This window comes from Malaclemys terrapin, chromosome 10, assembly GCF_027887155.1.
Source record: "Malaclemys terrapin pileata isolate rMalTer1 chromosome 10, rMalTer1.hap1, whole genome shotgun sequence".
In the NCBI taxonomy this organism is placed as follows: Eukaryota; Metazoa; Chordata; order Testudines; family Emydidae; genus Malaclemys; species Malaclemys terrapin.
The window spans coordinates 5,141,266-5,285,444 of NC_071514.1; the positions used below are offsets into that span (position 1 = coordinate 5,141,266).

The 144,179-nt window shown below is 44.5% G+C and overlaps 1 protein-coding gene across 2 annotated transcripts; it reads right to left on the reverse strand.

Moving 5' to 3' along the window:
- Positions 1–7,373: 7,373 nt before the first annotated feature.
- Positions 7,374–83,896, reverse strand: SMAD6 (SMAD family member 6). 2 transcript variants are annotated; one of them, XM_054043057.1, is made up of 4 exons: positions 79,149–83,896; positions 71,345–71,401; positions 68,684–68,761; positions 7,374–8,287 (listed from the first exon to the last, which is right to left on the reverse strand). In XM_054043057.1, the coding sequence occupies exons 1-4, from the start codon at positions 79,951–79,953 to the stop codon at positions 7,746–7,748; spliced, it is 1,482 nt and encodes a 493-aa protein (XP_053899032.1). In that variant the 5' UTR covers positions 79,954–83,896; the 3' UTR covers positions 7,374–7,745. The 2 variants fall into 2 exon arrangements, with proteins under 2 accessions (XP_053899032.1, XP_053899033.1); XM_054043058.1 differs by lacking the exon at positions 68,684–68,761.
- Between the last annotated feature and the right edge of the window lie 60,283 nt (positions 83,897–144,179).

Sequence of the window (144,179 nt, forward strand, 5' to 3'; positions counted from 1 at the left end):
AGTATTTCTTCATGCAATGTACAGTCAACCTGTGGAACTCATTGCCAGGGGATGTTGTGAAATGCCAAAAATATAACAGAGTTAAAAAAAGAATTGGGTAGGTTTACGGAGGTTAGGTCCATCAATAGCTATTAGCCAAGATGATCAGGGATGTAACCCCATGATCCAGGTGTCCCTAAACCTCTGACTGCCACAATCTGAGACTGGACAACAGGGGATGGATCACTCAATTACCATTTTTGTTCATTCCCTCCGAGGCATCTGGCACTGGTCACTGTCAAATGGACCATTGGTCTGACCCAGTTCGGCTGTTCTGTTCTTACTGATTTTGCAACACACAGGGGAGCTTCCTGAGTGCGGCACTGGTGTTAGTGAGAGGCACGTAGCCCTATTGTTGTAGTTAAGCATTCCTAGTATTCGGTATTTGTCCCATCCTAAATACAAGTAATTCCTCATCAGGGGTGGGGGACGATAAACTTTCCTCGTTTCCTGCCATGGTGCCATCTATACTGGTTGTCAAGGGAAGCCAGTTCTGGAGAGGATTTTCCTGTCCTGTGCTCTTCAGCAAATAGTCAATTCGTGCATTGAGGGCAGGAGAAGAGAGAATAGCGCTAGGGTGGTGCCATGCACACGAGAGGAGTTCTCTTCCCTGTGCCTCGTGTCATGGGACGGCCCTGCCTGGGGCGCCTAGTGGCAGGCTGCAGCACCACAGGCATTTGCCTCAGTTTACCCTTTTCATCCATGAAAGGAACAGTCTTTCAGGGCCTGATACGAGCCCATCTACAGTCACACACTATTCATAGCCGCAAGTGCAGTAGCTCATCACTACCCCTGTAGTAAAACCATCTCCCAGTTCCCGCAGTAAACCTCTAAAGATACAGCAGATTTTCCCAGTCCCCTCTCCAGAGACATCCCTACCAAGTCACCTCTGTTCCTTTGGACCCCACCCTCCAGGGCTCCCTGCCTGAGAGCAGCCAGTCTGCCCACAGCCCTTCACTCAGCTCCCTGCGGGTTCCAAGCCCTACGCCTCCCTACCCAAGTCCTACTATGCTCAGGGGGATCCACCCTCCCGCAGCAACCCCCCCTTTCTTCCAGGCTTGGCTTCCCCTGACCAGGTTGGATCTTCCCCTTTCCCTTAGGGGCTACTGTCCCAGCCTCCTGCTTGTCCGGGGCTCCCAGCTTTGGGCAGTCCTCACCTGTGCCTCCTTCAGCTCAGACTCACCCAGGCTTCCTCCCTCCCTCCAGGGCTCCATTGCCTTAGGGGTCAACTGACCCAATCATGGGAGCACCGGCCTCTTCCTTCTTAAAGGGACAACATCAGCCTGTGATGCCCTCAAACAATTCAGGCAGGAGAGCGCCCATTTCCCTTAGGAAGAACATGGCTGACCCTACATTAAATGACAGGCATACAATGTCCAGTCAGGAAATGGGTCAAAATTTCCCAGAGGGACCGAAACCAAGCCCCCGCCAAGCCTTTAACCATGGTTTCTAGAGTCTCTATGCAGCAACTGGAGTCCCCAGCGCAGCCCACAATCAAAGTTACAAATGTGTCTTTGCCCTGATCTTTTGCGGTCAGGAATCTGAGTGCTTTGCTAGGTGAACAACTACCAGACCCGTAGCATCACTGGTGACTGGCGGACCAGCCTGCCCCCCTCCATGTTGACTGCTTGGAAACCAGAGGGGGAGGGGCAGGAGCACCAGAGTAAACAAGGTGCTAGAGGACATTAACGCTTTACATGCTGCATTACCTAGACCCGCTTTGAACAGGGCTAGCGAACTCAGTCCTTACAACACCAACTTCCTCTCTCAACTGTGCTAGGGGGAGGGGGAGATTTACACAACACTGGCCTGGAGCAAACACAGCTGTTATTTGAAGCTTTAATTTGCATCACTGTATCATTTCTAGTGATGGGCCTGGATCCAGCCAGCCACCAAACTTTGGGGATCCTTAGAGCAGACCTTTGCTCCTGTAGTTCATTTCTACTTATGTCTGGTTTCTTTATTGGCACCCATTTTCAAGGCAAGATTTGAATATATGCATTATACCCATTTAACTTTCACCAGAAGAGAACAACATGATTACTGCTTAGACAGATCTCAGGTTTTATAAGACCATCCCTCCCTCCCCAGGGTACCAGCACTTTCTACACAAACACAAAAGTAATCATTTTCTTCCAGCAGGAACAAACTTAACTATGCGTTTGGTCTCTGATTCAGGAACAAACAAGAACAGAAGACCCCTTACTTACCTTAAGTAAGGCAAAAACAATGTTGTTCCAACGGGGTCTGAGAGAAACTAGGCTTGTATTGAGAAGAGCCTAGCACAACTGAAAACCTACATAACCCTACTATTAGGAACAGGTGGCGGTTGTCTTCCCATTTATATAGGGGAGTGTATGAGGCGGAGCTAAAGGCAGTTCTCCACTTAAACTCCTGCAGCTGCCTGCTTCAGGTTTGTGTGTGTCATGCATTTAGGGAGTGAACTCAATGTGTGATTGATTGATTGATAGATGGACAGCCTCTTCACACCATGGGGAAGACAGATAGATTTACTGCCTAGCCGTGATTCAAATGCGTGTTTTGGGCTTGATAGTCAGTGTCTGACTCTTGGAAAATAACTGAGCGGGTTTAGAAGGCTTTGGTGCTGAGCAGTTGAGTAACTAAATAGCTCTGCGACAGAGCATAAAGTCAGTGTGAAAACAGGGGAGACTGGAAGATGTGGGGGGTTGGAACTGGAGTCCAGAGGTACTTGCTAGTTCAAATCCAGCCTGTTAGTAGTAAGCTTGTTTATCACTAGATGGCTGCTTGGTCACCTATGTGAAATGTGTCTGTGGCCTCCCTCCCATTCCCAGAAAACAGGTGTCCAACTCCCCAAAAAAACACCACCACAGGTGACCCTTGTGCGTAGTTCTAGCTGAGGAAATCCAAATGTGAATAGACATGAAGACTGATTTACCCTCCCGCCCTGAAAGCTGGTGTCTCTGAGCTAGGATTGAAGCACACTGGCACTACGTGTATTGGCTCACTCACTACCAAACGACATGAATCTAGAAAAGGAATATTGGGGAAATAAAAGCAGCGGAGGGTAGTCTCAGAAAAGGCAAAATGAGAAGCTTATTCACCTTCGTCAGAGGCCAGAGGGAACATTCTTTTCTTTTTCATTTTTATCTGGGTTTCTTGAACTTACAAAGCATGACTCATGAAGTGACTAGAAGTGAGTTCTGGGTGGTCTGATTACAAGGTCTTTTTAACACGACACTGCTTGAAACCACAATGAAGGCTGTTGGAAGTGCTGATTTATAGTTACCAAACAACCATCAGGTTCAAAAGTAGTGCAGGGGCTTGAGTTCACAGAAGATTTAACTTAAGCACAGTGAGAGTCTAGAACAGGGTAAGGACTAAAAGGTCCTAGTTAAATATATTAAAGGACCCAACTTGGCAGTGAAAAACAAAAGTGGATGTCTTAGTTCATAGCCTCTTCCTAAAACCTAAATCACATTTCAAGAGTTGCTGTCAACTGAAATTGGATTCCAGATTTATTCATGGAAAAGTGTGCATGAAATTAAAAAACAAAAACAAACCCCCCTAAATGTAACCGTTCCATTGCACCCTGGGAACCTGATCGCTACCATTGTGCTATTTCATGAGGAGCTGTGATACGGGCCAGGAATTGGGTTCAAGGAAAAGCCACTAACATGGTCCAAGCTGAGTGAAGTGCAAAAATGAAACAGCAGGAACAGCGCACAGTAAATAGGATGTCAGAAATTCATTCTATTTTATAAAGCCAAGATGTTATTAGTATCCCAGGTAATGACGTTATAAATAGATGGAACCTGACTCTGCTGGGCTGTGGCTAGGAATTGAATTACACCTGTCGGAGGTGAAGCTATCAAATCAGAATGGTAGCATAGGCCTCAAAGGATGACAGCAGGGGCAGTGCAGTGGAGAATCAGGCCCGTGGTTTTCATCTGGCCAGGGAGGGTAGGAGTATGTCCTATGGCATTCTACACTATGGCAAGTTCATCTTTATTATTGGGCAGTGGCCTGCACAGAGTTTGGGTCCTGGGTACTTCAGTGATACAGAAGTGCATGCTGGGACTTGTAGTCTCCACAGGCACAACCTGATCTACATCAAAGGTTAGAGGTAGTACAAACTGATCCTTTGGGCTTCTGGTAAACTGCCATTTTGGACCCCCATGTGAAAAAATGTGGGTGCCCTGCTTAAAAGGAGACCATCAGCTACTAAAGCCCTAAATACAAGCATGATAAAAAAAAGAACAAGTTTTATACAATGTAGCACTGCAATTGTTCTCATGACATGAAAGAGTAAATGAATAATGGAAACAGGAAGGGTTTTGGCTTGGGTTTTTTGTTGTTCGGATTTAAAATATCCCCCATACTGTTTTATCCAAACCCGGAGGAATTTGCCAGTACATGTGAATTAGAAAATGAAACAAACCACTCTTTTTTTCATTGCTCAGACAGACTAAAATGCATGAAGGCTGGAGTTTTTCAAATGGGCAGAGGCATTCAGTGTCCAACTCTCATTGAATTTCAGTGGGATTTGGACTGTAACTATGAAGAAGGCAAAAAGAACTTTGAAAAAGGTAAATATCATAAATGGTGAACAGTAAATTAGACTTTTTTTTAAGTTAAATAATCAAAGTTCCTATCAGAAATTGAATGAGGGAGAACTGTTCTTTTTTTAAGAAGTGACGCAATATGAAAGTGGCCTTTTAAAATACTGCATGTGCCAGATGTAGCCTGTAATGTAGCTGGTATGGCCTTATGCAACAAAACTAGGCAAAAAGAAAAAGATCAGTACAATATCTCAAGAGCTGGCTTTAACTGATGGTTACATGTTTTGACACCATCCCGACAACAACAGTTGTAAAATAAACAGAAAAATAATGATGTAAAATATTAATATTTATGCTGCATGACATCAACCAATCTGGTCCCAATTAAAAATCGTTTAAAGCATGATTATAGTTTGAAAAGTGACTCTGAAAATGGCACTGTGGCATTCCACGCTTATGGCTCACTGACTTCCCAATCAAGTTTGCTTATTTTACAAGTGAGAAGATTTTTTTTTCTAACTGCCCAAGTATCATAACGCCAGGCTATAAATATGTGGTACACCCAGACCTTGATGCAGTTCTGGCCGACTCATAGCAAAAAAGATACATTAGAATTGGAAAAAGTACAGCGAAAGGCAACAAAAATGATTAGGGGTACAGAACAGTTTGCATATGAAGAGAGATTAAAAAGACTTCGACTGTTCATCTTAGAAAAGAGATGATTTAAGGAGGGAGACAAAGGAGGTCGATAATATGATGAGTGGTGTGTAGAAAATGAATACGGAAATGTTATATACTCTTTCCCATAAAACAAGAACCAGAGGTCACCCAATGAAATTAGTAGGCTGCAGGTTTAAAACAAACATAAGGGAGTCCTTCTTCGCACAACGCTGTCAACCTGTGGAACTCGTTGCCAGGGGATGTTGTAAAGGCCAAAAGTATAACTGGATTCAAAAAAGAATTGGCTAAGTTCACTGAGGATAGGTCCATCCATACCTATTAGCTGAGGTGGTCAGGGATGCAACTTCATGCTCTGGGTTGTCCCTAAATCTCTGACTGCCAGAAGCTGGGACTGGACAATAGGGGATGGAACACTCGATAAATGGGCCTGTTCTGTTCGGTCCCTCTGAAGCATCTGTCACCGGCCACAGTCGGGAGACAGGATACTGGGCTAAATGGACCATTGGTCTGGCCCAGTATGGTCGCCCTTATGTTATTACGGCAGCCTTGTAAACTCACCCTGGGATTTGAGAACTGAGCGGTACTCTGCCTGGCTTGTGCATCCTCACTCATTATTGCTACAAAAAAGAATGAATCGGGTCCCCTAAAATCATGTCATTGATTTAAGCTCTAAGATTTTTAAAAAAATAATAAATTTGGTGTTTTTTTGATGTGCCTTCTAGTTTATTAATTTTTCGGGGTCACATTTTCAAGCTTTTCTCTGCAACTATGAGGGCTAGAAACGGACTTTTTAAAATGAAAGCTGAAATTCTCACCTCATCACCCAGGACTTCAGAAACTGGGGATTTATGAAAACAAATACAGGGAGACTCAAAATAAAATGGCAAGAGGTAGCCACATTAGAAATGAACAATGCAATTATCAACTGTACTGATAACAATGCAGGAGCCAGAAAACTCTCAACATTCCCCCACAGCTGGGTGGGCTTGGGTGTGCTAACAGGAATAAAAGGTAGGAAAATCATATCTTTCATCCAAAAAGTAAGCAGATTTTACCCTGAATTCACAAAGGGTGCAGATCTGCTAAGGCAGAAAGGGCCTTTTCTTCAGTCACTTTTCTGATCACAACTGCACCTCACAATCCAAATGTGATTACAACAATGCTCTGCAGTCTTAGCTTAGTGGCTGAGATATAGACTAGAAGAGTGGCAGTGCAAGCGTCCCAACACCATGGGGCCAAAATGCCTCAACAGTGTTTCAAAAGTGACTAGAGATCTTGGGTGCCTCCATTTTTGGGTGCCTGATCTGAGACACTTAAAAGGCATAAGATGTTCTCAAAAGGGTGCTCAAGCACTTTAAGAACATAAGAACGGCCATACTGGGTCAGACCAATGGTCCAGCTAGCCCAGTATCCTGCTTCCAACAGTGGCCAATGCCAGGTGCCCCAGAGGGAATGAACACAACAGGTAAACATCAAGTGATCCATCCCCCATCACCAGCTTTCTGAAATTCAGGCTGCTTCAAGGTATATCAGGTTGTGCATTCCAAAATGGAGGCACCCAAAACTGCCAGTCACTTTTTAAAATCTTGGGCTTCTCCACTAAGAACTGGAGAGAGACTGAATAGCTACAAGGCCTTGATACCGCAAACTGATCCCAGTGGACTTAGTCTTTTAGAATCAGGCCCCCGATTGTATTCTGTCCTTTCCATCAATCCTGTCACCCATTAATTTGCTAAATGTGTGTGTACGCACATACACACTTCACTACATCCCAACCAGCATACTTGTTTTTACCAACTGGAATACAGACCAGCACACACAACTACATTTCTAAACAGATTTTCTTTAATCCTTTTTTCCACCCCCTTGATCTTGGCCTCCCTTCATGTATGAAGCACTGGAGACAACTGGAGCCCTCTAGTCAGAAAGGAGTTGATTTTTTAAAAATGAATTGGCATGGATTCGAGCCTGCAATCTTCACTCTGGAAAATCTAAATTGACTCCAGAATGCCTGAGGAGAGACTGCTCAGAACTTTATTTAAAGACAGAAAAATAACTGTTCTTCCCTCTTTGGGGAAAAAAAAAAAAAAAAAAAAAGACAATAAAACCCCCTATAATGCGAATACTTTATTATCAATGAGTGACTGGTATTAGCTTTTTGTCTGGTATTAATAATATTTCAAAAAACCATACATCAAAATTAGGGCTTTCTCCTATTTTTGCTGTATAATTTTTTTAAATCCGTATTGTAAGAATTATATAAGCCAAAGTGCATTTTCCTTTTTTTGTCCATATACACATTGCACCATACATAAATAATTACATTGTAAAAATGACTCCATAATTACAAGTATAATATATATTTTCATATAATATATAAAACTTTATATTAAATCTAGGTAGATGATATTTGGAATAGTCTGTGTTTCTCGCTCTCTCTCGCTCTTTTTTTTTTTTCTCCTTTCTTTCGGCAGAGGCTGATTGTTATCTATTGTTGCTGAGTAATATCTCCAACCAACAAGGACATGACGTGATGAACTGTCTCGAATAACATGGCCCCCATCCTTTAGCAAAGCTTATCCGAACGCTGTTTGGGTCGTAGGGCCCATCTGCATAATCCAGATCCGTGGCGTGTTGTAAGAGGCAAGACTTCTCGTAATCAAATACCTTTATCGAATAGCCAGGCATCACTTTGCGTACTATTAAAGTCCTACAATTGGGAATGTCCAGTGTTGGGGAGTTGACAAAGATAGGATGCTCACTGCGATTGTAGGCCCACACACCATCCGGTTCTTTGCTAAGTAAAATCCCATAGCCGATTTTACTTCGAGTCCTTCTAACAGTCTCACTCCTATTTTCCAGGTTTAGCTGTCCGAGGCAGAAGCCATTTCCTTGAGGTAGGTCATAAAATATACTGACAGACTGTTCATACACTGTGTAGAGGCGTCCCACACGAGTCCGATGTTCCCAGTAGGCAACATTACACCAGTGGCTCTGCTTAATGGCATCAGGCGACATACTGGCATCTGTGGGGGAAAAAAGCAAAGACACATTCAAGGTTGCTGATATAGCATTGACCTATTTCAAGCCACACACGAATAAACAACCCATTTAATAATTACTATCGCGTGAAAATGACACAAGGAAAGAAACCCCTATCTAAGTCAATCCCACAGCAGACCCTCTGTGCCTAGATCAGGGCCATCCAAACGGTCTAAGCTGTGGGCCATTCCAACAACTTGTCAGGATCCCGCAGATCCCACATATTATACTTTAACGTTTGTATTGTGATAGCACCTAAAGGCCACAAGCAAACTTATTGTGATAGGTGCTATACAGACATGTAAACAACAGGCCCTGCCCCCAAAGAATTTACAGTCCAAAAGACAAGACCTAGCAGGAGAATGCTACAAACCAAGAAGGCCAGACTGGGTGGTGGGTCGGGAGAAACAAAATAAAAATGTATCAGGACGGTGCAAACTCTTAGCTGATTAGTAGCACTGATTACAACTTAGCGGGCTGATCCTGCAACACGGAATCAGGTGAGTCATATTAACTCACATGATTAGTGACATTAACAGCCCCTTAAATTTTTTGGAGGAAGGGGAAACCTAGCCGACAGTAGAGATCTTCCTCTTTAACAAATGGGTAGGGGTCAAGGAAACCAAAAGTCTCGGCATGCAGTGCTCTGTCTTGGGACACCGGAGCCTGGGATCTATAGTCTCCATGGTTTGCTTTTCAATGTTAAAGGTGAAGATGTGACTCAAGTGCACGGTTTCAGACTTTAGTATCACACATATCTGCTGGCCAACTGCACTTTTCCTCAAGTACCAACAGAACCACAGCAAGTTCCTTCATGTTACCCCTGATGTCAGAGGAGGGGGGAAGCATTTTATCAGAATACCAGGGAATAAACTCCCATATTAACTTAAACATTAATATTCCCCTTTGACAATCTCGGAGACTAAAGGACACAAAATATCTGTGAAATTTCTTCCAACTCACTTTTGAAAACAGAAGTTACTTCAGCCAGGCCTTCACTTTCATAGTCCACTGAACATATAAACCAATGTACCTTGGTTTTCAAAGGCAAACTCATATTGACATGTAATGCATGGATATACCCATGAAATGTTATCACCTGTCAAGGTAAAAGATTTGAATGCAAGTATATTCTGGAAGATTTCTCCTAGCTAACAATCTTTGACAAAGGCTCTGGTATCACTAGTGAGAACAAGAAATGTGAGGCACCCTTTCATGCCAAGGGTATAATATTTTCCATAAAACTATACAAATATTTGTATATAACATTGAATTACTCATCTTCCTGACCAACAGGAAGGCCTCTTCCTTCTCTGAGCCATGTTGAATGAAGAATGGAGGTATTGGGACAGCTGGAGGCGCCTTTAAAGTTCATGCTTATCACTATTTACAGTGCCTCTAGAAACTGAACAGGAATTCACATCTCTAAAAGGGGCCCTAAAAGGTGAAACAGGCTCCTTCCAAACACGTAATCCTGATGCTTACAGGCTATTTTCCAAAAATCCACTCTGTGATTTCAAGGATGACCGTATAATAAACAGAGATTCTTCATCCATATTCTCCATTCTATTTGAGTCAGCTGCATTTCAATTAACTTTAGCTTAGATCTTCCAGCTACTACCGATATACAGCGTAGGTGCTCCCCGTCAGAGTTCTCTCGGCATTCAAAATACTAATGAAGTGCACAGATTAAACCCCTCAGAGGAGTGAGCGATGCATACTTTCCTTCACCTATACAAAGCTCTTTTTTTATGGAGGTTAACTCTGGAGTAAGATTTTTTCTGCTTCAGATTTGTTTAGTCCTAAATGGTTTACTTTGTTGGCAAAACTATGTTTAGCTACAAGTGCCATGCTTAAATAAATAAGCAAACAAAAAATTAAAGAAAACAATTACTTCATTTGTTAGGGGTCTTTTCATAACCAATCTAAGTTGGCCACTTATGTATAAAATACGCCTAACATTCTTGTTCTGGGCAAGGGTCCCAGAGCTATAAACCCGGCAAGCAGCTCTGCTTTGAGCCGGCCTTGTTCTATACCCTGCATTAAGCTCCCTGACAATATATCACAAGACCGTGGCCTGTTGACCTCTCTGCCTTCATGCCATCAAGTCTGATTAACTCACACACAGGGTGATGCCATTATTTTGCTTCAGAGACTCTATTAAGGCACTGGATTTAAAGCACAGGCCTACAGCCCCATTTCTTTTCATTCTCAAATTACACTGGAGAGGAATGGGCTTTCCTTCCCATTAACAGTCTTTGAATTAAGCTGCTTTGTTAGAGTTTAACTTGAGTTGTAACTATACAACTTTAATGGGGGGGAAGCGGGAAGGAGGAGAAAAATGGTGGGTAATTGGGCTTTTCCACCTCTAAACATAGAGCAGCCTGGCAAAAATCTGGCTGCAAGCACTGACTGCTGCAAGACAAGGATGGGGAATGCCCCTTTATGTGGACACTCGTGAGCTGTCACACACCCCAACCTCAACAGAAGTATGAGAACGGCTCTCTCCATCCCCCATACATCTGCATATACAATCTCCCAGACCCAACACACTCACGCATCCATGTAAATGCCTGCCAGGCAGAAGCTCCAGCCCTGTTTCTACAGAGTCCCCACCTGGAGGTTTGAAGGCATTTTCATTGTGGGGAACGAGACCTGCTAGATGATTCCCTGTTGCTTAAGGTGGCTTACACAAAGGAGCGAGCCAGTGCTCAGCAACTACCAAAAATTCAGGGCAACATCCTGTCCCCATTGAAGTAAAGGGCAAAACTCCTGTTGACTTCAATGTGGCATGGAGTTCACCCTCAGAGTCCTCCAGCTTTTGAAACCTGTTTTCCAGCTTCCTCCATAAAAGGCTAGGCAGGGCTAAAAGCATCTTTTGGCTCCATGACTGCTCTGGTTGTAAACAGGATTTCTCAGAAGCTGCACCCTCAGTAGCTCTAACATGTACACAAAAAAATTAGTCCGAGTGCCTTTGATAAGCAAGCTACTAAAATTTTGGATGAAAGACAAGGTAGGATCCTGGGGCTGAATTTACTCCTATATTACACAGGCGATGTACTTCAGACAAGATTCTTCTTCCCAGGATCTTAGAAACAGAAGATGCATAAGGCCTATTAGTTAATCCAGCTCCCATGACTGCTCTCAACAGTACGTTTTCTACTCCAGTTTGTACAGCCCCTAGCAATGGGCTTCCCTCCCACCCCCACCCCAGGGAGATCACTACACAGTCTAATAGATCTGTCAGGAAGTTTTCCCTAATATTCAGCCTTAATTTCTCCCTTCTTACTCCAAGTGATATTCCTTGTACCACCCTAAATACTTTCTCTTTATCTCGTTACCACCAGCACTACCCTGTGAATCATTTCTGTGACCTGGTCTGTATCCCTACCAATTTCAGTTAGGGGTGTGATTCTCTACTCAAGTAGTTAAATTGGCACATCCCGCAATGTGGACATAGTTATACTGGTATGAAGGTGCCTTCTACCAATACAGTATATTTCCCTTCCCTTGCATCCTCACTAGGTGGGTTGGGCTACTTTAACTATACTGTTAAAGCCTTACAGTTTGTGTGTGCAGACAAGCCCTTTGCCAATTTATACAGATGTAGCTCTTTTAGTCTTTTCCTAACGGCCTTTGTTTTGAAGATTTATTTGATTCTATCAGCGAGACTTGGTGAATCTGCAAGGAAACAGAAGTCCCCAGCTCCACTGTGTACTACGGCCTGGCCAACGAAGGGAAAATAGAAAGGTTAACTCAAAAACCACTGTTGGTTATGTCTTACTCACAAGTTCATAGGTGAATTTTGCATAAAATATACACGGACGTTCAGACAGGTATCACTTTCACACGCTGCAAGAACAAAAGAAAGTGGAAGCACATATCTTGATCTCCTAATCCCAGCTCTGTGACTAAAAATCCAAAACGAGACAAAGGAAGTTGCTGTAGAAAGCTCAAAGTTGTTGTGCATTAGCGTAAGCACTGTGTTCCTATACATACTGCAGGAGAACTCTGGCTTCCCTGGGAGTGAGGGTGGGGATGGAGTTACATTTAGGCCAAGTGGGATGGTTGAGCAGTAAACACACACTGGATTCACTGCAGCTTCCCCTTTTCTCCATCCCAACGCCCATCCAGTAACACTCAGAATCTTTAAACCAGCGATGGGGGAAAAGGGGAGGGACAGGAGGGAAATACCGCCAATGGAAAGTTAATTTTGTTGGTATAGGGTATTATATATACAGAAAATAAGATATTTGTGAGTTTAGCAATAAATACACCCATTTCGCACTAACACGTCTCCATTCCTGAGCTACCTTTGATATTTAGCTTCTGCACTCAGGAGCCCAAATTCCACCAAAATCTTTTTTTGTAACAAATGGCATACCAAATCCAGCTCTGTTACACCAATGTACACAAGTCACAGTAGCTTTCCTGAAGTCAACGGAGCTGTTCTGCTGTTACTGATTGGGCAAGTCACTTCTGGGCCGATTCATAAGGGTATTTCTATAGATAGGTGCCGAAATACCTTTAAAAATCTGACCCTTTGTGCCTCTAGCCCCTTGTGAAATGGGGATGTTAATATTTCCATGGGGTTCTGAGCAGGAGTTCACGAATATTTGCATGGCACTGGGTTACTATGGCGATGGACCCCTTAGAAATGGCAATAAGTAAAATGAATGAGAGCATGTGCTAGTACTGATTCAGTTTTCATTTTTTTAGATCCATAATTAGCACCAGGGGAGGTCAGGCTAGAAGTTAATGGAAGCCGCCGTTCCTTGCAGGCTGGCCCATTCCTTGTTGAAGCAATTAAAAGGGAAACGAGTATTAAAAGCGCTCTCCTGTTTGTGCTGGAAATACCTTTTGTGCTTCCTGTTTGGAACGTCCACTGTCCAGCCTGAGAAAATGAGTGCCCAGGCTGAAGAAGGGCCTTTCTGAACGGTGCTTGATCTTCGGCACAATATACAATGCTTCTGAATACGTACTATGGATTACGATGCCTTGAATTGTGTTCAAGGTAGGTGTGAATTAGGTCCCTAATAACTAATGTAAGAAGCACAGAATAGCACCGCTCTGAAAACAGCACCCAAGCACATTGAGTCTTCCTTTGTGTACTGCTTGACACAAGAGACTTACAACCAACACTGAATTTCTATCTTACATATTTTTATGGACCCTATTACTAAGATATCTGAGCACCTCCCAATCTTTAATGTATTTAGCCTCACAATACAAGCTGGGGAAATACTATTACCTTCCTTTCTTATAGCTGGGTGCTAGGCTGCAGAGAGGCTAAGCTCCCTGCCCAAACTCAACCAGAAAATCTGTGGTAGAAGCTTAAACTCAGATCTCCCCATTTGTAAGCTACTCCTTAACCTCCCTTGTCAGTCTTTCAAAAGCCACTTAATTCAGACAGGAATTTAGCAGCAATCTGATGGAAAATTTAGTCCAACTTTATGGCACCTCTACTTTAAAAACAAGTACCTCACCTATCATTATGAAAAGGTTTCGATCCAGCAGTGGAATGAGCAGAACTACAGTCACAATGAAAATGACAATATAAGTTTAAGCGACTGCTTATCGATCTTTTTTCTTTTCACAATAAGAATCACTGTCGAAAGACAAACAGCTGCATGATGGAATAACTAGAGAGGGTAATGTTGGGGCTGCGGTTTTCAAAATGGCATCAGGGTGTTCGGTGCCCAAATCCCACAGAAACTGACTGGGAGCTTAAGTAGGTGCCTTTGAAAATCTCAGCCTGAATCCAGAAAATCAGCAAGTTACATAGGCTGGACTGAGAAAATGGGAGTCTTTTGTTCTCACATTGAAGTCATACCCACGTTTTTCTTCTAGACATCACAGATGACGTCTTTAAAACTGTATCCCCCGCCTTTCTTCACATGCACACACCCAGCAATAAGAGAGAGGTTTATTCAGCTCTTGACTAGCTCACAGCCAGTCACAAGGTTAGCCTTCCACCATCTCATAAACCCCAAACGGCATATCCCATCTTACACTACAATTTTAAGTCCAACGTCAGATATTAATAGGCCCAGCTATAGAAGATCTGCCACTTGCCTTCTGATACACGGAGCGTTAGCATGGAGAGGCTGTGTCAAACTGAATACAATTAATTGTCAAACCTTTGGGCGGAAGTTAAAGTTCCTGTTCAACTAAGAAAATTATTCTAGGGAAGTAACATCCAGCACAATCACATAACTTAGCCCTTTGGCTCGACACATTGCACTGACCTACATAAACAAAAGCACCCTTACAACCTGTTTGCTTTGGGCTCCAAAGCAAAAAATGAATCCCAACTCCAGCAAATTTCCCTTCCATCTTCCTACAGGGCTGCAAACAGCTCAGTGAGTCACTATATCATAAAGAGCCATTCCAAGTTCTCCAGACGGTTCACAGCACAATGAATTTGTAAACACTGAAGATTTTTTTTTTCTTTAACCCTTTGACCAAAAGCCTTTATCTCCTTTACCATCTCGAAAGAACCTACAGCCCATGGCTTATGGGGGAGTTAAATGATCAGCATGCTTACTCTGGAAGAGTAATGACTTCATCCACAGTTCCATGATGAACATATATCCAAGCACATCAATAAACACTGTCAACTGGACTCTGCTCTTCCCAAAACATGTCATGATCACTTGCCAGGCACTAGTCATGGGAACATGCAGTTTTAGGAGAGTGAGTAAGGGAAGAATAGTCAAAGTTAATTTTGACTCATAAAAAGACCAGTTTAGATCCAAATACGACATAGCAAGTTCTTCAACTTCACAAATCTCTAATCAGAATGAAGAACAGTAAATTTTAAGACTTCAGGAACTGGTTAAAAAGAAGTTTCTGAACCTCTTCGCAGTATTTCTGCAGTATTTGCAAAAATGCATTAATACAGTCAGTGATATTAACATAAATCTGTACGGACTGAAGTCTCATCCAATCAAGGATTTCCAAAACACTATCAGCCCAATCAAATTCTGTCCTCAGTTTTGTCTGTACAACCCACTGAATTCAAGGAGTTTGGAATGAGTATAACCAACCTGACCTTATATTGCATTTTCCCCCTGTCTATTACCATCCAGTGAGAATAAGATTTTGTTCCAGGTCTGCATGCCCATTTTCTTCTTTATAAAATACTAAAACAAAGAGTTATATATTTCTATTGAAATGCTTAAACTTTATGAGGAGAGCAGAGGATGACTAACAGACAGAACTATAGTAGAAAGAACAGAAAGCAGGTATTGAGCAGATGAATTTCATTTGTAATTAAATCTTCCATGGTGTACCGTGTAAACAAACATCATTTGCTGTGCAGAAAAATTGTATCTTTTTGCTAGCTTTCTAGATCATCTTTCCCCTAGAATATCATGTATCTGAGATGCCCAACGTACCTGATCCCCCCCCCACACCAACTGTTAAGTTTTGTTGTCCCACATTGTCTTAGTCATACCAATAGTCTGAGCTACAGTAAAGTTTGTGGCTTTTCATCTGTAAGGTCTGGAGCCTGGTAGCAATTACAGAGTTCTGCATCTGTTTAACCTCAGAACCTTTGCAAAGCCCTGTTTGCCCATTAGGTAAGTAGTTTTTGTTATTATATTTTTCAGAAATTACCACTTAACCCTAAATTTCCCTACAAACTAAAGAGAGGATAACTTCAAATTTTGATTTTGCACTGAGTTAAAAGTAAACTTCTTTAGAACAGCCAGCATTAGACATTTTTAATAGGTGTTTTCCATTCTTTACTGCAAATCGCTCTGCCTTCTGTCCAATAAAACCAACAATGAAGGAATGCAGCATACGCTCTACATCCATTTCCAGCTCTAATAGCAGGCTGTTAGTGTCCCCGATAGTATGCATACTTTCCAAGAATATGCAATAATTTGATAGGAATTCCTCTTCCCTGTGTGGAGTAGAGTAAACAAAGGACTTTTTTTCAACTAGGATGTTCCTAATCAATCATTACATCACCGTTGATGAAGGCAGATTAGATGCCTTTATTAAAAGAACTTCCAGACAAGACTTGAGAATCAATTACCCCCATACGGGTGTGTACACACACATCCATCCACACACCCACTCAACATCTCTAATCCAAAACAACCAGCCAACACACTTCATCTCTTTTTCCCTCATTTCAGTTCCTTTCAAGGATATCCAAAAAAGGAGGGAGGTAAGCAATGAAAAAGTATGTGAAACATCTCCTATGTTTAGAGCAGAGACGGATGTTAGTTTTAGTTAACCGTGTTTGGACGGCCAAGGCAGCTAAAAGTCTCCCCTGCAATCCCACTTTTCTTTGGGGGTGAGTGGCCTAATAATGGCTTTTAAAAGCCATGCAATAGCTGAAAAGGGAACTCATCTAGGGCCCAAAAGGCAAATAAAACACACTGAAAAGAGACAGTTAAAAGGTTCAAATGAAAAGGCTGTGCCTCCGGAAAGCTTTCTAAAGGGTCTCTTTATGTGCCCCGTACGCAGCCTCACTTTCTGCCGTCTCCCCAGCTAAACAAAGTGGCTGCCTGTGCAGAGGTGGATTGGTTTTCATTCTTTTATCTCTCAGCGTATTCAAACAAATCCTGAAAAGATGAACTCATCTGGCAACCCTGACATAAAGCAAGCACTTTAGCCAGCCTCTATTACAAGAGAGCCTGCTCTGTGTCTTATCCACTGCCAAGTATTAGTTTCGCCTCCAGCCATTAGGCTCTACCACTCACCAGACAGCAGGGGCAATGGACAGAAAGTCATATCCCTGCAATTTAAATAAATAGCCGATTTCCCCCCCTCTTTTGCATGCTGCCCTTTCTGTGCTGACAACAAGATCAGGAGGGATTTTTGGACAGAGCCATGCTTGTTCAAAAAGAGAAGTATGTTAGCCCTATACTGCCTTCCTCAATGGTGGTACAGGCCACATTTTTAACAACTATCACTGTAGGCAGCTACAACTTCTGACAGCCACATTTCGGCTGGCGTCAGAGCTCTCTCTGCCATCAAAGCCGGCTTTATCGATCAGATGTATACACTGGAATTCTGGCTCTTGTTTACTTGTGGTCTTGTTCCTTCGCGTCACCATTTCCCCTGGTGAAGCTGTACCTCCCAGCAGACACATCCAAAAGGAAATTCTCTCTCTCTCTCTGGGGTCTCAAGCTAAAGAAAACATAACTTGAGGTTCTGACGGTTTGTGAGCTGACAGCACTTTAAATGTAAGTAAAGTTCAAAGCACTTCACTAATAAAATGCTTCTTGTAAACAAAATGCTAACCAAAAATGTCCTTGCTGGCTGTTCCATGCTACCTTTTAAAAGCACGACGGAATTGTCCATCAAATTTTACAAAATTTTTCCAGAAAACACACAAAAATCACTAAATATTATACAACACGCACAATTAAAATATCTCTGCCTCACACTTTAATGTTTGAATTTAGGCCCCAATTTAGCAGTGTTTAACTATAGGCATATACTTTAAGCCAGGGATCGGCAACCTTTGGCAAGCGGTCCACCAGGAAAAGCCGCTGGCGGGCCGGGGTGGTTTGTTTACTTGCAGCATCTGCTGGTTCGGCTGATCGCAGCTCCCACTGGCCGCGGTTCGCTGCTCCAGGCCAATGGGGGCTGCGGGAAGCAGTGCGGGCCGAGGGACGTGCTGGTCTCCCTTCCCACAGCCAGTGGGAGCTGCGATTGGCCGAACCTGCAGACGCTGCAGGTAAACAAACCGGCCTTCCAGCGGCTTTCCCTGGCGGGTAGTGAAGAGGTTAAAACTTTCCACAGCAGAAATGGAATTTTTATGGCCCTACAAAATACAATTAATTGTCAGATTGTCAATCTGCCCCAGCAATGCTCACAATCGTTTTTGTTAAGCCAATATACTTAACATACTTCAGCCTTACAAGTTTCAGCTGGAATGGATCACTAAAAAAGAAACAAAAAACAAAACAAAACAAAACCCCAACCACTACACTACATTAAGCTCCAACATAAAGAAACTTGTGTAGATTTTCTGCCTGTGGAGAAATTACTTATGTGATCATGTATACGGAATAGAACATGATAATCCCAAATGCTCTCATTTTCCACTGTTTTCTTACAAGCATTTATATCTGCTTTTCTGAGGTGCAGAGATATTGATTTATGACAGATGGCAGCATTTTTCAGTTAAAAATGTCACTACTAAAATTGCTTATTTCAGGAGGCCAATTCTTTGAGATATCTTCAGGGCCACTGGTTCCTGTTCTATCCCTTCTCAAGCACCGTAACTGACATTTTTCGTTCAGTTCTAAGATTTAGGAAAATAAGCCACCAATCCTAGGGAAGGCAGATGCTCTGCAAAATGTGAGTTATCCCCTCACAGGAGAGCTCTTGAGCTCTTTCAGAGTCCAACATTTCGTCATTTTGTGGAGGAACTGAAAAACAAAAAGTTCCCTTCAATAAGCGCAATTTCTTTCATTGATTCTCTTCAATGTGGCACCGAAGTAAGTGTCTTTAGGGCCAGAAGACAGCATAAAACAGCCCAGTGTCAGGATTCAGTTCTTAGTGTTTATCCCTTCTGCAGAAAAATCCAATGTAGGACAGAAAAAATGTGAGATGTGAGAGTCCCCCTTGTTTGTTCGACAACAAGGGAGCTCATTGGCCGTCCACCGTGTCCAGGCATTCCGTGGTTCTTCTCAGGAAATTGATAGCCACAGCAACAAATAGCGGCAGCCACGCTGTTGGTTTGAGCAAGGTGGAGACAAAGAGCGAGGACTGTGATTTTTCTAAGGGGCCATAGGAAATACGCTCCCAGCTCCTGCTGATTTTCCATGGGAACTGGGCCTCCCAGGTATTTGGGCACCTCACTCCCCTGGTGCCTAAATACTTTGGATAATCTGGGCCTGGGGTGTGTAACTCCCCCAGGACCCTGGAAAGTCCCAGCCTGGACCAAGACCAATAACTCACCATCTCATGAAAGCCTCTGAGAAACTGTCACAGAGTCCAGGCTTTCCATCATGAATTGACCTGTTTATTTGAATGAGTGTTTTTGCAGCCAAAGATTCCAATACAATTACCAACCCCGCAAGCCATGCAGTCATCTTATTTCTTTAAATAACTTCCCAATCAATAAAGGTCAGGTTCTATCACACTTAGCTGTGCTGAGTCATATTTTACTCGATCGCAGGACTTTTGGCCTCCTTGAAGATAATTTAAAATACAACTTAGCTAAGACCCTGATTCTACAGTAAGCAACATGCAGGACCAAGGGACCAACGACAATACCCACCATTAGCATACCAACAACTTTTCTGCATAAAAGAAACCAGTCCACAAAACCATCAGCTCCTGAAAAACCTTCACACCCCTCAAATACATATGTTCCTATTGAGTTCTGGTCTGAAAACTCCAATTTAAATGACACACTCAAGTTGGATTTATTTTATTTTATTTTATTTTTGAAACTGACTAATTTCAAGAAACTGGTTTCTGATACATCATTCCTTTGCCTTTTAAATAGTGTGTCCTGAATATTATACTTAAATATCGTAAGTTTTTTTCTGCTTCCCTGTTGATATTTATGAGGGTCTCTTTGGCAAGAGAGAAACTAGCTATACAGGAGAAACAATGAAAAAGCAAACAAATTGAAAACAACATATTTATTTTTAGACTCGTAGACTTTAAGGCCAGAAGGGACCATCATGATCATCTAGTCCAGTGGTTTTCAATCTTTTTTCAATTGTGGACCCCTAAAAGTTTTGAATGGAGATGCTGACCCCTTTGGAAATCTTAAACATAGTCTGCGGACCCTCAAAGGTCCGTGGACCACAGGTTGAAAACCACTGATCTAGTCTGACCTGCTGCACAGCGCAGGCCACAGAATCTCGCCCACCCACTCCTGTAATAGACCCCTAACCTCTGGCTGCGTTACTAATGTCCTCACATCATTATTTAAAGACTTTGAGTTACAGAGACTCCATCGTTAATACTAGTTTAAACCAGCAAGTGACCCATTCCCCATGCTACAGAGGAAGGCAAAAAAAACCCCCAAAACCTGCCAATCTGACCCAGGAAAAAATTCCTTCCCAACCCCAAATATGGCAGTCACTTGCACCCTGAGCATGCCACTGACCTTTTTATGTATTACTTGCAAACTCCACAGAGTACAGTATTTTCCCGTACAAAGGTGATTTTTTTCAAGGTAACTTAGGCCCTTTAATCTCCATTTCTCATGGTTCAAAGTTTCATAGGCACATCCATGACATTGGAGCACATCTGTGTGTTATGCTGTACATGTAACTGCTCTGTACATGGCATGTAAAGTTAACACAGTCATATAAACATGTCATAAAAAGGAACCCAAAATATAACCACCTACATTTGCTGCCAATTATGAAAGCAGCAGAGCTGTCATCAGCCCCGATTTGGCGGCGACTGTTTCAGGTTTTGGAAATCAGCCCTGGGCAGTTCCAATCCCAGCAAATGTCCCAGATTCAGACCAGCATTAGGTGGCTGTACAGTAGTGAAACAGCAGCACCTCTTTGGCAGCTTTGACCCCTGTGAACAACGGCCTTACTCCACTCCCTGCCAGGCGCTTCTCAAATGGAGAGCCAACCCCTCACTACCAGTTATTTTCAGTTGTTCTCAGAGTGCTCACTCCCATACAAGTCAATGGGAGTTTTGCCACTGACTTCAACGACAGCAGGATCTCAGCACATACTCCAGTCGAGGCCATTTCTTCTGATAAAGCAAGAGGGCATGAGGCCAAGGCCTAAAGAGAACTGGGTGATACGTACTCCATGTCAGAGAATAAGCAGTCGGTCCTGGCGATTAGTGGCAGAGGACTCTTGCTAGGGTAATCAGCCCTGACCCAAACAGATAAGAATCTTCTACAGTCCAGGAGGAGGGGAGAGAAATCAGATGGAAAATGGGAAGTGGGGGATGGAGAGGAGGAGAAAAAGGTTACAGAAATCAACTTGCCAAGAAATCTGGGGGGCTACAGCTACCAGAGACTTCTGGGCTCATTCTGGCAAGATTTAGCTTATTTCTCTGCTTTTTTTCTCGTGCCCTTCAGCTTTGTTCTCAGGACACAACAGGCTACATGGAGAAATCACCCAATGCACACAGCACCCTCTGGAGGTAGGGAGCAGGGGAGTGTGAAGCGGCACCAAAATCTCTTAAAAAACCCCTCTGCCAAAGTTTCAAATCTTGGGAACTGTGACTCTCAGATCTTAAAAGTGTGCCTGCAGTCCTTTACCAGAAACATAAGACAGAAAACACTTGCGGATCTGGGAGAACTCATATAATAAATCATTCATCTGTATGTTTCCCTTTTAGCCACAGCAAAGTCAAACTCTTCCTTCCCCCCACTGTTAACCATCCTTTGTTTGCTTTATCTCTCCGCTGCTTGGGGTGGCACAGAGCCAACTCTTGTTGTTAATTAATCTAGGGGACGCATGCTGAATTCCTGGCCACCCTAACCACTTCCTACTTTGGCTGGGATGGTGGGCTGAAATTCAGCCTGCCAAATCCTTTTAGTTACATTAGGCTCCTTGCAATATCTCAACCGTATCTTGTGACCACAAGTTGCGAGAAAGAACATTTAGACTCAAACATTAATAGAAAAAGAAAAAACCCAACCACCCTTCTGACACACAACAATGTACTAACCATCTAATGCAGTTCCCACAGTTGAGGTGAGATTTCCATTGGGTTAACTCTGCTCCCACTGAAACCAATAGGAGTTTTGCCACTGACTTCAATGGAAGCACAGTTAGATCAATGCAGAGTTTATTGAAAAATCCCAACTTTAATGCTGAGAGGAAAAAAAACTAATCCTTGACAGATGGGGAGATAAAACTGATCAACGAGCAGAGAGGGGATGTTTCCCCAAACCAGTGGACCCTGAAAACAATGTAATAATAATTTGTGCCTGTAAAGCACCTTCATCTGAGAGCTTCAAAGCATTTTACAACCACTGACTAATTATTAGGTCCACTTTTAATAGTAACAGAAATAATGCTCCTTTGCACTTCCATTTCAGGCCTAGCTCTCAAGGCACTTTACAAAGGTTCATGAATTAAGACTCAGCTCCCCTGTAAGAAAACTATCTTACAGATGGAGAAACCAAAGCAGAGAGAAGTCAAATGATTTACCCAACTCCATACAATGAGTTAATGGCAGAGCCATGAATAGAATGCAGAATTCCCGATTCCCAGACCGCTGCTCTAACCACTGGACGATCTTCTTACAAGAGAATAACCTGAAGCACAGAGATTTGGGGCTGTTAAAACACCATTCTTGCATGCTTCACACTAACAAACCATGAACACTGCTCTTCCAGCCACCACAGACTAGAAACGGACACTTTACAAAGGTTTTCTATATGGACCTAGCCTACCAACAGTTTTTGTAAGTCTGTCGTGCCGGGCAGCTGTAAAGGCATATCTACAAATGTTCAAATCTTCACACCTCCAGCTGCTGCACAGCCACCAATGACGTTCCACTGGCGATAAAGCAGCCGTGGGAACACTAATGTCCATCCAGCACTGATATCATTATGATTGTAATATTATGTATTAATCATATTGCAGTAATCCGAAGAAGCCCCAGTTGATACCACATCATCTGACCATGGTCAAGTTAAAAGTATGTTAAGCAGTGTTAGAACTCCTGACTCACATTCCCTCTAATGTGATGCTGCCTCCAGGCTGAGGATAGGAAAACCTGTGGCAGACTTCTAGGGTTTTAGGATAATAACTAACAGGGCAATAAGCATTTTAGAACAACAAAGGACAACTGTGCCCAGAAAATGTTGCAAGTGCCATGCTAGATAAGTAAGTGAATCACTAGCTATTCATGCCATTTTGGCCATTGTAATCCTCAACATTACTAAGACACCTGTAATTGTCAAAGTGAAAATATCTGTGCACATTTGCTTCCATTCCCCAGTCACAAAAGTTTCTGCACATTGAGGGAGTGGGAGCTCCTGCCAAGCTCGGTGCCTATGAACAGACTCAGCGGTAAAATCACACACGGTAAGAAGGAGCTGTGAGACTCCCAGTCAAATGGCAGTTCAAACAACTAGACTCATTTCTAGGTTGTCCACATTTTCAAAAGTGACGAGTGATTTGGGTGCCTCAGTTTTTGGGACATCTTAACAGAATCTGATTTTCCGAAGGCATACACTCAACACCTTCTGAAAATCAGGCTCTTTAAGGTGTCTCCAGCTGGATATCTGAAAGCTGAGATCCCACAGTGCTTAGTTTTGAAAATTCAGGCCTAAAAGCTTTTGAACAACAGCAGATACAAAGTAGGCTGTGAGTGAAATAGCTTCTGAATGCTTTCCTATAAACCAGAAAACTAGTAATGAGGCTTCTTTAAAAAGAAAAACCAAACCACTGATTAGATACAGATATGATTTCATGGATATCCTTTTTTTTTTTTTTTTTTTTTTTTTTTTTAATTAAAGGAGCTCACAATTAACTCCCAAACTGAATTGTTTCCTACTTAGAGAAAAATGCATTCAGTCTCATTCTGATCTCGGACTTCATGTTGACACTGAAATGGTTTTCACAGGGTTTTTTGTTGTTGTTGTTGTTTTTTGCTGTGGGAGACAGCTAAAAGTCTGATAGAACTGAGACCACGTTGATCATCATGGACTGAGGACGGTAGGATTTGGCTCATGGCTGCAAGCAGCAGACTGTAGAGAAAACTGGGGTTCTGGAGACAGGCATCTGTGGGCTGTATGCCAATACAACTGAAAATACCACTGACTATGAAAGCTCTAAGGAAACGGTATCGTGGACCCGGAGAACAAGCTCAGGCCATGGAATGTCAGGATGGTGGGGCTCCTAGAGGGCGAGGAAGCAGGAGCCCATCCAGTGTTTTTCTCCAACTGGGCTGTGAAATGGCTGAGGCTGAATAATTTTGCTTCCTCTCTACAACCCCGTTGCCACAGTCCTGCTCTTGAGTCAGGTGACCCTGTGACACCCCATGTGGCTCTTGAGGAATGTGCAAGCCTTGGCTCGAGGAATAATGTTTTGAGTTGAGCAGCACGTGGAACTGAGCCCAGCTTTCAAGGGCTGGCAAGCATTCCTTTATCGCTCCCACCTTTCATGGCCCAAAGGATGGGGTGGCATCACCGTTAAACCCAGGGTAAAAGCAACAATCCCTGCTCGAGTACATCTACACCAGGGGTCGGCAACCTTTCAGAAGTGGTGTGCCGAGTCTTCATTTCTTCATTTTAATTGAAGGTTCGCGTGCCAGTCATACATTTTAACGTTTTTAGAAGGTCCCTTTCTATAAGTCTATAATATATAATTAAACTATTGTTGTATGTATAGTAAATAAGGTTTTTAAAATGTTTAAGAAGCTTCATTTAAAATTAAATTAAAATGCAGAGCCCGCTGGACCGGTGGCCAGGACCCGGGCAGTGAGTGTTACTGAAAATCAGCTCACGTGTCGCCTTCGGCACGCGTGCCATAGGTTGCCTACCCGTGATCTACACTAAGATAAAAGGGGTAGGTCACATTTAATACCTTAATGCAGCACGGACAAGTTGTAATTTAACATGTGTTCATGGGGCAAGTGGACCCTTAGACCCAGGTCTGGATGGGATGGCTGAGCCGGGACTTTTCTCTTTCTCCCTTGGATGATTTGGCATTTTGGGACAAGAAAGGAAGTAAACGTGCCCAGAAAAGTGTGAAGGACATTACCTTCAGAGGGGGCTCTGCAGCACGGACAGTTCGGTGCCTGTTTCAAGTGGAGTGCAAGTTTTATAGCCCCACACACCCCACAATTGGGTTCTATGGGGTCCCCTTTTACTTCCTTCCCACCACGCTAATGCTCAGTACCCCACACAGGCTCCACATCACAGTGCGCCTCCCTCTGCCCAAGGAGGTCTGGAGGCTTTTGCAAGTGACTCCCAGCCCTTGGCCACCTGAACCAGCCCCTCGCCCCATATCCAAACAGCCAGGCTTTTTTCAATGCCCACACTTACATGAGAGCAACACACGACATGGTTTGCAACATGAAATTAAGATTCCAGCTTTGTTCCTATTGGGCCAACGCCCAGTGGGGTCCTGCCCCAGGTAACACTCCCACTGAGGTCTTGAGAAAGCACTGCAGGATTTGGTCTGTGGCTCAACTGATGTGATTTTGTATAATCTAGTCGGGGGTTTTGCTGATTTGCTTTGGGAGGAGAGGGGAGTTAGGGTCAGTGTGAATTGGACACCTAATTGTCCTTTGTACCTCTGCAAATTTTTGCCCTCTGTGTATGAAGCCAACTGAGCATAATACATAGATATAATTGTATCGTGTATGGGTTCTACCCCTCTTTTCCTTCGGAGAGAGGCTGACTGAAAATGGGATGAGGTCTGTGTGTTGCAAGAGTGATTCTGGGGAAGTGGCTCTTTGTGGGCAGTAGCTAACTCTGCCCTGTGGGACAGGACTGGAGTAATGGTGGGGATTAAGGCTAGAGCACATCAGTAGCACTTTTAAACTACCCAGATCTGGATGGAGAATGTGAGAAAGATTCCTGCTCTTCCCCCGGGTCTGCCAGTGTTCTCACTCCCCCGAACACACACACACACACACACACACACCACTGCACATCTACACACACACACTGGTACATTTTTCTGATCACTAGCTTGTTTATATATGTGTAGACATTTCAATAACTATTCCAGCCCTTGCTTACAGTTAGCAGCTCCTCTGCTCCGCCTACCCCACTGAGAATTAATCCTGGCCCAAATACTTGGGCTCTTACTCCCGCTTAAGTCAATGGGTGAACAATGAATTAAGGGCCACAGGATTTCGGCTCTATATCAGTATCTATTTTTGAATATTCATAATCATCTCACTGAAAGTTCCATGTTGGAGACTCCTGCCCCTCTGAACTATCCCTCTCTCTCTATGAAAGCATCATGAATCAGCCCCTATGAAAGAAAAGATCAGTGGGAAATAAATCTTGTGTCATTTGCATACTCTACTGGAGCGCTGATTGTGTAGTTTAAGGTGTGTTGTTGAATACTCCTCACTCAACATTGGGTAGAGAAAATGAATAACCCTAAGGGAGCAGTTTGTACTACATGAGGGCACATATTGGATGGTTTCTGCGAATGTGGGTTAAACACAGTTGGGGAACAAACTTAACCATGTTTTACATACTCACTACAATGGGCCCCATAAATGCACTGAAGTCTATCAGATAAACGTAATGGAACAAATTCAGACATGGAATTGGCAACTGCAACTCCGCTCTGTGGTTGCACATACTTTCATCTGGTGAGAGTGGACCCCATGTATTTATTAAATTATCTAAAAAGCAGGTATATTCAAGATAATCCATAGCATCTAGCAGAAATCCATTACAGCCCAACAAGTCAGTAATGCATGGCTTTTATAAATCCCCCAAAGCATTTTCACAATAATCTCCCATTTGACAAAATCCCTAACCAGGCATGTACGCATCAGAAAGGAGGTGACTCATGCCAACTACCCACCCTTCCCCAAGGAATTTGTTTTCAGTGCTGAAAACCACTATTTTTTTTTAAAGTGGAAACAAAAGAAAATACCAAAATATATACACACACACACACACACACACACACACTCCCCAAATGATTTGACTGATGGGAGAGAAACCAACGCACGAAAGAAAATTCAAACTCAGTGGATCATATTCTGCTCTGTTACACTCATACAAATCCAGAATAACTCCATTAATCATGTTTTGTTTTGTGTCTCCAAGGAGCAGCGGGCTGATCTGATACACTATGGGCATTTTAGTACCTAAGCATGAAGCGTTCAGTGAAGACACATGCACAGCATTAACTTTGAGTCTCCTGGTTTTCCGTGTCACTCATTCAGCATAATTTAACTGTAATCATTTGTGGGTTCGTTTTGGGATTCATTGTAGTCAGGAGAAATATGACTGTTCCCAGGAAGGGAAGGGCCTTCAACTGACTGATATATCCTCCTAGCTTTCTTGGACAAACGGACATCTTTGGGGGCAGGTGCAAGACTTTAAAGCTAAATAAATCACCTTTTTAGAAAAAATTCAATTTAATCCCAAGAAACAGCATATCTAAAATGCCCAGCCTGATCAGCGTTACTGCTCTTAGCTCTGCCAGTCCTTCACTTAGGCCCACAGAACATTCCTACAAGGAGGGAAAGTCACTCTAAAGATTCAGTTATAAACACTGGTAATTAAGACTGCTTGATTGAGTATAACACTAAATGACTTTCTCATTTAAGGAAAAGAGGACAGGAGGGGCGGTAGGAACGTTTGCAAATCCGGGGCAGTCAGATTAACAGAGCATGTGAATGCTTCATTATGGCTAACGAGTTCAAGACTGTACACACTACACACCGTTTAGCACCAAGGGACAAATGTTAGTCTCTCTCTCTCCTCAATGTGAATTCATTACAAAAATAAAGAAAGAAACACTTTTGGCAAAGTAGGCTCAATAGCATGTGCTAAACAGATCACATGGCACCATGATCTCTCATTTCACTTCATTGGTGAAGTACCTTGTGAGTCTAGATCACACACACGTGTGTGCGTGCATGCACACATGAGTATACACATCAAGACATAAGCCCAGAAGCAGCAGAAAAAATATTCAATGAAAAAGTAAGGTCTGTTATATTTTGCTGGAGTAAATCAGCAGAGTTGTTGACACAGTTCCATAGCCTGCATATGCTTAGTTCCTATTTACACCAGATTAGTGTTACTCCTTGTCCTAACATTTCCCACTATTTCTGCTGGGGAGAGGAGTATGTGAGAGTGGTGGGGAAGGATGGGACACTGTTCAACCTGAATACAGTATGCCATACTGCTGGCATTATACATGCGGTCCAGATAGTGAACTAGAATCCTGACATTGTTAAAAATAGGAAAGAAACTGCACAATTCACATATTTTATAAAGTTGGGTTAAATCAACATCTGCAAAAAATATCCCCGTTAAACGAAATAGCAGGATTTCATTAAGTAAATTGCAAGTTGGCAAAAATTCTGAAAGAAAGGGGAAAAAAAACCCACAGCCAGCCCTGTAATTTAAACCTTATTTTAACTGTGACAACATGACTGCAACAGGCTGCATTTCCAAACAAAAAAATAAAATAAAGTCTAAAAAAACTCCCCATCCTCCTCATCCCCATTCTCAGTGGCCCGCAATGTTTGCAGTAATTATAATGTTACACAGAGCTTTCCCATGGAGAGAAGCGGGGGGGATGGGGAACAAACCCATGGAGCCCTCTTCTACAGTTCCCATTGTCACTGTAATGAGATTGACAAAACCTGCTTGGAGTGGCAAATGCTGGGAGCTTCTACAAGAGGGGCGTCCAAAGGCTTGCACAACTAAGGGGCTGCTGATTGGCAACGCACCCTGGGCCTATAGGATGTGCTTGATTTCTATAAAATGTAGCCCACTGCACTCAAGTTCACCTTCACTAGAGTGGTGCAGCTGAATGCACACAAAGGGCAAACGTCTGCCTTACACTGATATAAATCCAGGGGGGCTGGAACAATCTGTATAGTGGGGGGGCTGAGAGCCATTGAACCAAACTGTAAACCCTGGATATGATGGAAACCATTTCAAGCCAGGGGGTGCTGCAGCAGGCCTAGTTCTAGCATCTGTGTGTAAATCTGAAGTAATTCCACTGTCACCATTATGAGTCTGGGGCTATGTGGCTTTAACTGGTTAATTCTCACCAGGGACAGTACCACCAGGTTCCATGAAGTGAATTCTTCAATGGAAAAGAGACAAAAGCTTTAGTTTGGCAGCTTTAGCACTGAGAAATAGATCAGTCTTTGTGATGCTCCATCGCACGCACCGTTTTAAATGCATAACGTTTTCCTGCACAGGACCAGAAGCCAGTCGAGGGTCCAATGGAGCGGGAAGGGATGGCTGATAACTGTACCGTCTCATTTATTTATTTCACATTTTAAACTAAACATTGTGACACTTTTATCTGTAAGTCTTTGGAGATGACAGTTATCATCATTATTTGTATTAATGTCACACCTGAGAGGTCCCAGTAGTACCCACAACACTGTTTGGATCTCTGATTCACACCAATTTGGTTTAGCAAAAATACAGCAGTCCCTTCCGAGTGGAGCAAACTGGCGCTGTCACCTAACCCTTCCATGCCTTCTGCTCCATCCATCATGCGGGCCTCACAGCTCTTTATGTATCTTCTCCCACTCTGGTCTTCCTGCCTTCTTCCATGGGCGGTTTGGGTACGTCTCCACAGCAAAAAAACCCTGCAGCAGCGAGTCTCAGAGCCCAGGCTCACACTGCCCGGCTAAACATAGCAGGGTAGGTGTTAATACCCCGCCTCGCCGGGTTTCAGAGCCCGGGCTCTAGCCTGAGCCCAAACATATACACTGCTACTTTTCGCCCCGCAGTGCAAGCCTGAGTCAGCTGCTGCGGGTACTGTTTTGCTGTGTGGACGTATCCTTTAGGTGCACGGAATTACCTCCTGGTCTCACAATGCCAGGCATCTCTTCATTCCAACCCTTCCAAAGAGCCTCTTAATCCCCGAGACCCAGCATTACAAAAACGAAACATCCCGCCACTGGGCACGCCTTCCTCTGGCCTGCCACTTCACTGTGGTTTCCTGGCTTGGTGTTCTCGCTTGAGAGCTCATGCGGAAGGCCATCTTGCACTGTGTGTTGTCCGGCAGTGAATGACATTCTTAGGGCCACACTGCGACTTTAGCCACAGCCCTGAGCAAAGGTCGATGACCAAGCTGCCCCACTCCGGAGTACTGTAGGAGGCACTGAGACACAGAGACCCTTTTAAGTCACAATTCCTCCCCTGTTTGCTCCTTGCTCCAGGGCTGGAATTTGCTGCTCACCTATACCACCAGCGACACCTGCTACACCAGTTTCAGCCTGGCCAAGGTGCAGTGGATGGGGTAGGAATAAGGGTACATACACTACCTGCTTACTCCTAGCCCATCCAGGTAGAATTCTGCATTTACCTAACAATTTCTTTTCTTCGGGCAGGTCTACACTTAAAACATTCAGTGAAGATGCTACTACACTGACAGGAGAGCTTCACTATAACTTGCGTCGCTCCGGGGTGTGGATCGTTCACACCCCTGTGTGACGTAGTTACACCGATGTAAGTTTATAGTGTAGACCTGGCCTTAAAGTAATAAGCTTCATAGACCTGTTACAACAGGTACATCAGCCTGCTCACAGCTAGGGGGCAGGACCAGCCTTGCCAATCACAGGCAGCAGGGGAATGCCCCACCCCCTGAATCGGTCTCCATTTGGGAAAACTTCAACAGCCAGGATAATTCATTTCTACTTCCCCGAATTACAGACGGTATTACATGTACTTTGAGAAAAAAAACACGTCCTACTGCAGAGTAGGACATTCCCGCTAATGAGACAACCCCAAATCTCTGGATGTCAATTTCCATCTCTATTCTGGAGGATCTGTTTGTCTCCAGTGTAGGCCAGAAACTGTGGATGATCTTACTCAACCTCGCTTGCGCCGTGAAGCCTGCAGGGGCAAAGACGATCTCCCCAAAGGGTAAATGCAGCCCTGGGACACAGCTCGGAATCAGACGGACACACTACCGAGTCCAAAGATTAGTGAGGAATTGGAAATGAAGTCTGCAATTTCCTTCCCAAAGGCTCTGCAGCAGGAAAGACAAGGGAAGCCACCGGCCACTGGGGAGGCAGAGAGAATGGATGGGAACTTCAGAGGTGTGGCTTCCTCTTCAGCCAGCGATTGACAGGGCTGGTTCTGTCCCCAAGCTGCAAGCAGGCTGAAGTACTCATCCTAATAGCTCTGTGGACCTCAGCAAAATGAAGAACTGCACGCTCTTACTTCCCCTAAGTTCTGTTGTGCAACCAGGTAGTCCTCCAAGTCACAATCTAGACTTCAATGTCCAACTAAATCCACCTTTCTAATCATCTAGAATACCACCTTTGATGCAAGACTCTTCTGCACAATGAATGCTAATAAACAAATAAAGTTGCCTCTGAAAGTGACTATTCATTAAATAAAAAGCAAAAATAAATGCAACATTCAGTGACACAAGAGGGATGTGCAACCTTGGGGATGAAGTGTAGCATTTTGAAAAGGAAGACCAATTAATTATTTACAGTGATTTGCCTTCATTTCCCCCCCTGGCATTTAAGACTTCAGTCAGTTATTTTGGATGGCTATTCTCCATGTACAGAGCAGAGAAACTAGCATGCTTATTTCCTTTGTGCTCTAAACATCCGTTTGCTGTGCTAGCGGGAGAAAACTGTGCATCTCAGGAAGCACAAAACAATCAGCAAGTTGAACGGTGCGAAAAGAAAAGAACACACACACACGCAGTTCAACAAAAAGCTGAGCACGAGTTCTGAGCCCGCTCACGATCCAGTTGTTGCTTAGGGCTCGGTGAAGTTATGACCTATTGCCATTAAAGTGTGCATCAATTCCGATTCAGCCTTCTCCTTTAATTTAGTTGGACAAAAAGGGAAAGCAGTTTAGTAAAGGCCGTCAGCGGGAGGTAAATGAAATCAGTGGAATAAAATCTATTTGAAGGGTTGACATGTGTGTGCGCGAGCGGAAAACAGACTTTCAACTAGGCGATACAGTTTTTTCTAGTAATGCCAACTAGGAGAAGCATTACGATGTGCACGCCTGAATGAAAGGAAACAGCAACCACCAGGGGGGGTCTGGACCATTTATTCTGAAGTAGGCCAAAAAAAGGGCTCAGTCTTGCAGTATTACAGCTTTGTCCAGATTCTCCTCGGAGGGACTATTTCACGATGAGGGTCTGGGTGGTAATTCTGCACATCCTTTATCGGAATAGTCCTTATCCACAGGAGCCATCTCTAGTGGGGAGGGATAGCTCAGTGGTTTGAGCATTGGCCTGCTAAACCCAGAGTTGTGAGTTCGATCCTTGAGGGGACCACTTAGGGATCTGGGGCAAAATCAGTACTTGGTCCTGCTAGTGAAGGCAGGGCGCTGGACTTGATGACCTTTCAGGGTCCCTTCCAGTTCTATGAGATAGGTATATCTCCATATATTAGTGGAAATGCCAGCAGACAGTTAGAATCAGGCAGCTGATTTCTACTGGTATTCAACTGAAATAACGCTAGCCCTAATAACCACTAGCACCAACAGATCCATTGCTCTGTTCCAAAACCTAGATGAGCAACTGAAACCAATTGACAAATTTCAATGGAATTTCCATTAGGGGTCGCATTTACCTCAGTGGGCCTTCCTATGCAGCAAGGGCTTAGCTGGGCTGAGAACTCCCGGAAGGCATTGTGTAGCAGCAAGTCCCAGTGAAGTCCGTGGGATTTGAAGACACTTCACAGCAGTGCTTAGCACCTTACAAGGCTTAATCACAGTCAGCCACCCTTTTTTATAGCTTAATGCTGGACCAATTAAGAAACTACAAACTCACGAGCTCCTCGGCTGCACAGTCAGAAGAATGAGAACGCCCACCCTCAGGCCACAGAGCCAGATTCTGCTCTCAGTGACGCTGGAGTGAATAAATGAAGTGATTCTAGATTTACTGAGAGCAGAAGCTGGTACAGAAAGATGGAGACACATGGAACTCGTGCAAAGAGATGCCACCATTTTGCTTCCAGGGTGCATCTTCAGAGCGGGAGTTCCCAAACAAATGCAGAAGTCTGAAAGCTGCATTAAGCTGTCTGTCTGATCACTCAGACATCCTGTTTATTCCAACGTCTCTGCATCCCTCTGGAACACATGGGTGGAGAGTAAACTCATTGCTATAAATAATCTTTATCAATGGCCAAGAGTTGGTGGTGGGGAGAACATTTTAAAATGCTGACGTTTAAGGGACTGCAGCGGGACAGAGCTGTGATACAGTGAGTAGAATAGAAGGGGACTGAAGGCCTTGTCCAGCTCCCAGTGAGGTCAAAAGGAGCCTTTTGTTGACTTCAGCGGGATCTGAACAGGACGCTAAACTTCAGAGAACACACACATCTTGTGACACACGTAAACCAAAATATTCAAGCTTCTGTCTACCACCACAAGTCTAATCACATGGCACCACCCATCCGCATGTGGTGTACGCTGGCCACATAAATCGAAAAGCTAATTGGACAACTGCAGTGCCAACTGCCTTAAGTGATTTTGTATTTATAGGAAATATTGTATTGTTACTGTCACAGGAATCAAAAGGATATTGAGGAAATACTGGAGCCTGCATAATCTCCACTAACCAACAGAGTCTTCCAACCATCACCGTATGAGCACTGTATTCTTTTATGAACACAGAAGGCAAAATGGCTAGTCACAAACTATAACGTTAGGACACCTACAGCCAGAAAAGCTAACATAATCAGAGTTCTAAATATATAAGTAATAATTACGTTTTGCACTAATTTAACTTCTTGCATATATAGCTCTGACAGTGCTTTATGACCATTAATGAATTATGCCTCACAAGATTGCTATGAGACAGCAAGTTACACTCTTCCCTGTGTCAGAGACAAGTAAACTGGGATACCGGGGTCAGACACTTGTCCAAAGTATGGCGGCAAAGTTAGGAACACAATCAGTCTTATCAGTTCTCATTACCAGTCCTGAACTCTACACATTAAACAACACTTTTCTCCCTTCCTTAACCCAACCCTAGGAGCTAGGTACTGTGGCGTGTAAGGTCAAGAGACTATTCTAGTATCTCTTGGCAGAGAATCTCATCAGCTACACTATCCACCATCAGTTGAGGAGCTACGGGCAAAGTTTCAGTCATGATTCTGAATTTCCTGGCTTCTGAGGATTCAAGCCAGCCATTAATGTTATTTATAGGTTCCTGTGTATGAATTTCCATGTGTTTGTCTATTTAAAAGCAATTAGGTGAAAAAGAAACTCCTGGAGCACAGACAAGTTTTTTTTAAAATGCGTATTAATGGTCTGAAGGATCTAAAATGATCAACAGCTCCTTTGGAGACATACCAGAGTTTCCTTAAATGCTTATTGTGTAAATATTTAAGGTACTTCATAAAATTCCTACAATGTACTTAGCAGGCCATAAATCTCTATGTCAGAACCATTGCTGTCTACCAATTAAGCACACGCGTCACAATTTTTAAACATACAAACACACAGACATTTTCGAAAGCTAATTCTGGACCCAGCAGACCATAAGATCTCCTCAAGCGGTTCCAGTTGATTGTGACAAAGAGCCCTTAGAGAACTTAAGACTGCACGCCATTCCTCCGCTACACTTACACACTGGGTGCTCCTCATGCTAAAAATCAGCAGGAAATAATTACTAACCTGGTCCACCTCTCTCTCCCCCCAAAATGGAGTGTGGATGTGTAATAAACCATTACAGTAAACACAACTCCAGTGGTCACTCAATATTTTTTCCAAACTACCTACAGTAGCCACACAATAGTCTGCATTATGGATGGAAGACCTGCAATTTTTCAATTTAAAGTACACTGCTGGATTTTTTTTTTTTTTTTTTTGCAGTAAGAGCAAAAATGATGTAAATCTGAAACAAGCCACTTCTATTTGTTTTGCAGTCCTACAGATTCAAGAATGAAATGATTTTCTTTCAAATGCCATGTGGCAGGTTTGAAGCAAAGCCTCATTGGTTATAGTTGAATTCTAAAACACTTCCCCGCTGCAATATAGGCGTCTATAACAGAAACACTACAACACTAGTGGATACTGCTAGAATAAACCATATCCCCAATAGGTGAACACTTGCTTTTATCAACTAATACACCTGTAATCGGTAGGCTCTGAAGATTGTGCCGTAATTTGCTTGATCACAGCAAGTGACCAAGCTTAACTAAAATTCTTAAATAAAAGCAGATCATTCTAACTAATGGGGCAAACAGCACATTTAGCAGTTTTCCATTAAATGGTTTCTTTACTGCAATTTAGGTTTCTTTGAGGAAAAAAAAAAACCCTCAAGAAACTGAGATGGGGAAATACAAGGTTACTGAAGTTGCAAATTAATGGCATTGTACTGTGTCTGATGAAGTGCAAAGAAAGTCACTGAAGACTTGGATGGCAGTTAAAGGCTACTCTTTTAAAGATGAAAGTGTTCTATTCAATTAAATGGTTAAATAACATTATCTTAGACTAAATCATTTAAAGGCTTTCCCATCCCTTGCATTTCTAGCACTGTTCAATTTTTATTTATTGTTGTACCCTCAGCGATGTGAATGGTGCCATTAGAGGCAACTGGCTTTGGAAAAGGTAAGTTGTGTCAAGACATAAAAGTTCAGTATGTGCTTGGTACCCAACCCAATTATACGGTGAGCAGCCTGCACTTATTTTCTAACCAGCATTATTATTTTTTTTTTCAGTTTATTCTAAACCACTCCCCAGTATGAACTCCGGTAGCTGAATCCGTGATACTGATGTAAGTCCAGAGTAGCTCCATTGACTTCATGTGTGCTGGATTTACACCATTGTAACTGAGAGCAGAGTTTGGTTCTGGGTACTCAATTCTCTCTTTTTTTTTTTTTAAATGAGCAGCCCACTTTAAATGCCATTCTCTGCCATCAGTTATTAAGTAGCTAGCTCTCTGCTGACTTCAACAGGGAGTTTTCAATCAATGGCATGAGACAGCGCCACGAACCTTAAAATTCACCAGATACTTTTTTTTTATTGTGACACAAATTTTTATCAAAATGAAAGAGTTCTTTCTAAAGAAACAAGCTGCCATACTTGATCTTGTCTATAAACATTTTGGTCATCTCACATTTCTCACAGATTGCATTTCATTCAGGGAGTTCTAGTATTAGGTCTTGATACAGGCAACAGAGATGCAATGGGAAGTACTTTCTGGTTTAGCATACACACAAAGCGTCCAATGCTGTGAGGTGGCCTTATCATCTAGGACAGTGGTTCTCAAACTTGGGACACCGCTTGTATAGGGAAAGCCCCTGGCGGGCTGAGCCGGTTTGTTTACCTGCCACGTCCGCAGGTTCGGCCGATCGCGACTCCCACTGGCCGCGGTTCGCCGCTCCAGGCCAATGGGGGCTGCAGGAAGCGGCGCGGGCCAAGGGACGTGCTGGCCACCCTTCCTGCAGCCCCCATTCGCCTGGAACGGCGAACTGTGGCCAGTGGGAGCTGCGATCGGCTGAACCTGCGGACGCGGCAGGTAAACAAACCGGCCCGGCCTGCCAGGGCTTTCCCTGAAAAAGCGGCGGCCCAAGTTTGAGAACCACTGATCTAGGATGATATTTTCAAAAGCACTTAAGTGAGTTAGGAGCCTGAGTCTCATTTTCAAAAGGGACTCGGGCATTTAGGAGCCTAAGTCTCATTGTAAATCAATGGCATTAAGCTCCTAAATGCTCGAGGGCCAGATTTTTAAAGGTATTTAGGCACATAAAGATGCAAATAGGCACCCAGTAGGGTTATAAAAAACACTTAGGTGTCTAGCTCCCATAGGAAAATCCCAATAGGTGCCTATTTGCATCTTGATTCACCAAAATATCTGAAAATCTGGCCCTGAATCACATTTGAAAATGGGATTTAGACTCATAAATCCCTTAGGTGCTTTTGAAAATGTTACGCCCAAGTTTAGGACGAAATTCTATTCACCTCGCTTACACAAAACCGTTGTGACTACTAATATTAGTAAAGCAAGGTGCATATTACCCTTAATAATCACCAAACTGCTTTCCGTTGCTCTGTCCAAAACCTTCTGAAAAGCCCCTGTGCTCTACGAAATATTCCAAATACAGTGTATAATAAATACATCACACTATGCTTATCTGTACCACATTTGTGTCTTGTTCCTTTACAGTTCGATTTAGCAAAGCCTTAAGCACCTGCTTAACTTTAAGCACACAGGTAGACCCACTGAAGTCAAAGGTACTACTCATGTGATTAAATTATAGTATATGCATTTAGTTGAATCAAGGCCTTAGATTATCTCCCCTTACGGAAAAGATTTATAGAATTTAAATTAAAACTGTAATCTCGCTATAGGTATTTTTAGCCCACTCTACAGAACTGAAGAGATTATATGCCTGTCACAGAAATAGCAAGCAATTAAAAGAAACGGGTGGGGGGGGGAAGAGAAATAATTCTTTACTTAATTCTGTATTTATTTGGAATAATTTCGATAGAACCCTATTAAATAGTTATGAAACCCTATCGGTTTCATCCATATCAAATTCTATAAGACTTTTCCATACATGTTTGACTTTGTTGTTTATTTAGCATGTTGTAGTATAAAACTCCATATTCACTTATTAGCGAGACAAGCTGGGTGAGGTAATATATTTTATTGGACCAACTTCTGTTGGTGAGAGAAACAAGCTTACATGTAAGCTCAAAAGCTTGTCTCCCACCAACAGAAATTGGTCCAATGAAAGATATTACCTCATCCACCTTCTCTCTAATATCTTGGGATTGACACAGCTACAATATTGCATATTCATTTATGGTATTCTTTAGATAATCTCTGTTGAGATTGCTCTACATAGCCATCAATTGATAAAATGACAAATATAAATATGTAATATGAAGGTAACACAGTGCTCAGAAGCAACCCTACAATAACAAGCTAGTGTTTGCATAATGGATCTGGAAAATATTTAGGAAGGGACAGATTTCTCCTTTTAGCTTCCAAAGGGTTACTATAAAAGGAAGAAATAAAAAGATATTTTTCAACTCCTACTCAGATGATAATTAATGCTATTTGCTGTTCATTACATCATGTTCTTGACTTCAAACAAAATGAAGCTAACCCAGCCCTGATTAAAGTCAATGAGAATTTTGCCACTGATTACAATGGGAGCAGATAGAGGCTGACATGTTAAATTATTTTCTCTCTCACATGCCACAGATGATCATCCAAACACCCTTCATTAGCTTGGTTGCCAAAGAGAATCAACCAAGATGGCAAAGTTTCATACCAAACACAGGGCATCAGGTGCCACCAAGTTACCTCAAATATTTCTCCACCCATTAATTCCATACAAAGCCAAATTTTTAAAGGTCTCTCGTGTTTTAATGTTTGCACTAATTTTACAGGTAACATGCCCTGTGCCTCTATTTTAGTTTGGGCTTAAAACTGTGCTGGAAATGAACTGTGCATGCAAATACTACCATTTAAACATCTAGCTATTTGCAAGCACGAGCAAAGATGCAGGTACCTAAATACTAGCATTTGTGCCCTCGCTTAATTGCACCTGCAAAACCGAAGGGTATTTTTACACATTTCGCCCAGGTTGTTTTTCAGTGTGTCTGAAAACAACACGCACATACCAGGTTTCAAAGCAGGAAAAAGAGAACCCCCCAAACTGCTAACATAAATAGGATGGTCTTTTTAAATACAAATGCAATTCACAAGCCCGACCCTGGCAAAAATCAGAAATGCCAGTCCTTAATTAGAAAGCCTACTTATCCAGGCTGTGGCTGGATTATTCAGCATGCTGCGGTAGGGACTAGTTTTCCAGCTATAACTAGTATGATTCTACCCAAAATGCCATTTACTGGTAATAGCATCAATAACACCAACTCATAATTCAAATACCACAAACCCCATTAAAAAGTGAACAGTTGTACGAGGACGTGCCAGTCTCCATTCACACACGGGCGTCAAGCATGTAAACAATGGGTTGAATTCAGGCAGCCTTGAGGATGTGAATTAACTGACGCTGGCACATGGGAGACCCTAACATTCAGAATCACACGTCTCACCTTAGAATCGCATTTTTAAAAATAGGAGCTGCTATTAAGTTGTTTTGCAGTTTGAAGGATCCATATGTTTGAATTGCCAAGAACAGACTGTTAGCCTGTTGGTTAAAAAGATTCTTCTAAAATTATGAAGTTTTTCTGCACCCACAGAACTTGCTAAAGGTTTTCTTTTTGGTGCACAATACACTTGCACACAAAACCCTGCTTCATTCTGCCCAGGTTCATGACTAGCCTTGTAGTGTTGCATCTACCAGAACAGTCTTGCCGGCACCACTGAATATTCACACTGCTCTTCCCCTTCCCTTTGTTAAGCAGGTTCACTGTCTCCACCTTCTCATTTGCGGCAGGAAATTAGCTTTGCAAAGGGCCTCTTGAGTTAGTCAAGAGAGTCACTCACTGGCTGCACAATAAATCCTGAAGGCAAAAGGCAGCAGCACAACTTACAAGAGGAGAATGAAACCCAGTCTTCCTTCATCCACATGAGTTGGCTTCATACCTTTGGTTGTGTGACTGTCTGCTTTGTGGCCTATCACCACATCAGAGTGTGAGTGTGTGTGTGTGTGTGTACACACACCTACAGAATAGTTCTTACCATTCCAATAACTTGAAGATGAAGCTTTTTTTCCTGCTTCCATTCCCTACATTCTCCTTGTCCACAGAAAACCCCTTGGCCCTCACCAACAGATCTGGCTGAACCGTTAAGACTACAATGTAACTGGAGGTGGCCGTCCATGGCAAAGGGAGTGCTCCTCTTGAAAGTAGAGCAGGAGATTGTGTCCTGGAAATACACTCTTTAGCATGGGACACACAATCCCATTCTAAGTTATATATGTCAGCTCTGTTCCCAGCCCATAACGTTCATATTAGAACAGCCATTCATTCCTGAACTCTTTAAAGTTCACAGCCAATTTGATTTTCCACTCATTTTCACAGTGGTGTACAGCACAGAGACTTGTTATAAGAAATCGGCAAACAGTAATTTGAGCTAAACTGTGCAAAGGGGGCGGGGGGAACCAATTAGAGCTGTGCAAAACTTCCCTAATGAGACCCCAGACTAAGCCAAACTCACCTGGTTTCAGGTTTCCTGACAACTCCAGAAACATAAATATGTTTGTAATTCTTTGGGTGAATCTGGGCCAAGTTTCTAGCAGGCCAGTGCCTGGGATTGAAATAAGAAAAAAACACAGCAGTTTTAACCAAAAACCAGGGGGAAAAAATACTTGGCAGTTTTGGACAAGTTTTGTTTTATCGCAAAACTCAGACTCCCATGATTTTGAAAGCGCTGAGATCTGCAGAGCTCTGTACCAACCCAGTCCCTAGACTAATCTTAGACATTTTCACAGGCATATTTTCTTGTCAGTCAAGGTTTGTCATGTTGAAAACGAAAAGGAATAAAAGAGCCTTCTTATGAATGCATGGCTGAAAAACCCGATGATATATGCAGATGACTTCCAGCTTACTTCATTACCTTGCAGCAAAGCACACCTTCTGTTCACAGAGAATTCAACACAGTCACACTAAAAGACTATTCACACACACACAGCTTCAGAGGTCTTTGCTCCTGCTGCGAAGGCGGGTTTGAAAAGCAGGATGCTTGACCGAGGCCTCTCTTCCCTCAAATAAACAATCCACGACCTTATTCCAAACAGAGAGGCACCACTGTGGAAGTGCTCGAGTCGCATTATTTCCAAACCCCGATTCCTGATTTATTCACCTCCCCACGGGAATTCCATTGGGCTAGCGAGCATCTTGGAAACTGAACACCGGCCCGAGCAGCCAAAGAGTGAGGCTGAAAGGATAATGAAATAGAGGCTCCACATATGAACACTCCACCTTTTCCCCAGTGGAGCAATTCAATCATCATCCCATACACGGACGGTCACTGGATGGGACTAGCATTCTACAGGCTTGGAAACTCTTTGGATTGTACAGATTTTTCCCTGCATCTGACTCTGTGAGTTTTACCCCGTCAGAAGAAAGACACTAAAGGGGGAACTGTGGATACAGGGTCCCAAGGCACTACAGTAATACAAACAGGCAAATAATAATAATATGAAGTGGCTCAGGGCTGCTAACCCCTTTAGGTGACTGGTTCAAATCTATCCTGTGATGGTAGCTGGTCAACTGAGCACTGTCTGCTCACACAGTGGTCTCAGACCAGCTGCACGCATCACAAGAAAGACCACTAAAACCAATCAGGAAGGCCAGGGACTGAACGACGATGGAGGAAACACTGCCAAGTCAAAGTTGATGCAGCTTGATGGGGCACTGTGGGGAAACCTACCTGGCCGCTGATGATGTGGCGTGTCTCGTAGAGCATATCAGCCTGTTTGCATGACAATCAGCAGTACATTCACAGTTAAAGAGGAAAAAAGTAAACCCACCAAAAGAAGGCTCATGGCTATTACTGCTAACATGAAGAAAAGGGTATAAAACAAAGGTTCTCTCCAGACCCATGGAAACTATGAGACAAATTCAGCTCCCAGGTAAGTGGACAAAACTCCTCTAAGGTCACACTGGGGCTAAAAATGGCTCCTTGTCCTTTGCGGAGTCAGCCCGACACCATGTGCAACAGGTATCCTGTTTGTCAGACTCTTGTCCATACTGTTGAGGAAGTGGGTTTTGTGTTTCGCTGTGAAGGTGCAGAAGATCACGTGCATTCTGATCTCTTGGGAGTGAGTTCTGGATTCACAGGCCGGGCACCAAGGAAGTTCTGTCTTCAGCAGACACCACTCTCACTCCGAGGGCGGGCATCTCCATTGCCCCACAGGAATGTATGTGTCATGGGAGGCTGTGATCACAAAGGGTAAAGCGGTTCCCTCGGGTAATTTAGACGGACGCCAGGGAGGGATTTGAAGCGAGAACCAAAAGCCTGATGACCGGTTATTATTCCATCAGCCTTTTTGTTTTACCAAACCAAAGGAAATCACTGAAGGGGAACGGTGGATATAGGAAGCGGCTCAGTCACTGGTTCCAATCCATCCCGAACTGGCAGTCGGCGAAGAGAATGGAGCACTAGGATGATAAGCTCTAAGTCTGTCTTGCTGAGGAAACCGATTGCTGCACCCTGAACCAAGTGTAGTTTTTTAAAGATCAGTGCTTTCGTTACCATCATCACTGCCCCAGGAATCAATCCTAAAACACTTAGCAGACATGATAACTTTCCAATAGGATTTTTCAGACCATCCAACTGAACTGAACAGAAAATTACATCTCTACTATAGACTTCAATATCAGAAAGCCCAGAAAAATACAGTCTTTGATGAATTCTAAAGCTCCTTAGTATACTGTCTATAGAAACCTATTGGTTTAATCCCTACTCAATTCTATGGGGCTTTCCCACATGGGGAGAAGGAGCTGGACACTTCCCATCCTAATCTGTTGTGAATCATACTGTGCTGTGCACTACTAAGCAACGGCTTGATTTCACCCTGGAGGTGGTCACATTTCAGCAGCGGGTGGAGTGATCGCTGCAGAGATATGATCTATACAGCAGATCCAGCAGAATATATCATCTGTAATATAAACATAATTCCCTGTATATGTTTGGGCTACATTTCAAGTTCAAAACTTTTCTAGTGCAAGCACCTCCAGCCAGGCCTGATTTTCAAATATACTGAGGCCCCTAAAGTTGCAGATTGGTGTGTCGTGGGATTCTCGGGAGCAGCTACGCAGGACACAGAAATTCCCTTGAGGTTCCAGCATGTCAAACTTCTTTGGAAGGTTCTCCATAAATCTGAAGCAACACGTGTTTACATGGACCAACAGTAAAGGGGGAAACCCCCTGAGAATATTGTATGTTTCAAAAGCAACAGACCCAGGAGCAAAGCGTTTTGAAGGCTATGAGAGCTTAAAGAATGCCAGACAGGCACCAAGAAACAAGCAATGAACATGCGCTGGCGTTGCTGTAAGCCAATTTCAACCTTGCCAGGCCTCTGCACACAGCTTGCTCCTGCCTTCAAGGGAAAATTCATTTTCATAGTCAGCTGTTTCCAATTGTGTACTTTTCACAGCCTGCCCTAACTACCTGGGGGTGGGAGGTTGGAGAGTGTAAGGATTTCAATAATATTGTGTATAAATCTCAATGAGAGTGGAAAAGGGGGAAGAGCAGGAAAACAAGATTTTTATACACCAGGGTACTATGGAAGTTCAAACTGCAGCTGATCTAGGATTATCTTTTAGCTCTCAAAAAATGTTCTTGTGTTATTTAGTTTGTCCTCATTTAAACTGGGATCGCTCATGTAATACAAATAAACGTCTCAAACGCACTCTATTCATTTGGATCAGCTGGGTAACATAACCCAAATATAATTTGCCACAAATGAAGCATTTACATTCAAGGTGGACAACAAACATACATTTTTTAAATCATGCCGACAGTCATTCTGTATTCTGCTATTAAAGCAATTCCCACTAGCATCACAATACTTAAGGATCCGAAGGCAGTTCTATTAGTATCTTTTTATCCTGCGTTTAAAAAGCAGCAATTAAAATTTGCACTGAACTGAAACTCCGCATACAGATATCAGCCTGGTATAAAACTGCTTCCTGTCACTTCACATTTTAATTTAATACAACCTGTTCAGGTATTGATCCAATAATGTGTGCAAAATAGGTTATGTTTGCCAGTTTCTGACATGTTTGCATTCAAAACTCGATTACTTTTGGAAAAAGAAATTTTTAAGAGCTGAGCCTTTCAGTATTTTTTTATTAAATGGCCATCTACTGGTGAACCATGATTGGTTCAAATCCAGATCAGGTAGGTAGCTTCTGTAGCCATCAGAAAGCTGCTGACTGAGTGAACTAAACCAATGGTCTCAGTTCAGTTATTAGTGGCCAGTTGTCCTCAAATCTCAAAATCCCCCAGCATGTTCCTTTGGACGACAGTCACAACAATCAGCCCAAGGATTAAATGATCATGAAAACAACAAGGAGTCTGGTGGCACCTTAAAGACTAACAGATTTATTTGGGCATAAGCTTTCATGGGTAAAAACCTCACTTCTTCGGATGCATCCAAAGAAGTGAGGTTTTTACCCATGAAAGCTTATGCCCAAATAAATCTGTTAGTCTTTAAGGTGCCACCAGACTCCTTGTTGTTTTTGTAGATACAGACTAACACGGCTACCCCTTGATAAATGATCATGGAGACTGAAGTGTTCTTTAATCCTTCCAGTGCGGCTGCCGGTACGCTCCTGTTCTGTGAAGAAAGAGAAAACTTCTGTCTCCTATGACTGCCCATGCAACACCTTTGCCTAGCCCTGAAATTCACACTTGAAAAAAAGAAACAGAACTCAGTTTAGCAGAGATCTCAATGTTTGACAACCACAGTATCTTTTATTCCTAAAGGAATTTGACATGTACCATAAGCTCTTTCTTACAAGGAGGGACGCAGTTGGCCACGGCAGTGATTATTTTTTGCAGTTGTCTCATTTTTTAAAATTGTTTTACATGACTGCTTGGGAATTTTTTCAATGTGTTTGGCAACCAATTTAGAACGAGCTCCTGCAGCTGCTCTGCATACAGGACCTACATGGATGTTGTCATTGCATTTAGTTTCTGCATGATTTGGCCTATGTTCCTCTTTTTAGGGATCTCAGAAATACAGGTCTGTTTACTGCGAGTTCTGCAATGCTGGGGCCTATTGGTGGATGGCAAAGGAGGTAAATATGGCGTTTTAGCCAGGCCTCTGACTTTTCTGACCCTAGCCACAGACTCTGGGGAACTCATTCTACCTCTCATCTGTACACGGGATAATAATACTGTATTGCTTTCCCCACCTTCTGATTGTCTATTGAGATTGTAAACGTCTCAGGGCAGGGACTGCCTCCAACTCTGTGTCTGTATAGGACCTAGCTTAATCCCGTAATCTCGTTGGAGCCTCAAGCAACTGTTCTTCTTCAACGCTTAGCCAGAGTCAGCCATAGAGATCATTAGCCATTCGGTCCATTCCTGTGCGATCACAAGGGATTGACATGACAAGAGCCCAATGTGGAACAGACTTGACGTACCCATGTAATGGGGTCTGCCTGTGGGCCGCCTCCACCCCTCGGTCGGTGGAATTTTATCCCAGATGTTGCAAGCCTCCCGGAAAACGGCATTCCCCAGAATGTCTTGCAGCATTCTGGCAACGTGTCCGAAAAGCATAAGACGCCGTCTGCAGACAATGGCCCCAGTAGTCTATAAGCAACTACTGAAATACCAATAATTATTAATATTAATCCACATCTGATTTTTAGAAGAGTGTTGGAACAGTATTTGAGTGTGTTGTATTCTGCGGGTGTTTTTGCTAATACGCTAAACAAGGAGAGTGCAAAAACTACAGCATAAACAATTCCCAGCAGCAAATACGCCAAACACAGCCACAAGGCAACAAACAAGGAAAATTCTTCTTATTCCTCCCAAAAGAGCAATATATGAAGGAGGAGGGGCAGGACAGTAGTAATGGAGGAAAATACCTTCCTTCGGTCTGGCATTAAATCAGTCACTCAGTTTGAAATAGACTGTTTCTCTGCTAGGTAGGTAGACAGACAAACAACATGGATTCCTTTAATTTCCTATGTCCTCGGACAAGAGTTGATGGATTTTTATGAATGAAAGATATACCCTTCCAAGTTACAACACAGGTCCATCATGGGCAACACCCTGATGCCAATGTATGATGCTCCACCCTGATAATGCAAATATGCAAAAGTCAATGGACGCTATGCTGTCCCAGAAGACACTATCTTCCAGTTCCCTTTATGCTATCTGCTTATGCCTTGAAACATGAGCTTTGATTTCCTGTGCCCTAGCATGTATGTTTAACTAAAAATGTTATTACTGGTCACAAACTAATCCAGCTCTTGTAAAATCCAGCCACAATGTTTTGACTGAATGGCCACCTACAGCAAAGAATTCCGCAAGACGGATACATGTTGTTTGAAGAAGTCGTTCCTTTTGTTATAGGCTGAAGAGTGACCATTCATTTCATGCAGTGATCTCATGAAATAATGAAATCGTTTCACGTCTAGTCCACTGCACACGACAGTTTGGGCAGAGGTTTGTTGGGATTGGTGCCAAAATTTGAGGAGCTGTAGCTTCGGCCCACATTTTCCGTGTTCTCCAGCATCTAAGTTTCATTGATAAAAGTTTCTCCTCTCTCACCTGTGCAGATCAGGAGTGAAGCCATGAAGCGTGGGAAGGATCAGGCACAAAGTCTCATTGTAGCAATATTTAGAATGGGACGAAATGGTGCCCTGATGCAAGAGGGTTCGGTATAGAGGGGGACAGATTCTGTTCTGATTTACAATATTTGCACCGCCATTGAAATCAATGGTGTTGCAAGGCGAAATGTAGCCCTATAGGAGGTGCATCCATTTACACCAAGGTTCAAGTAGGGTTTCAGATTCTCAGACAAGTGACTCGAAGCCAGTCACCCCATCTTAAGTCAATGAAGTTCCATTTCAAGGGAGAAGTTGTTGTGGTTTGGAGGAAGAGTGTGTCAACGTGCAACAAAACAAAAAGTAAGCACCCAACAAACCCCAATATTAAACGGTTCCTACTTGATCTTGTCCACTAAATGGCAAACATTCCATTGGCCAAATTCTCAATTTTTCTGCTTCCAGTTTCCCACACCACCTTACTACGGATAAAAAACAGACCGACTATGCATCCCTGTCATACGTGCAACATATGTGCATGCATGTGCATATATGTGCGTACACACACACACACACACATTTACTTTGCAGATTCTGGCTGCACTTTTCCAAGTGCCTAAAGAATCTAGATATTCAATTTCTATTAAGAACGAGAATTGGGCATCCAAATCCGTAGGTGGCTTTGAAAATGTAAGCCTCATTTTTCTTTCCTGAAGATTTGAACTCAGCCAGTCACTGAGGCTTCCACCAAAAGCAACAAGCCTCATGGGCAGCGTATCTCAGGGTCTAAAATACGAAGTGTGAGTGAGCCTTTGAAGCAAACCCCTTCAAAGAAGGACACATACCAAAAGTCGCTGAGGTTTTCTGCACAAACAAATTCAGTATGGCAAGAGCAAAACTAATTTGCAAAGATCTTTAATGTTAAAAGTTTCAAATGACTGACCCTTTCAAGCACAGCTGAATTCAATTCCAGCCCGAAAGATTCATATCGCTGGTTCTGAGTGGAAAAGACTAAGGGTATTTTAAGAATATATGGCCATAATTACCTGAAAACTTTAAAAAGCCACTAACGTTTTTTGTTTCATAAAGCAAAGGAGCTGCACAGAGTGTTTCCATTCTAAAACCAGCTCTATGTTTGTACATACTTGTGCTGACATTTCCCTTTCATTAAAATAGCTCAATAAGGGGGGAGGAGGGGAATAACTCTCCATGCACATAGGATCTTTACCTTACTTTGTACTTGCAAAGGAATTTCCTTGATCTCCTTCGGAGTGGAAATTTCCATAGATCTCAGACTTACACCACATGCAATTCACTTTGGAAAGTGTCCTGCAGCAGGGCAAAAACTGGTTCCATCTCTTTCACTTGTTTCTTTTTGACGGGAGATGGGCATAAATCTTTCCAGAATGGGCATAAATGAGTTGAGCTAAGAGAATACAGATGTGACATTTTATTCACTGGGTGAACATGCAGGGTTGGAAATTACCCAGGAAAAACTAGTTTAATACCATCTTAAACCCAGTTTAAACCGGAAAACTGGGAACAATAATTGGATCAGTGTCCAGCAAGTTCAGCATGCCCAGAACGAATCTTTTCCTACTTTGGATGCATCCATTCAAAACTGCAGGACAGGCTTGGTCTGCGGGCTAGGCCACAGTTGGCCTTCTGCTGCAGAATGCTGCATGGCTAAATGCACCTGGACTGAGTCTGCAACTCTTCTTGCTTCTGACTGCTTAATGCTTCAAGCCTACAACTCTGCATTATTGGCGTTTTCATGGAACTGAACGGGCTTGACTTTAGTTTGTTACAATACCGAAAACTGAAATAGGAGTCACGATGTGCGTAACTTCCTTGATAAAATACCAAACCAAAAATGTATACAAACATTCCGATGTTCAATAGTCTAATTACATAGATTAGTATCAGTCCCACGTGCAATTTTACTTTAAATAAATAAATAAATAAACTGGGGCTCACTAGTTTTTCCCAGGGCGGTAAAAACCACCTCTGGTAAATAGCATGCCATCCCTGTGAAAACGCCTCCGAAGCACTGGTGTTCCCAGAGGTACACTTGAAAGAGCTGCCCTGCCTCCGTGCCAAACAGTTGTGGATTAGGCCTGCAGGTGCCTGGAGGCAGGGAGGAGCTGAAGGAGAAAAGAGGGATGGGGAGGAGACTGCTTAATACTGTGCAGCTGGCTACAAACAACAGTTGCTTTAAACGGTTGGCAAAAAAACCTTAAACCACCACTTTAGGTTGACGTATTCATTCTTGCCAGTGACACATCAACCTGTTTGGTTAATAACAGCAGAAAACAGAAACTTCGCCTTTCGTTTCACTTGGCAGGCCACAAAAGTTTGGACTCCAGTTTTTAAAAAGGAGAAAGTTGACGATACTTTTGCCAGGGTCCCCCACACTGTACATTGTAAGCCGCAACGCTGACTGTATTTAGAGACGGGCCAAAAAAAACCCCCAAGAACAAAAAAACCACCTTTCCTCCAAACTTCTGCACCCTTCGTCATGTTTCGGTGGGTCTGAACGATCTCTGGTTTCAGTTCTGCACCCCCACCTCCTCTGCCTGCCTCAGGTGCTGTTCAGTCCTAATGGGAACATTATGGGCCAAATTCTGATACCCCTACACACAATGGGTGATATCCTGGCTCCCATCCCATGGCAAAACTCCCATGGACTTCAGCTGGGCCAGGATTTCACCCACCGCTTGCTCCACATTGGGTTTGACAGCACTACTCAAGGAGTCAGATATTACTTTGGTGTGAATAAGGGTGGAACAAACTAGCCCTTACTTAGTTTCAGGGGGACCGATTGTGGAGTAAGATGGAGCAAGGATTTCAGAATCTGGCCCTTAAGAAATTACTTGTCTTTTAGAACTTATCTCCATGAGAAAGTTGCACCAGTATCAGTGCAGTTAAACTGGTGCAAGTGTTTGAGTGGAGACTCTGATTTCTGTATAAGAGCAGCTTATTTCAGTTTAGCTTAACTTGATTAGGAACAGGTCTAATTAAACTGGTCTGTGTATCACAACACACGAATGTTAAAGGCGAATAATGCAGACTTGGGTGTGTGGACAGTATGTTCAATATTATAGCACCAAATAGAGAACTCCAAGAAGTAGAAAACTATATTCCTAACAAGTGATATTAGCTACATCGTCCCCAGAAGTAGCCTATATATTCATGAATGTTATTTTTGCGTGGTATCTTAAAAATAGCAGTTGTTAGTAAATATGTAGCATACTCCATCCACAAAGTTCCTAGCTCTGTGCTCAGATCCTTTCTCTGTAAATTCAGAAAGGGGGGAAATTTCCCTACCTATTAATTTTCGTTCTTCAAGATCTACTACTCCAGTCCGGGCTCAGGTTTCTGAACCAGTACTGAAGAGACAACCTCCTTATAGGGAGGAGTCAAGTGTTTGGGCCTAATCCTCAGCTGGTGGAAATCAAGGTAGCTCCATTGACTTCAATAGCTGAGGGTCTGACCTATTTTCTATTTTATGCTACAAAGAATATCATTAAAGGCTGGCTGAGTTGTACATGGTGGACATCCAACATACGGAAGAGGTGATTTAGTCAAACACAACTTACTGGTCTCATTACCAGGAGTAAGTGGGTGGCATTCCATGGCTTGCCTTTTGCAGGAAGTCACAGACTACCCAATGGATCCTTCTGGACCTAAATTCTATGAATGTAGGGAAAAAAACTAACATGTGGAGCTTGCTACATGTGTAACATGTAGTGTGAATGGCAGCTGTGAGGGTAAATGGGAGCACAGTTTTAATGCTCAGAGATCACAACTATAAAAGATGCTTAAGGATTCAGGGGCCCAATTCTGCCCTTGTGTACGTACGTACTTCTCCTGTTGGCCTGGCTGGAAGCTGTGTAGGTGATCTCAAAGGCATGAATAGGGATAACTTGTCATTCATTCAGAAGTGACTAAAAACAGAGCATGGGGAGTTTACAATCCCAGTGGTCAATGTTTGCTTTCTCCGCTCCATGTGCACGGTTGAGGAGCAGCCAGGGATGTTCACAGAGTACTGAGCCTCTTGGCTGGAAAGGATGACTCAACCAAGTCATTCTCCGAACTAGACAAACTCACATTTTCCCGGCGTATCGCCTCACAAACAGACCGTTGTCTGAATCCAATGCTCTGACAAGAATGGAGAACAAGTGTTCCGTTGTCGAGGGTCACGCTTTGCAACAGTCACGAAAAGGAAGGAAGGCGAAGTGCTGCGGATTGGCACGTATGTCAACCTGGCACCTGTGAGGGCAGAAGCTCAGCTGGGGTAAATCAAGGTATCCCCGCTGAATGGAGCTGGTCCAACTTACATCAGCTGAGGGTCTGGCTCCAACGTTCAGAAGTACATGTCCCCACACTGCTTTCTGTGCAACCTGGAGGGAGCCCCTTCTCTTCAATCAAGGAATGTTTGTGGTTTGTTTGTTTTTAATAGGCAATTATTTGAAGCAAACTGTGTTAAAAAACAAAGAAAATGGTCAACTGACTTTTTTTTTTTTTTTTTTAAACAAAGCCTTTAGCATTCTTTGGCTTTTCCTATGGAAAAAATCTCAAACTAGGCCCTAATAAATGGAAAGATCCGAAAAAGAGTTGGCCTGCTAGAGCATTTTGCCTCCCCAATGGGCTATGTAGATAAATCTGACACACTCACTGCTAGAGCGCTACACGTCTGCTGAAGAACCCGTTCCCAAGCCCAGGTATTTCAGAGGAGGTTCTTCTCGGACATGATACCGCTTTTTAAAAGGGGTTTGTTCTTTTTGAAATCCCACTGGTTAATAGTAAGCAGGTGACCAAAATTAGACAGGTGCTACTGCCCTCCCAAGCGAGCGACAGTCCATGTAAGAGGGAATTCATCGGAGGACATCACAATGCAGGAGTGCATGATGCCCCAGGAGTGCAGTGGAAAGGTGGCCGCTGCTATGTGCTATCAGGAGGTGTCTAGCTGCAGGAGAAAAGCTCATGCCTACTCTTCCTCCCCAAAGGGTGGGGGCAGTGGAGTAGGGAGGGCAGAAATCCTCCCAAATAAACAAAGCAGAGACTGTGAGGTTCCAGGTCTACAGCCAGCCCAGCTGAGACTCAGGGGCCCACTGTGATAGAAAACATGGGCCGCGGGGGCACTGGTGAAACAGCAGCTGGGAGGGGAAACGGGAGCTGCCGAGTTCAGGAGCGGTGGCGGGAACAGTGAGGCAGAGAGCAGACTGTACTGGGAAAGTAGGGAGCAGGGCTGAGATGTGTTGAGAGGGGAAATGGTAGGAACGGAGCTAGGGAAAGGGAGAAGGTTCCTTATGGAACTGGATCAAGGATGGGAGACCTCCAACTAATCAACTACCCAGCTCAGCTTCTGTGGCTTCCCAAAACGAAGCATGCTGATGTTGCCTCCCTCCAGCTGCAACACAAACTAAGAAAAAAGAACCAGGAAACACGACGATCCTCATTCCACCCTACCTTCTCTTCAGGAAGGGCCATGCATATTAGGGACAGAGCGTCTGCCTTCAAATCTCTCTTTTTACTATGCAGCTTTGGATAAGACATACACAGATCCCAGTGACTTCAAAGTCATGCACACACTTCCACGTCATCCACAGCAATAGGAAAGGGAGGTAAATGGTTTTAATAACTGCTGACCGCCTTCCACGCTACACAGCATGTTTGGCCAAGCGCAGGAGGCAACATGTCTACACTACAGCCCCATATCAGTAGAACCACATCGTGCAGGGGTGTGAAAAATCCACACGTAGTTATGCCGACCTAACCCCCGGTGTAGACAGCGCTATGCTGATGGGAGAGCTTTTCCCGTCGACACAGCTACCGCTCCTCGGGGAGCAGGGTGAACTACACCAATGGGAGAAGCCCTGCTGCCAGCGGGGTAGCATCTTCACTTAAGGGGTACACTGGTGCAGCAGCACTGTATATGAAGACAAGCCCTTAGCCCACGTCATTTCAATGAAACATAACTGTTAGGTGGTCTAAGAAACATACGTCCCAGTGTCATTTGCAGCTGAGGTGCCCCAGGTGGTAGCACGGTATACTGCAGCCACACCAGCGTCCAAGCACCCACAATGGAACATCATTGTTGAGCTGAATAGAAGGAGAGTTTCAAAAGCTTCTCTGCTACTATGACATTGAGCCTTTCAATTGTCTGGTGTTCTCTGTGCCAGCGTAACGGGGCTAGAGGCTAGGAAGGCAGCGAATAATCCCCTCACCTGAGTGCAAAGAGCTGGCGGAGCTGTTCTGAGACTGCTACTTTAGACTAAGAGTCAGAGTGACCTCCATGGTTCTGTTCCTTCCCTCGCAGGAGAGAATGAAGAAGTCACATAGTAATAGATCTGCCAGCACTGTCCCTCCCCCGCCTCAAGGTCCCCTCTGCCCACAGGGAAAGTACATGCAACTGGGCTTCACCCTACAATGGGGGTGTCTGCCCTACATACAGCCCCTGCAAATGCCACACAGCAGAACCATAGGCGCTGACTCCATGGGTGCTCCGGGGCTGAGGCACCCACGGGGAAAAATTGGTGGGTGCTTAGCACCCACTGGCAGCTCCCCGCCCCCGCATCCCAGTTCACCTCTGCCTCCGCCTCCTCCCCTGGGCGCACCGCGTACCTGCTTTCCCCGCGGCTCCCAGCGCTTGTGCCGCAAAACAGCTGATTCGCGCTGCAAGCGCTGGGAGGGAGAGGAGAGGAGGGAGAACGCGGTGCGCTCGGGGAAGAGACGGGGCCAGGGCGGGGATTTGGGGAAGGAGTCCAATAGGGGCAGGGAGGGGGCGGAGTTAGAGCAGGGACTTTGGGGAAAGGGTTGGAATGGGGGCGGGGAAAGGGTAGAGTCGGGGCGGGACCAGGGGCACAAGCACCTACCGGCACCAGGGAAAGTTGGCACCTATGAGCAGAACCACACTGGTCCTGCAGCCCAATGGCCATCTGCCCTCAGGAAGGGCATGGAGAGAGACAGGATTTCCCCCTTCACAGAAAAGGGATATTCTGCGATCTGCTGATCCAACGACTTCAACTGGGTGTCTCCCGTTCACACCCGCGGAGAATTTGACTATTTGGTTTTCTACAGCACCTTTCATACAATGTTCATTACAAGCCAAGGAGTTAACGATGCTAACCTAACGGCATAGGTCAGCATGGCAGCTCCTCTGTGCTCAGCAATTCTTACACCAGCTTTAGACACAAGAAAGAACCGGTTTTATTACACAAGGGAACATAAGCCTGGAAACCAAGGTTGCTCCTTTGTCACAACAAGCAGCTTGGAATGTTTGTTTCCCTCCATTTAGACAGTGACCAGAAATCTCAGCTCAATCACTCACTGAAGGCTGGCACCTCTGATGGTGGGGGGGAATAGCTCAGTGGGTTGAGCATTGGCCTGCTAAACCCAGGGTTGTGAGTTCAATCCTTGAGGGGGCCACTTGGGGATCTAGGGCAAAATCAATACTTGGTCCTGCTAGTGAAGGCAGGGGGCTGGACTCAATGACCTTTCAAGGTCCCTTCCAGTTCAAGGAGATGGGATATCTCCATTAATTATTATTATTATTATTATTATTATGGACTGCCACCCTTTGGTGCTGCGCTGCAGAGCCAGACACGGGCATGACCCAACACCCTGATGTCTGGCTCGAAGCCAGAATTTTCTGGGCCAGGGAGAACGCTGTTGCCAAAAGATCCATGCACACACACACTGTTGTGTGCTAAAAGCAAAATGCTTCCAAAACTGTGAGCAAACTGACTTCAAATGTTTTTAAAAAGACATGATAAAGTTCAGCAGAGGGGTTGGCTTTTGGGGATTATTTTAAACTGCGTCTACTTCCAGGTCTGATGCTGTCAACAAATTGAACTCCCTTTCTGACTAACTAAACTGACATTCAGATTCCCATCAAGGGCAATAAACCAAGCCAATATATCAAGGAAGGGGCTAGCAGCCTGTTAACATGCTCCAGGATTTTATCGCTGGACATGGTCTAATCCCTGTTCCAAACCAAGGAGCTGTAAAGGCCATTACAATTCAGCATTTAGTAATTTCGGAGGAGGTCAGCCAAGACAGGCATTTCCATGCAAAATATTTTTATACTTACAAGAAAACCAAACAGCAGTTTTCATCAGTCTTAGTGCTGATGGCTTATTGCACAACTCTTCTTACCGCAGCAGGTCACTCCAGCCCTCCTTTCTGCTTGAGGGCTGTGCAGGTACTTAACCATAGCAACGCTTTCTTCAGATTAACCCTGGTACCCTCTTTCTGAGGGAAACGCCTGAGGCAGGAATGTGAGGGACAGGAAATGCAGCCCGCTGCTGGGAGAGAGCGCTAGATAACGCTGGCGTTTTACATACATTCTCTACTTGCGGCTTCCATCATTCTGCAATTCTTTGCCTCTCGGGGGCAAGATATTTCTGAGGATATCTGCATAGTGGATCACTTTTCTGGCCAAAGGTGAACAGTGGGGAATAATAAACACTGCCTTGATATTAAAGGATAGGAACAAACTTCTCTGGACCGGTGCCCCGTGGACGGGGGCCATGCGTAATGGAGGCCAGAAAGCACATCATCATATGGCTGAGGATCCCAGCAAACGGAACCAACAAAAGCGCTATGTCCACACTGCAGTTAGCCCACGTGAGCGGCACTGGGAATGGGCGGTGGAGGCACTGCCTAAGACTGAGCTCCCAGGATGCACTATACCTCAAGACAGTATTTGGTCCTGCCATGCGGGCAGGGGACTGGACTCGAAGACCTCTCGAGGTCCCTTCCAGTCCTAGAATCTATGAAAAACACACTGCCCCTGGGAGTGCAGTCGCTGCTCCCCGCAGCGTGCATTCCCCTCCTGGAGCCAGCTCCTCCCATAGCCCCCATGTGGAGGGGGAATGGGGCTCTCCTCATCCCCTCTGGAATGCCCAGCCCCACTGCAGGCACAAGCTTAAAGCAGACCCTGTACAGAAAACTAGGAGTCCCTGGTTTCTCTTCCCCCTGATTTGCACACCAACCAGGGCAGGGCATAATGGAGCAGGGAGGTGAGGATCCAAACAGCAATGCGCATGTCTGTAGTCCCCTCCAACCCAGAGCCAAGCCTACTCTGCCAGTAAATGTAGCCTGTGGTCCCAGGGAAGCTAGGCAGTTCGAAGTCTTACACAGCACAGCCAGAAATGGTAAGGCCTGTACTTGTCAGCTGCTGAATCGCACAGTAAAATCCACACAAATATCCAGTGTTCCAGAGAGGTAGGTTTAACCATCAAGATCTCTGAAGAACGACGGATGTTTTCCTGGAGTCACTTTTTTTTTTTTTTCTTTCCAGTTTGTCTTAGGAGGAGGGGGGGGGGGGTTGTTGTTTTTTTCCCCCCTTACTAAAACACATCTCACACCGCACACCCCTTTTAGACTTGAGCATCTTCCAGAGGTGAAATGCTGAGTTAGCTATCGGCTTCCAGGAAAGGAGGTGCCTTTGATGAATACCAAATCTACAGGCTTCAATCGTTTCGGTGTGCGCCACGCTTTTAGTAAGTTATTTCCGTGGAAAACCTTAGTAACTCAGTTATAAATCAAGCCTATAAACACCTCTCCTCATCAAAGCACCAAAACAAAACGTCTATTACTGTAACTCTGAATTCTAACTTCTCCCTACCAGTTCATATCAGAAGCCAGAAATTCTCCTTCATACCATTCACCATTTTCAAAGGTTGTAAATAAGTTATCTCCAGCATTCAGCAAATCCATTTAAAAAGCAACACACGCGCACACACACACACACACACACACACACACACACACACACACACACACACACACACACACACACACACACACACACAGAAAAAGGTCAGCTCAAATGAAGATGTCCCATCAGACATGTACTATTTAAAAGACACAGCGGGAGTTACATCAAACACATTTTTACTACCTAGAAAGTCGCATCCAATTCCTAACAGGGAACAAGATTGTCATGTTTTGGCTAGAAAGACTAAATTCATTTATTTTTAAATAAACTTGTTTATTTCTTGATGTTTCCTTTTTAAGTGTGATGCTTAGGTGCTTGGACAAACAAGGGCTATGATTATTCTGCGATTCAAGGTCAAACAACCAGTCAATGAAACAGAGACAAAAACATAGTTTATCTGGGTGTTGTGCTTTCTCAGAGAACGTCTACATGGAAAACATTCTCACTAACTACTAAAACCCGCTTCCAATTCCAGGTAAGAGGGGGAGGAAGGGTAACTGTTTTGTCTTTTTTGTAAAATGACCAGTGAACCTTCACATAGCTAAGCTACTTAAATGGGAAAGTCAGTCCTCAAATATTGCCTGTCTCGGCTATTTCACCTGTCCAAGCCAATGTCTTTCTGATTAGACAAATCAGCTTTGTTGAAAAACAAAGTGCTCTTGGACTTATTGTCTGCAAATTCACATAGGCATCGCTGCACCAGTTCGCAGTGAGTTCTGGTTTGGAAAGCTTCCTTTGTAAATGTAAGGGTTAGAGAATTTATTTCTTTGTAAATCACACGTGAGATTCTGGAGCACAATGATGCAGCAATTTAAATATTATCTGGAATTATGTGGCAATGTACCCATGATTGCACTCTGCATGGTCCCTGGGCATCCCATTTAAATCAACAGGAGCTACATGTGCATGACTGAATGTAGAAGTGTGGTCTGTGGGGTAGCTCTGATATAGTGGATTTGGCCCAGGCAAAACGCTGATGAGACCTAACTTTGAGTGCCAATTCTACCATGACTGTTTATTTGACCCTGGACAAGTCATTTCTCGGCGTCTCATTTTCCCATTTTTTAAATGGAGACAATGGTGATTTTCCATTTTTGTAAAATGCCGTAAGATCTATAGAGAAGTGCAAGCAATATTTATAATAATGGGAAAGGAAGCACAGCCCTGTGGTTAAGGGACTGGGCTGGGACTCAAAAGATCTCGACTCAATTCCCAGGTCTGTGACAGATTTTCTGGGTGACTCTGATGTGCCTTGGTACCACATCTGTAAAAGTGGGGTAGGAATCCTTTTCTCCTAATCTTCAGCTGTCTTGTCTATTTAGATGTAAGCTCTTCGGGTCAGGGTTTATACAGCACCTAACGCAACGGGGCCCTGATCGAGGCTTCTAAACACTATTGTATTAGTGCTACCACGGTCACTTACCCTACAAGATGTGTTGTCCACACAGATTCCACTCTTGGTGCACATGCAGCCCCATGCGTGCGAGATCAGATTCTTTTTGAACAGAAATGTCTACGGAGGCCCCGCCCTCTGGGAGCTGTTGCAACTACCGTAGCCTAGGGCATAGGGGGCCGGGCAGCCTCCGGCACCTCTCAGTTCCTTCGTCAATAAAGAATCCCATATGTCAGGCTGCTGAATTAGCAGGGGCACCTCTCAAAGAACCAGAGTTACTGTAAGGTAAGTAACCATTCTTGCGTCTTCGAGTGACTGTCCATACAGATTCCACGCCTGATGATTAGCAGGCCATAACCCATGCTCAGAGGCAAGTAAGAGGAGTTCTATTTACATATCAACTGAAGGACCAACCTGCTCTAGGAGCCTGCCACAAGGCATAGCAAGTAGTGAAAGAAGGGACTGAACTCCAGGTCACCGCCCTGTTTATCTCAGTCAATGGGACGATATTCAACGAAGCTGCGGATGCCGCCTGCGTTGAGTTAGACTGAGACCTTTCTGCAATCCCTTGAGATAGTTTTGGCAAGGATATCAGCTGTCCTCTCATTTGTTCTGCAAATGCAACAAACAGTCTAGATGAGGCTCTAACGGACCCAGTCCTGTCTAAATAAAAGTACCAGGCTCTCACCACACCCAGCACTGTGTTGTCGTCATTTGCACTGCACATCCAGAACGTACACAGTTCCAGCTAATGGAGGGTCATCCTCTTGTCTCTCAGCCTGTCCAAGATCAGGAAGTCCGGTACCAGTCCCACAGCTAAATCAGCTACTGCTGAGAACCGTCCGTGCCATCTGCACCCAAGCCACCTTCGTTGTTGGTGCCAATAAAATGGGCATGGATATTTTCAGTGCCACTCAGCGCTGAAGTAGGTTCTGCTGCATGAGCGGCACCAGGGGCAGCACAATCATTGCTGCGTGACGCGACCACCTGTGCCGATTTCCAAGTCTCTGCCTTGAGGCTCTTTGATGTTGGAGTTTTGGGGAAGAACTTTTGTCTCCTGCCTGGGGTGGGGGGGGGGAGGGGGGAGATCTGTGCATGCCCTGGTCTCTGGAGCATTGCTTCTGATAGCCTTATCCTGGCTCAGCGCACAAGTGGTGGAACAGTGAAGTTACTGAGCATCCTGTGAGCACTGATCATCATCATCATCATCATCATGGCTCAGCAGGGGCGGGAAGCCACCAGGGAGTGTAACTGACCAGGGGGTCGGGGGGGGAGGGGGAGTTCTCTCTGGTTGCTTGCCTGGATCAGAAGACATCTGCATTGATCTTTCTCAGAGATGCAGCCTCAGAGATGAAGCCTTTTGTGCGCGTCGAGAGGATGTGCACACTGAACAGCATGCAGGAACGTGCCCTTCTCCTAGGCATGAGAGGCAGGGCGAGTGCCCATTATTTACGGCATTATTGTGTTGAGGATGGACTAATCTTGAACCCTGGAGACTTAACTTGGGCCATTTGGGGCATATGTTTGGGGGAGTCTATACCTTGCACAAAGGGGTGAAGTCCTAAAGTAACTAGGCAATAGAACGTATCTAGTGAACTGACCACCAACTAACAGTAACTCGGATACTGTAGGGTTCTGTCTCATAGTCACCATTGCTAACAAGGAAGTGGTTGAGGCCACTCCACCCTTTAGAACCTTGGCTACAGCGGTCGCAAGGGCTCCCAAGAGGCTGGTGTGGCCCCAACAGACACTGTTGTTCAGAAAGAATCCGGTCTCGCATGCATAGGGCACATGCACACCTACTGTGCAATCCGTGTGGAAAATCAGTCGGGGAACTATTATTATCATAGTTTGGCCCTAGGGTACAAAAGCACTGATTAAAGAACCTCCTCCAGGCAGGGAAAGTGTCTTTTATTTACCTGTAAAGCACCATGCATGGCTACTGTATGGCCTTATGATAGGTGCGCAGGGAAAAAGATGCCAAGTGGACATGGGTCCTACAATATACAGGTCCATGCCATGGTCTTCCTCCAGCTGCCCCTCTCTGCTCCACTAAAATGAAGGCTGGGAAGAATGCTACTCTTGGCTGAGTTCCCTTTCCAGCTTTTCAGCAAGAAGGATGTGGTGCAAGAGCTCACGGTCTCTGCATACCTGATTGTGATGTCACAGCCAGGAAATTTGCCCTCATCCCAGCCTGGAAAATGCCCTTCTCAGGAAGCCAGTAGGATTATGTGATTACTTCCTTTTGGCCACGTAAAAGGCAGCCGAGCTGAGAACAACAAACTTTACTTGATGTTAGCAAGAGCTGGAGAATTAACGGATTTCATTATACACAAGTATCTTACTGCATCCACAATGGAATACTCTGAAGGCCCTGCACACTTGACATGCTTATTTCCCACAGGCTACTAACACAGCTCTATTTAGGTTTTATTTCAAAGAAGAGAAGGCTGCGGGTAGGCCCATCGAAATCAGTGGGAATTTTCTCACTGACGTCAACGGGAGAATGCCTTAATTATTCACCTGCAAGTTTTGTGTGAATACTTACAGGCATGCACAAATGACGGCAGACACAAATACAAGGGTTTTGTTTGTTTGTTTGTTTTTGCACCCCAATCGGTGACGTGTTGCAATATTTAAATGCAGTACCAACTGTGCACAGGAATTTATCTTCTGCAGTCTGCTATCGATTACAGGGCATATAACATTCAACTTGATCTTGGGAGCTTTTCCTTCCATTTGCAAATCATACACCAGCTTATATTCGTTAAATCCAATGGTTCCAGCAGCACATTAACTTGGCGCTAGTGGACCATCCTATATATTCCTTGTTCCTACACTAATATAATGGGCTCTCTTTCTATGTTACTAAAAGTCAACCAAGCCACACAGTCTATTGCTGGTTTTTCAGCCTTCTCTTAAAAAACAAATTTCATTCATAAAGTTATTATCTAGGCCACCTACAGAGGCAAGTACAATTCTAAACCCAATCCAGACGCCCATCAGTGTCTTCCCTTAAACCTGTTGGCTTTTGGTGTATTTAATGTCGATCCAGAAAGACTTTAAACTTTTGCTGTAAAATAAACTACAACACCTGGATTTCCCTGCCACCTGCGTGTTCCAAAATATTATACATGCCATATCACAGACTTTCCATAACTTTCCTTTTAAAGATTAATTAGTTATCTGAACAGTGATTCACCTTGTTGTATGTAAGTGTTGGCTTTGATGTCAATTCCAGACACGGTAAAAATTTTGTATTAACAAAAACAAAGTGAAGGTACCTTACTGTTTTGGGTTGGGTTTTTTCAACTTACTGGGAAATGATATTGCTCAATCATGCTCTGTGATTTTAATTTAAAGGTTTATAGAGCTCAATGGGCCATATGGGGAAAGAAGCCAAGAATTATTTTCTAAAGTAAACTGGAAAATAGATGCACTTTATTTCCCGTTGGCAAACTAGGACTATGGAGGGAAAATATTTAATATAAAAACATCTGACAAAGCACCTCCAGGATGTATTTTTTTGCATCAAAGAAGTAGCTCTTGGCAACGAACACGCTACCCTGACAAGAAAACTTTTTAGCCGAGCCCTGATTGTTATAGACTGCTCAGAGTGCGGAGACATGCCAACTAACCTGAAGTTAAATATGAAAGAAAAAGGAAAAACATTACAGGCGCAAATAAACATCTGTCTACGATTAACCTGGTCGCACAGACATGCACTGGCTTTTTCAAAACGAACTCGGTGTCTTTTAAAAAATGATGCAATAATTTTACTATTTAAGACCCTGTTCCTGCAAATGCAGATGACCCATGGAGCCCCAATGAAATCAAAGGGGCCCTGCAAGAGCCCCAGTGAAATCAAAGGGGCCCTGAGCACAGCAGGTTGTCGTACGTGGTAAATTGCAGGATCAAGGCCTAATGCAGGGAGTAGTGACTGTTGCCTACACAAAGTAATGGAGAGCCTGATGCAACAAATGATTTAGTCTATTGCCACAATCCCAAATACAGAGTGAAACGACAGCAAGAGGCGGAACCAAACTACAGAAACAAATGTTTCACCCCCAACAAAAAATTCGCTCCCGGTTTAATTTATGTGAAAAATAATATCGGGTTTTCTATTAACAGATAATTTCACAATCTCTCTTCAAACCTGGAAAGGTTAATGTTTGCCCAGTTTCCACACACACCCGCCTCACATATTTAGAGGCTTTTCTTTTTTTCATATTCCTAACAGAGGAGATCTTCATAAATTTCCTTCTTAGCACGAGTCCTGGCAGTCTTTTGGGAGGGGTGGGGGGTGAAAAGGGGGTATTCATTTCTCCAGTCAGTTGGGACTCAAAATATGTTCTCTTACGTTCATCTTCAATGCTTGCTGAAAGCAGAAAATACCATGCCCATTGCTTTGTGCTGAAGGAATTGCCGGAGTATTGTTTTGAGTTGCAATTCAGGGGCGTATTCCTTCTTGATCACTAGGACAATTCCATTTCTACAGCCTCCCTCCTTCTGCTGCCCCATTCGCACACCCACCTACGTGTCACCCCCATCCTCAAACAAATGCACTGACTTCCCAGCCGTTGACAGGGCTAGATCAAAACCGCCCTCATTGTATTTAAAAACCCTCCACGGATTTCCTCCAAGCTGCTTCATAGCCAGTCTCTCTCCATTCCATTCCTTCTTCCTCTGCTAGGTTAGCACTGGCCTCCCCTCTCTGTCCCTCCACATTAGTGCAGGGTGAATAATTTGTAACAAACCATTTATTTGACAACTCTCACCTCTTCTCTTTGGGAGCCGTCTGCAAACAGAGCTGTATTTTCTAGACTCTACCCCTTATTCAAAATGTTCATTAATTTCCACAAATAATTCTTTGTCTGGTGCGAGCATTTGACACTCGAGCTGGTCAGAGCGGAGGCAGGGAGGCCACATGGTGAGCTTTCTGCGCCCTCGAATAAGGATTCTGATGTGAACAGCCATGATCCCAAAGCTGAAATCTGCTTTTCACTAATATGCTCACAGTACTAACAGTCACCGTTTCAGATACACCTTCCCTCCAGCACACTCAACGTCTCTGGGACGCAAACTCATCAGGGTGGGGACGCAGCAGAAGTGAGTAATTCTAAAATCCGGATGAACACTTGCGGAAAATTTTCTGTTGCATTTGCCCTGCTCTGCTCCACAACATCTGCCATCATTAGCGCGAGAGCCTTCTCCTTTTCAGCTCCTGCCACTTGCAGCTGGCTTCCCTGTCTATCTCCCCATCCACCGCCTCTCCATTTCATTACAATTCTCGGCCCATACCTCGTCTTTTCTCCCGTTCCTGTAGCTCTGATCTTCCCCCCTTTGCTTTTACGCAGGATTTAACTCAAAATCGCTTTGACGTATTGTACTTGACACTGCAAGGTTCTTAGTGCCTCCTGAGTCAGAATATTGGCCACAAAAGTCCACACAGGAATACTCACCACCCCACAGGAGCTTGAGGGTGCGCAACATTTTGCAGGATGGGGCCCAGAGGTTATGCAGGATAGCCTGGTACAAAATAAAACTGAATTGCATTGCATCAGTATGCATCGTCTCACACACACACACACACACACACACACACACACACACACACACACACACACACACACACACACACACACACACACACACACACACCCCCCCGACGAAGGGAATAAAGTTTCCCTTTGGACAATATTGACACCCAGGGTTAGCACTTTGCAGCAAACACTCGATTCTCAAAGGAATTTCCATAAGCACCATGCAAAGATTTATACAGGCCCCGATTAAGAGAGAAATAACGAACAGGCACGAAGCGACACATGAGACAAGTTGTGGGGACTAGCTGCTCATGTTGAGAGAAAATGACCTTCACAGAAGCTTGGCACTGACTCTTGCATGGAACTGGGCACCACCCATTACTCTCTGAACAGTTTCCATGGAGGCACACAGACCGATCTCCGTCTGTCACACTGTGCGCACACTAGGCTAAATGTCCCATGGCCCCCTGCACAGGAGTGAATTTCACCCATAGTTACTGCAAAGCTGATGCCAGCCTGTTTCTGAATCTAATATTTATGCCCTTCTACTGTTGTTCCAAACGGAATCTAACATTCCAATACCTCTGCTTGCTCGACGCCCCAAAGGGCAGATAACTGCTCCAGGCTCTAGTCTACCATAAATAATAATGAAGACAATAATATTGTTCACCTTTCACCCAAGCAGATCAATGTTTTCAAATCATTAATGAACATATGAGGTCCCTGTGAAGTATACGTTATTAGCCCAATTTTACAGATGAAGAAACTGAGGCATGGAAAAGTGAAAGGGAATTTGTGAGTCACTGACAGCACCAGGAATAAAAACCAGGAGTCCTGACTCCCAACCCCAGGCTCTACCCACTAGATGACATTTGCTAGCCTGGGAAGCCAAATTAAAGCTTAAAAAGGACTGAAATGCCAGAAGACCCAAGCACCACGATCCACTGAAATGGGCTCAGAGCCTCTGAATGGGGATATTCATATGGAGATGATCGAGGGGACAATGCTCAGCTCCTAGGAGTGGGAGTGGGGTTTTGTTATGTGACCAAGCTAGGTGAACGTCATCAAGCTGATTGGCTCCATTCAACGCACTGGGGAAAGAACGGGGATCTGCTGAGTACGCAGAGTAAGCTCCAAATGGGACCCATCTTGAGTGGTACCTGAGCATTTGGAACCCCTGCTGACGTTCCTGCAAGTTACAGATGCTCAGCCTCATTCAGGATTTGGGCCATTGGGAACGTAGTCAGATGATGGAATGAGAACTGAGTGACAGATGGGCCCGTTAGAAACTCAGATTTGCTGTTGAAATTCTAGAGATGCACAGCTCTAAGAGAAGACTGGAAAACTGCAGCATGCACAATACTAGGATAATACCCCCAATAGCCACTACTCTTCATACTGCAAATAGCGTACAACCGTCCAGACTCCAGGAGGAGTTGACACCCCCACTAAATTAGAACGGAGGGTCACTGTTCACATGAATTTATTACAGCTGGCTAGCTGGACAGACATTGTGCTGATGTCCAGCCTGCTGTGTGCTTGGGAGTGGACAGTAATGAAATGCCAGGCTATGGGGTTTTGAAAAGCCGTACAGGAGACGGCATCCCTCAGTGCTCAGGGACCTAGGAGGGGGAGCAAATTCCATTGCCCCATGGACCATCCTACACAGCGCCTACTGCAAGGCACGGCTCCCATCTGCTTGAGCATGTCACGGCAGTAAAGAACCAGTTTCCACAACAGCGCAGCCCTCTAAATGCTAAGCAAGTCTAACGGGTACAGCAGCTTCTTGGCATTTCAAACAGGAGCCAACTGTCTGGGAAAAAAATTACTACTAATGTTCCATCAATGATGAGTCACGGGGCTGAGGTTTTGATTTTGGACTGTTGGTGTTTTTTGTCCTTTGAACTAGCAGGCCCCCACCTTCTCCCCGTGGGACTGCAGGAGCCCAGGGGTGAACATCGCAGCACTGCAGACCCAGTCTGGAGGTTTGCTCTCTGCAGTCAGCTAGGGTGAGATGCGGCTCAGCTCCGATGCAGAGGGTTGCATGCACAAAGTGCAAGATAAATAGTAGTGAGCAGGGCATTCATGAGAGTACGGCTGCACAGTTGCCAAGCTCCCCATGACTAGTAGCAGGAGAGCAAGTCTGGGGCGGGGGGGGGGAAGAAGCCTGAGAAAATAGCACTGTCACGCCCATCCCTTTCCTGCCCTTTGACTTGCAAGTAAGGGAGTGGGCAAGGAGAGCGTCGTCTGCTGAGTACGGAAGATTGCACGTTGTTTGAGTTTGACTTCACTTGTGTTCATACTTAGCATCCGCTCACAGTGCACTGGAGCATAAGCAGCCAGCACACCCTGCCGTGTATCACATACCGATCACGGCCCACAGCTGGGTACTACTCACCCTGAGCGGTTCTACTAGCAACACTTACGTCATTCTTACCAACGTTCCGACCTGGCCCATCACTGGACCAACCACACGCCCCTTCTCACGACTGAGCCGTGTCACTCTGCACGTGCGTGCATTCGCGCAGATAAGGACTTGATTCTGAAAAGCGCTGAGCACTCTGGTTCTGCTCCAAGAAGGCACTTAAGCATATGCTTAATTTAAGCATGTGTACAAGTCTCTCTGATGTTCTCAGGCCACTGCAGGATCAAGACCTACTTGTCCTGTCCCCCCACCCCCTTAAACACAGGCCTACAACAATCAGCAGTAATAATATATAGCAGGGGAAATAACTCCAACGAGGAAAATACGTGACCTCTCTTTATACTCCCTAACCCTAAATCTGCTGCTGCTTGAACTAAGAGACTGAAGACTTTGGAACCAAACATTCGTATTTGCCTTTTCTGAGCAATCCTAATCTTCAAAACCTGTCATATCTTATCAAGAAACCAGAAGCAGCAGCCCAGGCTCCAGACTACGCTGTCTTTACAGGTTGCTTGCTCATGGGAGAGTACACTTGGCACAGCGTTATCCCGGAATAAAAGATTTACTTTACTGACCAAAATGTTTTAAGTCCCAGCTGAGGGAGGGTCCAGGGATTCCACTGTTGTGTGCATTTGCATTAACAGTATGCACAATACATTTAAGAAGCTTTCCTTTATACCTTGATAAATGTCTATGTTTTTTCCAGTGCAATCTTAAGAAGGCTTTTGATAAAGAGAAAAGATAAGATTAGCTTTTGGGTGTCCTTTTCCGGGCTATGATTAAGCCACCCATACTTTGCAATTTTCATAGTGGATTTGCTGGTTCATTAGAGACTTTTCAAGATTCCTAGGATCAATACTGTGCTCGTGAAAATAAGGCCAAGTTCAAAAGGAGAGGGGTTTTGTTTTGTTTTACATAGATAACCATTTGACTTCTTGCTAAAACTTCCTGGCTAGAAGTTCATCCGCTAAACTAACAACAGTGAAGAAGGGACCTCTTTGTTACCCAGAAACTGAATGTTGTGGTTTTAGTAGGAGAAGCATTTTTGGTGATCAAAGCTAAAGTAAAAAAATAGTAGTGGCTCGATGCTAGATCCAAAGTTTTCTTATTTTTGGAACAGGAGTGAAAAGCACACTTCAGTTTCTTAGACACACGGAGAAGGCACGGCAGACATAAGTTTTATATATCATTGCATATATGTAAGTTGCACCATAAACTAAACAGAACAAAATATGGCACTTACATTGTTCTAAGTTACGTTTTTCACTTCCTGGTTGACAACACGCATGGGTTAACTTCAATGAAACTCTTATCCTCTATCTGTGATCATGGCCACTGGGAGAAAATAAATCACCTAGCCCCAGACTCTTATTAAGAGTTGCACCATTTGAAACTACACAGTGGGAGAGAAGTATCCAATTTCAGTGCAACCCTGGTCACGTTATCATTGTGTTGTTCAAGTAAAAGCTAAAATATCTCTTCTACTGCGGAAAACCTTCCAGACGTCCAACTCAGATAACACAGTAACTAAACCAACACCATCCATAGGAGCTCTGTTTCTAAGATTAACGGGTATTATCCAATTGCCATAAAAGCTAGGGACATCGGAAGCATTATGAACTTGTTCACCGCACAAGGAATGTGTTAGAAATTGTAAACATATATTTATTACAATGAAACTCAAAACAATCCCAACTCCCCGCTCTCAAGTTTTCCCCTGCTATGGACAATTGACAACAGGCACATTGGATTCAGTATGTCAAAACACCAAGATGTATTCAACTGTACCAAAAGAATCCTAAAGGACAATGAAAATGAAAAATGTATAAGGGAGACGTGCTCTACCAACACCATGTACCTCTTCAAAATGCCATGTGGTATGGAACTATTTAAACGGCCTAAGAAATACATCGCTCTCCCAAAGCTTGTGATAAACTCTTTGACAAGATAAAAGGAGTAGGGCGAAGAGGCAGTCTCCTGACATTATTATACAGGCAACAGCACCTCAACTGATATTTTGATTATTCAGTCCTCTAGGGGGAGCCACAATTCTCTGATGATCTTTAAGCAGGTCTGTCATCCCAATAACCAGCAAAATCGGGATTAGGAAAACAAAGAGACAAGAAAGCTCATACCTTTTGGTGTATTTAAAAACTGAGCCTTGCCAACCTGAGCTAGCCTTGTCACTGAACGAAGACAAACAAGACTAATCTCGAATACTGCACTACATGTGAGCGGCATTAACAGCCACTACCAAAACTAATTAAAAGTAGCTGTATCTTTCAGATATGTAATAAAACAGTACTAATTAGGCAAAGGAGCCATAAAGACTAGCACAGCAGCTCCCAGGCTTTATTGGTTCATGAACCACTGTTTTAAAAACTGCTGTGAATGGATGGAACATCAAGCTCACGTATCATTATGGTTTGGGAACCCCTGCACTAGAGGATATACTGCATAGGGCAATCACAGGCTGGCCAAGGAATGGGCAAGTTGACCTAACAGACATGAATTCTATGATTCTGTGAACTGTTACAAAAGAACGCTCAAAGGACGCTCACTTCGTCAGTGCATGTGCCATTGGTAGAACATGAAAGGTTCACCAGCCATTCCGCCAACATTTTATCCCTGTTGTCTGAGGTTCACCATCAACTGTAATACGTCATCGTTGGCATAAAAACTAGGTCTGAGCCTGTGAACAGTGCTCTCCCACCCCAAATTTACAAGCTGAAAGAATAGTTCGGCCCACCACTCCGCTGCAGTAAGTGGAGTTACACCAGGGATGAATTACATGGAATTGCACCCTAGTTCCTGTCCAAAGCAGCTTACAATCTAAGTCTCCAAGCCTACAAGTCTTGCCAGCAAGTCAACCTCTCGGCCTATGGCCTACGCGAAGCCCTGTTAAAATCAATAAGGTTCCGTACAGATGGTGGGGTGCCAATTCCAGAAGAATGGCCTACGGGCCTGATTTTGCAAACTCTTGCTCACTGGCTTCAACAGGACTGTATGGGATAGTAAATTCTGCTCACCTGAGCAAGCGTTAGCACACTAAATCCTGAAACACAACAGTTAATTCATGCTGTAAATATTCACCAGGGACAGTATAAAAAACTCCATTAAATCTGAACTGCCCGCTCATTCTTTTTATTATAAAATATCTGGCGCTTAGAGACCATTCTTAACTCCCCCTCCTGTGTCAAGGTTTGAGTAGGATCTTTTAATAGTGGGTGATTTTATCACCCTCCAGAGTAGGAATGGAGTTCCTGCCCTAACTCCAAATCTCCTTGCTTTTCCAAGCGTGCATCAGACAATTAACAACATTTTAATACAGCTTGGAGTTTGCGAATAGCTCTATTCAACCAACCAACTTGAACAACCCCTTCGATTTTTTTCTGTTTTCCCTGAGAATCTCACATACAGAACTACATTTAATTCTGCTTTTCTGCTAAAACCAGCAAGTACAGCTCCAACACAATAACCATTCAACTGCTGATGTGTTAACGTCTGCCAACCTGAGAATTCTCCCGGGGTGGTGTTTGGTGAGTTAGTAGCCTCTGTTTCAGTGTAAGACAACGTGGAATCTGATAGATCTGGAAAACAGAAGGAGAACATTTAGTACTTTTGTGCCACAAGCGCTGTGCACCCGCTCACGGACATACTGTGCCACTTTGCCTGCCCACACCTTCCAGAGTGAAACTACTGCTGACCCAGGGCGGAAAGTAAGTGCTTTATTTCTCTTCTCTGACAGGCAAAAATGAAAAGTTTCAATTGCTTCGACCACAAAAATAACTACAGTTCAGTTGATTAAACAAGTAGAAACTTGGTGCGTACTGGATAAAGTTACGTTAAGCCTCTAAACAATTCATAGTTACTATACTTAATTATCACCATTAAAATTCTTGAAGCTGTTTATTCTTGCTTCTTTCCTTCCTTCCTCTTTGCTGAAGCTAAGGAAACTTTGTTTTAACAAGTTAAGAGTCCTTGTTATTCTCTCTTGCTTACCCCTTTAATTAAGCGCTCAAATGTTTGCTCACAGATTATTTTTTCAGTCAAATAAACCCATGAAGTACATCTCACTGTTTTCCATACCTGCAGCACAAGTAGCTTCTAAAAGGAATTAATTTTGAGCTTATTTTTCTTATGTAATGTAAGCTTAGACGACCAGTCCTTTCATTTTCCGGGACACTCTTATGGCTGGACCTCTGGTGTGACCCATTAGCCATGACGCATACTATCCTCAACTGCAAAAAACACTGTGAGTTACTTCTCTGGGTGAGGTTGTGCCTTTCAGCAAGGGGTGGCAAATGCACTGCACCACCCCAACTGTAGTCCCAGGAAGCACTGTGACTCAAACACCCCGCCAGGACACAGCTCCCTCCCGAATTCCCTTGCTCTGGGGGGTTAGTAATTTGCTGCTGGCCCAGACCATCAGCGAATTATGAAACTTCCCACCAGCACCCCTCCCTGCCTACCTGCTCCAGGATGTAGAGTAGTGGTGGGCATCCTGCAGCCCCTCAGGATAATCCGCTGGCGGGCCGTGTGCGGCCTGTGGGCTGCAGGTTGCCCACCACTGATGTAGAGAATACCAGGCACACAACACCCATGTGTTCCTGCACAGCCTGGCCCAAGGTCTGAATAGCCTGCACAAAGGGTGTAAATGAAGTTCTCCTTTCCCATTAGGCCTCTGCATAGTTGCACTGTGCACGCCATGGTCCAGCCTTTGGCTTTTGTTGGGATTTTTTTGGTTGCTCAGTTTTCTTGTTAGCTTGTTCTGGGGTCTTTAGAAAAGATCAAAGGCGCCATTTTGAAATCTTTACTCGGTCCTTTGGGTCTGACTCTACCTCCTGTATGACCCCACAATTCCCAGTCTGGTGTTCCTGGGTGCACCTCTCCAAATCCCTTTGAGACCTCAGAGTAATGTATTTGCCAAGTGTGTCCTTATCTATTTGGCAAATACTGAATGATTCCTCATCCCACCCGCTCTGTGATTCTAACAGCTCTGTGATGAACATGTCTCTCTCTCTGTGTACTTCCTCTTTTGTGAACCAGCATTACTGACCATGGGAGAACTGGAGAAGTAAGATACCACTCAAAGTGACTATCACTGGAAGAATCTGGCCCATTGCCTACAGAGTCTCTCAAAAAAAACCACATCAAACTTCCCCCCTTTGAGGTGCACTTGTTACTTCCTATTTACCTGGATACCGTGAAAGCCAGGGCAGAATTTGGCACAGCGTCTACTAAGGGAATATATGCTTTGGAAGGCATTTGCTATTGAATTTTGCCAATTTTAAAGTAGGTCACATTTTATGCTTCACTGTGACCAGATTTATTTCAATGATACTTTTAAAAGTCGGAATAATTCATTGGAAAAAATTAAATTCCATTCAAATGTTTTACAGTATGGAGCTTAAAGAGCTCGTGTCTCAGTTTAATAAACACTATACTAATAATGCTTAGCTCTTACGTAGCACTCTTCGTCTTGAGATCTTTAAGAACTTTACAGTGAAAGTATAATCTTCCCTATTTTACAGGGTGATAGGCCCCAGGTGAGAGAAGCAGGACAGTTACAGAGCTGGGGATAAAGTATCAGAGGGGTAGCCGTGTTAGTCTGGATCTGTAGAAAGCAACAGAGGGTCCTGTGGCACCTTTAAAACTAACAGAAGTATTGGGAGCATAAGCTTTCGTGGGTAAGAACCTCACTTCTTCAGATGCAAGTAATGGAAATTTCCAGAGGCAGATATAAATCAGTATGGAGAGCTGGGGATAGATCCCAGGAGTTCTGACCCCCACTCCAGTCTGCAATTCAATCTAGTATCCAATAAAAAAATTAAGTCTGATAACCAGTCATTACATCTTCATTAATAATGACAGTGTTTCACCTGAATGCAGATTATTCTGAAAAATACAGATGTAGCAAAGAACGTGTGTTAATATATAAAACCATTGGTAATAAAGATATGATCAAAAACATACAGATTATTTTATTTTTATTCATGTATTTCTGATAACTTGTCAGCTGATGCTTGTTCAGAATTAGTGATGACCTCCACGTTCCTACATTTTGACATTTGCCTGACACACCAGGCTGGAAATGACCCCAGTAGAAAACAATACAACATTTTGGTTATGAACTGTGAATGTCCTAGAGTTTGTAAAGAGAAAATACTTACCCAGTGGCTTTTGCTCGTCATGAGGAGACAGCCGAGAATAAGGAGGCGGGGGAGACTCTGGAAAACAAGACCTCATATTAGTGCTATATCAGGTTAAAAGTTCAAACCCTCAAGTTTTCCCTCCTAGGAAGTAATATTTTGGTGGTAAGGTAAATCCCCATTCATAACATGGCAGAAAAGTCATATGCAAATAACTCTTGGCCAAGATATTTCAAAAGCAGCTGGTGATTTTTGGTGCCCAATTTAACACACCTGTAAGGGGTTTCCAAAAGCGCTGAGCACCCACCCTCTGGAAATCAGGCTCCTTTAGGTTAGGGCATCTCCAAAAATCCAGTTACCCAAAATCATCAGTCCCTTTTGAAAAGCTTGGCTTTTATCAACTGGTCATCTGTCTAAAATAGTCCTGTTTCAAAACATAAACATGGGTTTAACAAGAATTCGCTGGATATTGTGTCAAAGAGTAAGAAACTGCATAGCATAAATAAAAAGACACTATCTTAGGACATAAAAGAAAACATTATGATCCAGATTCTGATCTCATTCACACCAACGTAAAACCAGTAAACCCAATTAAGCAACTTAGGTCTGTCCCTATAACTTCCTAGATAGAATAAAAGGTCAGTAGTAATAGCCTACCATAATGGCATGTTATCCAATCTAGCAACACTACACCAGCCTTGAATTAACAAAGTACTTAAGCATGTGCTTAGCTTTAAACAGGAGTAGGTCTACTGACCGTTGACTTAAAGTTGAGCATGTGCTTAAATGCTTCTTTGAATCCGGGCCACCTACATAGCTCTTGGACCACTTACATAGATAAGGACTACTCAAGAAAATAATGGTTGTACGATAATGCCCTTTAATTGGTCAGACTTTTCTTTCATTGATCAGGCTTGAATAATGAGAGTATAGCAGTAGGAATATTCTACCTACCACCTGACCAAGATGGTGACAGTGACTGTGAAATGCTCAGAAAGATTAGAGAGGCTACAAAAAGAAAACCCAATGATGGGGGATTTCAACTATCTCCGTATTGACCGAATGAAGAGAGAACATTTTTAGACACATTAATGATTGCTTTTTGGAGCAGCTAGTTCTGGAACCCATGAGAGGAGAGGCAATTCTTGATTCCATCCTAAGTGGCACACAGGATGTGGTCCAGGAGATGAATATAGCTGAACCTCATGGTAATAGCAACCCCATAATGTAATTAAATTTAACATCTTTGTAGGGAGGAAAATAGCAAAGAAACACACCACATTTAACTTCAAAAGGGGGAACTACACAAAAACAAGAAGGCTAGTTAAAAAGAAATTAAAAGGAACAGTCACAGGTGTGAAATGCCTGCAAACTGCATGGACCTTTTTTAAAAACACCATAAGAGAGTCAAACTATATGTAAACCCCAAATTTAAAAGAAAAAAAAACAGAGGACCACAAAAATTGCTACCATGGCTAAACAACAGAGTAAAAAAAAATTCTTTTAAAAATTGGAAGACAAAAAAAAATTATTTTAAAAATTGGAAGTCATATCCTACTGAGGAAAATACAAAGGAACATAAACACTGGCAAATAAAGTGTAAAAGTATAATCAGACAGGCCAAAAAGAATTTAAAGAGCAGCTAGCAAAAGACATAAAAACTAACAGCAAAATTGTTTTTAAGTACGGCAGAATCAGGAAGCCTGCCAAACAATCAGTGGGGGCCACTGGAAGATGAAGTGCTAAAGGAGCACTCAAGGAAGACAAGGCCATTGCAGAGAAGCTAAATGAATTCTTTACACCACAGAGGATGTGAGGGAGATTCCCACACCTGAGCCTTTCTTTTTAGGTGACAAATCGAGGAACTGTCCCAGACTACGGTGTCAATAGAGGAAGTTTTGAAACAAATTGATCCATTAAACAGTAGTACGTCAACACAGCCAGATGGAATTCACCCAAGAGTTCTGAAGGAATTCAGACATGAAATCACAGAATTATTAACTGTGGTATTTAACCTATCACTTAAATCAGCCTTTGTACCAGATGATTGGCGGACAGTTAATATAATGCCGATTTTTTTAAAAGGCTCCAGAGGCGATCCTGACAATTACAGGCTGGTAAGCCTAACTTCAATACCAGGCAAATTGGTTGAAACTATAGTAAAGAACAGAATTGTCACACACTTAGGTGAACACAATTTGTTGGAGAAGAGTCAGCATGGCTTTTATAAAAGGAACTCATGCCTTGCCAATCTATTTGAATTCTTTGAGGGGGTCAACAAACATGTGGACAAGCGTGATCCAGTAGATATAGTGTACTTGGACCTTTAGAAAGGTTTTGACAAGGTCCTTCACAAAAGGCTCTTAAACAAAGTAAGCAGTCATGGGAGAAGAGGGAAGGTCCTCTCATGGATCAGTAACTGGTTAAAAGATACAAAAGAAAGGGTGGGAATAAATGGTCAGTTTTCACAGTGGAGAAAGGTAAATAGTATTGTCCCCCAAGGATCTGCAGTGGGACCAGTGCTGTTCAACATATTCATAAGTGATCTGGAAAAAAGGGTAAACAATGAGGTCACAAAGTTTGCAGATAATACAAAATTACTCGAGATAGTTAGGTCCAAAGCAGACTGCAAAGACTTACAAAGGGATCTCATAAAACTGAGTGACTGGGGCAACAAAATGGCAGATGAAATTCAGTGCTGATAAATGCAAAGTAATGCACATTGGAAAACATACTCCCAACTATACAGACAAAAGGATGGGGTTTAAACTAGGTGTTACCGCTCAAGAAAGATCTTGGCGTGATGGTGGGTAGTTCTCTGGAAACATCCACTCAATGTGCAGCAGCAATCAAAAAAGCGAACAGAATGTGAGGAACCATTAGGAAGGGGATAGAAAATATCATAATGACATTATATAAATCCATGGAACATCCGCACCCTGAATACTGCCTGCAGTTCTGGTCAATCCATCTCAAAAAATATATTAGAATTGGAAAAGGTACAGAGATGGGCAACAAAAATGATTAGGGGTATGGAACAGCATCCATTGGAGGATTAAAAAGACTGGCACTGTTCAGCTTAGAAAAGAGAAGACTAATGGGGGATATGATAGAAATTTATAAAATCATGAATGGTGAGGAGAAACTGGGTGTTATTTACCCATTCACACAACACAAGAATTAGGGGGTCACCCAACTAAATTAATAGAGAGCAGGTTTAAAAACAAAGGAAGTTTTTCTTCACATGATGCACAGTCAACCTGTGGGACTCATTGCCGATGTTGTGACTGTCAAAAGTATAACTGGGTTCACAAAAGAATTAGATAAGTTCACAGAGGTCCATTAATGGCTATCAACCAAGATAGTCAGGGACACAGCCTCATGCTCTAGGTGTCCCTAAACCTCTGACTGCCAGAAGCTTGGGCTGCATGACAGGGGATGGATCACTTGATAAACTGACCCACCAGGGCTATTCTTATGTTCTTTCTTTTTTTTGTTATATAAATTTGCTTTCAAGAATGTAACATTCTAAAAAGTGAGAGCCAAGTGCTATTGGCAGGGTCATATCAGTTAATTCCTGTTAAGCAGAAATTCCCACTGGCTTCAATGAGGAGTTCTGCTTAAAATTCAATGGCCTAAGGTGGCCCCCAGATTATTGAGATTAGCGTGTGTTCTTCAGTTTTCTACAGTGACCTGAAAACAAACGGATTTGGCAACACGACCCCCTAACCTATCTGCAGTTCAGTTTGGATTACTTTATTAAAAATAACCTCAATCTCCACCGTGTGATGGTTTTGATTTGGACTGCAGTCATTTACTGCTTCTGCAGAGAGGAAAGGTCCTACATCTTGAAATGAGCATCAGTAACCATAATAAAACAAGAGCACACAATTCTCTTACTCTGCTCCAGTGCACCGGATTTGCACAGCCAGGACCACTTTCTCCCAAGTATTTAAGAGCCTCAAAGAACAAAAAAAAGTAGCCAACATTCCAGATTGTGGTGATTCTAAAGGAATGGGATCTAATTGCATTAGTTGTGTCTGCAAAATGTACTTCTTATATTCTAAAAACAGACCTATCGCTGCACTAGATTTCCTCTGTCACAGCACAGACAGCATTTTCACACCCTTCTGCTAGTTACACACTGTAAACCTTGTGTATACGATGTGAACACACACATGATGTGAACACACACATCAGAATCCAGAGTAGGCAGACAGACATGTTTGAAGAAAGGGCATCAAGGCCAGATCCAATTCTTACTGATTCTCATTTCCAGATTGCCCTCAATGGGAGCAAAATCCAGCCCCAAGTGGGTGGGTCCCAACACAAATTGGCAGTATGAAAATGATAAAAAGACTGTTATGAGCTGTGCTGTTTCTTTGTGGTTTTAATTCTACATTGTTTAGAAAGCTTTTACATAAAAAAGGAACTTGTAAATTTCTACAGATGTAGCCTTCTCTAAGGTAAATGTAAATGCACATCTGCTACAATTAAAATGTGATTTCATGTTCAGGCACCTAATAATCTTCTGGGGAAAGAACTGCATTAGTTCTCTGCATAAAATACAGTCATTTCTTACCAAAAAATGGCACAGAGCGAAACAGGATTTCTGCTTGCAAAATAAATAAATAAAATAAAAGCTCTTTCCAAGAAAAAGTAACATTAACATGATATTTAATGTCCTTCCGGATTTCTGTTCATAACAAACTAAAACAGCATTTATGCATGAGCTAATGAACCTCAAGAAACTTCAGACTACGTGAAAGTTGAGAATTTTCTTTGGTCAGGACTTTCCATCTTGGAATCTCTTTCATTCTTCTATTCTCACCCTGTATTTTTACACAGAAAATGGATAACTAACCTCCATTATTTAGGGTGGGCTATTTGGTTCACTCTGCCAGGTTTTCTTTGCACTAAAACAGCTATCACAAAGGAGTATGTGCTTTCCCCCACCCATAAAGGCTAAACTGGCTGGAAGAAGTTAAAAAAGGGGTCACTGCAGCTTTAAGAAAGGCAGCAGTAATTGCCTAGATCCCCAGTCAGTCAGATAAACAGCTAGTCAGACTGGCGCCAGCAATATGCAAACTGCATATTATCACCACTTCTTCACCTAAATAGCAGAGGGGGACCCTCCTTAGGAAAAAAGGGCTTTTTAAGTACAACTTGAAACTGATCTCAATTCAAAGAGGATAATGCCGGGCCAAATAAAAGAAAAGTTTTTGTCTGTTTAATGCCTGTATTCTTTGCTTCAGCAAACCCATGTTTTTCTAGGCTGCCTTCTAAAGTCACTTAAAAGTTGTGTCTCCCTTCAGTGTGATTTAGATAATAGTAATTTTGTGGCTATAATTACAGCAAAATAACAAATGGGGAAGCAAAGAGACTGGGCTTTATTCCTAGATCATGGAGCTTTTGGGAGACAGGGCTTTAAAAACATCAGTTGTATTCGTGATTACTGTATTTCTTAAAATGTCCATCCACAGATATGAAACATGTCTATGATCTGTTGGGTTAAAGGCAGGCACCTTTTAAGTGAGTACAGACCTCTCCAAAGCACTGATCTCAGCAAATACACGGCTCTGGAAGTTTTCTGCTGTCTCAAAATAGGGGGCAAAGACCGGGGGAGTGCCACTCTTTCTGGTGTCTTTTTAAAGGCATGTTTGGAGAAGGAGCCCAAGGAAAAGTCCAGTTTGTCTCCCTCAATGACAGAAACTACACCGAGCCTTATCAAGCCACGCATCAATGAGTGCCAGCTATGTGCACAATGCAACCAGAGCCCAGCCGCCCTCTGAAAGAGGGGCTGCTGGCTCCCTTTGGGGAGGGCTAGCTCGAAAGGGGTGACTGGAAGGGGGTATGAGACTTTCTCCAGCTCTGGGAGCCTTCGGCCTCTTTGATCCTCCCCCCCTGTTTATAAACCCCTCATCCTCACACAGGCAAACTCCAGTGTAGGGGGTTAATTCATTCCGGGGAGCTGCCTGGCCGGCTGTGTAATGCCTAAAAGTGAACAGCAAACTGAGTAGATTAAAGCTACCAACTCACCATGGGCTTTGCCTCGTGTAGGGTCTATTGCCCCAACTGGCTGCTACCTCTCCCTCCCTGCCTAAACCCACACACGTGCTACTGGGACAGTTGTGGCCCCTGGGGGACAAAAACAACAGATCTCAGCAAGTAGGCAGACCAGCACCAGGAGAGCAGGTGAAATGGGTCTCAGCCGGCTCTCACCAAGACACCAGGGCAATAGAGCTTGCCATGTTTGCCCCACGCCACCAGAACTCACTTGCCTGTTATCATGTGGCTTGTGCAGACCATCAGGGTGCAAGGGGGCTGGGGCTGAGACCTACTACTGGGGACCTGGATGGCTTCTGTGGATCTCACAATGTTATCAGCAGCAATTGAGAGCAGCCTTCTTCCTCCCTCTGCACTAGTGCCTCCTACTGGCCTTTGCACAATGGGAAAGAAGCGCCCCTGCCAGACTAAAAGAGAGACAGAGGCTGCGGGGGGGTGTCTCTGCTGGGTTGCCTGAAAATGCACACACAGTTCCAGTGCACTGAGGCATTCTCAAACTTCTTGAATGGGTGGAAAAATACGATTCATAACATCAACTGGCTGGCTGCGTATTAAGAGTGTTTCCTTGACTCCAGTTGGAAACAATGGTGCAATTCATAGACTACACCAAAGCGGTGAAAATCAGGAGGAAGTTCAAGACCTGGCGTACAGACGTAGGTACAACATATTATGCACACGGGACAAGGTTCTGCACCTTCCTAAAATCCACTCCAGCAGGGCTAGGGCTAAACAGTTACACAGAAAGTGTGAAGGCGTTTAACTGCAAGAGGTTTGGAGATCCCACACCAGCCACTGCCCTGTTGAACACTATCCCATCCTGAATTATCAACAGCTAAATTTCAACACAGTCTTCTAAAACATATGTGATGGGCTACTGATACAAGCAAACAGCATTATATCTTAAACCTAAATCAGGGTACAAATCATCTTAATTAAAACAGAAAATAATGCTCCTGGTGTTGCTAGAACTAAAATATTCCTTCCCAGTTTAGTTTTGGTTGTTTGTTTTAAACACCTAACTCACCGATCATACCATCTTCCCCTTTTATGACTAAAAAAACCTCTGGGGATGAATAGTTCCTGATGGCTGCCTACACAGAAAACTACAATCTAATCCAAAAAGGGTACTGAAATATGAGCAAAAAAGTGGTGTTGCCAATTTTCTTGGCTTTAGGGCTTTTGGCTTGTGTAGGCCTTTATGCATCTTTGCATCTTCCCCTTAACTCTCAACCCTAGATCTGGTTAGATCCTTAAAACCCCAGTGATAGGCATTTTTGATAGAGGTATCAGATTCAAGGGCTAGTTATTGCGGTTAATCGGATGCAGATCTGACAGATTTTGCTCCTGGTTAAAACAAAAAATCCTGCAAAGAATCGTACTTGGGGGTGGGGGTGGAAGAGGACAGACAAAAATAAAAACTGACCCAGCCCTAGCCAGCCCGCCAGGTGCACCTGGGGTGGCCAACCATCTGTAGTCAAACGTACATCGTTCGTAGCGATTAAACCAAGCGGGGACTTTTAGAGGAAGGCTCCCCAACACCTGGCTTAGAAGTCGGGCTAATCTCCGTGCCACCCCCCCCGCTGGACGGGGCGCGATCTCTGCTCTCGGGCTGGGGGACTGGCATGCTTAGGGCTCCCAGACCGGGGTGGGTGTGAAACCACCCAGCGCCCCGTCTCCCCTAGGTGGGAGGTCTCTGCGCACCCCCGCTCCCCCAAGGGAGACCCCCCCCATCCCAGACCTCGGAGGGGCCGCTCCTTACCTGGCCCACAGAGCCTGCTGAAGTGGTAGGGGTTGCAGCAGACCGTGGGGCTGTCGGCCAGCCCGAAGCTCTGGCACTCGCACAGCGGTTTCAGCTCCGCCGGGTGCTGCAGGTCCGGCCAGCGGAACAACTTGCCCAGGAGCAGCTGCGGGGGCGCCGCCTGGCCCCCCAGGCGTAGCTCGCTGCGGGAGACCAGGACGCAGCCGCTGGGCATCCCCCCGCGGGACTCCACCGCCTCCACCAGGCTGTCCAGCGACCTCTCCTTCAGCCGCTTCAGCAGCGAGTAGGTGACGGACTTGAGCTCCTGCTCCAGCAGCAGGAGCTGGGACCGGGCCTCCCGGCTGCGGGGCTCCGGGGGGGCTCGCAGCGGGAAGTCGCCAGACCGCAGCTCCCTGTCCCGGGAGGAGGCGCCCGCGGGCCTGGGGCTGCCCGGCTCCCGCTCCTTGAAGAGGCAGCAAGTCACTGTTTTGCATTCGCTCTCCTGTGCCCACCACGGGCTCTCCTCTTCCCCGTCCTCCTCCTGCTGCTGCCCGGGGCCGCCCCGGGGCCCATCCCGCTCCGCCATGGGGCTCCCCCTGCCCTCCTGGCCCGGCTCCCAGGCGCACAGCTCCGCTGGGTCCCTCGCCAGGTTGCGGGTTACCGTGCGGATTTCCGAGGAGGGGTTTTTCTCCGGGGTTTTGCTGCGGCTGGTGCCCCCACCGTGGTCATGGCTTTGCCTGGAGCTCCCATCTGCCCCTTCCCTGTCCGGGATGACACGGCTTCTCCAAAGTCGCCGCACAAGACCTGAGCGTTTGGACCTGAACATACGACAGCTCGGAGCTGGTAATTTCGGGGGTTGGGGGGGTTGGATTTTTATTTGATGCCCGCTCCTTCCCCGGCGCAAGCCCCGCGATCGCCACCACGCATGGAGCGGCGGCCCCTCGCAGCGCCGTGCAAAAGCCTTGCACAGCTAATCGCCGATAGATTGCAACAAGGCTGCAACATGAGGGAGACTGCGGGGAGGGGAGGAAGAAAGGGCCGAGAAGGCGCCGCGGGGGGCTACATCGACACACACTGGGGGTCGCCTGCCAACGCTCCTTTGCAGCGGCTGACCCGGGAAACGCTCAGGAGATGCCCTACATTGACTAGCAATTTACAGCCCAAGATAAAGCAGCGAGAGGGGTCACAGGCAAACGCGGCTGCTGCTTCGCAAACACAAATCCTGCCTTGCAAACTAGCCCCATCAACTGCGTTTCTTTGCCATTAAAACAGTGAAAGGGGAGAGGTGGCAAATCCGAAACGGCGGTTCTGGATCAGTAAACTTGCACCAGGTCCTAGACTTGGAGTTGTTTCCCTTTAAAAAAAAAAAAAAAAGCCACGCACGTTTCAACACATGAATGGAAATTGTAAATATCCCGGAGAGAGCTGCTGGAAATCCTTAATTAAGGAAAACAAAACACACAAAAAATCCAATCCACTATCCTGCACGTTGGAGCGCCTGGAATATATGGTCCTGGAGCAGCCCCCACCCCAAAAAGTGACTTCTGCTTGCTCTGTTGCGATGGGATCTGTTTAAACAGCACTGTGTCTTTCTTTCTTTCCCCTTCTCCCTCTCTCTCTCTCTCGCTCTCTCTTTCTCTCTCTCTTTTTTGTTCTTCTAAAACACACACAGGGCCCCCTAGGAGAGAACTGGACTCATTGGCTGCCTCCCATCATGTGCCAGTCTAGACACTTTGGCGGCTCTCTGTGCACTGATTGTTGCGCAAACAAGGTTTCAAGTTTCTTAACTCTTAAAGGAAAACACGTCCCTTGCAAAGGCGCAGGCACGGGGGAAGGGTTTGTGGGGGCATGTTCGTTCCCCGGCGGCGTGACAGCCCGCCAGCCCCTTCACACACACACTGACCGTTTGCTAAAAGATGGACCCCGAGCAAAAATGTTAGGCGAAATTTGGGGATCCAAAAAAAAGGGCTTGCAGGTGGAGGGAAAACTCTTCAGCTGAACTCTGGTGTCAGGAGTAACGTGCGGTGTGTGGCGCATCTGGTCTTGTTTCAGCTGGTAAATGCGAAGTCATATTTATAGCATCCACAACCCCTCATTTTTTAATTGTATAAAAAGCAGTGCCTTGCACATGCCATCCCTAATCACTGGCGGCTGAAGAAGACTTTGATCTTGCTTGGCAAAGGCAGGAGGATAATGCATGGGCATGGACCAACAGCGAATCCCCACTGAACTAACCATCACTGCAGGGGGGGGGGGGGAGAAAATACGTGTCTTTTCATGCTTTGACGACCCAGGAAGTGAGCCCCCCTCTTTGCAGAACAGCTAAGCCACTTTTTAGCTTAAACAAAAAGTACCTCTGTTAAAATGTTTTCTGTTCCTGCTGGATACACATGTATTTCCAAGAAGTGCTTCCCAGGGACACCCTTGAGTTATGAGGCTGCTTTTTATTGATGTTCTAAACAGTAACTCAGACACAACCTTCAGGTCTTTTGTTTAGGTTTTATTAATTATTGGTCGTCTATGGAGGACGAAGATTATTGAAGTAACCGTGCAGGAGCAATCGTTCTGCAATTCATCACCAAGCCTTTAAACTGTCAATTTCACTTTGACCCAGTCATGTAACATTTCACTTGAAATAACTTTTTGTTTAACATTAATTTACAACCTCCCCACTAGGGTGGCGGGTTTTTATTTTTATTTTTTTCCAATTGGCCTTTTTGTTTTCTGGTTTAAAATGCTGCGCCGTTTTACAATTACCCTAGGAAAACTAGGTCAGGAAAGCATGTCTAAACTATGAATGTTCTAGCTCGAAGTTCAGCACATGAAGAGTTAATGTAGTTTCCTCCACTGGAGTCAGTGAGACTGGGACACACCTCCTGGATGTATTAACTTGTTCAGGGTGGCAAAAGTTCAGGCTTGTAAAGTCACGATTGGCTCTCAGCAGAAATGTGCCTCGCCCCTTAAGTGCTGATTGGTTGGGCTAGTGAACTAGAGCAACCTACTTTATATCACAGATTGTCAGTGAATGAAAGAAATTCCGTTATCGTCATTGGTCCTCAGCGGTATTTATGCATCATGCACCTTATGGTGGTTAGTATATTATGGTATAATGTATAGGAACATGAAATAAAAAAAAAGCAATCCATGATCTTAGCATGCACCAGCACAAGCCTTTGCATTTGGTGTTGTTCCTGTTTATAATCTGCTCCAGAGTAGATTTAATTTGTTACTTGCTAGTTTGGCCTCAGAACCTGTAGCTCTCAGCATTACTCTAGCTTTAGTTCTTGGCAGTTTGACTACCTCACTCAGGAATGACAGGTTTCAGAGTAGCAGCCGTGTTAGTCTGTATCCGCAAAAAGAACAGGAGTACTTGTGGCACCTTAGAGACTAACAAATTTATTAGAGCATAAATTTTCGTGGACTACAGCCCACTTCTCTCACCCCGGAATTTAGGAGGCTTTGGTTTAGATCTTGGATGTTACAGATCTGTGAACAGTGTCTCTAGTTTAATTATGGCAAATTTGTTAGTCTCTAAGGTGCCACAAGTACTCCTGTTCTTTTTGCGGATACAGACTAACACGGCTGCTAATCTGAAATCTAGTTTAATTAGAATGCCCAGATCCCAAGTGCCAGAGGCACCAAATAAAACGACCATGAATATTGGGTTAAAAAATACTAGTGGGAGATTAATTATTAGCTGGCAGCGAATTTAATTATTCAGATGACACTCTATATTATGAGCACTTCAGCAGGTTGTGTGTACGTTTCTCTATCACATCACAACAATGAAGCTGTATTACAATGACAGTCCACTAGAGGGAGGCCCGGGCAGCTCATAGCTGTGATGTTTTTGTTAAACACTTGAAACAACGTTTTCTGGGGCAGAGAAATTGATCTATTCCGCCCATTAATAGGTTAGAGTTTGTTAAAAGTAGCAGCAGCTTTCTCCTGCTAGGAACATAATATTTGGCGTGAAACTGAGTGGCTAGCAAACGTGCTTTCCTGAACTTATTATCTCAGGACTAAAAAAGTTTATTGAAAACTAGATGGGCTTATTATAGTTAAAATATGACTTATAATTTGTATGACCTTTGCAATCACATTGAATTTCACTTTTAAGTGGCAACCGACCTTTTGGGGAGATTTCTGAGTGATACTGCAAACCTGCCGCTTATTAAATGTTACCTTCATTGTACAACATTTTTTATGTTTACCTTGCCAGGAAGGGACATGTATAAAAATGTGTAAATATCAAGGGAGAGGCTGCTACGGAAGATAACTTTGCTCTGGTCGTGAACACCTGCTTGAATGATGTTCGCAATGTAACTCTCTCATAACACAGTATTCTAAAGGAGCACAGACATTGTGAAAGGTCGCTCTTGAGTAGCAGGAGACCCTTCCAAACTCCTTGCCAAACATTTTTTATTGTGCTAGAGGTAGTAAAAGAGTTCTCGACACGTCATTTTTCTGTGCTTTTACCTGCTCAATTCCCCTTTCTCTGTTCATTCTCAAACATCAAAACAAGGTCGTTTTGCAGCTAAGGATGGAGGTTTTTCACAGACACAAATGCTTACCAAAATAATCGTTTGGGAAGTCAGAGCTATACAGCAGAGACAAATATAACCAACAAGTATAACAGACCCCGGGACCCTTTAACACTGATCCTAGAACCAGTTGAATTTTTTTGATAACATACACAAACCAAACATGTTCAGAATATACCCCCATGCCACCTACCCCTCCCATTCCCAACCAGTGATTGAACTGGTCCGGACATTTTAATGAAAATGAAATTTCAATCAAAAAAATAATAAAAAATAAAATTAAAATGTTAATGATTTCTTCCCTCTCCTCTGTTTCCTGACCAACTCAAGGCAGCAGCACGGTCTTATGGGTGCAGCTCTCTGCAAAGACCCCTAGGCCTGATCTAAACACAGAGGTGCATGACTTTAACCAAAGCCGTGATTCTAAACTGATTTTGTTAAATCAGCACAACTTTGTGAGGACACTTAAACTGATTTAAAGCTGGCCTATAGCAGTTTAGCTTGCCCCTGTACAGTCCAATATAACCAATTTTAAACCAGTATTAGTGTGTCCACACAGGGGTTTGCACTGGTTTAGCTACATTTATGTATAGACAGATCCCTTTTGACTTTGGAATTCTCTTCCGCTCCATTCCAAATCAGCCCAAATGTATTGACCTGCAGGGCAAGCTCTGCCACTCTTTTTTTTTTTAGAGCGGGCTGTGGGGTGGTGCTTGGAAAGTGGAGTTGCCTTTGGGAACTGAAGGAAATGGGGAGTTTGGGTTGGGTGATGTGACTTTGCTGCCAGGCTGGTGTGTGCTGGGTGGGACTTGGGGCTGTTTTGGTTTTCTATGGTTCTGACCTGTACATTCCGTTGAGGGCAGCGTGCCTAGAGCTTGGGATAAGCATCTTTTTCTGATCTTAAATCAAAATAAATGAACACATATTAAGGGCCTATCTGCAATGGGATATGTGTTCTGCTGTAGCTACACCGAGGCAAACCTCCCGCGCAGCTGTAATAGCAGGCTGGCACTGGGGCAATGGTCCTATACTGGGCGTTGCATTATAGCTTCATCAGTACAGACATCCCCACTATAGACAGGCCCTTAGAGTCATAGGGCACCATGCCACCCTGGCATCAGCTGGCACTCCTCCACGTAATTTCAGTTGCTCCTGTTTACCCCAGGGGTCAATTTGGCTCCAAGTGATGAACCCTCCTATATCATTTCCATGACAAAAAATAAAATGCTACCCTCTGATTGTCATTATTTATTCTTTGTCTGACCATAGCTTCTAGGAGCCCCAGTCATGGACCCCAGTGTGCTAGGTGCTGTACACACACAGAACAAAAAGACAGTCCCTGCCCCTAAAGCGCTTACCTGACACATCTCTGACACCCAAGGCTCCAAAGGGCAGATTCCTTGACCAGTATTTTTTCAGTTTCCCAACTTACGCTTCCATGGTTTGAGAAGACAAACTAAAAAGAGGTAGAGAGGAGAATTCATCATTTCAAGTGGAAATGCTTGAAGATCCCTGTTAGCAGCTAGCTGTGTGACTGTATTATATATTGTGTGTGGAGGAAGACAGTTGTCATTGATAACTCACTGCACTTAGCCCTGTAATAAATCCACTTCGTTTCTGTTGGTCATTCCAGCACCATATTCGAACTACACTGTTGACTCATATAATGAATACGAAGCCAGAGCGTCAATTCCATGTGTGTGCATGCACCCGGGGTCTCTCTCCAAGTGGGGAGAACACCCCATCCCTCCCCACTCAAACCTCTCTCCACCTCCGTAGGGTTTTCAGGGCTTTAGGGGGAAGAGCAGGGGATTAGCTATTCTCTGCAGTACTGTCCCCAGCAGACCCACTAGGTTTCTATGCAGAAATCCAGTTGGGAGTGAATACAGGGAATCTCATTTGAATGTTCACTCACTAGGCATGGACAGTATGTCATGTGACAGACCATGATAATACTAGGATGTCTCCTTGCTTAGTAGTGATTTGCAGCCTAACAATACTCTGCACTTATCTAATACTTCAAAGCAATTTACAAATATTAGCCAACGCCTCACAGAGGCCGGTAAGTATTATCCTCATTTTGCAATGGAGAATCAGGGCAGAGGTTACATGATTTGCTAAGATCACAGAGGAAGTCCGTTTCAGAGCTGCAAGCAGAATTCAGGACTTTTGAGATCCAAGGGCTGTGTTTAGACCATACCCGGCCTCTAGCTACTCAGAATTCATGCTTTTTTATAGGTCAGAACTTGACGGACTTCAATGCCTTTAAAAATTCGCCAACTCTTTTCTTTCTAATATCAGCATTGCAAACTGGTGCCCAAATTAGACCGTCACAAATGTGCAATTACTAGTGGCATCTAAATATAAAAACCTGAAATAGTACCTCATTTAAGTAACGGACCTGTTATTGTTTTGGCAAGCAAAGTATTATGCTTCTCAACAGTGTATAATCATCCTGCATGCAGTATAGCTCAAAGAACAATGGAGCCTTCAAGATAATAACTAAGGCCTGCTATCATTGTAAGCACAGGTATGCAACATAGGAGTCCCAATTTGACTAAATGTGCCATCTAGTTCTTTTTTTTTATTTCAACAAGATCACATTGTTTGGCACTCTAAAATGGAGCAGGAAAAACAGAGACTTCAATTGTACTTGTCATAATGTACATATAATTTATAATAATGTTGGTTATTAAAGGATTTTAGTAATTAATAGCGGTGTGTTATTTCTTTTGCCTCTTATAAGGGCAAACATTCTTGCGAGATGCTCTCGAGCTTGTCATATAGGTCTCATAATAAAAGCTGGATAAAGCATTAGAAGGTTTTAAAAGTTTGCCAGTTACCTAAAATGGATCCTTTTTTTATTCTGCCCACAGGTACTGTACAAGGTCAAATCCTCTAAGGCCTAGAAGGACCATAAGTGGCTCCAAAGACAGGGGAATGAATCAGACTGTTTCTCCTGCCCAGAGAACCAGGATGCAGATGCATTATGCGGGGAGATGGGAGACAGAGCATAGACCTGCAGAGGCCGCCACACCAGCATAAGGGGAAACTGAGGTCAAATCCTGCATATAGGGACCATTTTATTTTATTGTTTTAATAAGAAAAATAATCTGATAATTTTCTAGATTTTATACCTTCGGTATATTTAAAAGGCTTTAAACCGAGTTAAACTAACAGATAAGAAGAGATTTAAAAATAATCTGAATAATTAACATTGACATTTAAAAACATCCCTGTATTTTGATCTGATATTATTTGTATTGAAGTAGTCGCTGGAGGGGTGAACTCCGATCAAGCCCCATAGGCCAGGGTGCTGTACTTACATGTGGTAAGAGTCGAGACAGCCCCTGCCTCAGAGAGTTTACAGCCTCAATGGACAAGAGAGACAAAGGCTAGGAGAAAAGAAGAATTATCATCCCCCTTTGACATATGAGGAATTGAGTCACAGCCAGCTTCAATGACTTGTAGAGTTGGTTTGAGAAATTTCCACAGAATCCTATTCCTTCAGAAGATGCGATTCCTTTGAAATCAAAGTCTTGCGAAATCGGGTTGCTTTTGCCTGAATTTTGCTTAGGAAGAAAACCAGAGGGGAAAAAAAGTTCTGACCTTGCTGAAACATCCTGGTTTGACATTTTCTGACTGGAACATTTTGATTTTTCATTTTTAAATGATTTTGTTTTGAATTGTTTAGCTTTTGTACTATATTATGAAATACAAAATTGAAACAGAACATTTCAATCATCCCCATACACAAAATGCCTGGCCTGCTGCTTCATGAGGAATTTCAAAATTCGGGGGTTCCAATTTGGAACCAAACCAAATTTAGAAATCTTGAAATTCTTCGGGAAACTGAACTTCCATTCTCTAATGACTTGCCAACGGTTCCCCAGGAAGACCCAAAGAGCTCACACCCTGCCAGCCTGTAGAATACAAACATGAAGATCAGAGGCGGGGAGGGAGACATGGAAGAGAGAAGTCATCTGTGTGTCCTGCTCCCCTTCCTTCCTGACCCTGCAGCGGTCCCTCAGCCGGGGCTCCCAGAGACTGGGGTTCATGGTATCTAAGCAGTGGAAGAGGAAAGGGGGCAGGATGGCTGGTGCGTTTACCTCAATTGAATTCAATTTCCTGCTCTGCCACAGACTCCCTGTGCGACCTTGGCTGAGGGACTTTGTCTCTCTCCATGTTCCAGTTCCCCATTTGTAACATGGGGATAACGCCCCACCGCCTGGGGGTGTTGGGAGAGTGTTACATTAAAGATTGTAAAGGTACTCCGATACTACAGAAGTATCTACCCTCCCAGGCAGGAGATACCCCGTTAGATAGATTTATATACTGCCCCAGCATGTGAGGCAGGGAACTGACTGAGCCAGCCAACAGCAGGTTGCCAAGGAGAGGGGAGTGTCTAAAGCCTGCCCTTCTCAACGAGTTAGGCTCCTACGTCCCTATGAGGGTCTGGGCCCTAGATGCTGCAGGGATGGGTGCATTACAAATGCCTTAGACCAGTGGTTCCCAACCCTTTCCTTGGCAGAACCCCCCTCCCATCTAGTCGGGAGCCCCTCTCCCATTTAGCAATTTGGGAAAGGCAGGAGGGTGCGAGCCCCCAGAGCGAGAATACATCTGCACCTATCGTAGTACTACTTCCAGGAGTATTAGGTCAGTCTCCCTCCTCTCTGGGACTGGCTCTTGGGCAGCTGTCAGTTGCTTGCCCACTGGCCTCGGTGCTGCTAGGAGAGCAGGTAGGGCGCAAAGAGGCACGAAGGGGACAGCAAGTATTTTCCCTGCAGATCCGGGGCCTTTGTGGGTTCTGGGAGGCCTCACCCCCTGCTGCTTCTACTACCCTCATGTCCCCACCAGCCAGGAGAACAAGGCGCTGAGTATGGGGAAGAGTTAATGGAAACTTGACAAGACGAATTTTGCTGAGTTTCCAGGCCTTTCAAAGCCCATCCCCCGAGTATCAGCTGTGGGTGTGGCGAGGCTAGGCCAGCCTTTCCAGGGCTGTAGTAGCATTTCAACATGTACAGTCTTTATTAGGGACCACAGCCTCAGGGCCTGACTGCAACGGGCATATTGCAAACCCCAAGCAGCAGATAAAGATTCTTTTCTCAATAGATTTCCTCCCTGCTCTCTTCCTTTCTGCTGATTCGTAGCTATCATTCCTACTCCTCCTCACTGGTTTTCTCCATTCTCTCTCCCCGGCCCCCCCTTTCTTTCTTTCCTCTTTTGCCCCTGAAAGAAAATTTCTTAGTGCTGCAAAAATTTTCAATCCCTATTCAGTACATAGCTGTGGGCAGAAGAAGAAAAACAACAGAGACTCCAATCTGCAGACAGCACAGAGCTAAGAATATGGTTCATTGTCTGGCCCTCAAATGTCTTTGACTCGGACACTCTCATAACGCAGCCAAAATAATATTTTTAACCCCCATATCTCATGGTGTAATTTTACAGTCCAGCAAGAGATGATCACAGCAGTGATCATAAATCATGAGTGGCTACCTTAAAACACTTGCCATCCTCCTCCCTTGAAATACTGGACAATTAGAAATACATCCTTACTATACAAGTTGGATAGTATATATTCCAGCAAGTATTCTTCTCTGGTATTATCAAAAAGGATAGATTGTAACCCAGATGGAAATCTCAGGCTGATTTTAAAGAGGCCAAATTCACAGCCTGGGTCATGTCATTTTCTGCCAGCATCAAACGAGGTCCCAATCCCCAGAGACAGAAATAATTGCAGTCCTCAAAGATTAGGACTTCTACTTCAGGGCCTTCTCTAAATCAAATCCATGGAAAAGCCAGAGCACAGCAAAATATCACAGCAAACATTTAGTGTAATGAATACAGACTTCTTAGGATTTTTAAAAGAATCTGCATCAAATGTTTCCTGTATGTTACTCCAAAACTCCTCTGATGTGCTCCAAATGAAATAAGAAGTTGGATGGTTCTTAGCTCTCCTGTCAGTTTTAGGAGAGACATTGAAATATGGAAACCAAGTACAGGCATAGCCCAGCTAACAGTTTCTGGTGGTGCAGAAAATGAAAAACAAAAATCATAGATGATAGGCGCAAGCTGCTCACGGGCAGACACAGCTAGGTAATGTCAGAAGAACAAGAGAAACCAAACCTAAGCAGAGCTTTCTGTACCCTAAAAAAGGTGAAGAACTAGAGACCTTCCCATTGGACCATCCACGCTCTCTTCCACTAACCCTGAATTGCCGTGTATTGTATGCACATTATTTCTAAAGTGGCGCATAATATGGTGGGACCAGTTGACTCAGGGGAGCAGTAATAGGTCCATGCACCCTTCATTTCTAGATCTCCAGTTCAAAGCCTGCCCAGAATGGTAGCCCACAAAATGTTGTTACCATCCGATTGCCAGGCAGTGAAATAAGGTGGGTGGTTTCTGCTCGGTTTCCAGTGGGCACGTGTTCACCAAGGGCTGAATGGGTCACGGAGACAAGACCATCCCCTTGAGCTGGTCACAACATGTAGGGCCTTAGACACATTGGCAGGGTCATGTCACTCTGCCTTTGCTTTACTTATTCTGGGGGTGACCCAGAACTTCAGCCTCCAGGGTCCCAGTCCAGCCCTAATTTCACAAGGATGTGAGTAACAGGTAGGGTCAATGCTCTGTGTTTTATAGCATAAAAACAGAAGCACTGCTCTGGGGAATACACTGCTAGCCACCAGACCAGCCTGCTGTAACATTGGGAATTATTTTCAGTGCTTACAAACTAAGTAGGCAGGACAAAGGGCAGGAGGGGGTCTCCTGAGTCCCAGTCTGGTGCCTTATGCACTAGGACACACTGCCTCCCAATACACACAGTAGGGCTGAGCCGGCAGAACACATGGTGTTGACAGTCTTGCACCACACACAATGGAAATGAATGAGCACGACTATGGCGTTTGCAGTGATCAGTTTCCAGCGGGCATGGCTCTGACCACTGAGGAGGCCCCATTGGAAGAGGGATAAAAATATGGTAATATGGGGCCATATCATGACTGTGGCCATGTGCTCAGGCAGAGGAGTGAGCTGCATTTGTTATCCTTACCAAAGGTGGACAGAGCCTGGGCTCCATCCCTCCAATACCACAGTCAGTGCAGAAGAGGCAGTAATCTGTGCTGGGGAAAAGGGCGGAGCAGTTTACTGACCCATTAAGCAGCGGTGGAAGCAGGGACTCTCAATCACAATTCAGTCCCTGCTCTGCTCCAGGGACAGCACCACTCTGTGCTGCCCTTCCCACGGGGAAGATGCTGATCCAGGCTGCGGTATGCACATGAACTAAGAGTCCCACGGAGCCCACGTCTCAAGCTTCATTTCTCCCATTCTTTGATATTTCCAGCTTTGGATAGACAAGAGGGTTGAGCAGTTTGAATTCCGCTGGCTCTGTTATGACTACAGGAGTCAGATGATATCACAGAAAACAGACACTTGGTTCAAATCGGAAGGGGAGTACAGCAACCAGTGTCCACATGGGGATACATTCTACAATAGCTACCACCCATAACAAACACGTCGTATTTTGTCCTTTTTATCAGCATTTATTCAGCAGCCTGTGGCAACAGTTTGCCTTTCTGGAGTCTTTTCCAGGCAGATAACACCCAGTGCTGAAATGACCCTTAATTTTTTTGGCACAATTGTTGTGGATTGTCATTTTCCATTTGGAAACGTTCGACAGTAACAAAAACACTCTGGCTTTGTACGTGCCACAAACCTGATCTAGAAACAGACTGGGCAACATGCCAACCCAAATTAAAAAAAAAACATTTTTAATTAAAAAAAATTGACTTTAATTAACAAAACTCTCTTGCCCTCCACTGCAAATGGCTGAGGGGCACCCGTGCTGCCATTGTAGCCCCATGAGCTAAAAATGTGGTGGGATGGGATGAAAAGGAAGCATAACTTGACCAAAACATCAAAGCAGACCTGAGAGAGGTCACATATAAATGGTATTCTGTCCTTTTATGCAATAGTTTGCTCTTCTATTTATGTTGGTATTTTCTGGGAAGAGCTGGTCAAAGCCAACTAGGGCAGGCTTGTAAAAAAGATAATTTTTCTCCCTTGGAAAACACAAAGACAGACGGACTGGGCTGCTGGCTTTCCTCCCTCCCCTAGATTTGCTGCCCTGGGCAATTTGTTCTGTTGCAGCAGCTCTTTGCTGAAGTGACTGGCGTCTGGTACATTTCAGAGCAGACGCCAGTCACTCCAGTAAAGAGCCGCTTACCACATCTTTGGTAAATATTTTCTGCAGTGGTGCAGTAGCGATCTTATAGGGCAGCACTGTTAGTTCATAGTCATCTCCAATAATAACTCAAATGGAGCAGTGCAGAAATGCCACAAAATACCAATCTGCAAAAAGCTGCTGGTTCAGAGCAAACGTTTGGAGCAGCAGGAACAGGGGAAGGAAGAGGGGGAAACTGCCCCTGAACTTCCTAAGAAAATGAAAACTATTAATTCTGAGTTACTGACTAAGGGGGATCATCAACGTTCGAGTGAATGGGTCCACTTCAAAAGGCTCATTCAAATGTGCATGTTGGTCAAGCACCAGATACTCGGGTGCTTCCCCCAGACTCTATCCAAACCTCTTGGGTCTTCCAAACTGGGATGTGAAACTCATTAAAAAAAACAGGTCTATTCTAATTAGAGGTGATCAAAAGTATGGGGAATTTTTTTACAAAAAAATTCATCCCTTTTTTAGTCAAAATGTCAACCACCTCTATTTCTAATCATTCCACTTTCTGGTTGAATTGCAAGCTCTGCAAAGCCAACTCAGGAAGGAAAGAGGTATGTGAACATGGAAAGTGATGGGGTGGGAAGGAAGGGATCTGACCTGGAAGTCCTTAGTGCTCATGGGTGTAACAGAGGGTACATCATCTTTAAATATACACCAGGCAGGTCAGGGTATCAATAGAATCCTAGGTGTTAACAGGAATAAACTCTGCTAATAAAAAGAAAAATTTGGTTCAAAAGTCACTCCGGTCTCTGGAGAGCCTTGTCTATCCTGTTGCCCATGATATGCCCGTGGAAAGAGATCCCCCATCTGAATGCTATATCCATATATTAAGTGTTTCACTGCTAAACAGTGAAGAGAAATCTCTCTCCAGAAAACCCCTGTGAGAAGAACAGAAGCAGTGGCTTATTTTCCAAAACATCTACACCGATTTCTACCAGTTGAGGTGCTGGCCCATATATTTAAGTTCACCTGTCTTTTGTGAATGATTACCTGGGGACATACACCAATACCGGACCTAGACCTGGAAGCTGACTTTTATTCACCCTATTCAAAGTACATTGGTCAGCACGTTTCCGGCGTAGAATCTATAGACAGTGCTTTGGCAACTGCACAGAAACAAGTATCTGCAGAAATTCATAGAAAGCTTTGAAAACTTACCCATAGTTATCAGTTTTTAGATACTTAAAAGAACACTCGAACTAATAGCTTTCCGTGGCCCCTCAGGTCATATACACTGATAATATGTGGCAAGAACACCCTGCTTCTCATAAAGAGAATCTATGTGGGTGTATTACCTGTTTTAAAATGTCCTTTAAATAAAAGTTGATGGGTTTTAATAATCTGTTTCTTTTTATTTAATTAATAAGTAGATAGCTATTAATTAAGCACATCTCTACACCAAAGAGGATTAACTCGGAGAGAGACAGAGAAAGACAGGGAGGATGGAGGAAGGTTTGTTATTAATTTAGGGCCCCCAAAGCAAGCTGTCAGATTGGGTGCTCAGGAGGGCATAGTCATATGATTAATACAATGGAACAATACTATTGCACTTTTCAGCTGCACATGGGATGTTTTCAGTCACCACTGAAATGCATCCACCTCTGATCTGGAGCACAGCAGCTGTTTAACAGCGCACAACAGCCTCAGACAGGAAGAATTTAGGAAGGAAGGTAATTCTTTTGACTAAAACACCAGGATTAGGTCATAGAATCATAGAATCATAGAATATCAGAGTTGGAAGGGACCTCAAGAGGTCATCTAGTCCAACCCCCTGCTCAAGCAGGACCAATTCCCAGCTAAATCATCCCAGCCAGGGCTTTGTCAAGCCGGGCCTTAAAAACCTCCAAGGAAGGAGACTCCACCACCTCCCTAGGTAACGCATTCCAGTGTTTCACCACCCTCCTAGTGAAATAGTTTTTCCTGATATCCAACCTGGACCTCCCCCACTGCAACTTGAGACCATTGCTCCTTGTTCTGTCATCTGCCACCACTGAGAACAGCCGAGCTCCATCCTCTTTGGAACCCCCCTTCAGGTAGTTGAAGGCTGCTATCAAATCCCCCCTCATTCTTCTCTTCTGGAGACTAAACAATCCCAGTACTCTCAGCCTCTCCTCATAAGTCATGTGCTCCAGACCCCTAATCATTTTTGTTGCCCTCCGCTGGACTCTTTCCAATTTTTCCACATCCTTCTTGTAGTGTGGGGACCAAAACTGGACACAGTATTCCAGATGAGGCCTCACCAATGTCGAATAAAGGGGAACGATCACGTTCCTCGATCTGCTGGCAATGCCCCTACTTATACAGCCCAAAATGCCGTTAGCCTTCTTGGCAACAAGAGCACACTGTTGACTCATATCCAGCTTCTCGTCCACTGTGACCCCTAGGTCCTTTTCAGCAGAACTGCTACCTAGCCATTCGGTCCCTAGTTTGTAGCAGTGCATGGGATTCTTCCGTCCTAAGTGCAGGACTCTGCACTTGTCCTTGTTGAACCTCATCAGGTTTTTTTCTGCCCAATCCTCTAATTTGTCTAGGTCCCTCTGTATCCGATCCCTACCCTCTAGTGTATCTACCACGCCTCCTAGTTTAGTGTCATCTGCAAACTTGCTGAGAGTGCAGTCCACACCATCCTCCAGATCATTAATAAAGATATTAAACAAAACCGGCCCCAGGACCGACCCTTGGGGCACTCCACTTGAAACCGGCTGCCAACTAGACATGGAGCCATTGATCACTACCCGTTGAGCCCGATGATCTAGCCAGCTTTCTATCCACCTTACAGTCCATTCATCCAACCCATACTTCTTTAACTTGGTGGCAAGAATACTGTGGGAGACAGTATCAAAAGCTTTGCTAAAGTCAAGAAATAACACATCCACTGCTTTCCCCTCATCCACAGAGCCAGTTATCTCATCATAGAAGGCAATTAGGTTAGTCAGGCACGACTTCCCCTTCGTGAATCCATGCTGACTGTTCCTGATCACTTTCCTCTCATGACCTATATGTTACCTGAAAGATGCAACTGCCAAAACAACTGAGCTCTCTAGCCCCACAACTGGGCATAGGTTCTGTACCTGGCTCAGACTTAAGAGTGTTGCCGACTGAATCACCAATATTTCCACTCATATAAAGTTATTATAATGGGTCACAGTTTGGGAAAACAATAGAATGGATTCCCAACGATCCAGACAGAGATGCCCAAAAAGCTTCAGGTAACAAGAGGAGCTGGATCAGCAGCCTTTGAAATGCAAGCTCAGGGTCTTCACACCCTAGATGCAGATATTAAATACGTAGTACTAAATAATAACAGCAGCGATCACAGAGCTAGTTCTGAATAGCGTCATTAGACAAACAACAAATGTTGCTCTCTAAGGCATAAAAGCAAGGGTAGCATTTTTATTAGTTGAGGTTTCTTTATTTTTTATGGCCTTATCCACAAGTGCAGAGAGCCAGAGGGAATTATTTCTTACTTACATTAAAGCAAAGAGCCAACAGACCACAGCAGCACATCCACCCCTCATATCATTACTACTTCTCCAGGATTTATATTATTCTCATTGTTAACCCTTGCCCAATGCAGTTATCCTTACAACACACTGAGTGCTCTATCACTTCTAAGTAGCATTAGTATTCATTGTTATTATTGCAGCGTTTAAAGTATACTTTGATTATATTAAAAGGAATGTTTTGCCAGCCAAGAAACGTCCATGATGTAATTTGTTGATGCTAATGCTGCTCCCAGGAAGGACAATGATGACATTAGCATTGGATTCCGATGAGAGTCAGATTCGGTGCTTAAAAATACATCACCCTGTGATTACCTGGGATGCTCTTGCTCTGTGCCAGGGTTAATGTGGGGGCGGGAAATTGTTCATGGGGCCCTCTTTCTTTAGGTCTGACTGAACCTGACATTGGAGGCCTTTGGGAGAGGCATAAGGCTGTAAATCCCAATGTTGCTCCCTTAGTGGGAGTTTTGCCATTGATTTCAACGGAAGAAGATTGGGCTACAAGCCCCGTTGCTGATTTGGATCAAGTCCCGGGGGGTATTTTCATTGGGCAGGAAGTGGTAATATCAGGGAATGGTCTATTCACTGGCCATTGACCAGTAATGGATATTGTTAGGATGGATGCAATAAATGCCCCAATCCTGGAGTTAAATTATACCAGCAGACCTCCGCATGGTCCACTCCCCAGGATCCAATGGCAGGCTCAGTGTCTGCTCCCACGGCCCTTACTCGCATGAGTAATCCATGAGTCATACAAAAGTGGCGCTCAATGGGATTCCTCCCAGGAGGGTTGCTGAATCAAGTCTGAAGAACATTTATCTATACACAAATATACTCGTCGTTAAAGAACTACAAAGACAAGAAGGTTTTTAAAACAGTTTTTAAGCAGCTCAGTTAAGAATATTAGTGGTCTTTGCACCCTATACGTTTCCTGTATATTGGCCTGTTCCCCTTAACAGCTAATCTCACTGAAGCTTGCAGCGTTATCACCATGGAACAAATGTGCCTGATGTGTCATTCTATTGAGTTTAGTTACATTTCGTGGCTGAGGGGTTGAAACGTTTATTGCAAACTCCATTTGCTACAAAGAGTTAAGATTTCACTTCGTAGCCTGTTTTTGTTTCTATTCACATGTCAGCGCCTGTCATTTTTTTAGTCAATAGGAGATGTCCAAGGGATGGAGACAGACTGGGTTAGTCATTCTGACCATGGGTCGCCAGTCACTGAGAACTGCCTGAGGTCATTTCCAGATATACCACTAACAATGAGAGGGAATCTAGACCCAGGAGACGTGCAGGAAATAGTGCTGAGATTAAAGACAGAGATAGTCCTCTACAAACGTACATTGGAAGAATGTTCCCTATGTTCTGTCAACAGAGTTTCTTCCTCGCTCAAGACTGTCTTTCTATTTTAAGTCTGCTTTCAAACCAAAAATGGTAATCCTATTGCTTAATGACTACCAGCCAAACTTGCACTACTTTGGGCTGCAGTTTTAGCCATAGGAGCTATGCTCAAGGAAATGAACCTACAAAAGCTACTTTTGTTCCCGGAGTTGCTTTAAACAACATCTCCTTGTCATGGAAAGTCTCTGATAGGTTTGTTTCTTTGACCACTTAAATCACTTGGCATTAAAATCAGTCTGGAGTCAGGGCCCTTGATACCATTCCGGGCTCTCTGCAACTGACAATTAACACTGGTATAGGCTCTAGACAAGCTCAGTGGGTTACAGCCACACGGTCAGACTACGATACCCTCCTTACTGCATAACTAGTCCCATTAACATGAATGGGGCTGACTCCAGGAGGGAGGTATTAATCATGGCAGAACCAGGCCCATTCTTTGCACCTCCACAGTTAAGGCTGGGCCAGCACTTCGATAACAGTCCTCCCATTTTATTAAGGGGTTTGAAATGCAGCCATAACTATTTGCTTCTATCTCTTGAAGCAAATTTGGGGCCATGGGAAATCTACCTGGTAGCTAACTTATTGGGGGTAGGGAGGACAAAAACAGAAAGCCGCTTGGGATGAGTCTTGTAACTGGAAAACAGCTTCACGTTTTAAACTAAAATTGGGCAGGCCATTCATCTTCTGCATATAAGGTGCCTTTGGGTGTTTTGGAAAAACATTAGTAAGAAATCTGATTTTCCATCCATATACACTAGGTGCTTTTCTACACAGAGCACCAGTGGACACTATGGGAGTGTGATTCTACCATGTACTAAGATGCTGCGTATTAAATGATCTGCGTAGACCCTGTTGGTGCAAACTACAGGAGTGCTGTTCAACAATACTACATTAAAGTACACTCGAGAGCATTAATTTCTCACTCGCATGGTCTACACAGAATAATTGATTTGCCACACGTTAGTGCACTTTACAAGCCCTAAAATTCCACGAGGCTTTTTCAAACCCAGAGTGACTACATGCAGCGTCATGTCCCAGGCAGATGGACATCATGGCTCAGACTATAATGGGGGTATGGCACACAAGGATCCATCATAATCCATTGGCAAAGTAAGGGCTAAATTCTGCCTGCAGATGCATGTATGGTTCCCGTTAACTTCCGTGGGAACACAGGGGTCTAAGACAGACTCAGAATTTCAGGAGCCGTGTGGTAGATTATAATCGCTCCTTAGAGACACAGTATCACGCTGACGATGCACCGCTGAACAGAGGGGCAGGAGTGACTTGAGGCCATGCTAGAGAACAAACACACTCATTGCTAACTACGCCCAAGACCATCAGAATTCTTAGGTGTTGTTTTTGTGGAGCTATTTATGTCCATAGTGCAAAGAAAAACCTGCAGCGCCGAGTCTCAGAGTCTGGGTCAATTGACTCAGGCTTGTGGGGGTCAGGCTGCAGGGCTAAAAACAGCAGGATAGCTGTTCCGGCGCAGGCTGGAGGCTGGCCTCTAAGACCTTCCCCCCTTGCCGGGTTTCAGAGCCAGGCTCCAGCCCAAGCCCAAACCTCACTACTGCTATTTTTAGCCTGCAGTCCAAGCCCCATGAACCCAAGTCAATCGACCTGGGATCTGAGACTCACTGCAGAGGGGGTTTCTTTGCAGTATAGACATATCCTTAGCAACACACCACAGGCCAGGTCTTGTAGAATTTTGTGTGTGCTGCTGCTGAAGATTCAAATCACAGAGCAAAGTTTTCCTGCCTTGACAGCTTTCCTGCATTAGCGCTCGGTATTAAACAGGGCTAGAGGCTGCTCTAAATGGTGTCAGGTGTCAAGGGGCCAGTCACCAAGACATTGGTACAGCAGCCAAGGATCCGGAGGGTACGGAGATACCCCAGGTACCCTCTTTTCCCCAAGCCTGCACTTAGCAGGGGATAGTGTAGGAGCACTATGCCAGCTCTGCCCATTGGCGAATCCCCCTGCCCAGGGGTTACTCTCCCTGGTTACGCTGGCTGTACGTCTTTTTGTCCCAGTTATCTAGCACGATCGGTCACATCACAACTCAGAGCCTGGCCATCGGCTGCTAATGTGAGCCCTCTAATTACACCCCTACCCAGCTGACACAATGACTTCAGCTTATAATCATATGTTCTTAGAAGAGAAAGAAAGTGTTGTCAGTGCTAGACGTTCCCGTTCTTTGACACTGGGGCATTGTTCTCGGTCTGCTCTGGAAAGCACTGACATCAAGAGTGATAGGAATGTGCTGCCGTTCAGTGCTGGTCTCCCTTTCAGAACTGTGCGTACATTTTCATTTAATTCCCACCCTGTTGTTGTCACTGGGCCAGCGGCACCGAATACCGTGTGCCCGGAAAGGAGGGAAAAGCAGACTGAAAAGCAATTTTTAAAAAGTGAATTGCAGGGGTTCCAATGGATTTTCAGTTTTCCTGCATTCTTATTTTGTATTGGTTGTAACAGGGCATTAGGGAGAGGGGCAAATCTTATTGAAGGCCATTCATTAGTAAATTGTATTATTTATTTATAATGCAGTCGTGCCTAGATGCCTCAGCTGATGTCTGGGCCGCACTGTCGTACGGACTGTACAGACACATAGGCCTGCTCTACATCTAAAACGCAGGTCGACTTGTTCAGGGCTGTGAAAAATTCACACCCCGAGAGACATAATTACGCCGACCTAAGCCCTGGTATAGACATCTCTAGACTGACAGAAAAATTCTTCCATTGACTCTCAGAGGGGTGGTTTTATTACAGTGACAGAATAACCCATTCCATCAATGTAGCAAGCATCTATATACCATGCTGCTGTAGACATAGCCAAAGTAAGAGACAGTCTCTGCCCCAAAGAGCTTGCAAGCTAAATAGACCAAAGGTGGGAGGGGAAGCAGAGGTCTCACAGCACAGCGGGGAACAGAACCCAGCCTTCCTGATGCCTAGCCCAATGCCCCACTCACTAGACCATGTTGCCTTTCAATTTTGCCATGAAGATTTAATTTGTTTTGCTCCCCAAAGAAAACACAAAGGAAAAAAATATCCTTGTTTGGGATGCAATTGGATGTTCAATGTTTTCAAAGGGCTTGATCCATCAGAAGCAGAGGTACTCAACACCTCACAGGCTTGGGGTCCAAGGCAAAACCACAAGTAAATAAGGGGTTACCGCATATGGACCTACATTAAAAATGCGAGTTTGCTCTAAGCTTTGTGCAAGCCGGTCAGCAGTGCTCTGGCTTCTGCTTTTGATATGCTCAAAGCAACAAAACAGAGTGTGGACTCAGAAGCCCAATTCACAGACACCCCACATCTCTGCCCTTTCACTCGGCTCAGATGCAGAGATTATCGTCACTCAGATTATTGTTTTAGGGACTGATTTTCCACTTACTTACACGGGTTTTCCGCTGGTGTAACCTACTGCCTTCAACTGAGTTACTGCTGATTGACTCCGATGTGCGTGAAAGGAAAATAGAGCATTTGGCTTTGTCTTCATTAGGAAAACTGGGACCCCCAGTTCATCACTGGCGTGCTGCTCTGCCTGGACTAGCTGTATTGTGTGGGCCTTTTTTCCATCCTCTCTCTGAGCAAGTTTAGATGCTCAAATGGAGGTAAAAAGGACTGGGTCCTGTCTGCATTATGGCTACCACCTTTGCTGCCAGTGGTAGAACTGCACTGGTGCAGAAGTCTCTGTCCTGGTGTAGATGTAGCTCCTGTGTTTCCTGTTGGAAAACATCTTTCCCCTTTCCCCATCTCTGCCTTTCAGAGACTGCTCAGACATCACAAAGCAAGGAGGGAAAATCAAAGAGACACTTAAAAGAAACTATGTTACAAATTCATTGTCAGCGTAAAAATCTTCTGAGACCAATAACTCTTTCCGATAATTAATTAAACGAAAGTGTCCGGTGAAACTAGATTCAGATGTGCCATCATTGGCAAGGCTGTGAGAGTACTCACAAACTAGAAACATGCCGAGAAAGAGGCAGATCTCTTGAAGTGTGAGAAAACCTGTGGACAGGGTGAGGTTAGCGCTTGAGCTGGAAGGAGAAAGGTCATTCCATTTCGTGGAGGATTTAGATATTTCGAAATCTGGTTGCACTCCAACTCTGAACAAAAATCAACAATTTTGAAATTCTCTGTGAAAGGAAATAGAGCCCTGGCTCCAGGACAGGCTGCCTGGCGGGATGCCCTGGAGAAAGGGATGTTGGAAGACCTAAGAGCATGGGTTGCCATGAGCCTGGGCTCCCAGGTGTTCCTCTACTCATCATCCTGCCAGGTTTTGAAACCTGCTAGGTACCTGCAGAACTTCGTCAAAATCGAACCCTTGCCACAAAACGTTTCAATTTTGACTAATCAGCAAATTTTGCTGAATGAAATAACGTTTCATCAGAGTCTTTCCAACCAGCTCTTGTTAGAGCCAGTGCCCTCGGTGTGCCATCATTCCACAGTTACAGAATTTGCTGCAGAATTCCCCTCATGCAGCAGAATGGGGCCCTGGAATCTCAGCTTTCATTTAAAGGAAAAAGTATGTTTCTAGCCTTCACTGTTGTGGGGAAAACATAGAAAACGTGACCCAAGAGTAACTGATGTCTATCTGAACTAGCAGGCAGCCTAGAACAATAGCTCTGAGAAGTGTTGAATTGTCCCATTCATCTCCATCTGATGTTAACTCTGAAACCTAAAGAAGACAGACAGTCTGCTATCTATTAGAAAACTCAAAATGTGGAGACAGCATAAAATAACCTGAATTTAATATCAAAGTAAATGCACTATTGTTTATTTTCATGTGTCATTCATTACAAACCTCAATTTTGCAAATTTATCTGAGGCTGCTGCTGAATTTTCACTGAAGTCCTGCAGACTCAAGGATTCCTGCGCTATAATTTAGGTACAGCTCACCACAGGGTACCTAGGCCTTGATGATAGCCTCACAGCTTACTCTACAGAGAACTGAGATGAAAGTCAATTCTTTTAATTTTATTATTGAGACACACCAGAGTCTAGTGGATTAGGCAGGGGACTAAGAACCAGGAACTCCTAAATTCTGAAACTGGTTTACTTCTGTGGCCTTGGTGAAGTCACTGAGTGTCAGTGCCTTCACGTCCCTATCTGTAAAACATGATTTATAATATCAAGCTACCTCAATGGGGTGTTGGGAGTAGGTATTAATGGCTGAAATATGGGTTTATTTTTATTAACATTTGAAGATTTCTCAAATGTTTTACAAATATTTCTGAACAATCCCTCTGCTTCTCTCCATGGGATTTTGGCCCAGATCCTATAAGGTATTTCCCATTGAAATTAGTTAGGTGCCTTTGAGGATCTGGGCCTTTCCCCAGGAGCTGCTTGCTCTAACTTCTCATCACCTACCTGAGGATGTGATACCTCTGTTGCCAAAGCAACGATAATATTTCCACTTTCGCTGGGGACCAATAAGCTGCCTCAGGTAAATGAAGAGACGTGTAGAAATCCTCCTCTGCTGCTGACATTGCTACATCCTGCACTGAAATTGACCAAGAGAAATTTAACCAAAAAGTTGCTCTGCATAAAATGCATCATTCCTGCACCAGGACATTGGGGCAATTCTTTGAGCTAACAAGTTCTGATTGTTCCCAACGACGCCAAGATTTCCACTTATATGTGAGGCTGCAGCGCAAACACCAGGACAAAATTCTGCGCTCACTGAAGTAACTCTGGTGGCTTTATGGAGTTACTCCATATTTACACCAATGCCAATGTAGTGCTGAGTTTGGCCCAAAGACTAAGCACACTTCAAGGCCCAAGTAGAGTGTGTATTGCATTGCATATCTTGAGAGTCGTTTATTTTCCTCTTCAACATGTAAGTTGCAATATATTATTGTAGGAACTGATAATTGTAAGGGCCTGCCCCTGCCCCCATTAAAGCCAATGGGAGTTTTGTGGCTGTGTTCAATGGGAGTAGAATAGGACCCTTAGACTATAAACTCTTTGGAACAGGACTTCGTTGTTTGTTTTGCAGTTCACCTCTTGTACAGAGCCATGGATCCTTCTCTAATAAATCACTGGTGAGTAGATCGTGCGTTCCTCTACACCAGTGTTTCCCAAACTTGGGATGCCACTTGTGTAGGGAAAGCCCCTGGCGGGCCGGGCTGGTTTGTTTACCTGCCGCATCCACAGGTTCGGCCGATCGCGGCTCCCACTGGCCGCAGTTCACTGCTCCAGGCCAATGGGAGCTGCGGGAAGTGGCGCGGGCCGAGGGACATACTGGCCGCCCTTCTTCCTACAGCCCCCATTGGCCTGGGACGGCGAACTGATGAGCAATTCTAAGTTAAAGACCCAAACCTGGATGTCTCACACATAAGCCAAACTCAGGAAAACAGTCCCTTCTCAAATGGTTCAGGTTATTATAAGGAGGATGCAAAGTGAGGCTGAAGGAACCCAGACTGGAACTCCTGGAACAGAAAGATGACTCCAAGCCCAAACTGATGGCTTGCTTTGTTGCTAAAACATGCATGACATTTCTGTACTAGTGTATGGCTCATTAAAACTCTTCCCTTATACTTTAGCTCAGATTTACCTATCCTGCTCTTCATTCTTGCTCTCTGGGCAAAATTAACTTGTTATATATCTAAAGAGACACGACTCTGGAAATGCACTTAGCTGTCATGTGAGGCATACATTTAAATGTGGCAATGAAAAAAACTATTCTCCACTAACAGCTGACAAAATCCCAGTGGAATATACCATGGGGGATTATTTTATACTTATGCAGCATAGGGACAAAGAGTGATCCGGATGCTTTTCCTGAGGAAAACCACGGCTAGGGATAACCCGCGGACACAGGAAAGGCTTATGCGCTTTATTCTTATCATTAACTTAAAAAAGAAAATATGTGGGGATGAAATTGTATCTCCATCGGTTCGTGATTTCATGCTGCAATTGTCAATTAGGGCAAACATGCATTTTCTCCCCTGGTTCTTTTCAACTTAGATGGATTTATTAGCCGAGATAGGCAGAACAACCCTAAGGAAAAATAAATAAATAATCACAAGTTTGAGGGCAAAAAGAAGATGACACTGGACTTCCAGGATGGCAAACTTCATTTTTATCAGTTGTAAGCCATTTCAGCGCTACTAAGGACCCAGTCCGAAATCCACTGGTGTCAATGGACTTTCACGGTAATTTGATCAGACCCTGTTGGAATTACCATCTGGCTGCCCATCCATCTATCCTTCTGTTCACCTTGCTCTCCTGTATCTTAATTGTTACTGGGAGATTTTTTTGGTCATATTTTCTCCCCATGTTTGTTAGAGCCTATGAGGTAGCTGCACATAATAGAACAAACCCCAAAAGATAAGGCTAGTTTAATTAATGATGGAAGAGGACAAATAAGGAGACCTGGCCCCTATGCAGAAGGCCAGCACAAAATTTAGGGTTTAAATGGGACTTAATTGCTCCATAAGCCTTTTGTAGACCCTATGAATTTCACCTGTACCACATATGCCTTTGGTAACAATAATGAGGGTCAGATTCACAACAATGTGCCAACATTTGGATTCCATCAAGTTTCTCTCTTTGATTCTCCTGCTGAATTCCTAAATCAGTGACTTGGCTATGAACAGACTAATTTTCAAAAGAGTCAGTCATATTTCACTCCTGAACACTCCCTGCGTCTCTCTGACTGCAGCGCTTCTGTATCCGATCACAGCACACGCTTTAAGCAATGGCTACTCTGTGTTAAGATCTCTGCTTCGCAGGGAAAGATAAAACAATACAGCATTCTGAGCTCAACTTCAGAATGGAGGATTTGGACATTGTTTTCTTTTCCTGTTTTGTTTTGCACAGAATATTTCCCCTCCATGGAGTCACTTAGACTCCAGAAACAGACTATTAATAAACTTTTGACTGCTTTGGATAGTCCAAGCCAAAGGCTGAACTTAGAGGGGGAAAGGAACATACAATTGTATAGAGCCCAAAGAACATATAGCGATTATCCACCACTGAATTACAACAATCTTTGTGGTGGCACACAGAAGCTGTCCAACAGAACAGAGTCTAGTCTACTGATCCCTGAACATGATTGAAACGACGTTCTGAATGCCCAGCACATGCTTTTTTTCTAGCTTGGATACTGTTTGGTGGCTTTCGTCAGTGACTTTTGGTCGACTAAGAAGTGGCCATATCAAAGGGGAGAAGGAGTGGTCTTGTGGTTAAGGCACGGAGCTGGGAGACGGGAGTCTAGCCAGGGATCTGAAGCCATTCTTGTTTGACATCAGCAGTTCCCTGCCGGCCTCATTGGAAACTGCCGAATGTAAGCTGTCATTTTTAGAAGGAAAATAATAGTTATTTTGGAGCCTAGGCTTCCACTCAATCAGCTCCTATGTGCCAAAGTACAACTTGCCTTGTCTCCAGCAGAGGTTTAGAAGGTGTTAATTACAATATGCTAGCTAATACATTCTAAACCCCAGCCCACCCTCTCACGTTTTAATCATAGTCTAGACATACCCTTAGAGGAAGAACCATAAATAGATTCCAGATCTGACTCCCAGGCAAAAACCAATTCAAGAAAATTACAGTCTCCAGTGGGAGCTGAGGGTGCTCTGTACCAGGTAGGAGTAGGATCTTACAGCACTGCCAAGATCCACTTCAGTGGTAGATGAAGTCATTTCTATATCTAGGTTGGATGTAAAGGGGTTTGGGATCAATGGCATGAAAGGCCACCTGTTAATGTAAAATATCATTATGAAACACAACATCTAAATGCATCCGAAGAAGTGGGTATTCACCCACGAAAGGTCATGCTCCAAAACGTCTGTTAGTCTATAATGTGCCACAGGACTCTTTGCTGCTTAAACATCTAAATAAAGAGTCTGAATTCCCAAAGAAACATACAGGGATAGAGATTATGGGCCAAATTCTGCTCTCAATAGCACCAGAATAAATTCAGGATAACTCCACTGAAGGCAAATCCACTCTGGATTTGCACCAGTGAAACTGAAAGCAGAATCTGGCCCCATGTGTCTTATTTTCCCCTAAGTTTTCAAATAAGATCTGTGTAAAAATGACACATTTGTCTCAGACTTGAAGAATAGTTTGTAACCGTTTCTTCATTAGGGCCTGTATTTTCAGAAACACATTTGTAAAATGCCAGATGCTCACATACAGTATGTACTGGGGTGCACACCTCAATTTGCACACCCCCTGTGCATTTTGTGCATGCACCGTTAGTATGTACTTTTATAAAACTTGGGCCGTTTTTGTCCTTTTCCTTTCTACAGCTTATAAAATTATAGAAGTGTAGAATTACAGAAATGTATTGAAGTATTTGGTGCAGGGAGAAACAGCGAGATTGAGAGCAGTACTGGCAACCCCATGTGTTCACAAATTGAGTCAAACCCCCAAAAAATCACAAGGCTGGCTTAAAAATTAGAAGGTTTAAAAAACAATATATTTGGAAATCACTTTATTGGCCTTCCAGTTTCTGAGCCTTTTAAGGTTCATATTTTCAAGCTTTTCTCTGAAACCATGAGGACTGGACATTTCCTTTTATTTTAAACGAAAGCTGAGTTTCTCATGTAATCACATGACTCCAGATCCTGACACTTTACCAAAAAAATGTAAAATCCTGGCCCCATTTAAATCAATGCCAAAACTCCCATTGATTTCAACATGGCCAGAATTTCACCCCAAATGTAACGAAAGGTAATAAAATCATGAGAGTTGGCAAGACAAAAAGAGAGAGAGAGATTTCCAGATATCGGTTGTTGCTCTGGCAAACAGCCAGGGGATCATAATAATACACAATCTCAAACAAGCTCTCAGAACAGCTACACCGTACCATTCCCAGCCCCAACCAAAACATAATGGCACGAAAGGAGCTGACGCTCACACCAACCACTACACTACAGCCTCTCACTACTTCTTGCAGCTCGGACTTGAACGAGCACTTTCACTGGTGGCCAGAGCAAGGGAACAGAAAGAAAAAACCGATTGGTGCACCAGAAAACGATATTAAAATGATCCTGCTGCTCTCCATTAAAAAAGCCACCCAGTTCCGCAGGAAACCCACAGGTCTGGCAACACTAATGCTAATTTATTAAAAGACCCATGTACATTCCAGATGTTTACTATGCGAGGAGGGGAAAAATAAATTAGGACTTTTCTCCTTGCCTCTATTGAATATCTGTTGGAAAGACTGCTCTAGCATAAATTCCTCCAGCAAGTCCAGAGGCACCGACAGAAGAGCGATGCTTTTCATTACAAACCTCCTGTAGCCTCCATCTCCTGGCCCATGGATAAAAATGTCATAGCAGTTAGACAAACTGGCTATTGAGTTCCATGTACAGAAGGGGTTTTTTGTTAGTGCGTGTGTGTGAAAAGCAGACCTTAAATCCACATTGTGCTGAAATTCCAAATTCTTTTCCACTAGGCCGGAACAAAGATCATGCCCAAGTATAGCTGTGAATTCAAGTTTCTTCCACAGTATCGCCTCCGTTCTGATTTACTGAAATCATTTTAGATGAGGAGGGTTGGAAAAGTGGCTTCATTTTACACTGATAGAGCTTTGCTGGGTAAAAAAAATCCAACCGCTATACACTTCGCTTCCTAGAGACACTAGGACTGTGCATTCTGGATCTGCAAGAAACCGAATCAATCTAAATGTAACCCCATGTGGGCCTTACCTTGGTTCTTGGACTCAGAATCCTGGGCGCTAGGCAACCAAGAGGGAGCGAGGGGAGATGCTAGTCCGAGCGGTAGAGGCCATGGGGAAGTTATTGCAGCATGTGTCGAGAAGGCCACCAGCATGCCTGCTCAAAGAGACACATGGGAGGGGGGGAAGGGTTAAAACATGGATAATTGACAGGTTAAGCCAAGGGCAATGAATTAGCCTAACCAATAAGGAAGGCTTTGGTGATGAGCAGGCCCCTGAGGAGCCATGTTATGAGGAGAGACGAGCCAGCTACTGAAGGGAGAACATGCTTTTTGGAGAGTTTAGGAGTCCTATGCCTGCATGCAGGGTCATCCCCAAAAACTGGCCTCTGGGGCCTTGGCAGCCAGAGTTCTCAACTGGTTCCAGTCCCTGTTCATGGTAGCTCTCAGTTTATAGGTTTCAGCTGGGAAAGCTTTCACCTAGTTTAGGACTAGGTTAGTCCCTTAGCTCTCTAGCTAAAGCAGTTACTACGCAGCAAGAAATCCTTCTTGTTGCTAGCTCTGGAGTTCCTGCCTGCTTTAACCTGCAGTTGGGCTATACAGAATAAGAACTGAGGATTTGTGATTTTTTTAGAATTATTTTTATATAGTCTGTGCCTGTTCCCTGAGTCCCTCTATGGGGAAGATTACCTCAGAGGCAGAAGCAGGATACTTTTGGCAGTGAAAAATTCCACATGAGCAGCATAGGATAGCATGGGCCTTGACTGAGACTGTCAGACCGCTCCTACAGCTGCTGAGGGAGCCAGGCCAGGATTTGAACCTGAAGATCACCCACGTCATGGAGTCTGTGAGTGCATCAACCCTTAGCTAGGTAGTTGGGGCCACTGGGTGGAAGTTACCTATTCAACAACTGTGTCCTAACTTGCTGTCTGCTCATCCACCCACATCACCCTCACCAGCCAGCCAGGGCCCTAGTATAGTACACGTTGGACATTATTCCCTTCTGGAGTAAGTCACAGGGTTGGGCATTGGTGACCATAAGAGTATTTGTTTGCACTGTTAATTAATGTTTACCTTTATGACAATTACCTGGTTTGATACACTGTATGTCTCTGGGTTATTCCCTGGGAATCTCCATATATCAGTTGGCTGGGTCAGGGTTAGACATTAGTTAGAAATTTTTCCTTCCAAGCAGCACCCGCTGGTATTTTTGGCAGGGAGGTGGAAGAACTGCCAAGTGATTGTGTATTGGGACAGGACAATGAAAACCCTCAGGCAAGGCTAGAGATGGGACCCAGAAGAACCCAGGTCTATCCGTCAAACCCACAAGAAGAATGGCGCCAGAGGAGGTAACCGAGTAGGATAGGGCCATTACATATTGATAGTTGTATTTGTAGTCTCTTTAAACCAAGACTTGGGGGCCTCTGTGTGAGGGCATGAGGCAGCATGCTCTGAATTAGTCTGGGAGCTACAGCGCAAAGGAGAACTTGAGATTTTCATAAAGCAGTATCTAAATTAAGGGGCCTAAATCCATATTTAGGCACCGAATCAGGCCTTACTTTCAACAGTGTTGAGAACCCACTAGTACAAATGACTTGACATGAGTCTTTTCACCGTTTAGCATCAGTACTACTGGATCTTCAGCTCTTTTGAAATTCAGGCCACTTATTTAGGTGCCTTCATGTGAATGTAGAAACGTAACTTGAGACACCTATTTACTAAAATCTTGCCCTCTGTCTCTTTCCAGTAACTTCAATAAAGAATCCACTTTATATTTGTTGGAACTGAGTCCTGCTTCCCCTTTACCTTGTGAGACACTACAGCGTGTGCTATTTTCAATGGTTTTCCTTTAGGGAGCCACTTATGAACCCGAAATAACCCCAGATCTAGTCTTCTCATGGTATAATTTTGCCTAGGGAGGTTGTGGAATCTCCATCTCTGGAGATATTTAAGAGTAGGTTAGATAAATGTCTATCAGGGATGGTCTAGACAGTATTTGGTCCTGCCATGTGGGCAGGGGACTGGACTCGATGACCTCTCGAGGTCCCTTCCAGTCCTAGAATCTATGAATCTATAATCTCCATCACCCAGGAAGTAAAAGAGTGCTGCAAGATAGAGCTCATGTTATTTTGGCCCAGTAAACGGCTCTCCTAAGCATTAAGAAATCTCGTGACAAACGCAAAACTCGCTACATAACCCATGCACATCCCTATACTGAAAATCAAATCGATGCTTTTCAAAGGCTCACTCATGGTGTATCTTTCCATAATCACCTGTATTTACATTACAGCTTTCAAAACATTCAGTACCTGTATGTTTCAGCTGAGTGGCACATGCAACAGACTACGTAAGGCTTCCATTTCCCCAGTTTAAAGGAACATTTTGTCTCCTCTGTCCGCTTTGTAAGACTGATTTGTGGGAACTTGCTTCTGCACCATTGATTTTAACATCATTTACCAAGTTATACGTTCTTCAGAGTGAGCAAGGAAACACACATAATCCTGGCATATTAAAGGGAAATAAATGTCATCATATACAACTTTGGATTTCAACTATACATTAAAAACCTGACACCAATAGGGCAAGAGATTTGTGTTCACGAATTTCTCGTGGCAGCATCAGATTGAAGTGACAGCCTACATTAGACAGGTGTAGAGGCCTACATTTTCAGTACAATGGGTGTGTGATTGTGTACCCCATGTCTGTGGTGGTGTTCTTCACATTGTCCCAAGAAGAGCTTGTGTTAAACAAATATATTGTTTTAGTCTTAACTGTACCTCCACTTAACGTACTCAGAGCAGAACTCCCATCTGAACCAGGCCCTGTTCTGGCTAGCATTCACAGAGCAGTGCTGCATTGCCTTTGAGCTCTCCAGCCACTCCTACAGCCTTACCTAACAGCAGCAGCTCCTCCACACTTTTTTGCACGCGCAACAGCCTTGACAGTGCAGAAAAGCGTGGTAAGTTACAAATGACACATGCAGGGGTGTGTCTTTTACAAAATCTTTTTTGCACAGACACAAAAGCGCACGCTCTTGTTTGAAATTTTAGCCTATTGGGATAAGTCTGTTTCTCACACGTTTGTCTTCCTCCTGAAGACAATGGGAGATGCATGAGAGTGTATCTGAGGGGAGAATTTAGCCCATGGTGGCATACTGCAGTATATGACAACTGTAAGTAATATAGACTAAAGAAGAAAATAGGGTGACTGGCAGCTCCTTGGGCTAGGTCAGTGGTAGGCAACCTATGGCACGTGTGCCAAAGGCGACATGTGAGCTGATTTTCAGTGGCACTCACACTGCCCAGGTCCTGGCCACCGGTCCGGGGGCTCTGCATTTTAATTTAATTTTAAATGAAGCTTCTTAAACATTTTAAAACCCTTATTTACTTTACATACAACAATAGTTTAGTTATATATTATAGACTTAGAGAAAGAGACCTTCTAAAAACGTTAAAATGTATGACTGGCACGCGAAACCTCAAGTCAGAGTGAATAAATGAAGACTCGGCACCCCACTGCTGAAAGGTTGCCGACCCCTGGTCTAGGTAGTGCCTACCTGATCTTGAATCTTACATCATGTTTTAAGGAAGAAACATCAACTGTATTTATAGTGATGAGCGTCTCCCTTGCACCTCTCTCTGTAGGGATATGGGGTTCTGGAGCTGTGGTGGATGACAGCTCCACACTGCTTTCCCCAGCATTCAGTATGTTACTTTTTATTAGCAATAATAAAATAGGAACAAACACATGGGGCGGAGGGTTGGGGGGAGGAATGAGTGGTGTTCAAAGGCTTCCTGTGGAATTCCACTGTAACAGGCTGTAGGCTTGGTACACTAACTCTAACTGTCTCAGCCTTCCCTTGTGCTCCCCCCAGCAGTTGGTTGTATCTCATTTTACATTGAGGGCATGTCCTCTTCAAACAGGACTACATCAAAGCAAAGTAGGAACCTTTTGGTCTGCACCTGCAGCGTCCACATGGGGGAGTTACAGCGCAGCGCTTTGGTGCGCATCACTGTTCACACCCCTGTAATCCAAACTCCAGGGCAGTGTAGACATAGCGATAGATTGTAAGCTCTTCTTGTCTTTGGGTGGGTGTACAGCGCTAAGCACAACTGGGCTCAGATCTCCGATTGGGGCTACAGGCACTACCTCAATACAAATTCTAAATATGTTAATAAGATGTAAGAGCCATGCTCCAGCGCTGAGGACATGCCTGGACTTTCCTCACAGAACAAGAAAACACAGCCCAGGAAAAAGATATTTGCACCCCCATGATAAAAGATGGGCAAGTCAGTACTGCTAGGTGTCTGGAGATGATGCAGTGCAAACCAATTTAGATTTAAACAGAGCTTTCTGCTTGCCACCAAAATAAGCACCATATAGTGTCTCTATCCTCCATAAACCACCATCCCGGTTTAAAGAACCTCCATTCGAGTATTAAGGAGTGAAATATCGAATCCTGTTGAGTGTGTGAATATGTGAGTCAATCACTTAATGCTGGGAATTACCTACCCTTTGACAGCTGCTCTGCACAGCAATTAGTGTAGCCTTCAATATCCCGGGTTTCTATCTGCTAAACGAAAATGACAAATAAATCCTGACTGCAGGTAATAGCTAACGTAACGTGCATGTGCAATAATATTATTGTGGTTGCCAAGCAACTAACAGGAGGTACAGTGAAAAGAGAGAGAGAAAAGATTCTGAATAAAGGAACACACTGTCTTTTTTATAAGATACTCTATTTATGCAGCCTTTATCTGCTGTTGCCCAATAGTTAGCAGTGAACATAAAAGAATAACAACTCTGCAGAAGACAGTGAATGATTTATAATAAATTGGGGTCTGATCCAAAGCTGACTGAAATCACTGAGAGCCTTTCCATTGGCTTTCTTGGGTTTTGGATCAGGCGTTGGTACCTAGATGTTATGTTGATGAGTACACTAGAAACAGACAGAGGAAACAGAATTTAACACCTGTGCTCTATAGCCAGTGGAGTTCTTGTGACACAAAGGGTCGTGATTTCAAAACTAGGTATTTACGTTCCTCCTGCAAAATACGTATGTTCTCAAACACAGAGAGAAATGATACATGCAGAATATCCAGGCTGGTACCTGTTGTGTGTGTGTAACTGTATCTTTTACACACGCAGTCACTTGTTTGTGCCCACTTATGCATATTGGAAGATGCAACATGGGGAACTAATTGTGGCCCCAAACAGCCTTTAACTTGTAGTATGGGCACCAGAAATACCCAGCCACACCTTGCCTTGCCTCTAACGAACACAGCTGTAGTCAGAAAAAAGCCCTTCTTTCCCCCTTTTGTCAATGGGAATTTGAGAGTGCTCAGGACACCCCAGGAGATGCTCTAGAACTCACAGGATTGGAACCTAAGTGTTCACTCTGCATTAAAATAAACAATGGACTGCCCTTTAAAAGCTGGCCTTCAGTTCTGCTCCTATACCTAAACAGATCATTTAGACACCTAAACATCTGACTGTGCCCACCACACAGGCTGTTTGACATCTAATGAAATCGCTTGCTCCAGCCACTATCTGTGCCCTCAAGTATTGGCCAGTGCAAAACTGAAGATTGAAGCTCCCTTTAAAAATTTGCTCCAACATGTGCAATAATACAGCCTCCATATGCTGAAGTATTGACTATTTGGGTACCACATAGAACACCACAGTACAGAACATGGAATTAGGGCAGAATGCAAGGCAAGCTAATGGCCAGAGATGGCCTCTCACTAAGGCTTGGTCTACACTAAACCCCCAAATCGAACTAAGGTACGCAACTTCAGCTACGTGAATAACGTAGCTGAAGTCGACATACCTTAGTTCGAACTTACCGCCATCCAGACCCGGCAGGCAGGCTCCCCCGTCGACTCCGCGTACTCCTCGCGGCGAGCAGGATTACCGGAGTCGACGGGGAGCACTTCTGAGTTCGATTTATCGCGTCCAGACTAGACGCGATAAATCGAACCCAGAAGTTCGATTGCCTGCCGCCGAACCAGCGCGGTAAGTATAGACAAGCCCTAAGTGTGCAGGAAAATGTGCCTTTTTTATTTCTTGTGGATGCCTTTTAGGTTGTTTTTCAAGTTCTACATAACTATTGAATATGCTAAGAGCATGCACCAGAGTTAGAAAGCCAGGCACTCAGAGACATCAGGAGATCGGAGTTAGAACCATTAATCAACTCCTAACGAGATGCTAATTTCCCTTTTATATTAACAAACACAGCATACATTTAACTATACAAACTTATCTCCAGTCTCATGAAAGTTGTTAAACTGCCACGTAACAACAACAAAGAAAATAGGAAAGAAACTAGAGTCTCAACTCTCAATACTAATTTCACTGCACAATTACTGGCACCCAGTTGTTCTATTGAAAATACAATAAAAACAAATAAGAGGAAAGTAAAAAACCCTCAGGGAAGAAAAGAAAGCAGCAAGAGAGAGGCAACGACAGACACAGAATAAATGTGGTGCGAGAGCACTGGGTGCGTTATTCGTTGAGTATAATCCTGTTGCGACTTTCACCCATTTTTCAGTCCACAAATGATCTGAATTAAACTCGATTTCTACCATCATAGTTGTTATTCATAACAGTGGCCCATGTGATTTATACAAATTTCAACCTGCAGGTTTCAGCATCCGAAGAAGTGGGCTGTAGTCCACGAAAGCTTATGCTCTAATAAATTTGTTAGTCTCTAAGGTGCCACAAGTACTCCTGTTCTTCAACCTGCAGGTTGTTTGCCCTCTGTTCACTTTGCCTACTTACTATTTGTTGCTCAGGTGTGTGTTTTGTCACTTAAGTCACATAGAATTGTTTCCAGTCCCTGATTTGGTTATTGAAATTAACAGCAAACAATGAAAGTCTGGCTCCTGTTAAGAATTTTCAGAGGGATACTCATCTGTGCTGAGAGTCATTTATCTTTAGGGCTTTGGGAATATTTTAATCAGTACTTGGCTGCCACCCAAATACTTGCAAACAATGAGTAACAACAACATACCTGTAACTCGGAATCAAACTCTCCATTTGCATTTGCAAATCTATCATTGTTTTATTCTACCAGCTCTGCTACACAATCCATGAATCATTATGAAGAGATCAGAGGAAAGTTCCCCTCTGTTTTAAAAAGTGGTTAATCTCTCAGATTATAGTAGGGCGTGTAAACGGATAAGGTCTGGGAGATGGGAATGTCCCTAACTCTCAGGCTCACCCACTGCTTAACCTTTTAGAGCATTTATAAATAGGTGAGCAAGTTATGATGGAGATCAGTCCCCCTTGTACCATATGAATTACACTGATGGTATATTTTTATTTACACAGAGCTAGTGAACCTGGGATCACAATAGCTAAACCCCATTCCAGATCAAGCCCACCTTGATTTGGAGGATTTATGTGAGGCCTTCTGCACCAGGTAAGACCTGAGATGGAACCACATGGACAGAACTACCAGAAGACCAGCTACACAGAGAAGCTCCCTGCATGCCACAAGGGTGGGGGCAGAGGTTGTCTTTTTTGCTCTCCCTGCATAGGCCAACATAGAGATCTGCATACAGGGTGTGCAGTGGAGGGGTCCTGGAGTCATGATTACACAGCCTCAAAGGCCCTGGCACGCCAAGCAATACAGAGAGAGGAGCTGTGACTGTTATTCCAGCCCACTGGCTGTAGTAGCAACCATGGGTGGGACAGGTTGGAGCAGCTGATTTCAATCCCCATCTCCGGCTCACTTTACCCAACTGCTCAGGCTTGATGTAGGTGAACTGTACTCTATCCTATAACAGCAGCTCGCTGTATCCAGCACAGCACTTTGTGGAACCAAATTATAGCATCAGAGCAGAAACCTGCCTGATACCCTGAGTAAACAGACACCATCTATAGCAAGTTTCAGAGTAACAGCCGTGTTAGTCTGTATCCGCAAAAAGAAGAACAGGAGTACTTGTGGCACCTTAGAGACTAACACATTTATTAGAGCATCCGAAGAAGTGGGCTGTAGTCCACGAAAGCTTATGCATCTATAGCATTTACTCCTGCAAGAATCAGGGGTGTATAGGAACCATTGGGAATTAGGAGACATTCACATATAGGGTATGTCTTCATTGCAAAATAATAATAATAATGGTGCAGTCTTAACTCAGGTTAGCTAACTCAGGTTAAAATAGCAGTGGAGACAAGGCAGCTCAGGTTCTAACTCGGGTTCAAGCCTGTAAGGGAGCCTGGGGTTGAAATCAAGCTGCTACATCCAAGTTAAAACCAGAGTTGCTGTGCCTGTCCTGAGTTAAGCGCTCCCGCTTTCTTGCAGTGAGGACAGACTCATGAATGCAGAGGCCAGACTCACTGAGCTCCATGTACCACCTCACAACCACGCTCTGGAGCTCACGCAGGACAGCTGGGAGCAGCTTCAGGGTGGAGGCAGAATTGGGGCAGAACCATTTGGCCTTGCAGTCCTTCTCCTGGCTACCTCGAGAAGCCAGAATTTAGCCCTTGACAGCAAAGCATTTTTCTATCAAGAGTGTAATATTTTGGGGTTAGAAATAACTAGGTGGAACTAATACCTCTGGCCCTAAATCCAGCACTGGGTAACGCGGGCAAACCAGCAGCCCTGTGGGATGCATCATAACAGTTCATTGTTATTTCCCAAGCAAAGGAATGTAGGGGCAGCACAGAGGCCAGAGTGTAGTTAAAATGCGAGCGTGTATTACTTCTTATCCTGCATTTTGTGCTGGCGTCATATCTGGTCTTGTTCAAGAGAAAAGTTTAAGCCTGGGCAGATAACAATGTGCAGCGTGTGGCTGGGACAGGATCTCTTACACTGAACTTTTGGATTCCTTACAGTACAGAACTATATATTATCCCCGCTCTGGCTCCATACGACGTCTGTGAAAGATGCAGCTAGGAATACTCAAGTTCACCCACTGGGGAAACATTGTGTTACGTGAAGATTGCAGCTTTCCGCCCTTATCTTCAGCCCCAGTTGATGAAGGGCCTGGCGTCAGTCTGGCAATTCTGATGGCTAGCACCAGCGAGGGCTGCCTATCAGCAGAATGCTGGGGCAGATAGCAGACAGGACTATCTAATCACATACCTTTTGCATTAGTGCTGCCATATATTTCTTCCATTTACAATCAGGAGACTGGACCGCACTGCATTTTCACAGGAATGAACTGTCAACAACCCCGTCCTTCCCGGGGCCTAAAAATGGGCCATGCAGCAGGCAGCTTTATCAGGGAGGCCAGTAGACTTCTTTTCTTAGACGTCCAGGCAATGGCCAGACCAGACTTGGAGTCCCCATGAGCGAGACATCAAGGAGACCTTTTCGAGATAACAGCAGTTCACTTGGCTCTCTTGAGAACGCCTCATGGCTGTTCCTTTTCAAAGCTGAAGTAAGGAAACTAGCTCAATTAGAGCATATCAAGAAACTTTGTGTCTCCTGGTTTGTTTACCTTTTATCAGTGCGCTTCATGTGCTTTCCTGCTTTTCCAAGAGGAGCAGGAGGGCTGTTTTGTAAGCTAACATTTTTTAATAAAAAAAAAAAAAAACAGGCAGATTTTTTTAAAAGCAACGAATTAGAGTTACTAATTGGACAACAGTGAACAACTGCTACCCGGTTTTTGCTAGATGGAATATTGGGTTTCCTTAGGGTTACCATACGTCCGGTTTTTCCCGGACATGTCCGGCTTTTTGGTAATCAAACCCCCGTCCGGGGGGAATTGCCAAAAAGCCGAACATGTCCGGGAAAAATACTCCCAGCTTCCAGCATCCCTGGCTTACCTTAGAGCGGGCTCCGGCGACTGCTGCTGCTCCCTGACTCCTCAGCTCTGTAAGAGCCGAGCTGCCCGAGCGCTACCGGCTTTGGGCAGCCCCCAGACCTCCAGACCCTGCGCCCCCGGCCGGGCGCTTCCCCTCCTGGGCTCTGGCTTCGCTGGGGAAGCGCCCGGCCGGGGGCGCAGGGTCTGGAGGTCTGAGGGCTGCCCGGCAAACCGTGAAGCCGGTAGCGCTCGGGCAGCTGTTTCGCGTGGCTGGGAGGGAGGAGGGGAAATGCGGGGCGCTCAGGGGAGGGGGCGGAGTTGGGCGGGGACTTTGGGGAAGGGGCGGAGTTGGGGCGGGGACTTTGGGGAAGGGGTGGAGTTGGGGCAGGGACTTTGGGGAAGGGGCGGGGTCAGAGCCCCGTGGAGTGTCCTCTTTTTTAAAACCTTAAGTATAGTAACCCTAAACTATATAGTCTTGCTGTTTAAATGCACACAACAGCACCCTAAGATTGTCCAGGTTCTGTTTTGACATTCAGTGCTGCTCTAGGGCCAGTCCTGGAGTCCTTTCTCAGGCAAGGCGCCTGCCTCCCCCAGGAATTTGCCCTGAATAAAGAGGACAGCAGCAAGTCCTTACTTTGTAAACCATCTTTCACACAACCTGCATCTTAAAGTCAGGCCCCAGCCCAAGAGTGGACTCGGTGCAGATGGGCCCCCTGAGCCCATGTGGAGTCCCATTGGAGGCAGGCATTATTAATTGTGGTTGAATTTTGAAAAGTTCCAAATCAGGTTTCAGGTGGGACAAGCACTGAACAGCTTAAATGGGAGCAAATCTTGCTTGCCATTGATGCCTGTGGGGCTAGCCATACAAAGCAAGCCAGATTTGCACCTATCTGCATCTCTTGAGGCTGGGATTTTCAAAAGAACCTAAAGGAGTTAAGCAGGCTCTCCGGTTAGTGGGAGTTGGGAATAAAATTCCATTAGGCTCCTTTGAAAATCCCAGCCTGAGTTTGCAAATCTCAAGAGAACGGGTTTCCCTCTCACTGGTAATTCCTGCTCCTCCACTCAAGCTCTTGCTCCTCCAGTACCCATCTGCTCCTGCATTCAAGCTGGAAACCCTGCAAGAACCAGGATTTGGGCACTACTGCTTCCTGCACCAAGAACATCCTAGAAGTTAGGAAGAAAAAAATCCCCTTTTAAAAAATGGATTAAAGATTGATAACAAGGAGCCAGCAGAAAGGTAGGCACCATCTAGCTATACTTGGAAGGGGCAGGCCATATTATATGACCATCTTCTCTTTTCCCTCTCGGAAATTCATTTCATCCAATACTTTTCAATGAGAGATGAAGCTGTAGCTCTGTTCCACCACCACCCATTTCGGCGTCTTTTGGGTGGGATATGGTAGCTTTGGAAATGCTGTCATCTACGCTGCAACGTCCTGCCATAAAATATATCTGGCTGCAAAGTGCTCTCTTGAAACCAATAAAACTTTCAGTAAGAAGAATGAAAATATCAGTGTGAGCTCAGCCCCCACCCAGAGCTTTGCTGTGAGGTTTGGGTTCAAACAAATCCTGACACCCAACACCAACTACTGAAACCACTTGGGGCCCATATACACCCATCCCCGCCCCACCAAAGTCAACGGGAGTTTTGCCATTGAGTTCAGTAGGGTCGGCCTTTCCCCCCGCCCCGCAACTCCAGCCATGTTCTAATTTGTAGTGCAGAGATGTCCCTGTCATAGGGATTTTTCACATCGCACCCGTCACAGGGTAACTACCTGGTGGTACTAAGGGGTAACTCCTGCAAATGGGTCCAGCTGGGGGCACCTCAGTACCCACTTGGGGCCCTGCAATGCACCAAGCAGGTCCATGTGCAGGATCTAGCACTAAAACTTCAACCATCCATAGCAGGGCAAAAGCCTTAGATGTAGTAGTGCTAATGGGCTCTAAGTTTCATATGGTTTCTATTAAAACCGAGGTACAGTCAAAGTTTATGCCAACCCCTTCAATACAAATATCCTAGAAATTTGGGGTATTTGAAACCTACATCTGAATTGTGCAGCTCAGGCCCATATATAAGCAGCCCCTGGGCCAGGCGCTCTGCAAGTTTCATGAGCCCAGTAGAACCTGACCTAATTCTCAGGCCTGTGACCCCCAACTCACCTGGTTTTAGGTTTCATGGTAAAGGTTCCGCACAGCTCTAATTCCAGGGCCAAAAGGGAGTGAGTGATTACAAACGGCTGCTACCTTAGCTGCCTGAGGACATTTAAAAAACTGCCCGTGTGAAACATTATACATATCATTTTATATATATATATTAAATGATGTGTATAATGTTTCACACGTTTTTTTTAATTCTGCTGTTACTTCTCCCAGCTTATTTCTAGCAAGAAAATATTATTTTTTGTTTAACTATATATAATCAACAAAATATTATTTTTAACTATATATAGAGAGTTGGTTCAACACTATAAATATATATATATATATATATATAGTTAAACAACAAATAATATTTTGTTGCTAGAAGTAAGCTGGGAGAAGTAACAGCAGAATCGCTGCAGAAGTCTCTTCACATCAAAAGCTAAGTGAATGCTGTTCTATTTGAACATTTAAAAATAAGAACCAGGATTCAACACTAGTCACAACTGCCAGCTGTATTTGGGTCTCTCTGGTTTTCCAATTGCTGCTTGTTGTGGAAGGGGCTGTTAGCTGTCCCCTCCCCACCTTTCACACAGGGGTCTCACTTACCCAGGAGAAATTGGGATTTGCTCTGCTGATTCCACAGGCGTTACAGTAGGGTTACCATACGTCCGGATTTTCCCGGACATGTCCGGCTTTTGGGGGCTCAAATCCCCGTCCGGGGGGAAATCCCCAAAAGCCGGGTATGTCCGGGAAAATCGGGAGGCCTGGGTGGTGCTCGGCCGGGGCCGGCGGTGCGGGGCCGGGGGCATGGTGCCGGGCCGGGGTCCGGGCTGGGAGCCGGGTCGGCCGGGCCCGCGGGGGGCCGGGCCCGCGGGGGGCCGGGCCGGCCGGGCCCGCGGGGAGCCGGGCCGGCGGGGAGCCGGGCCGGCCGGGCCCGCGGGGGGCCGGGCCGGCGGGGAGCCGGGCCGGCCGGGCCCGCGGGGGGCCGGGCCGGCGGGGAGCCGGGCCCGCGGGGAGCCGGGTCGGCCGGGCCCGCGGGGAGCCGGGCCGCCGGGGAGCCGGGGTCCGGCAGTGCTGGGCGGGCCGGGGGTGGTGGGCCGGGGCCGGCACCCCAGGGCCCGAGCCGACCCAGGCTGGAGCCGCCGGGGGGGCTAGCCTGGGCTGCGCCTCCTCCCCCCCACACCCTCCTTACCTGCTTCAGGCTTCCCGCGAATCAAATGTTCGCGGGAAGCAGGGGAGGGGGCGGAGACTTTGGGGAGGGGGCGGGGTTGGGGAGGGGGTATGGGCGGGGCTGGGGGCGGGGGCGGGGGCCGTGGAGTGTCCTCCATTTGGAGGTACAGAATATGGTAACCCTAGTTACAGTGATTTGACCCCAGTGTAAACAAGAGGAGAACGAAGCATGCCCAGGGAACACAAGCAGCAGCACTGTGGAAGCTCCTGTGTGGGTGTGCTGTTGTGCCAAATGGTTCTTTCCACCCCAAGTACACCCAGAAAAGAGCGGCCTGCAAACTTCTGTGCAGGAAACATACATGAATTTCACAAAGTCAAGGCGAAGAATAAGAAAACGATAGGAATATCCTGGGGTCCCATGACAACTTGGGAATTCATGACAAATTCCACCCTGACCAAGCGTCTGAGACTGCACATGGCTCAGTGTCTCATTTTAGAGTTGCAGAGTCTGTAAACCCAACAGCAATGCCTCTATGAAAAAGAACGAGCCCTGGGTCCACGGGCCAATGCTGGAGGTGGGGCTATAGAGAACACAGAAACTTTCCATCACTTCTAGACCCCATGAGTCACATCCCCCCATCCCATGGTTCTAACCTCTGCACACCTGGGGCCAGAGGTTCCACTACCTTGCAGTTTGTGTGGTCATAAATAATAGTGCAAAGTGAGTGCAAAATGGGTGTAATAAGCTACCAAGTCAGTATGCTGCACCCACTTGGCACTGGTGTAAATGGCTACACACCACAGTATGGAATCAGGCCCAGTGCCCCTCTGGTGTTTTCTATTTTATCTAGGATCTCAGAGGCAGAAGATCAATGAATCCCCCCTTAGGCTGCATACCTACAAGTTGTCTTCCTTCAGCAAAGGGCTTTTTAGAAATACTTAGAAACACCTTTTTTTGGAAATACCTTTTGGCTCCTTTGTCCTCAGCTAAAGAGCCGACACGTAGGTATTTCTGAGGCTAATCACCTTGCCATCACTGGAGCCCTGCTGTGGCTGGTGTTTCTTGACTGCACTTTTGGCCATTGTTGTCACCCCATTTATCAGACAGGCTCAGTCCTACCCACAGTAGTACAACAAGATCTGTACGGAGCACGTCTCTGCCAGGTATAACGCCATCCCACTGGCAACTGCTGAAGCCTGATTAATCTGGTTTTTGTCAAGGCATGTCTACACTATAGCCGCTGCAGCTGTGCCGTTATAGCCATAGTTAGATGCTTCTTACATCAATGGAAGGGGTTAATCCAGCTCTCCAAGAGGCAGTAGCTAGCGAGGAAGAATTCTTCCGTTAACCCAGCTGCGTCTACACTGGGGTTAGATCAATCTAACGACAGCACATTTTTCACAGTCCTAAGCAATGTAGCTAGGCTGATCTCATTTTTAAGTTTCAGAGTAGCAGCCGTGTTAGTCTGTATCCGCAAAAAGAACAGGAGAACTTGTGGCACCTTAGAGACTAACACATTTATTTGAGCATAAGCTTTCGTGGGCATCTGAAGAAGTGGGCTGTAGCCCACGAAAGCTTATGCTCAAATAAATGTGTTAATCTCTAAAGTGCCACAAGTACGCCTGTAATTTTTCAGTGTAAACCAGGCCTCAGGGTGAGCTGACATCCTTCAGTGATATCCTGGTGCTTCTGAAATCAATGGGAGTTTTACCATTGACTTCAATGGGGACAGGATTTCACCCCTAGATGCCACCAACGTGCCCAATAATTCCCTAAAACTTGTAGGATTTCATCTCTGACCATTTTTAAAAAAGAAACTGCTTTCTCTGTGAGCCTGGGCAAATGTGTATGGATCACTGAGGCTTTGAGATGTAAATATAACATTAGTCACATATGAACACTGCGATTTATTTAAGATCTTTGGAGAGGTTTTGTTTTATTCTGACAGCTGCCTATTGCACAACTCAAAGTATATTCTAGAAAAGCTGTCTCCACACCGCTGTTACGTACTCTAGTATATAGTACAGTACTATGAATAAAGCACTAGCGCCATTCAAGAGAATGCTCTAGTCACATTTACTCACTGGGCCAAACTTTCAAAGGAGCTTCTGCCCAGCCTCTCATTCTTATCCCACTCTATCATATCCGCAGAGAAATGCAAACCTGGGTTTTCACACTTGTAAACACATGGACCCAAACAACTCAGCATTGCTAAATGCCACAATTTTATTGCAATAGTTGATGTTTTTCACAAAGCCCTAAGGCCCTGGAGACCTGTGAATACACCAGAATCTCAGTTTTTGCTTGTCAAGAAGTAATTTTCTAGCTCCTGTAGCTGCAGAGAAAAGCTTAAACATGTGAACGCCAAAAGGTGCAAAAGACAGAAAGCAAATAAAAAGATCTCCATATTTATTATTTTTAAAATCTCATGATTTTTATACCAATCTCATGATATTTTGTGGCCTAACTCATGATTTTTGAGCACTTGGGGTTGGCGATACTGAAAACTGTACCCTCAAAAGCATGGGGACACAAAACTGCACCCTCAGTCTTAAAGCCCACTTTGGAAAATGTGGCCAGTTAAGGCAACTACTGTGCCCAGCTGTGGCTTCTTAGCCCCATTAAGTAATTCACTCCGATTTCCTCCAGACATGCCCATTTCCAGGCTGTTTTTCAGCATGTTACAAAAACTAAAGCTGCATTGTACATGGCTTGCCTGCCTTTGCCAAGGTAAATAAACTAATATATGCCTTCTTTCTAGGCATTCACAGCTGAACTAATGCAAATATTAACCACCATTAAATTAGAACCAAACTGCTGTGAGATAATGAAGAAGGTGAAGCTTATGTCATGTGCATATTGCACTCCGATCTATCTGCTGCTTTGCCGCTAAAAAATCTGGCAATTAATAGAAAAGTGATAAGACAGAAAGTAATATTTCCAGGAAGCAGAACACTTTTTCTGAAGAACTACAGTCCCGTTTGTTTTCCCTGGAGTGGCCTGCTGGCAAAAACACGTTACTGATGCTAGAGTGGGGGAAAGGCTCCGAGATTAACACTGGACAAATACCCTGCCTCAGTCGCATGAACGCTCTCATCCAAAGGGAATGGACCTGGGTATATCATGACCGCGGCTGAGTGCCTCCTGCGTGTGCTGTGCATCTCTGAGAGTGCAACTCCAATCACAATTCGATCCACACGCTGGGTCCAACTTGCTTCCTGGTCTGCTAAAGAGCACCTCTGTGTGCATGATTATTTGTATTACCAGAGCACCTAGGAGCCCCAGTCAAGGGTCAGGACTGCATTGTGCATGGCACTGGGCAAACACAGAACAGACAGAGTCCTTGGCCTGAAGACCTTACAATCCAACCAGCCACCCAGGACAGCGCAGAGTGTGAGTGGCGTTCATTGGCGTCAGTGGGGTAAAATAAGCTAGCGGCTGCACTGGGCCATTATTTTGTGGGTGGGGTCAAATTTGCACCCGCATGGCAAAGTGGTTATCCGGGTGCCATTCCTCAGTGCAAGCTAGTGAATATGTGCCAGCCTGGCCAGAACTTTGCCACCTGCTACATGGGCCTGTGCCAGGCATAAAGGAGCCTATAAAACCAAAGGACACATGATTGTGCTACTGGCTGTCACAGTGGACAGCTGTGACCCCCAGTGGGGTCATCATGGAAGCACCTATGGTGGGTTTGTCAGGAATGCAGCCACTTTAGGAATTTCTTTTAACACTTTTCTGGGCTCTGTTCTGGCTGAGATCAGTGTGTGCATGTAACCAGCCACCTAAGAACTGGAAGTAGCATAGCTAGTTGGGGCTGGATATGAGAATGGGGTCTGTAGAGCACTTCACTTCTATGCAGTGCATACATTCCTCCCTCCTAAAGGGTGGGAAAGTAGCTGTGCTCCCAAGAGTTTGGGGAATCATAATGCCTCTCGGAAATGGCCCCTGCTCAAGGCTGTTCCACAGTGGCACAATCTGGCCCTAGATATTTTTCCCTGGCTTTTTGCCCCCAGTACTAAACATTCTATCTCATGGGCAAGTCCGAAAGTTAAATTGCATCCTGAGAGAGGTTAGTGCAAAAGCAACCTCACCCTGCCACTGGAGAAAGCCCATGCTTTACTCAGAGGAGCAATTAAGTAAAACTATGGAATATCTACAGTATACAGTTCAGTCTGGATCTCTGAGCATTCACTGAGGTATCACATGCTGTCACTAGACATGGACAAGACTGATTTTAAACACGCAGAGAGGTAGAGGCTCATGGCAGAGTTCCACCACATACATTGTTGCAGTGGCACTCACATGATGAGTAATTATTTAATTGTAGGATAGATTTCAGAAGTTCTTACTGAAAAAAAGCTTACTTCTAAAAAAAAAAAAAATCTGTGTGTTGGGGTACATTTTGTAAATCCTACACCTGAAGTTTAGCTCTGATTTGGTGATAGCGTTTTTAACTACACCTCTACCCCGATATAACGTGACCCGATATAACACGAATTCGGATATAACACGGTAAAGCAGCGCTCCGGGGGTAGGGGGGTGGGGCTGCGCACTCCAGCAGATCAAAGCAAGTTCGATATAACGCGGTAAGATTTTTTGGCTCCCGAGGACAGCGTTATATTGGGGTAGAGGTGTAGATGGCTCCCTTTGTGCAGCTTAAACCCGCTGCAACATCCTGGCAATTTAAAGCCACAAACTTTAATGTGGACTGGTACCTGTTAGCCTTTATTTATTTCATTTTATTAATTAATGGTTACATTCAAGAGTTTCTGGATAAATTTACCAGTAGCAGGGATTGTGTCACTTTCTGATCATGCCGGTTTGAGGATCAAAAGAAAAGAAATTGAAACGCAGAGAAGAATTTGTTCTAAGCTGCGTGAGAATTTCCCATGCAGAGAAATGAAATGAGGACCCCCTGGCACCTTGGTGTCTGGCTCCAGCACTAAAGTGGTTTCCACTAGCAATAGAACATGCTGACAGGCTCTCCAGATAAGTAGGGCAAGGCTGGGGCACTCAGGCACTTGGCAGCATTAGACGCTGGAGTCTTGCTTGCACAGCTTCAGAATGGGTTTTAGAACCCCAGCTCCAGTGCCTGTAAGCAATTCCTGTGCCTGAGGTGTTTAACCCAGTAAATCTTCTTAGCAGCTCTAATCAACAGTTCAAGACAGTTGGAAACCCTCAGATCCAATACTGCAAATGTAAAAGAATGGGAAAGCAGCTGCTATGAAATTTGGACAATCTAACCTCCATGTTACGTCCCAAATTTAAAAAGGGCTTCACTCTATCTACGATGGTACCTGAACACCGGCCACATAAAATCCATGGCTTATGCACTCGTACAGCAGCCATGTGGCTTCTGGGGGAAACCCAAACCTACAGGATGAAATGTAAGAACTGGTTTTACAAGCTGCACACAAAAATGGGGCAACTTCTCTAACTTGTGGTTCTGGAAAGAACAGCTGCTAGTTTGACATTGGGGAAGGTACAAAAAGTTTGAGGGGCGGGGGAAAGGTCGGACTTTCAGCTGCACCAGCCCTGAACCCCAAATCAGTTGTGAAAGGTGATGTGTCTACAATCAAGGTCTGGCCCTTCGCAGGAAAAGACAAATCAGATCTGCTCTTTAGTGACATCATTACACAGGTTATAAATTCTAGTTCTCATATACACAAATGGATCCCTTTAAAAATTGTATCAATTTACACTTCTTTAAAAAAAGGTTGTACAATGAACTTCTATCAGGACAGTTATGCATCCGAAGAAGTGGGCTGTAGTCCACGAAAGCTTATGCTCTAATAAATTTGTTAGTCTCTAAGGTGCCACAAGTACTCCTGTTCTTCTTTTTGCAGGACAGGTGAGTCCACGAAGAGAAGAGCTAGTCTTTCAGAAGGAAAAAGGCACTTGGCCTTGAGGTGGTTTGGAGGAAGACAGTCTGCAAATGGGCTTCCTTTCACGGGTTGTTTTCCTGCCTGTTTCCCTGCTTCCCACCTTCTGCAGCTCATGCAATGTCACGAGTGACAGCATTGCACAATGGTGCCATAGCAGCAGTCCACACATCAGTCACTGGGTCTTCTCCCTTTTCCTGGCAGCAATTTTGCTTGGGGCCAGGGTTTAGATTTTGGATTTTTAAATGTTATGAATGAAAAACGAATTAAGTTAAATGAGTTAATTTTAAATATACTTTTTAAAGCTTATTAGATTTGGATTGGGGATTGGGGTTGGTTGGGGGGGGTTGGAGAGAAAGGTGGGGGTTGGTTCTACAGGCAACATCTACAGAGACTGACTTCTTGGTTGCAGAGACTAATCGTAGCATAGTTTGGCAGTGTCAGGGCCAGGATTATTACATGTGTGGTTTTGGGTTTGCAGTTAATTGTCCTGACTTCTGGCCCTTTTAGCTATTTTGGTGCCTTTCTCCTAAACATGAAGTGCTAGGTTCCTAAACTCATAGCTTTCTTTTTGCAATCCTACAAAGCACCTATCATTTGGGTCAGTTTTACCAGAAAGGGTTTTCTCCCTCAAAATAACATATTTCAGAGAAATATGCAATAATCTGGAATGCCTGTGAAACATTTGACCTGAGGTGCCTTGGTGCCTATTATTTAGGGTTACCATTCGTCCGGATTTACCCGGACATGTCCTCCTTTTTGTGCTAAAAATAGCGTCCGGGGGGAATTTGTAAAGCACTCACAATGTCCGGGATTTCCCCCTCCCCCGGCACAGCAGAGCGAGTGGCTGGGAGGGCTGCAGGAAAGTCCCGGGCTGGACTCCGGAGCAGCTGGAGAGGAGCTCCGCCCTGCATTCTGAGCAAGTGTCTCAGCACAAAGTGCAGCCCTCCCCTTTTGCAACTGGGAGCGGTTTCTGCCATGCAGGGTAGCAAAACGGGAGCGAGAGCACTTTGTGCTGATACAAGGGCAGCTCTCCCCTGCAACCCGGTCCGGACCAGGGACCGGGTTTTGTTGTGCAGGGCCAGGGACCGGGTTTTGTTGTGCTGGGGAGCTCAGCCACGTGTCCGGCTCGCACAGAGCCCAACACCCTGTTCTGAGCAGCAGGGTAAGGGGGGGCAGGAGAAGGGGCAGGGAGGTTCTGGAGGGGGCAGTCAAGAAATGGGGGGGGGCTTTTTGGGGGGAGTGGAGAAAGTTTTGGGCAGTCAGGGTACAGGTAGGGGGTAGGGTCCTGGTGGGCAGTTGGGGGGGGGTCTTAGGAGGGGGCAGTTAGGGGACAAGGAACAGGGAGTCTTAGGTAGGGGGTGGGGTTCTGGAGGGCAGTTAGGAGCAGGGGTCCCAGGAGGGGGCAGTCAGGGGACAAGGAGCGGGGGGGGTAGGGGGCTGGGAGTTCTGGGGGGGAGCTGTCAGGGGGCAGGGGTGGGGAGAGGGATCGGAGCAGTCAGGGGACAGGGAGCAGAGGGGTTTAGATGGGTTGGGAGTTCTGGGGGGGAGCTGTCAGGGGGCAGGAGTGGGGAGAGGGATCGGAGCAGTCAGGGGACAGGGAGCAGAGGGGTTTAGATGGGTTGGGAGTTCTGGGGGGGCTGTCAGGGGGCAGGAGTGTGGAGAGGGATCGGAGCAGTCAGGGGACAGGGAGCAGAGGGGTTTAGATGGGTTGGGCGTTCTGGGGGGGGCTGTCAGGGGGCAGGGGTGGGGAGAGGGATCGGAGCAGTCAGGGGACAGGGAGCAGAGGGGTTTAGATGGGTTGGGAGTTCTGGGGGGGAGCTGTCAGGGGGCAGGAGTGGGGAGAGGGATCGGAGCAGTCAGGGGACAGGGAGCAGAGGGGTTTAGATGGGTTGGGAGTTCTGGGGGGGGCTGTCAGGGGGTGGGGAGTGGTTGGATGGGGCGTGGGAGTCCCAGGGGTCTGTCTGGGGGTGGGGGTGTGGATAAAGGTTGGGGCAGTCAGGGGACAAGAGGCAGGGAGGCTTAGATAGTCCTGGGGGGCAGTTAGGGGCAGGGGTCCCAGGAGGGGGTAGTCAGGGGACAAGGAACGGGGGGAGGGTTGGGAGGTCAGGGGGGGCGGGAAGTGGGAGGGGCAGGGGCGGGGCTAGGGCGGGGCTCCTCCCGTCCTCTTTTTTGCTCGCTGAAATATGGTAACCCTACTATTATTAAATTGAATGGAGCAGCTTCCACGGGCATGTGCCACATGGACCAGTTTTTACTTACATTACATGGAAATGGACAATGTGGCCTTTGGTGTCCTAATGCTCTGACGCGGAGCCAACCCTAGACCTGCACTGAGTGGGAAGGGAGCTTACTCGGCCACTGGGGTTGGGTTCATCTCAGACATATTCTCCAAATTTATGAACATGGAAAATCAAAATCCCATTGTTTACCTGGGACTGCTTGTGCAAACATACATACTAGCTAGCTTGAAGAATAAATAGAAATCAGTGAGAAAGGTTATCTTCAGGGACTAGTCGCAAGCTTCTTGTAATATGTTGATATTTCACACACAAATTATGTAGTGGCATAAAGGTCTCAACTCCAATTACACAGCTGCATAGTACAGTCCATCACCACCACCACCACCCCCGCCGCCCATTCTCTCTCACACAAACACACACACTTTTTTGTAAATCTCAAAGGTTGTCGTTCATTTTTATTTAATTGCACTAACAAAGAAACTTCTGGATTAGCAGAGAAGCAAGGTCAACAAATGCTGTCCTGCTTCTTACCTGAGTGATCTTTTCTTAATTAGCTAGCCAGAGATGGAAACCAGAATATGGGGTGATGTCTTCCCCATGAAACAAAATCCTCTGACATGGTGCCCTGTTATATGAAGACATTTGCTGGCTGCATCAGAAGGAGGGTAGTTTAAAGAATCTGGACACCACCTGACCCCTGTACTGGTGCTAATTAAAAGCAGGCACTAACATCTGAAAAATGACCCACACCCAAGTACCAGTGAATGTCTGTCAAGGAATAAAAATCTAGGGCTGTTCAACAGAGGGCAAAATGGTTTCAACATTAACTTACCGTCATGGGCAGGAAGGGTTTAAAAGCTACGGAGGGTTCAGATGCCTATGGGACTCAGAGGATATGATTCATCAACAAAAGATTAACAATTTAAGGGAGACAGTGTTTGTATGGGACTGACATGTTTCTGACAGATTATTAAAGCAGGAATGCTCGCTATTGTTAAGGCCTTGGCTACACTTGGGGATTAACAACGCTGCCGCGGCAGTGCTGTGAAGCGCGAGTGTAGTCGCGCCGCCAGCACTGCGAGAGCTCTCCAAGGGGAGTAGCTTGCAGCACTGCGAGCGAGCGTGCAGCGCTGCAGGCTCTGATTACACTCGCGCTTGACAGCACTGCACTCGCTGCGCTCGGGGGGGGGGTGTGTTTTCACACCCCTGAGCGCAGCAAGTTGCAGCGCTGTACCGCGCCAGTGTAGCCAAGGCCTGAGGTAGCCTAAACTTTTCCAACCCTACACACCCCAACCCCTTTTTCCAGTTGCTCACCATTTTCCAAAACCTTCAGAGAATACATGTCTTTACTAAGTGGCAAAACTCTCACTGACTTCAAATATCAGAGTAGCAGCCGTGTTAGTCTGTATCCGCAAAAAGAAGAACAGGAGTACTTGTGGCACCTTAGAGACTAACAAATTTATTAGAGCATAAGCTTTCGTGGACTACAGCCCACTTCTTCGGATGCATATAGAATGGAACATATAATGAGGAGATATATATACACACATACAGAGAGCATAAACAGGTGGGAGTTGTCTTACCAACTCTGAGAGGCCAATTAATTAAGAGAAAAAAAACTTTTGAAGTGATAATCAAGCTAGCCGAGTACAGACAGTGTGATAAGAAGTGTGAGAGTACTTACAAGGGGAGATAGTCAACGTTTGTAATGGCTCAGCCATTCCCAGTCCTTATTCAAACCGGAGTTGATTGTGTCTAGTTTGCATATCAATTCTAGCTCTGCAGTCTCTCTTTGGAGTCTGTTTTTGAAGTTTTTCTGTTGTAATATAGCCACCCGCAGGTCTGTCATTGAATGGCCAGACAGGTTAAAGTGTTCTCCCACTGGTTTTTGAGTATTTTGATTCCTGATGTCAGATTTGTGTCCATTAATTCTTTTGCGTAGAGACTGTCCGGTTTGGCCAATGTACATGGCAGAGGGGCATTGCTGGCACATGATGGCATAGATCACATTGGTAGATGTGCAGGTGAACGAGCCCCTGATGGTATGGCTGATGTGATTAGGTCCTATGATGATGTCACTTGAATAGATATGTGGACAGAGTTGGCATCGGGGTTTGTTACAAGGATAGGTTCCTGGGTTAGTGGTTTTGTTCAGTGATGTGTGGTTGCTGGTGAGTATTTGCTTTAGGTTGGGGGGTTGTCTGTAAGCGAGGACAGGTCTGTCTCCCAAGATCTGTGAGAGTAAAGGATCATCTTTCAGGATAGGTTGTAGATCTCTGATGATGCGCTGGAGAGGTTTTAGTTGGGGGCTGAAGGTGACAGCTAGTGGTGTTCTGTTATTTTCTTTGTTGGGCCTGTCTTGTAGGAGGTGACTTCTGGGTACTCGTCTGGCTCTGTCAATCTGTTTTTTCACGTACTCGGCTAGCTTGATTATCACTTCAAAAGTTTTTTTTTTTTTTCTCTTAATTAATTGGCCTCTCAGAGTTAGTAAGACAACTCCCACCTGTTTATGCTCTCTGTATGTGTGTATATATATCTCCTCATTATATGTTCCATTCTATATGCATCCGAAGAAGTGGGCTGTAGTCCACGAAAGCTTATGCTCTAATAAATTTGTTAGTCTCTAAGGTGCCACAAGTACTCCTGTTCTTCTTTTTGACTTCAAATAGAGGAGGATCAAGCTCTAAATGACAAGGAAACAGCACCTTTTTGCTCACACAAAAACTGACTGGCTGTTAAGTTGTCCCTCTGCATTATTGCCAACCATGCAAGGCTGGGGCTGGCGTGATATATCATTTATTGCTTGAGTAAGAGTAAACAGAATCATACATCAGTCATTCCTGTATGAAAGTTTATTACATTTCATGGCTGCCATAACTGACACACACGGGGCCCTCCCTTTTGGAAGGCTTTTCTGTTTTCTTTTACAGTCACGCATACTGATTTTGCACATTGTTAGGGAAGGTCTGGTGGTAGCTGAATTTGCCCTCTGTTGAAGATGAACTTGCCAAATTTCCTGGGAGTGGGATGAAGAGGTGTTAATGAGAGAAAAGTGAGGGAATGAATCACAGCCATCAAAGGTACAGTCTGCTCTTTGGCTGTCTACAGAACATAATGTTCACAGGGAAGTGGCTGAACAGGTTTCTTTCTTTGAAAATGGCCTTAAGAAGAACTGGGATTGTTTTCATAGGCCAAATAACAAAATATAACTCCTTTTTTTATTGTAATGGAAACCCAAAATAAAACAGAAGCGAAGCACATGGGGCATAATTCAAAGTATGCCATCTAAATCTCAATTCAGAATTATATCCAAGTCTAGAAAAGTTAATTTAGCTTTTTACATCTCTTCCCAATATGATTTTTAAAAAAACACATGCAGCTACAGAACCATAGCCCAGTAGATGACCCATCAATTCTTTTCACTTCCACTTCCAGACATATTCAGTAGATATAATCCCTATACTCAAAACATCAAGACCAACATTTTAACACTTACATACTGCATCTAATTCCATAAAGCAGTGTTTCCCAAACTTGGGATGTTGCTTGTGTAGGGAAAGCCCCTGCGGGCCAGGCTGGTTCGTTTACCTGCCGCATCAGCAGGTCCGGCCGATTGCAGCTCCCACTGACTGCGGTTCGCTGCTCCAGGCCAATGGGAGCTGCGGGAAGCGGCGCGGGCCGAGGGACGTGCTAGCCGCCGCTTCCAGCAGCTCCCATTGGCCTGAAGTGGCGAACCGCGGCCAATGGGAGCTGCGATTGGCCGGACCTGCGGACGCGGCAGGTAAACGAACCAGCCCGGCCCGCCAGGGGCTTTCCCTACACAAGTGACGTCCCAAGTTTGGGAAACACTGACATAAAGAATAAAACATGCAAGTGAGTGTTTGTAGGATAGGACTTTAAGTTAGAGGAAGCCGTGGATTTCCAAGAGGCCAATATTTCTTTAATGGCCTGAGAAAACAAACGCTCACTATTGGATGCATACTTCCCAAGCAAGACATATGAAACAAACTCACATTTTAATTTCAGGTCAAATGTAAAAAAAGTAAATCCCGGATCTTGTCTCTCTATAAGTTCATGAAAGACTGGCTTTAGGACACTCCATTAAGGTTAGGTAAATAGAGTCGCTATGGATATTTTTGCTCAGTCACACCATTCTCATGCAGTATTTGTTTTCATACAATTCCAAACACAAAATAAATTAATCATTGTCCATTATCCTCCGCAGCATGGGGCAGGGATCACTAGCAGGAGGGTCTCAGCCGATTGAAGTCACTAAAACACAGGATTGGGGACTTCAACGGTAGAGTCCAGGGAAGGGTCTTGCGGCCTGCAGCATGCAGGGGGTCAGACCAGATGATCATAATGGTCCCTTCTGACCTTAATGTCTATGAGTCTATGAGTCTATCATGTGAAAATTGTTCATTGAACTCTGGGCCCAGTTTTGTTCACGCTGAAGTCACTGCCAAAACTCCCACTGACTACAATATGTGCACAATTAATACAATAATAATGATTAGCCCTTATGTACTGCTTTTCATACCAATTATTCCTAAAAATATGAAATAGTTAGGGTTCCTTTAACCTGCAGACAGAACAAAATGCATGCATTAGTCATTATTTTTGTGGCTGCCCAGATTTTCTATGACTTGATAGTGTTCTAGATCAGTGGTCCCCAACCTTTTTCGTCTGGTGGGCACCAGACGATGAGCCACCGGACCGTGGCCAGCGGACGAGCATACGCCAAAATGCCTCCGAGAAGCGGCAACGTCAATAGGCATCGCTGCTGAAATGCTGCCAACAAGCAGCGTCATCCAGAGGCATCGAAAATCGGTGGCATTTCGGCGACGACGCCTCTGGATCACGCTGCTTGTCAACGGCATTTTGGCGGATGCTCGTCCGCCGGCCAGTACGTGGGCGCACATAGATGCCTTGGCTGGTGCCATGGTGCCCATCGGGGACCACTGTTCTAGATCTTTACCAGAAGAAAAGGGTTGAAGATCCTGGCCCCATTGACATCAGTGGCAAAAGTCCCATTGGCTTGAGTGGATTTCACCCAGGCTATCTGCCCCCAAAGAACTAGTATTTGATACCGATGATAGATCCATCAGGAATACATCTGACCCCTTATGCTCCATTTATAATAATCAGAATCATCATCTATCATGATGTATTTAAACTGCTTGCGTTCAGGGGAAAATGTATGTGTATACTAATATATTGACCCTTCTATAAAGACTTCACTGTTTTTTATGAAGATTATACATCTGTTTTCTTGACCTACTTTGCTTTAGAAACTGAAAATGTAGGTCTTGAAAGAGAAATAATTGATTTCAACACCATCACACAATATGATAATGCAGGGGCAGGAATTTTAGACCCACAAAACTATTTTATAATAACACAGAGAGAATTCCCTTTGAGACTCTCCTAAAACAACACACTCCCTTAAAATAGTTGTGTGTATTGTTCCTTTGGCCTGAGGGACATTGCATTCGAATGGTAGCTAGGGAAGGTTGCATTTTTATGCAGCTATCTTGTAATCTTATGGAAGATCATTTCTCAACCCCCACCACTCCCTGTCTTGCTTAAAGTGCTTGCTGTTTGTTTATTTATTCATTGCAATTTAAATTTAGCCAAGACCAGTGATGAATGCTTATGTGGAAAGGTTTAACAGGGTTTTCTCTAACTACTGATGTAGCTATGCCAATCTCTCTTGCTTCAAAAGAACTCCCTGTGATCAAGATTTAAATAATGGTCAGAGACTGAAACTAGAATTGGAAAGTGGCATATGATCTCTGTTGATTGATTGGCGTAGCAAAAGGTAAAACATCAAAGTTCCAGCAGTCCCTGTTTAAACATATTATGATCAGTACTCCAAGTATACTTTGTATTGTATCTGCCCTATGAAAAAGTCATAAACTTGGTATATCAATTGGATACCAGCAGTGATATATTCTCACAGGTAATTATGTTATTGTTATTGCTAGGACATTACACTTTGCCAGTATAACCTCTCTTATCAAGGAGCCATCTCTAGTCTCATTAGTAACCTGGAGCTTCGTGTGTGTTACTCACTGACGCCTATTTCTTCAAACCTTATCTTGAGCTACTCTACAGTCACAAGCTGAGGGTTATAATCCAAATTGAAATTAGTTGTTCTGGAGGCAGACAGCCTGTGGAGTTGGGTTTCTTTTTCATGCAAATACCTTTAAACATGGAGTCTGACAAATCAGCCCCACTTGTTGGTAAGTCTTTTGCTAGGTGCATTCAAGAGGAACTTGGCTAAAACTGGTGGCATTCATTTGATTTGTGCAGTTTCATAGGGCTGGCCAGAAAACAAGAATTCCATCTTGAGGGGGCAAAAGCCCCTTGGTTTTGTTCTACATTGGGATGACCTGAACCAGGGAGAACAAGGACTCGAACCTGGGTCTCCCACATGCTAAATGAGTGTTGGAACTACGGGACTATTCTGTGGTCTCGTGAGCTCCACTCAACCTTGATGCACGTTTTGTCAAAACATACATTTCCCCAAAAAGATTTGGTATTGATGAATCAGCATTTTCCGACAAAAATATTTAATTGGAAAATTCCTGGGGAGCTGTACAATTACAGTTTGTTTGCACAGAGTGGTGTGCCTTCATTCGGTTCTGTTATGTTTCAAGCACTGTATCTTCGGTGCAAATTGTCCCTCGTTGGTTCAGTCATTTACACCATTGAAAGACAGTGGGAGCTGTGCTCCTAAGTCACGTAGACACTTTTGAAAATATCCATCTCGAAAATGGTTACTAGTATTTTTTGGTATTTTGGTGTTCTCCTCTATTGAGATTGCATAGCTCTAAGCCAAAACAGAGCTTGTTTAATGGAATTTTAAAGAGGTTTTCCTCTGGTTCGGGACAAAATATTTAGTTTTAAGTTCATATACTCTTAAAGTTGATATGTGTTTGAAAGTTGGCTATTAAAACTTAAACACCAATTAACATTCATAGCTTTCTTTATGATACATTAGTGGCAAATTAAAGACCTAGTTATCTTGGAATAAACCTTGATATAGCATAAAAACTTTTATTATGTAGCGCTGCTACTTGTTCGAATGATTAGTTGCTCTCATTCATTTGAATGGAGGCATTATATAGACTTATATAAAAAAAGAAGCAGTAACAAAAAATATACTGCTCACAAATGTGAATTTTTGTGTGTGTGGTGGTGTCTGACTCGGAAAGGGGACATGAATGAGTCATCAGTAACGTGCCGAATCGTGGCATGAACTGTGTTTATGGTACACCTTTGGACGCCGCACCTGCACACTGCTAAGGAACCCGTCTCATCCTGAGCTACTTCTAATAATTAAAACCTCTGTTCTCAAATAGCTTTTCTGAAAAAAAACAATGCCATGAGCAATATATGACTCTGTGGTGTGGAGTAAAGGCTGTAAGGGAATTCCTTCATTTGCGGATTTGTCCCTCACGACTAATACGGCCATTCCAGCCAGTGGGAACCGAAGCAGCCAAAGCAGGTTCTGCTGCACTAAGGGGGAGGAGATAAAATGGGGCCTAGCTGGGACTCAGCACCCACCAGACCTGGATCCAGAAGTATCCCAGGGGGGATCCCCACACACACGCTGGGGGGCACCACGACCCAAGCAATGCCTCCCTCTCCACACCATGTGGCCTCGGGCGAGAACTCCAGTAAGGAGCCAGCCAGAAACTCCAGCCAGTAGCAGGGACCAGAAGCAGCCAACGCCGGGACCTTTGGATCCCTGGACATTCCAGTCAGAGCTGTGGAAAGTTCTTGCACTTTCTTGTCCCTGTGCTTGCTGACTGTTCGCGCCAATCTCCCCCCCATCTTTTCATCTCAGCTTCACTCCACACCTGCCCCTCCAACCCTGCCCTATCCCCCTCACGTCCTTCCCTTCCCTTCTTTCTAGTTATCTGATCCCCTCCTAAACCTTCCCCCCACCCCAAAATAAACAAATTATGGCACTAACATGACGTTTGCTGCCATTGCAGCATTCACTCTTTTATACCCCCTCAATTCCCCACCCAGGTCTGTCTTGTCTGTTTAGTTTTAGACTATATTGTCTCAATGTTTCCTTGTACTCCTACATCCGTCTGAACTAGGGCTCCTATAGTAATAATAATAACAAGCGTTGATTCAAGTTTCTTATATTAGAGGCTTAGCAGAGCAGGCAATTTTACGTAGCAGATGTGCTACAAGACATGCTAAGCACCACTGGGAACTCAATCAAGAATTCCTCTGCTTTGGGGTTTATGGCTGCCCCATCACATCACTGATTGTTTAGTGACATGTCACTGTTCATGCTACATTGGCTAACATTTAAAAAAATAAAACCATGACATTTTCTGCAAACTACAATCTCTGCTGTTCCCATGGAGGTGGGTGCCTGGGCAACTAGGTGATGGACACAATATAACAATCATCCTTCAAAACCTTCCTTGACATTCATTCTTTCAACAAAACTTTTCAGCCTATTGTTATGGAGGGTGACCTACACCGCTTAGGGTCAATATCTGTCCTCCTGCGAGGTTAGCCATTCAGCCAGGTCTCTCTCAACGTTGTTTCCCAGATATTTACTGTATACACCATGCAGCTAGGACTGTTTCTTCCTTTATGTCTGTACAGTCCAAGCGCAAAGGTGCTACTCCAAAGAAACAATTCTGCAATGTGAATTAGTCACCCCCAGCGATAGGGGTGCATATTGTAACCTCCTAAGGGCTGACCCAGCTGCTCCCTTGAACCTCCAAGGGGAGTACTCCTCTTAATTATTATTACTTATTTGTATTACCATAGTGCCAGGAGCCCTAGTCATGCACCAGAACCTCATTGTGCTGGGTACGGTCATACAGAGAACTAAGGACACTTCCTGCCCCAAAAACCTTACAGCAGTGTTTCTCAAACTGGGGCCGCCGCTTGTGTAGGGAAAGTCCCTGGTGGGCTATTTACCTGCCCCGTCCACAGGTCCGGCCGATTGCGGATCCCACTGGCCGCGGTTCACCGCTCTGGGCCAATGGGAGCTGCGGGAAGCGGCGCGGGCCGAGGGACGTACTGGCCGCCACTTCCAGCAGCTCCCATTGGCCTGGAGCAGCGAACCACGGCCAGTGGGAGCTGCGATTGGCCGGACCTGTGGATGGGGCAGGTAAACAAACTGGCCCGGCCCACCAGGGGCTTTCCCTACATAAGCGGCGGCCCCAGTTTTAGAAACACTGCCTTACAGTCTAAGTGTAAGACAAGAGACAGATGGGGGACTACAGGAAACAAGAAGAGAATACTGGCCAGCATGATAGGCTGTAGTATCAGTGCACCAGCAGCCAACCCATCGTCAAGTTTTCTGTAAGCATCATGGCAAAGGAGATTAAGGGGAGATCAGAGGGAGGATAATGGTTTCATTTTGCAGGTGTTTATGTGGAGGGCCTCCCAAGCAGGAGGGGCAAGTGCGTGGCTCCAGCCCTTATTCAGGGTGGGGACTCGAATCTGCAGAACGCTTTCCAGGACATTCAATGCTTACTTGACTCCTTTGGCGGAGTTGTTGCGCCATGCGTATTACAACGTTTTGCTGGACCTGTGGGTTGGCAAGCCTCCCTCGGTCAGAAGTTCCTCCTTGCTGAACCGTTCATCGCATCTCCAATGAAAATACCCTTTTTATATGCTAAATCCAACATCACCTTCCAAATGTAACAAGTTAAAGTGTTTCAGAGCTTGAAAATACCTTAGATGCTGGGATAAGCAAAACTATAAAAAGCTTAACATCACATATCGAGGACTGTGCTGGAACCTTTCCAAAGGGATCCTGAAAGGGAGTTCAAGACTACCTAACACGGTCACCGGTGAATGGGGTCCAGACTCCTTCCATCTGTTACTGCATCTGGGATTATTCATGATCTGATGCTTGCCACTTGGGAGTCAAAAGCAGCTTCCTGAATGGCCGTTTGCCTCTCTCACTCCCCCGATACCCAGAATGAATTTTAACAGTGTCCTGCCCATGAAAATGATCTTCAAGTATTTAAAAAAAAAGTTCATTACAATGGATTCAGGTTGTTTGCTTCTTAGCCCCTCTTCCAAAATGTAGTGCTTTTCCTTTTGTAAGTTTGCTCAGTACTGTTGCCAACATGATCTGCACAGTGTGCAGACTGCAATGCAGACTTCTGACTTCCAAGCTCCGGTTTGAAGAGTAATTTATGTTTGGGTGGAAAGTACATTTTCCCAGGCAGCCAGAGAGAAAAGAACATCTTTAAAAAAATGCCAAGTGTGTGTGTGTGTGTGACAGAGAGCTGCTCCCTGAGAATCCCTGCTGATATTTTTATAGCACAGGAATTCTTGCCCATGATAACTTGTCTTCTTGATGAACTAAAACTCCTGCTGTTCTAAATAAAACAATATTCAAGAGATGTCCCATGGAACAGAGGGCTGCTTGGTTCATGTCCCTTTTGCAGAATTATGCTTTTAAGATTCTTTTACACAATCCCGCAAAGATGCCATTGTACCACTATCATTACATACACTTCTACCCCAATATAACGCGACCCGATATAACACAAATTCTGATATAACGCGGTAAAGCATTGCTCTGGCGGGGGAGGGGGAGGGCTGCGCTCTCCGGCGGATCAAAGCAAGTTCGATATAACGCGGTTTCACCTATAATGCGGTAAGATTTTTTGGCTCCCGAGGACAGCGTTATATCGAGGTAGAGGTGTAGTTTAATCTAAAATGCAGATTTTAAATGATCGCCCTATCAAATCTTTCTCAAAGGTCAGAGACTGCTGCTTCCTGAAAGCCATGTGTTTCGTCAGACTCTCCAATCACCACAGACATATATACTCAATAAACAGTCTAGATATCGAGTACCCTCTATATTCAATAATAATTTTATTGAATAAATCTCTCTCTCTCTTTTCAAACATATGTTCTTGTGTTATACATAACTGGGTAACAGGAAATAAAGGAAATGTAAGGTGTGCCATTAATAGATTATTCAATATTCAAGGTGTAGAGAGGATATATTTATGTTTACCCACTAAGAAAATACTGAAACTACAAATCCCTTTTCTCAAAATGCTAATAAATAAGATACAGTACTACATGTTTTTGATAAACAAGACCATTCTTAAAGCTCTCCCAATGCTAGACTACCAATGAAAACCTACCCTACCGCAGTCACAATAGCTTTACTACAGTTTTAAGCACATCCCCCTGGAATTTAGGCCATGGTTCTTCCATGCCCTGTATCCCCAGACATGAAACATATAGTAGAATGTTGAATTAGCATATCAGGAGGGCAGAAGATTTTCATTCACATTATGACTGCATCTTCTCCAGTTATTTCTAACTGCCATCCTAAAAAAACATGCAGTGCACCCCGCACCCGTGAATTTCATTCATTGCACTTGGAATCTGACTGCGAGGATGGAACACAGATTTTCTGCTGAAGATGTAATTCATGCTGCCCTATGAAGGCGTTAAGTAGAGGGCTGTATTGTGGTAGGATGTGGATAAATCTTCCTCCTTTCCCAAAGAACTGGTATATCACAATTGCCACCTTACTAACTTCACTATGGCAAGAAGACTTAGTTCTAAAGCTGCTCCAAGCCCTTTGCCTCCATGGCAGTCGGTAGTATAGCTATTATGATGCCAAAGCAATCACAGAACATACTGGCGAAGGACCAGGTTCTCAGTGGGCATCTATTGGCATAACTCCCTTTAACTGCAACGGGTCTCTGCGATTGACAGCAACTGAGAAAAGATCTATTGTGTCCATCTCCTTACAAATGCTTCCTAGGCGATAGTCTAATTATCGAAGGGCTCCCCGAAGCTTTCTGTGTTGTCAGATTTCCTCTGTTCTTATATGTTGTAAGAGTTTCCAGGGATGCTCTTCAGTACAACACCCTGCAAGAACACTAGCCCTCGACTGTCCTGAATGCACAAACTCATTTCTGCCCTGGACTGAAGATCGCTGCCCCAAATGGTTCATTATAAAAGTCTGCCTCTGCATCTGAGAGCACATTCTGAAAGGTTCAACACAACCTCTCTCTTTACACTGGTATGGTATGTTTTCAAGTAACAAGTCCAGGATGCAGAACCATGCTCTGAAGTGTCCCTAGCCTCTGTTTGCCAGGAGCTGGGAATGGGCAACAGGGGATGGATCACTTGTTCTGTTCATTTCATCTGAAGCACCTGGCATTGGCCACTGTCAGAAGACAGGGTACTGGGCTAGATGGAGAAGTGGTCTGACCCAGTATGGCCATTCTTATGTTCTTAAATGACTCTTAGAGTGAACTTTCTGCCTCACTTGTTAATTATTGATCTGTGACTGTATTATTCTGCTCTCAGCCTTGGTCTGCTGAGCTATGCAGAGGTTAGTATTATGTTTTGTCAACATCCAGTACTAAAAATAAGTTATCTCCTAATTCAGAGTGATCCTATATCAGGAACAGACCCTCTTGATTCCTCTGAAGCATTGTATGTCTGAAATTCCATTTTAATTTCCTAGCAAACAACTCAAACCAAGCCATTTATATCTTTACCCTTGATAGGTGTGAATAAAACACAAGACAGACTTGAGGTACCATCTAACAATAGTATGAATGGGTTGGGGTCCTCAAAGGTCCATGAGCAATTAGTTTATATCTCATTCTTCATTGTTCCAAGCCAGAAAAATAACTACATGACAGAACCAGACAGAACTGAAAAAAATAGTTATTTCAGAAGTACTGCACCAAGCTTGTTTGACACAAACATTGATGAACATCTGTTTAAAAACAATTATGAGCCAACTCAGCTGGGAGGAAGAATTTAATCAAAAAAATTTGAAACATAATCGGCAATTCCTTAACAACACTTTATTAGATGCCCCAAAAGGCATGTAATTGAGGAAGAAGGCCATATTGGTTAAAAAACTGAGCTGGGCTGAGCTTTACAGGGGGAGTGAAGAAAGCTATAAAAAAAATTTTAAAGAGTAAGTAACAAATGGAAGAAAGAGGATGTTGAGAGTAATGAATATAAATCAGAAGCTAGGAATTGTAGAAAATTGATAAAGGAAGCAAAGGGACACAAAGAGAAATCCATGGCCAGCAGAGTTAAGGAAAATAAGAAGGATTTTTTTAAGTATATTAGGAACAAAAGGAATCCTAACAATGGTATTGGTCCATTACTAGATGAAAATGGTAATATAATCATGCAGAAAAAGCAGAAACATTCAATAAACATTTCTGTTTTGTATTTGGGAGGAAAACAGATGCTGTAGTCATATCATATGATAACACTCTTTCTATTCCACTAGTATCTCAGGAGGACGTTAAAATAAAGTTATTCATTTTTAAATCAGCAGATCTGGATACTTACATCTAAGATCAGAGGGGTAGCCGTGTTAGTCTGAATCTGTAAAAAGCAACAGAGGGTCCTGTGGCACCTTTAAGACTAACAGAAGTATTGGGAGCATAAGCTTTCGTGGGTAAGAACCTCACTTCTTGCATCTGAAGAAGTGAGGTTCTTACCCACGAAAGCTTATGCTCCCAATACTTCTGTTAGTCTTAAAGGTGCCACAGGACCCTCTGTTGCTTTTTACATCTAAGAGTTTTAAAAGAGCTGGCTGAGGCACTCATTGGACAATTAATATTGATATTCAATAAGACTTGAAACACTGGGGAAGTTCCAGAAGACTGGAAAAAAGCTAATGTTGTGCCAATATTTAAAAACGGTAAATGGGATGTCCTGAATAATTATAGGCTGTAAGTCTGACATCAATCCTGGGCAAGATAATGGAACAGCTGATAAAGAATGGATTAATAAAGAATTAAAGGAGGGTAATAATGCCAATCAACATGGCTTTACGGAACATAGATCCTGTCACACTAACTTGATATCATTTTTTCATGAGATTACAAGTTTGATTGATCAAGGTAACAGTGCTGTTGTTATATACTTAGACTTCTGTAAGGCCGTTGCCGTAGTACCACAGGACATACTGTTGAAAAAACTGGAATGATTAAAATTAACATGGCATACATTAAACGGATTACAAACCAGCTAATTGAATGTAACTGTAAACAGGAAATCATTATCGAGCAGTGAGGTCCCACAGGGATCTGTTCTTGTCCCTACATTATTTTACATTTTTATCCGTGATCTGGAAGAAAACATAATATCGTTACTGATACAGTTTGAATATGACACAAAAATTGGAAGGTGGTAAATAATGAAGAGGCCAGATCACTGATCCAGAGCAATCTGGATTGCTTGGTAAACAGGGCTCAAACAAACAATACGTGTTTGAATATGGTGAATTGTCAATTCATACATCTAGGAACAATGTATGTAGGCCATGCGTCCGCAATGGGATACTCTACCCTGGGAAGCAGTGACTTTGAAAAAGATTTGAGGGCGGAGGGTGGATAACCTATTGAACGTGAGCTCCCCATGTGACACTATGGCCAAAAGGGCTAATGTAATTCTTGAGTGCATAACCAGGTTATTTTGCCTCTGTATTTGGCACTGGACTGCTGCTGGAGTCCTGGGGCCAGTTCTGGTGTCCACAATATAAGGAGCATGTTGATAAATTGGAGAGGGTTCAGAGAAGAGCCACAAGAATGAGAAAACCTGCTTTACAGTGATAGACTCAAGGAGCTCAATCTATGAAGAGCACGTCTTCACTAGCAACGCTAAAGCGCTGCAACATGGCTTGTGTAGTCATGGCATAGCGCTGGGAGAAAGCTATAAAAAACCCACCTCCTCCACGAGGGGAATAGCTCCCAGCGCTGGGAGCGAGGCTCCCCGCACTGGTGCACTGTCTACACCAGCACTTTACAACGCTGAAACTTGCAGCGCTCAGGGGGGGTTTTTTCACACCCCTGAGCGAGAAAGTTGCAGCGCTGTAAAGTGCCAATGTAGACTAGCCCTTAGCTTAACAAAGAGAAGATTAAGGGGTGAGTTGATTACAGTCTAGAAGTACCTCAATGGGGTACAAATATTTGATAATGGGCTCTTCGACCTATCAGAGAAAGGTATAATGTGAGCCAGTGGCTAGAAGTTGAAGCTAGAAAAAGTCGGACTGGAAATAAGGTGCACATTTTTAACGTGAAGGTAACTAACCATTGGTACAATTTACCAAGGGTCGTGATGGATTCTCCATCATTGACAACTTTTAAATAAAGATTGGATGTTTTTCAAAGAAATAATAGGAATTATTCTGGGGCAGTTCTCTGGCCTGGGTTATACAGGAGGTCAGACTAGATGACCACAGTGGTCCCTTCTGGTCTTGGAATCTGTGCAACTATGACACCCTACCCATCAGGACCTGGCAGATCACAGTGTCCTGCCATGTGACAAGTTTCCTGCTTTACATTAGTCATTTTTCTAGAACAAGGCAGGGAACTTGTGGTCCTCCCATCAGTTTTACTGGACAGAGAATGAGGTCACCAGTCATTCCCCCAGATATTTGTTTTGTGAGGTTTCCTTACAAATGGGGCTTGATAGTAGGAATGAAGTCAATGAGGCAGAAGAATGCTTAACTGCTATCCCAGTGGAGAAATCAGAA

Bases quoted from the DNA above. Each gene is read 5' to 3' on its own strand.
- SMAD6 (XM_054043057.1), bottom strand. From the start codon at position 79,953: ATGTTCAGGTCCAAACGCTCAGGTCTTGTGCGGCGACTTTGGAGAAGC. The intron at 71,402-79,148 runs GTAAGGAGCGGC...CTTGTTTTCCAG, and splicing joins CAGCAGGCTCTGTGGGCCAG to AGTCTCCCCCGCCTCCTTAT. The intron at 68,762-71,344 runs GTAAGTATTTTC...TCTGTTTTCCAG, and splicing joins TGACGAGCAAAAGCCACTGG to ATCTATCAGATTCCACGTTG.